General features: G+C 39.2%; 2 protein-coding genes across 2 annotated transcripts; one reads left to right on the forward strand and one right to left on the reverse strand.

The window, feature by feature from the left end:
• Positions 1-17,975: 17,975 nt before the first annotated feature.
• LOC118851157 (probable polypeptide N-acetylgalactosaminyltransferase 8) lies at positions 17,976-52,216 on the forward strand. The gene is made up of 10 exons (XM_036760679.1): positions 17,976-18,265; positions 24,752-24,918; positions 29,608-29,791; positions 31,152-31,349; positions 32,029-32,143; positions 34,310-34,495; positions 36,213-36,350; positions 36,930-37,025; positions 50,389-50,556; positions 52,061-52,216. The coding sequence occupies exons 1-10, from the start codon at positions 17,976-17,978 to the stop codon at positions 52,214-52,216; spliced, it is 1,698 nt and encodes a 565-aa protein (XP_036616574.1).
• An 8,361-nt stretch (positions 52,217-60,577) lies between these two features.
• LOC118851158 (probable polypeptide N-acetylgalactosaminyltransferase 8) lies at positions 60,578-96,226 on the reverse strand. The gene is made up of 10 exons (XM_036760680.1): positions 95,952-96,226; positions 90,703-90,869; positions 84,156-84,339; positions 81,120-81,317; positions 80,111-80,225; positions 70,568-70,753; positions 69,103-69,240; positions 68,024-68,119; positions 62,134-62,301; positions 60,578-60,721 (listed from the first exon to the last, which is right to left on the reverse strand). The coding sequence occupies exons 1-10, from the start codon at positions 96,224-96,226 to the stop codon at positions 60,578-60,580; spliced, it is 1,671 nt and encodes a 556-aa protein (XP_036616575.1).
• Positions 96,227-130,229: the final 34,003 nt, after the last annotated feature.

The raw sequence follows: 130,229 nt of genomic DNA on the forward strand, positions 1-130,229 counted from the left end.
CAATCATCTGACTCTAAATTTTCTGTTACTCAGTTTCTTTAGGTAAACTGGAGAGAAAAAAAATGACTAATAACCCACACCTGATTTTTATATTCCATTTCCTTCTCTATGCTGTCTTCTGTTCAACCTTCCCACCTCCATTCCAAGTTGTTTCTCCACCAAAAGCTCAACCTTCTAATAAGTGACCCATTTAGGCCTAGGAAAAGAAACTCTTCTGATTTCACCTGATACTCCAAGTGTCCAGGATGGAGAAGGAGAGTATGGTCTGGAGGACCTTGTGGACAGCCTACACCCAGCAGTGATAGAGGGGAGAGAGAGAGAGAGAGAGAGAGAGAGAGAGAGAGAACGGAAGCTTAAGAGTGGCAGATTTCAGGGAGATGGCGAGGAGTCAGAGTCAAGAAGCTAACAAAGAATCAAGCTTTTATAGAGACCCAAAGATCATTAACCAGAAATCAGCTGACTAGAGAAAGAGAGAATACAGGGAGTGAGGGCATTATAAGTATCACCTTCTTTAGCAGTTTATGACAGATTGGAAAAAATGTGTGTGTGTGTGTGTGTGTGTGTGTGTGTGTGTGTGTGTGTGTGTGTGTGTTGTTATATCCTCTTTTTGTGGTAGCAAAGAATTGGAAATTGAGAGGATAGCCATCAATTGGGGAATGGCTGAACAAGCTGCAGCATATGATTGTGGTAGAGTACTATTGAGCTATAAGAAATGATGGGGGGGGGGGTTGTTTCAGAAAAAAATGTGGCAAGACCTATATGAACTTATGCAAAATGAAGTGAGAAAAACTAAGAGATCATTGTGCACTATAACAGTAATGTTGTAATGATGATTAATTGTGAAAGACTTGGTTACTCTGATCAATACAATGATTCAAGACAATCCCAGAGGACTCAAGATGAAAAAATTTGTCCACCTCCAGAGACAGAACTGATGAACTCTGAGTGCAAATTGAAGTATAATTCTCTCTCTCTCTCTCTCTCTCTCTCTCTCTCTCTCTCCATATATATATATGTGTGTATATATATGTATATATACATATATATACACATATATATGTATATATATGGCTAATATGGAAATATATTTTGCACGATTTCACATATATACTTTATATCATTTTGCTTGTCTTTTCAGTGTGTAGGGAAAGGATGGGAGGGAGAGTATTTGGAACTAATTTTGAGAAGAAAAGACTATTAAAAATAAATTAATAATTATTTGTGAAAAAATGACAAGCAGAATGGTTTCATAGATGATTCACAAAAAAAAAAAACTAGGGAGACTTCTACAAACTAATGCAAAATGAAGTGAGCAGAGCCAGGAGAACATTGTACACAGTAACAATAACACTGTAATGACAATCAGCTGTGAAAGACTCAGCTACTCTAATCAAGACAATGGTCAAGAAAATTCCAAAGGACTTGTGATGAAACATGCTATCCACCTCCAGAGAGAGAACTGAGGAACTCTAAGTACCCAATGAAGTATACTTTTTTCACTTTATTTTTCTTGATTTTTTGATGTGTCTTTTTGCAACATGGCTAATATGGAATTAAGTTTTGCATGACTTCACATGTACAATTGATAACATATTGTTTACCTTTTCAATCAATGGGAGAAGGTGAGACGGAGGGAGATAATTTGGAGCTCAAAAATTTTTTAAATGAATGTTAAAAATTTTTAATGTAATTGGGAAATATTTAATGAAATAAATATATAATTAAAAATAAAATATAAACACTTTACAGTTTCTCAAAATCAATAGATCTTACTCTTCTCATTCTACTCAATTTCAGATCCAGCTCATTTTCCATGTATACTATTGGACCCAGATATATGAACCAATAGGCAGGCTCTACTGGTTGCCTTCCAACTGCAGAAAAGACATTCCTCATATACATAGTTTTTCTTGGGTTGATAACTACACTAAACTCTTTTAAGTGATTAAGGATCTCTCTTAGTAGGCTCTGAGATATTCTGGAGCTTAATGTCATCTACCAACAGGAACATTTAGAGGGAATTCATTTTTGGTGACATGCTTTACACTTGAAATTAATAACCAAAGGGTTCTAAAATTTTTACATTTTTCAAGAAATCTTATATGAGACACTGTTAGAAGAAAGGGTTCTTAAAGTGGGGTCCTTGACCTTTTTAAAAATATGTTTTGAGAGCTTCATTTCAATATAATTGGTTTCCTTTGTAATCCTAAGTATTTTATTTTATACATTTAAGAACACTATTCCCAGATTGGATCCATAGGCTTCCTAAAACTGCCAAAGGGATCTATGATGTCAAAAAGGTTAAGAAAACTTGTTTTAAGGTGACATTTTGCTCTACAGATAAAACGCTTTTTTATAATCAACAAACAATAAGTACAACAGAATCTTGTGTTGTCTATGCCTTTTAGTTATATGACTACAAAGATATTGTTTGGTATGGAGTATCATTTGGGAAAGGCTGCCATTTTATTTTCAGGTCTTCATAAAGAATTTCTATGAGGCAATGTGCCAAAGGGGCTAAAAAATTAGAACGGAAGACCTAGTACTGGCTCTGAAATATACTAGCTGAGTGACTCTGGGTGAGTCACTTAACCTCTTAATGCTGTGGGTAACTCATTGTGTGTTTGTCCTTCGTTTTCAAAGATGACCATGGCATCAGGGAAATGATGACATGACTTGCAGTTGACTTTGGTTTGAATGAGGGAGGACTGTGCAAGGTCACCAGCCTCACTTTTTCCTCCAGAGTCATCTGGTACCATTGATCAGATATTCATCAGGATGACTGGAGATGACCCAGAATACAAAGAAGATCAAAGAACCTGTGCTGGCAGCTCTTGTTGCTGGTCTTGTTGGGTCTTACACCTCAGCAGCAACTGCAAGTGGCATTGTTGTTACAGGGATTCAGCCGGTTTACACTGATTTGGCAGAATTGATACCTAATTTTACATTGAGTTTGGCGAACCAGTTGTTAAAGTAGCACCTATAATCAGCTAGGTCACTTCTTCCTCTTCCTATCAAGCACAACTGCGCACCATGATAACCTTGAAAAGACTAAATGGAAGTGCTTGGCACCTGTGGAGTAAGACAGCTCACGCCAGCAAGCTGGAAAGTGCAGGTTCCCTTCTCTATAGGCGGCCCAGGTAATGAGAAGATGGGCTAATGAAGAGACCACGACAACTCTTAGTAAACCTCATTTGCTCATAGGCTCCAGTCAGATTTATTTATATCCTCCTTGATTCTCCATGAATGAATGAGTATATGAATGAATGAATGAATGAATGAATAAAATGAATCAACCACAAAACCTTCTTATTTCTCCCTCACCACCTTTATTTGTTTTCATCTTCCTCCCACTCCCTGCCCAAGCATCTCCCGAGGTCCTTTGGCACATGACATCTGCTGTTCTTCACTTGGCAGAACAGGAGAATAGTCTCTGGAGTCAGGAAAGAAGGGTAGTGTGTGTGGGTGGTACAGGTGTCAATTCTTTTTAGAAATCCAGTAGGGCATGACTTTGAATGAGTCATTTAACTTATCCAGACTTCAGTTTCCTATCTGAATAATTATGGGTGTTGGAGTTGATGATCTAAGAGGTTCCTTCCAGCTTTAAATCTCTGATCCCACGATGGTAATGACAGTTTAGGAAGGTTGGCTCATTTAGTGACTTTCAGGATGAATTGGAGGGACAGAGGTGGTAGAAAAAACTGGCCTGGGAGTCTAGTGAGGAGAGAGTTTTACTTCTATCTGTGATGGAGAGTGGCTAAAGCATCTGCTTCTGGTGGGACTTCTGTGTTTTTTGTTATATTCTCAAGGCATCGAGATTAGCTAGCCACTGAGGTACCTACTAATTCTGAAATTCTGTGAAGTAAATGTCAGAGCGCAGATGATGTCAAATATAAGATAAGCAAAAATAAAAACCTGAGATCTGCTTCCTACTCACATGGTTAGTGACTTATGCATGATTTGGACTGAGGTTGTCCAGTGCTTAATAAACGCTTACTAAGTGACTTATTCCAAAAAAAAGTCATTAGGGCAGATAATTGGTTGTTAATTTATTTGAATCCCACCACTTGGTAATGCCCATTCAGTGAATAGGCCTCTTTAAGAAGTGAGTCAAGGGATGGCCCCTTTAATTAGAAAAAAAGGAAAAAAAATCAAGCTAGGAAGGAAAGACCCTCAGAGTTGCTGTTCCAAAGAGAAACAGTTACTATTGACATTCACTCTAAGCCAGGAGGGCTGAAAATAGAGCCATTAAGTGGAGCTTGGGCAGGGACCTATTGTGGTCCAATCTATGAGCTTCACAGTGAACTGGGTTTAAGGTTTTAGGAAGGAAGGAAGGAAGGAAAGAAGGAAGGAAGGAAGGAAAGAAAGAAGGGATCTAGCAGTAAACCCCAAGTTAAGTAGGCAGCTTCTGGCCATCCAAATTTACCTTCCTTTGGAAAGAAGAAGAGGGAGGGAGAGAGAGAGGGAGAGAATGAGCTGAGTTATCCAGCTAGCTGAGTCCCCATTCAGGCAGCTCGGTCTACTCACAGGTTGTCTTCTATCTAAGACTACAAGTTACACAGAAGGTACCAAGCTATACCAATAGAGAGAGTTTCCTCCCCTAGAAACTCCCAATGGAATCACAGTCCTCATTCTCTAAAAATTTTTATATCTCTAAAAACTTCTATTGAGTTGTGAAAGCAAACGTATGGACCAGTAGTTACTTATGATCTTTTGATTGCCTAATTTCTCCCCCAGTAATAGCTAGCTTGATATAGCAGCTAAAAAGACTAATGTCATATAAGCCAGCAGGATTAAAAGAAACGTGGGGTTCTGAGAAATGAAGACAATAGTTCCCTTGTACTATGGAGTGCTGTTTAATTAGGAGCACCACTTCTTAGGGAAGATATTAAAAAGGTGAAACACAGTTAGAGCAAGAAACCTTACACAGTAAGTGGTCTAATGCTCTTGCCATTAAAAAATGAGTTAAATGAGCTAGGGATGTTTGGCACAGAAAAGAGAATACTTGGGGAATCATGTGATAGCTATCTTCAAGTATTTGAAGGATACTTGGATTGGGAAGAATGACACATTTTTCATGATCCCAGATTATAGAACTAGGAACGATGGATAATATTTGTGGCAGTACAAATTTAGGCTTGATATAAGAAAAAACCTAATAAGTAGAGATATTCAAACCTGGAATTAGATATCTTGAGAAGTAGGGTCATCCCATATTAGAGGACTTCAAGCAAAGGTCGTGTTGGACTAGATGGCCTCCAAGCGAAACTTTGAAACTATGTGATTCTACAATTGGAATCCTATTGGTAAAGAAAAGATTTTTTCTCATTGATTTCTTCCCTTTTTCTATTTCTCACATGGTCTTATACTTAGATTGGAACTTACATTTTATACCCTTTCTCTGAATATTAAACTGAGGGAGCAAAGGACACAGTTGCCTTGTTTTTCTGATGGTACTAATATAGTATGTCCATTGTTTGTCTGAATGAATGATACTCGATGGCATGAACAGTCTCACTTTGATATTTGTATTTCCAGTGCCTAACAGAGTGCTTGGTACATAGTAGGCGCATAATATGTTTATTGATTGGTTGATTCTGAAATGATTCCCTCATTTTTAAAAGAGGGGTTTATTATCAACTTAATCATGGAAAATGAATACAACATAACTTGCTTTGTTACTATTTACAGTTAAATGATTTCTTTTCAATGTATAAAATATTATAACTTTTAAGTCACTCCCTTCAAGTCATCAGTATTCTTCCCTATCCTCCTTCACTCTTAATCTCATGTGGCCATGCTTAGTGTGTTCTCTGTTCTTTTGGTTCAGCTTTTTCTATTGTTGCATAATTATTGCACAATACAGTATTCATCAGGTTTACTCTAGATTTCTTTATATTTTCTTTTACTTGTCCATCTTAATGGCATATATCATATTCCACAACCAAAATGTACTTAACCATTCATTTATACAATTAGACTATTTCTAGCTTTTTATAATTATATATAATACTGCTACTAAAATCTTTGACCAGACACATTATTTGTTTTCATTTGTTTGCTTTTTGATAATATCGTTGTGGAATATTCCTGGCAATAGGACATTTGGATCAAAGGTCATTATTATTTTTGTAACAAATTGTATGCTGCCAGATGACTGCCTCTCCTTAATGCTTTTTCACCGGCGTTACTGCTCACTCTGTTCTCATCAGAAAAGCAAACAGTGTTCACATAATGATCTGTGCAAGTCTCCATGGTTATTTGTTTTGGGATTGATGGCTTGGTAATGAGTATTTACTAAAAAAAAATTGAACATGTGATAGAGCAAAGGTGCATTTTTGTTCTCACTGTTTTCGTTATGTTTTGGCAGCTAAGCCATATGGTACAGTCATGAATAGAGCATCTCTGCTGCTTATAAAAGGGATCATAGATATGTCACCAAATAATGTCACCCCAGGAGCCTCAGTACACTCATGTACAAAATAGTGACCCTTGTACTAACCATCTCAACAATATGAGGAGAGTATTTTTTTAACTCTAAAGAGTTATGTCAATATAATTGTATTCTTATTGCACATCATGTTTATGCCTAAGCTAGATAGAGTCAGCATGGTATAGATAGGGCTGTAGTGAAAAGAGTAAAGGCCCTTTGGAGTCAAAGGACTTAAGGTTGAATCCTAACTATGCAACTTCCTAAATGTACGTCATTAGGCAAGTCCTGTCACTTCTCTGGGCCTCATTTTCCTGATATGTATTATACCAGGGCTGTCCAAAATGGGGCCAATTTATGCATCCCGCATACAAGCAAAGAAATTTACATGACTGCTTTAGTAAAGGAAGCTGAGCTACCAAAGAGCTCACACTAAAATGGCAAATCAAAATATATCATCTATCGTTTCAATAAAAACCTAAGGTTGGACAACCCTGTATTATACCATCAATTCTCTTTTTTGTCTCCTTGAGTTCTCCTTTAAGAGTTCCAATTTTTCTTTTTATATTTATCTTTAATTATTTTAATTAAGCTTCTCAACCATTTCTAGTGGTTCTTCAGTACCATTCTCACTTTTGGAGTCTAGTTGATGCTGTTAAAGTAGTCGCCCCTTCTTCTGACAATTTATTTTCTTTTTAAAAAATTTCTTTTAAACTATAGTATTTTTTTTCAAAAAAAAAGCTTTTTTGTTGTTGTCGTCCTTAGAATTCCATGCCATTCATAACTCATTTTAAGCTTTATTTAGTAATATGGCGCCCAAGAAAGCAAAGGCCATTTCAGGCTTCACAAGAAAGACATAGATTATTGGGAATAACGTGGTGGCAGTCCCACTGTACTTTGCCCTGGTTAGACCACATCTATATTATTTTTCTCAGTTCTAGGTGCCATATTTTAAGAAGAAAATTGATAAAGTATAGTGCATCCAGAAGGGGATAACCAAAACAATGAAGTATCTTAAATTTAATCAATATAAAACTTGGTTAAACCGAAGATTGGGAGTTTGGGTGTGTATGTGTGATAGCAGCTTTAAGTATTTGAAAGGCTATCAACTGGAAGGGATATTTAGATTTATTCATGTTTGGCCATAGAAGGTAGAACTAGGAGTCATGGGTAGATGTTGCAAAGAAGGGGATTTAGGCTTGATGCCAGGAGAAAACTTCCAAAATTAGAGACAACCAAATGTGAGAATTAGAATGAGATTCTTTAGAAGGTGGTTGGCTGCCTCTCATTGGAGACTTCTGGCTCAAAGGCTCGATTCTCACAAATGTTAAAAGAAGACTTTTTTTCAAGTATGAGTTGATCCAGATCGCTCCTGAGGTCTCTTCTGACTCTGATATTCTGCCATTCTGTGATCCTGAAAATATTCTTACAGAGCCAAGTAATGCTTTTATACTCACCCACTGTTACCTGAACTTGTTTCTATCCTCTCTACATATCTTAAGAATGTAATTAATTGATGAGTTCCCTACGCATCCACATCTTTCTCTTTAGTTCAAACTCTCTACTTCTACTCTTAATCCAAATTGCCTCCTGTCTCTCTGAAAGGTTGGCCAGTGCAATCACCTCCCCACCCCCCAACTCTGGCTGTCTTTGATCTCTTCTTATCCACAGGCTCATACCTTGCCTCCTACAAACATGCCTGACTCCTTCACTTAAAAAAACAAAAACAAACCTCTTGATACTACCATTCTTTTTAACTATCATCCTTTAGCCTTCCTCTCTTTCATAGTATCATGGAATCATAGAATAATAGATTTAGAACTGAAACAAATCTTAGAAGGTCATCTAGTCCAAAACCCTTATTTTATAGATGAGGAAACTGAGTCTTTCCCAAGATGGTCCCTTAGTCTTTCCACTGTACCATGTTGCCTCCTATGGTCTCTCTGGGAAATCTTAATTTGACTCATTTCTATCTCTCTCCAGGGATAGCCCTTTATATCCAAGCTCTTAGAAACAGGCATGTACTGCCTCCACTTTATTTCCCCTCATTTTTTGCCTTCTTCAGTCTACCTTCCAACCTCATGACTTAACAGAAACTGTTTTTTCCAAAGTTATCAAAAACCTCTTAATTGCCAAATTAATGGCCTTTTCTTCGTCCTCATTCTTCTTGAATTGTCTGTAACAGTGGATACTTTTGACTACTCTCCTCCTCAAAATACTCTCCTTTCTGAGTTTTGAAATATTAAGACACTGCTATCTTTTACACCACCTCTTTGTCCATTCCCTCTCAATCTCCTTTGCTTCATTACTCAATCCCGCAGCTGTGGGTATACCAAAAGGTTTGGACCTAGACCCTCTTTTTATCTTTTTGCATTTTCTTTCTTAATGACTTCAATGATATGTAGGGGCTTAATTGTCATCTTTCTACTGATGACTCCCAGATCTATAAATGCCCTGCATAACCAATTGTCTATTGTATGTTTTCAACTAGATATATGCATCTCACACTCAACATACTCCCAAACAGAGCGCATTTTCTTTTGTCCCCAAACCCATCCCTCTTCTTAATTTCCCTACTCCTTTAGAGATTACCATCATCCTTCTAGTCACCCAGATTAATGAACTCCAGTCATTCTTCACTCCTCCCCACATCAGTAAGGCAAAATTCATGACCTCAAAGATGACTATGAATATGCCTGCATAGTTTCGAATTGTAAAGTATAAGAGATTTTCTAGGTAGAAGGCAGGGGAAGTATAAGATTTATTTAGACACCAGAGGATTAAATCCCAAAACCAATAACCTCAACCCAACATAGCAGTAATTGTATTTCCAAAGCCAGTAAGTCCACCTCAATGTAACAACAAGGAAATTATAACACAATATTACAGCAAGGAACCAAGTCATCCTGTAACCTTCCTCCCTGCTGGGCCCTTCCCATAATCACTCACAAATACCAACTGTCCGTTTGCCTTCACTCTTTCCTCTCTCAGTTCTCTGGTCTCCACAACTCTCCAGTCTCTACTCTCCACTCTGCACTCTCTCTGCAGCTCTCTCTCATTTCTCTGCAGCTCTCTGAGTTCTATGGCTTGCTAGTCTACAGATTCTCAGCTCTGTCCTCTAGGAGTTCTTACTTCTCCTTGGGCTGAATTCTAATTCTAATGGCTACCTTCTGGGTTTGTGTGTGTATATGTATGTATGTGTGTATATATATATATATATATATATATATATATATATATATATATATATATATATATATATATATATATATATATATATATATATTCTTTTTAGGGCTGGAGGGCTTCATGCCCAATGAGGGAAAGGGTGTGGGCCTGGGGTTTAGTACTTGGTAAGTAAAGAGCGTAGGCCTGGGGCTTAGCACCTAGTAAGTAAAGGGTGTAGGCCTGCCTCTAATCAAACTTCCCTAAACTGACCTCACCTGAGGCCTGTTGAATGGGCAGGAAAGATCTTTAATCACTGATTGGCATCACACTCCCTCTCCTTCACTTCCCATAGCCAAACACTGGCAAGCCCTAATGATTCTACATCCGTAAGATCCTTTGCATCCATCTGTTTCTCTCTATTCATATGGCTTTCTTTGCTTTCAGCCTAAAAAAACTTTAATTGTTTAGCCACCATAACAGTAATAGAGGCTTTATTATCCCCAGTCTACAGATTAAAGAACTGAGAAGAAGTTACTGGTATCAGAGCCAATATATTTTAATCTAGAGTGTCTATATTTTAATCTAGAGTACATTATAGAAGAAATTAGTCTACTGTAACACAAACTAAACAGTGAAAAAACACATTGAAAACACCCTAAATTGTTCATCTCCTGTACTGGATCAGATTCTAAAAAGAAGCAATCTCCACCAAGATAAATGCTCATTACTAATCTACCAGGCAAAATAAAAAAAAATAACCCATTAGTGTCACACAGGTCCACATGACTGACTTTGCATAAGCACAATTTGCTCTGATCCTAAGAATATATAATCCACACTGAGAACAGAGTTAGAAATGCAGACAGTGACAAAGTAATAAGAAACTGGTGTCTTAGAAAAATAATGAACCAGCAAAATGAGAAACACAAGGAAGCCAAGCCTTTGGGCCCCTTTTAGTGCCAGGCAATGGGTATCAAAATCATGTGTAACTTGTGTACATAAACTTGTGGAGAAGGGAGAAAGAAGATTAATGGACAGATCTCTTATTTACCAACAGCATTCCAAACCTGGTGTTTTCCATGCTGAGCAAAAATATCTCCATGATATCTACTTCCAGTATTTTTTCTCCAAAGGCACACCATGTTTGTTAGCAACACTTTTAAAACAATCCATTCCAATCTAATAAACATTTATTAAGCACCTACAATGTTGTGCAACATAATACAAGCATTTTGCTAAGCACTAGGGATAAACAAAAAAATATATAAACATAATTTAATTGAATATTCTTCCCTCTTATCAGCTCAGAGGAAAGAAATAAGAAGGTAAGAAATGAAAAATGATAGAACTAATTGCTGGCCATTAATCCATAAACTTTTGGCTTTGCTTACAAATCTATAAAGTAGGCCAAATACTAGGGGACATTTTTCTTTTCCCCTCAACTGGCTATATTGTTATGCCATAAGTGTTCTAAAACTAATGTCGGCCGAAAATGTCAGTTCCTTAGGCCAGGGAATTTTAGTCTCAGTTTTCACTGAATAATGTTCAGAAAATTACCCAGACTTACCTACATTTGGAAAACAAAACAGAGTTGAACTCTTTTTTACTTTGTTCCTCCAGTTTCATTATACTTCTACATGTTGACTACAATGCATCTACAAGTTGACTACAACTTCTACATGTTGACTACAATGCATTTCAAAGAATCACAGAATTTGACAGTTGGAGCAGACTTCAGCAGCTGTCTAGTGTGATTTATACTTGTATGGTACATACCCTAGAGCTATTATCTCAATCTCCACTCACACTGATGAATTGACTCTCCAGATGATAGCTCCTACATCCCCTCAAGGCTTTAAGTATAGTCTTGAGGGATTAGGTAGTTGTTTTTCTAATACAGTATAGGTTGTGAGCCCCCACCAGTGTGTTTATCCCCATGACTGTCAGTTACTGTTGATCAGAGTCAATAAGCTTTTAGAAACAGGTTTTCAACAAGGGAATATGGAATAATTGGTCCTCCCTCCTCCAGAAAAAAAAAGCCTAGGACACACTCTCCCACTAGTACTTAAAGAGTGCAAGGGAAAGTAAATTTAAACTTAGTACATATGGTAAAAGATAACTCACAGCTCTTGGAAATCCTTTTGCTGGAGTCTTCAAGATGTTCAATTTGGATATGGCATAGGCTTCATTTACTGAGCTCTTTGTACAATATTGAACCTTGATTCTCAATATCTCTTCTGTCAGTTGTTTGAAGAACACTTGTGGGACATAAGTTGGAAGACAGGAAGTCCAAAATCCTCCATAACTCCTAAATTTACTAGGTTCTTCTCTAGTCAATGCAGGGGAAGGAGATTAAGAACAAAAGTTCTTAAGCCTGGGATTCTGCTCCTCTCCCTGACATCCCATTCTTTCTATTCTTTCTCAAGTATTTAGATGTAACCCTCCCTGATGTAACCCTCCCTCCTCTCTATTAGCAAGCACTCTAAAACTCAGGATCCAGCTAGTTCTATGGTTTTTATGTGTCCAACAAGTCATAACCAAGTTTCTCAACTATTGAGAACATACTTCCAGTTACAGACAGCTGAAAAGTCTTTGGTTGATTCAAAGGGTTGTCTAGACCTAAGGTTGTCCACCTAAGTCTCATTGATTGATTGAATTGTCCTCAGTTAAGTTATCAGGGCTTAGCAACTTATGACTTACTTTAAGTGAGGTGGAGTGGCTTGAATGATTTGCTCGATCAATTTCCTTACATATAAAAGGAATCACCTCTAATAATATAGCCAACAGGATCCATTTTCTGCTTGAAGACCTTGAAGGAAGTCTTCCCTCCTTTACTTAATACCACCTCTTAAGGGAGCCTATTCTGCTTGGAAATAGATCTAATTATTGGAAAGAATTTATTTAAATTTGAACTTACTTAAATTTAAATTATTTGAATAGATCTAATTATTAGAAAACTTTCCTTAAATTTAAGTGTAAATTTGTCTCTCTGCAACTTCTACTCGTGGTTCCTCATTCTGCCCTCTAGGAAAAGGCTAATCTCTCTCCCACATGATGGCCTTTAAAATACTTAAAGACAGCAATCATATACCCCCTAAGATTTCTCTTTTCCTAGCCAAACATGTCCAGTTCCTTCAAGAAATTCTCATATGTTATGAGCTCAGATCCCTTAACCATCAACATATTTTATCTCCTATGGACATTCTCCAATGTCCTTCTGAAACTGTTTTGTCTAGAAATTAACACAATATTCCAAATGAGGTCTGATACGGTCCTGATAAAATACAGAGGGACAATTGTCATTTTAGTTGTGGCAGTTATACCTCTCTTAAGGTACCCCAGGATTGTATTTGGTTTTTTGATGTTATAAAACAGTAGCATTGTATCAAGATGCCACCGACAAGAAGAATTTGGGCAGACCAGGCAGGTTCATTATGGCTTTTAGGGACAGATAGCAGAGAATTTCAAATGCCAGGCTAAAGATTTTGCTAACTCAGTGGAGAACAGTTATGAGTTTTTGCTCTTAAGAAATAAAACTTATGTGATGGCATCAAGAGATTCAACAACTTGCCCAAAGCCACATATGAAGTGTGAGGAAAATGTAGAAGAAAAAGAAGTAGGGAATGAGAGCTCTGAACTCAGACTACAACCCAGGAGTTTTCCCTAGAATCAAAGCTTCTGTACTTTAGAATACTATACCACTTTACATCAGTTATGATAAAGGTAAAGAGCGTACTGAGAGACATTGTCAAATGAAAGAAATTCTCTGGAAGCATAAGCAACCTCCTTCCCCATAAGCAGCCTTTGGTGGGCCAAACTTCTTTTCATCCCTGATAACTATAGATAGAAAGGATCCTATGGGCCAGGTGACAGGCACCTATGGAGTAAGATGGGCTCCTGGAAGGTCCCTTTCTTATCCTACTTTCCCACATTGTACCTGCAGAAACCAGACCTGACATACCCTTCTAGAGTTATATTTTATATTTTCTTGCCAAGGGCAAAGAAAACTTCAACCAATCAGCCATGAGGCTATCTATTTTTATTAATCTGATTTGTAAAGCCCTGCCTGACTGACCCAGCAGTGCTTGGAAATGTGCCCCATAATGTTCTAAAAATTTCACACTGCCTCCAGGAAAAGCTAGGCTATCTCAGAGAGCTTCCTTAAGCAGGAAACACCTGACTTCTTCAGATTCATTGTAAAGCAACTGGCATTAGATTCTTTGCTAAAGTGTGCTTTGGCATGACTCACAGTCCTTTCTGATCACTCCCTAAAGGATTAGAGATTTAGACCAGCAGAAGAAGTAACAGGATAATGCAGGGCAGAAGGATCCCAATGGTCTTCTCCAAAGGGATGGCTTTACTCTTTGTCTTCTTGGTCATCCTGGTGCTTTTTATCATTGGTATCATCCAAAAGGTCAATATTGAAAGATCCCAAGGGGAGAATACCCTGTCTCCTCCTGTGTCACACAATGAAGGAATACAACATCAATCTCCTTGGAAAACGACTTCGCACAATCTTGGTAAGTTCATACCACCTGGTCCCCTTAGAAGCACAGTCCATGTGAAAAGGCTATGTAAAGGTATGTCCAATGTCTCTACAATTATGGTTTAAATTTAAGGAAATGAAGAATAGGAGAAATGGAGACTCTATAAAAATGTGTTCAAAGATGCATTTTTACTCCTGATTTTTAAAATGGGAAGCATTTTCAATGTCCTGAAGCCCAAAGGGAGAAAATGGGATATTTACCTTCCTCATACCCATGAGCTGATCTTTTGTCTATATCAAACATGTACAAGCCCTTTCCTTCACATATGTACCACAGGCAAATACATAGGTGAACCCTTAACTTTCAGGAAACAGCACATGGAGCAAAATTTGCCTAAAATGAACAAGAGGACATTTAAGGTTTGGATCAAGAGTTTCTGGTGGCATCTAGGCTTGAGAGAATAACAGATGGCCTCAGAGCCGGAAGGAGTAGAGTGCAATAAAAATCAGCAAGGTTAACATTTTACCACAAAAATTCTTAAGGGAACTAGGAGTATTTAGTCTTCTTATTTCTCCTGTGAGCTTTGCACACAGTAGCTTCCTAAATGAAGAAAAGAGGAGATAGTAACATGTCAGCCACATTAAAGTTCCTGCATTCCCCAAGGCAGAGGGAAGGGAGTTAGCATTGGGGTAAACACTGAGAGTAGCAGAACTTGGACAAAGTTGGAGTCAGAGAAGGTAGGAGATGGTGGTGGTTGAGATAAAAGATAGCACTGGGAGCAGGAACTAGGGTCTCTACAGAATGTTAGGCCTGAAAGGATCATCCCATCTAGAACCCTTTGCACTCCTTTTTGCACTGCTGCTGTCATGTGTTTTGTCTCTTTCTAAATCTCAACATTTGGCCTGACTTCTAGGTTGCCAGCTGCTCATAGTAAGTATGAGATGTTAGCAATAATAGCAGAAAGAAGAACAGGGTCATGGCCTGGGCGATGGTTAATTCCAATTCGATAGCTCTCTATAGGCTTGGGTGCCCTTGGAATATACATTGAACTACATGACTGCTGGGAAGACAAACATAAATTTGTCCTCCATCCCCACCCCCATCTAAAAAACATCTCTGTTGGTATCTACCAATGATGTTCCTGGCTGATGATGATGATGATGACAAGGATGGTGTAGATAATAACTAACATTTCTAGTGTTCTTTTGTCTAAGATTTATAAAGTATTTTATTTCAAATATAGCCATCAGAGACCCCTTGCTTTTGGTTAATCCATACCATCTTGAATTCTCTTTCAATGTCAATCTCATACTACTGCCTTATATAATCTTACTGATTATCAGAGACTTACACCCAATGCTTTCTGTTGCCCACACTCTCCAGAGCTTTGGGCTTCCCTTGATACAAGGTTTCTGTGCTTGGAATCATGCCTGCTGTCTCCTGATCTCACACTTTGCTCTTCTGGCTAGGTGATTTTGCAAATGTCCCAATTGCTAAACGGGCACAGGATCCACTCTCATTTCTGTCCTTTGAAATTCTTCTCTTCCTTGAAGGTCCAACTGAGAGGTCCTCACCTTGACTCACCAAAATATAGGTGGTTCCTTCCCCTTTGAACTACTCAGGCCAGTCTATTTGACTTCTTTTGTGCACATAATAATCTTGCAAAATAATAGTAGTAATATTTTATTCTGTGAGGCTAATGGGCTAGATGAGTAATTACATCAGTGAGACCTGTCAGCATATAGTCTGTAGATTAGATGTTCTTTGTAAGTGACAGCCACAAATCAACCATGAACATGACCCCACCCCCCACCCCCCGTATTGTTGTCTCCAATTAGAATGTAAGGTCCTTGAAGGTAGGGACTGTGTCTAGATCAAAAGAAAAGCACTTGACAGGGCCTGGCACAGGACTTCATAACTAGTAAATACACGATAAAGGTTTAGTTTTGTTTTTCCATTTGGTTCTAGGGTCACACAGCTAGTACATGTCAGAGGCAGGATTTGAAACCAGATCTTCCTGATTCCAAGTTCAACACTATCCCCTACAATTCCCCAATAATAGTTGACTGACATTTCTAGAGCACTTTAATGTTAATGGAGTTTTGTTGTTGCTTTATACATTGTCTTCTTTGATCCTCACAGTGCTTTGAGATAGGTACTATAGGTCCTTTTATTGCTATTTTATAGATGAAGATACCGAGGCTCACGGTTTAAATGGTTCACCCATGGTATTACTGCTAGTTAGTGTTAGAGACAGGATTCAAACCCATGTCTTTACTAATTCTGAATCCAACTCTCCCTATGTTATACCATGCTGACTTTCTTAACAGTATCATTCTCTGTGCCCATGTCTCATCTCCCTACTAGATTATAAGCTCGTTGAGGGCCAGGATGGCATCGTTTTTCACCTTTGTATCCCCAACCTCTGACACAGTGCATTCATTGCATAGAATAAGTATTTAACGAACATTAGGCTAAAGGGATTGAATTGACATTCCAAATAAAACAAGAAATAGCAATAGAAAGGGAAGCTAGGTTGCACAGTGGTTAGAGCACCAGGCCTGGAGTCAGGAAGACTCATCTTCCTGAGTTCAAATGTGGTCTCAGATACTTACTAGTTGTGTGACCCTGGGAAAGTCACTCAACCTTGTTTGCCTCAGTTTCCTCATCTGTAAAATGAGCTGGAGAAGGAAATGCAAACCCCCTCACTATCTTTGCCAAGAAAATCTCAAAGAGGATCATAGTCAGACACAACTGAAAAATGACTAAACAACAACAACAACAAAGCAGGAGAAAGGGAAAAAAGATACCAACACATCCATGTTAGTCTGTGGTATCAGAGCTAATTAGCTATACAGACTTTGAAAGATTGGACACAGGACAGATAATTTTTAATGGCCCTAGAGGAGGGGATCTTTGAGGAAAGGAATAAACATTGATTACGCACCTACTATGTGCCAGGCACTCTGCTAAGCACTTTACAAATATTATCTTATTGGAGCCTCATACCAACCCTGGGAGGTAGCTACTATTGTCATCACCATTTTATGGCTGAGAAAACTGAGGCAGACGGAGCTTAAGTGACCTGTCAAGGTTCACACAGCTAGTGTCTGAGACCAGATCTGAACTCAACTCTTTTTGGGTTCTAGATGGTACAGTGGATAGAGTGTTGGCCTTGGAGTCAGAAAGACCTGAGTTAAAATCTGGCCTTAGATGTGTGACCCTGGGCAAGTCACTTGCTGGTGTTTGCCTCAGTTTCTTCATCTGTAAAATGAGCTGGAGAAGGAAATGGCAAACCCCTCCAGTATCCTTGCCAAAAAAAAACCAAATGGGGCAAGGAAGAGTTGGACATGATTGAAATGACTGAACAACAACTTCTTGGGCTTTTTTTGGAGCTAGCATTCTATCCACTACACCATCTAGCTGCCTTCATACCTGTTTGCCCTATGAAATACACAAAATAATTTTTAAACCATATAAAATGAAAATCATACTTACAAAGAAAACCAATTATTTGTAAAAATGTAATTTCCCCCCCGCCCCAAGCTCACAAGCCTTCTAAAATCTCTCTAGGAACTTCTTATAGATTAGAGGGAGGGAGAGGTCACCCCTGGACCCCTACTTACAACCCTGCCCCAAGGAGAGTGATGCTCTTGGACCACATATTTTGTCCAGAGAAGAAAGGCATGTGTGAACCATTTCCCACATTCTGGCACCCAGACCACATAATCCTGAACTCTTGGGAGCCTCAGAAAAATTTGAATATGTAGAAATGTCTGTGTGATCAGAGTTGCTTGAAATATGTATATTTTTTCCCTTTTCGCCACCCTCCTTCTTTCTCTACTCTACCCCACATCCCATGTGCAGAGAATCCCACGAAGCACACCAGGATGCAGAAAGAAATGAAGCAAGCGGAGACTCTTACCAAGACATCAAGAAGACAAGAAGATGAAGGGAAACAGGCCCCCACAGCACCGGAAAACAGGACTCAGGAGGAAGCAGAGCCCAAGCCACAGAGAAAACTTTTCCCAAACTCACTTCTTTTCCGACGTTGGGGTGAAAATTTGACTGAATCCCAACAGATTCTGGCCCACGACCTCTTTGTCCAGTTTGGCTACAATGTGTACCTGAGTGATCGGCTGCCTCTCAATCGCTCTATTGAAGACATTCGAAGCCGCAGGTACAATAGGATTGGGGTTGTTCTGACAAAGAGGTTAAGAAGTTTAAGATGTTAAGAAGTCCAGAGGGGTTTTTTGTTTGACTAAGAGTTGTACCTTTGAGAAAGTGCTAAAGGGGATGAAAGGAGAAGGGGCAAAAACAGTGAAAAATGGTTTTGAAGAGCCGGACAGTGGACTCAGGAAGGCTAAGTAGAGTTTCTCTTCATTTCACAGGTTATGAAACTGATGTAGAGTGTTTGTAAGAATATTCTAGAGTACATAGCAAAGGGAGGCTGGACAAAAATTGTATAGATCCTTACAACTCTCAGAACCAAAATGGAATTTAGAGATTGCTTCTTCTAGCCCTCTCATTTTGTAGAAGAATTTTATTGGAGGTCACTCAGGACCCAGAATATATACTATTCTCTCCCAAATCCTTCATCCAAATATCTCTGTATTTTCCCTTTATTCTTTTTTATTTCCTCCCCTCTGCCCTTTCCTTATTTCTCTTCTTCCTTCAATTTATAAATATTACTCTACAATGTGCCCAGCACTATGCAAGTTACACGAGAAATACCTTGACCTCAAAGACTTTATGGCTGAATTAGGGAAACACCAGGCAAAGAGGAAATCTTGTCAAGGGAACACACAAAGGAGTAAATATTAGGCAATACAGATGAATTTATATGTGCTATGCATACTTTTCATTTTCCCCCAGTCATAAGAACAAATAGAATGCTTTGCAGCGTCAGACAAGTGAAAGCCAAAAACATGCCTCAAATAGTCGGGGCATTATCCAGCATCCCCTGAATTTGCTTCAACACTTTTAATGTTAGTAGTGAAATCTTTTGTCCCACTAATGTGGTGTGGGAATGAAATACTTGCTATGCGCTAAGTACTATGTTAACTGCTGGAGACAGAAAGATAAAAATGAAAGACTCTAGGGGCAGCTAGGTGGCGCAGTAAGTAGAGCACGGCCCTGAAGTCAGGAGGACCTGAGTTCAAATCCGGCCTCAGACACTTGACATGACACACTTACTAGCTGTGTGACCTTGGGCAAGTCACTTAACCCCAATTGCCCTGCCCTCCCCCCTGCAAAAACACACACACACACACAAAAAAATGAAAAACTCTGACCTCAAAGAACTTACATTCATTAGGGGATAAACAATGTGCACACATATGAGTAAATACAAAATATAAGTAATTTGAGGGCAAGGGAAGTAATTAGGGAAGGCAGCTAGAGGAGATCAGAGAAGGCCTCAAATAGGATGTAGCAATTGAGCTTAACTTGGAAAGAAACTACAGATTCAAAGTGGAGGTGAGAATAGCACTCTAGCTGCAAGGCAACCTGTGAAAAGCCCCAGAGATCTCCTTTATTTGTGTGAAAAGTCTTTTGTAATTGTGTTCACAGAGTCCCTAGCCTTGTCTTGGACAGTAGACTTGTCTGTAGTTATTTTTAAAGGAATTTTTCTTTCTGTCTCTTCCTGCTGGACTTTGTTATAGAAATATTGAAACATAGAAATATATAGAAATGTTGATGATTTGGGAGGGTTTATTTTATATCTTGAAGCTTTGCTAAAGTTGTTTGTTGTTTTAGTTGATTCTCTAGGGTCCTCTGAGTATACCATCATATCATCTACAAAGAATTATAGTTTTGTTTCTTCATTGTATTACTATTCCTTCAATTTCTTCTTCTTCTCTTATTGCTATAGCTAGCATTCCTAGTACAATACTGAATAATAGTGATGATAATGGGTAGTTTCACTTCTGATCTTATTGGGAAGGCTTCTAGCTTATCCCCATTACAGATAATGATTGCTGACAGTTTTAGATAGACGCTACCTATCATTTTAAGAAAAGCTCCATATGCTTTCTAGCCCTATGCTTTCTAGTATTTGTTTTAAATAGGAATAGGTGTTAAATTTTTTCAAAACCTCTCTATGCATCTATTGATATAATTATATGATTTTTGTTGATTTGTCATTGATATGGTGACCTACGCTTATAGTTTTCCCAATATTGAATCAGCCCTTGATTCCTGGTATACATCTAACCTTGTCATAGTATCTTTGTAATATTATTTGCTAGTGTTTAATTTTTTTACATAAATTTCATTAGAGAAATTGTTGTATAGTGCTGTCTTTCTCTCTCTCTCTTTCCCTCTTTTTTTAGTTTTCCTTGGTTTATGTTTAAAAACCATTTTGGGATCATAGAAAGAATTTGATGGGACTCCTTCTTTACCTATGTTTTAAAATAGTTTATATATTATTGGAATTGTTTTTTAAACGTTTGGTAAAATTGACTTGTAAATCCATCTGAATGTGGGGATTTTTTTTCCTTAGAGAGTTCATTTATGGCTTGTTCAATTTCTTTTTCTAAGACAGAGTTATTTAATATTCTATTTTCTCTTATTCTAGGGAATTTATCTACCCATTCTATTTAGATTGTCAGTTTTATTGGCATATAATTGGCTAATAGTTCATTTAATTTCATCTTCATTGGTGGTGAATATGCCCTTTTCATTTTTAAAAAAATCATTATTTATTTATTTAATATTTTTTGTTTTCGGCATTAATTTTCACAAGAGTTTGAATTACAAATTTTCTCCCTATTTCTACCCTCCCCCCACTCCAAGATGACATATATTCTGATTGCCCTGTTCCCCAGTCAGCCCTCCCTTCTGTCACCCCACTCCCCCCATCCCCTTTTCCCTTGCTTTCTTGTAGGGCAAGATAGATGCTTATGCCCCATTGCCTGTATATCTTATTTCCTAGTTACATGCAAGAACTTTTTTTTGAACATCTTCTTTTAAAACTTTGAGTTCCAAATTCTCTCCCCTCTTCCCTCCCCACCCACTCTCCCTAAGAAGGTAAGCAATTCAACATAGGCCACATGTGTATCATTATGCAAAACCCTTCCACAATACTCATGTTGTGAAAGACTCACTATGTTTTGCTCCTTCCTATCCTATCCCCCTTTATCCAATTTTCTCCCTTGACCCTGTCCCTATTCAAAAGTGTTTGCTTTTGATTACTTCCTCCCCTGTCTGCTCTCCCTTCTATCATCCCCCCTTTTTTATCTCCTTCCTCCTTCTTTCCTGTGGGGTAAGATACCCAATTGAGTGTGTATGTTATTCCCTCCTCAGGTCAAATCTGATGAGAGCAAGATTCACTCATTCCCCCTCACCTGCCCCCTCTTCCCACCCAATAGAACTGATTTTTCTTGCCACTTTTATGCAAGATAGTTTACCCCATTCTATCTCTCCTTTTCTCAACATATTCCTCTCTCATCCTTTAATTTGATTTTATCTTTTTAGATATCATCCCTTCATATTCAACTCACCCTGTGCCCTCTGTCTATATATATATATATATATATATATATATATATATATATATATATATATATATATATATATACATATATATGTATATATATATACATATATATGTATATATATACACATATATATTTATAGATACACACACATATATGTGTGTATACATATATATATATACATGTATATATGTATATATTCCATTCATCTACCCTAATGCTGAGGTCTCATGAATGATACACATCATCTTTCCATGTAGGAATGTAAACAAAACAGTTCAACTTTAGTAAGTCCCTTGTGATTTCTCTTTCTTATTTACCTTTTCATGCTTCTCTTGATTCTTGTGTTTGAAAGTCAAATTTTCTACTCAGCTCTGGTCTTTTCACTGAGAAAGCTTGAAAGTCCTCTACTTTACTGAAAATCCATTTTTTGCCTTGGAGCATGATACTCAGTTTTGCTGGGTAGGTGATTCTTGTTTTTAATCCTAGTTCCATTGACCTATGGAATATCATATTCCAAACCCTCTGATCCCTTAAAGTAGAAGCTGCTAGATCTTGTGTTATCCTGATTGTGTTTCCACAATACTCAAATTGTTTCTTTCTGGCTGCTTGCAGTATTTTCTCCTTGACCTGGGAATTCTGGAATTTGGTGACAATACTCCTAGGAGTTTTGTTTTTGGGATCTTTTTCAAGAGGCAATCGGTGGATTCTTTCAATTTCTATTTTACCCTCTGGCTCTAGAATATCAGGGCAGTTCTCCTTGATAATTTCTTGAAAGATGGTATCTAGGCTCTTTTTTTTGATCATGGCTTTCAGGTAGTCCAATAATTTTTAAATTATCTCTCCTGAATCTATTCTCCAGGTCAGTGGTTTTTCCAGTGAGATATTTCCCATTGTCTTCCATGTTTTCATTCCTTTGGTTCTGTTTTATAATATCTTGATTTCTCATCAAGTCACTAGCTTCCACTTGCTCCAATCTGATTTTTAAGGTAGTGTTTTCTTCAGTGGTCTTTTGGACCTCCTTTTCCATTTGACTAATTCTGCCTTTCAAGGCATTCTTCTCCTCATTGGCTTTTGGGAGCTCTTTTGACATTTGAGTTAGTCTATGTTTTCGGGTGTTGTTTTCTTCAGTATTTTTTTGGGTCTCCTTTAGCAAGTCATTGACTTGTTTTTCATGGTTTCCTCACATCATTCTCATTTCTCTTCCCAATTTTTCCTCTACATCTCTAACTTGCTTTAGCAAATCCTTTTTGAGCTTTTACATGGCCTGAGACCAGTTCATGTTTTTCTTGGAGGCTTTTGATGTAGGCCCTTTGACTTTGTTGACTTCTTCTAGCTGTATGTTTTGGTCTTCTTTGTCACCAAAGAAAGATTCCAAAGTCTGAGACTGAATCTGAGTCTGTTTTCACTGCCTGGCCAAGTTCCCAGCCAACTACTTGACCCTTGAGTTTTTTGTTCGGGATATGACTGCTTGTAGAGTAGAGAGTACTTTGTTCCAAGCTTGAGGGGATGTGCTGTTGTTTTCAGAGCTATTTCTATACAGCAACCTGTGCCACACCAGCATTCCTCCTCCCCCAAGAACCACCAACCCAGACCAGACTGAGATCTTAAGCAGGCTCTGCACTCCTGCTCTGATCTGTCACTTCAATTCCTCCCACCAGGTGGGCCTGGAGCCGGAAGCAACTGCAGCTGTAGTTCTGTAGCTGCACCTCCCCCGCTGCCCCTGGGGCAGTGACCCAACTGCGAACTTCTTTCACTCTGTCCCCTGCAGCTTTTCCCACTAACCTTCTCTGTTGTCTTTGGTGTTTGTGGGTTGAGAAGTCTGGTAACTGCCACAGCTCAGTGATTCAGGGTGCTAGGGCCTGTTTGGCCTGGCTCCCAGTCTGGTTGGTTCTGGCACAGCCCACGCTGGGCTCTGCTCCACTCTGCTCCCAGGTCTATGTGTGATAGACCTTACCCAGGGACCATCCAGGTTGTCCTGGGCTGGAGCCCTGCTTCCCTCTGCTATTTTGTGGGTTCTGCAGTTCTAGAATTTGTTCAGAGCCATTTTTTATTGCTGTTTGGAAGGTCCTGGGGGAGAGTCCTAGGCATGTCCCTGCTTTCCAGTCGCCATCTTGGCTCCGCCCCCTGCCCTTTTCATTTTTGATACTTGCTGTTGGTTTTCTACTTTCTTTTTTAAAAATCAAAATAATCTATGGTTTATCCATTTAATTGTGGTTTTTTTTTAAATAAAGCCACCTCCTAGTCTTATTTGTTATTTCAGTGGTTTGATTTTTTTACTTTCAATTTTATTAATCTCTGATTTTTAGAATTTTTATTTTAATGTTTAATTGGGAATTTTTAATTTTTTCTAGTTTTGTTGTTGTTGTTGAATGCCCAATTCAATGATCTGCTTATTCTCACTTTTATTGATTTCAGCATTGAGAGATATGAATTTGTTCTTAAGTACTTTTTGGCATCATACCACAAATTTTGGTGTACTGTCTCATTGTTGTCATTGCCTTCAATGAAATTATTGATTTCTTCTATGATTTGTCCTCTGAACCACTCATTGCGGGAATCCCTTTGGAAACCCTTGGAATCCCTTTCTGACCAGGTGTTCAATCCCCTTACCATCTCTGGGCAGTGAGAGCTCCTAGTTCTGCTGCTGCTGCTGCCACTGCCTCCAAGGCCTATAGCTGGTGTTGCAGCACTGCTGTATACTTCTGGGCAGCCCCCACCCCAGTGCCAGAGAGCAAATTTTCAAGATGGCAGACTACTAGGCAATCTTTGCAGACAACATAGGACCACTAATACTCTCTCCTCTAAGAAATCAAGGTTTGAGCGAGGGGTAGGGTACAGTAAGGATGTGCATTTGGTCTAGATGGTCTTGTAGAGTTTGAGGGATCTGTGTAACAACTAAAGGAAAATATCCCACAAAGATAATAGAAATGGAAGAGGATTTTATTGCAGCAGAAGGGATTTAAGCTAGGCGTATAGAAAAACTTCATGATTGTAAATGGAATAAATAATGATGATTTCTCTGCCCTCTGATGGGCTTGGATTTTGGGTAGGAAGCCATCCTGGTCCAATTAAGGTATTGCAAAGTCATGCCTAGAGGCAAGGGGCTGGTAAGTATTAAAGGTTCCTCTTCAACATTTTAATTAATAATAATACTGTAATTTTCACAGGTGTCTTCAGAAGCAATATCCCCACAAACTCCCAACCCTCAGTGTTGTTCTTACATTGATGAATGAAGCCATGTCTGTTATACATAGAGCCATCATCAGCATCATCAGTAGGACACCTTCTCACTTGCTTAAGGAGATCATCCTAGTAGATGACTTTAGTTCAAATGGTAAGTAGCTTGGTTAAGGTATCCACTTGGATGCTGGGAAGGGGTTCTGGTTTGGAATCTGAAAGAAATGGAATTTACAAATACTTTTAGCCTACACAGGGGAAATAGAGAACCCGGAGAGGATCTAGAAAGGAGTCTTACGTGTGATGAAAGAGATGGGAAATATGGTCAGTGAGGAAGGCATAGAGGAACTGGGCTAATTTGGCCTGGAGAAGAGAAATGGTTGAAGAGTAAAGAGCTGATAAAAATTTTCAAATGGCAGTTAAAAATAAATTTTAATTAATAATTTCATTTTCACATCAACCACATTCCTATTTTTATGTCAGCTACATTCCTATCCCTCTCTGAAAGCCATCCCTTAAGCCAGATGACTCAGTGGATAGAGCTCTGGACCTGGTGTCAGGAAGACCTGAGTTCAAATCTAGCTTCAGACACTTACTATCTGTGAGTTCCTGGGCAAGCCACTTAACTCAGTTTGCCTCAGTTTCCTCATCCGTAAAATGTGCTAGAGAAGGAACTGGCAAACCACTCCAGTATCTTTGCCAAAAAAAGAAATGAAGGGTCAGACATAACTGAAACAACTGCACAACAACAACCATATAACAAAGAAAACAAAGAGGGAGAAAAACATAGTTCAGCAAAACTAATCAATACAATGAAAAAGTCTGACACTGTATGTAGCATTCCACACCCACAGTCCCCTGTGTCTGTAAAGGAAGCACAGGAAATGATTTCTCATTACTTCCTCTCTGGGGCCAAAGTTGGTCATAGTCATTTTAGTGCTTTCAGGGAGTCCCATGAAAAGGAGGTAGGCATATCAAATATATATATTTTTTTTTACTTTAGAAGTTGCTACTGAAGAACTCTCCCCTTCTTCCAAGCGGTCTGGACAGCCCATTTAATCTCCCTAGTAATTCTACCCCCTTGATCTTCCAAGCCTTCCTGAGAAGGGGCTGTCTGTTGACCACTGGATTCTCTACCAGCAGCAATCAGTTCTAGATCACAGTTAGCAAAGGGCTACTCGGGCCCTTCCATGGCCTACTACCACACTTCTGTACCCTGCAAGGGACTTATTCCATTGTTATCTTCCATAGTACCCACTCCACCAGTGGCTATGGCTCACTTTGCTCCCCCTGATGCTTGATCATTGCTGTGGACCCCTTATGTTGGGATCCATGGGCACTGCCAACAAAACTAAGAACATCTATCTCAAGATCACTGTTCTCTCACCTATGCATAGAAAAAAAAGAAACAAAGCAGAAGAGGGGACCAGGAACTCTTCTAGGCCAGTACATATGTTTTAGTTGCCGTGTATGAGCAGTCATCATTTCTGCTGGGGCATGGAAGTAAAGCAGGGATCTGCACTAACACCCACCCTTCTGGGTGTCCCAAAGGAATTAAGTTTTGGATATAGAACAAGTATTGTCTCTCCTTTTACTGTGAGGTAGTGTTCTATTCCTCCCTGTGCCCATCACTCTTCTCAGCAAATTAACTTAGGTTACTTTAGCACATTTCATCTGTATCTCCAATTCTGGAAACATCTTTGAGCTCCTGGGGACACTCAAGTATTTTACTTTCAAGGGCCACCCTAAATGCCTTGCACTGAAAAATGTCAACAAAATCCATGTAATGCAGTTATTAAGGGTTTCCTAAATGCCGCATTAAAAGTAGCCCATTCATTAAAGCCTATCCCAAGTAGCCCATTCATTAAAGTTCTGTTCCAAAATGAAGAAAGTCTTTAGGGAGGGCCTAACATTATCACAGATGATGGGCATGGAGTTTACAATCACTCTCAAATACAAATTGAAGCAAATTCAACAGATGTTTAACTTTACAATGTTTAACGTTATTTGGGGCATGATTCTTAAAGACATAGCATATTCTCATGTGCATTTAGTTGTTGAATGTTAAAAGATGATTTATTTGGCTCCCTCCCTGTTCCACCAACAGATCTTCTCTGGAATCATGGTTGATCACTGTGTTCATCAGAATTCTTAAGTCTTTCAGAAATGGCTCTTATAATATTGATATTATTGTAGAAATACTTATCCTCATTCTGTTCATTTCACTATACATTAGTTCATATGAGCTCTCCAGATTCTTTAAAACTTTCTTCATTTCTTGTAACACAATAGTATTCTATTACATTTACATACCACAATTTGTTTAGTCATTCTCCAAATAATGGATACCCTCTTAATATCCAAATATTTGCAACTACAAAAGAGCCTGCTATAAATATTTTTGTACATATGGGTTGTTTTTCTCTTTCTTTGATCTCTTTGGGATATAGATTTAGCAGTGTTATTGCTGAGTCAAAGGGTATGCACTGTTTAGTACCTTTTTAGATATTTATAATATAGAGATGATATCCTCCTAAGTGGGGAATTAGATAAACCAAGAAGACAAAGATGTAAGATAAAAGTTTTCTAATTAAATGGAATAGCAAATTTTGAGAAAACAACATCATTAGACTGTTTTCTCTAAGAACTATATACATATGAATATGATTGACTTGCAAATGTATATAGTATGAAACTTCAGGCTTTGGTTGTGTTTTAATAATAAGTTCTCAAAATTGGATTGAAGATTTTACACATAAAATTGCTTTTGTAAATGTAAAGAAAATTATTTTCCCATTTTAAAGTATCTGTCTGATAATTTTAAAAAAACATGAGGGTACATTTTACCAGTTAGACCCTCATGAATTGTTTTTTGTTTGTTGGGATTTTTTTTTGTTGGGTTTTTTAAAGATTCTTATATCAGGTACTGGGTTTAGGTAAAGATATATGCCATAGCAAGTGGTTTATAAATACTGAAGTTCTCTGAAGTTTCAGGTTTGGAAGACCAAATTTAAGAGATTACACCAAATTGCATCAAGTCTTGTTACTAGCAGATTGTAGTAGGATTACCTAGAAATCTCTACAAGTGATTTGGAACCAGGGCGCAGAGCTCCCTTCAGAGCTGTTCAGAGAATGAGGCCTTTTCCAGAATGTCCAAGAGAAGATATTTCCGGGGACCAGATGACTACATGGGACATCTGGGACTCAGGATGAAATGATTAAAAGGGCATTGGGAGTGGGTTACTAGGATAAGGCTTGATGTCATTTAATATTGGTGATCATAATTGTATTTCTTTGGCCTTTTATTTCGTGGTATTTATGTATGCTGAATTTTCTTGGTTCTCTTGGTGACGTGTAAATCTTCCCTCTCAAAATTAGTCCATTGTGAGCTCTAAGTTTGATCCGAAGCCTGACTTAGTTTACCCACAGAGTCTATTTAACAAGGTTTGAATGTTATCATTATTGGTTTGTAGGCTTTAACATTAGCTGTTGTTCTAAGCTATGTGAGAGGATGCTTCCCATTGGTCTTTTCTTGGTCCGTAAGGTTGAGGATGAGCATAAGCACATTAAAAACCTTATAAAGTTGGCTTATAAATAAGTGATCCATAGCCATGAATCAAAGGGGGAAATTGAGAGAATTGTGTGAACAAACTGACTCAATCTTATAAAACTGACTCCATTTTGAGACCTAAGTTTCACCTGCTTGCTAATTGTGGGAATCAAGTAACATCCTGTTTTATGTCTGGGAGAATCTATGCGCTCACTTTCCCGGCTCCTAACTTGGAAAGTCCATAATCTTTCAGCTAATTAAAAATCAGATTACCTAATCTTATGGGCAGCTAGGTGGTGCAGTAAATAGAGTGTCAGGACTGAAGTCAGGAAGACTTATCTTCCTGAGTTCAAATCTGGCATCAGACAAAGCTGGAGAGGGAAATGGCAAACCACTCCACCGTCTTTGCCAAGAAAAACCCAAATGGGGTCACAAAGAGTTAAACACGACTAAAGCAACTGAACAACAACAATCTTGAATCCTTGTTTATAGTCTGTTAATTATTTGCTTCTAATCCATAAAAATCTGCCCCCCTCCATCTTTGTGGTCTAGTGGCAAGCTGAGGAGGCCTGGTCCCAATTTGTTATTCAATTATCATGCATTGCTTAATAAATCGATACGCTTAGAGGAATCTTTTTTCTTCAGTTATTTCAGATTTTACCTGTCACAGTTAATAATAATAGCTAATATTCATACAGTATGTTAAATTTTGTAAAGTGTTTAACATATGTAGTTGCTATTATTTTCCCAATTTTACAAATGAGGGAACTGAGGCTTAGAGAGATCAAGAGATTTGCCCTGGGTCAGGTAAGTCAAATAGTTGATTTACCAGTAATATTCCCTGATTTGAACCTGAGTCTGTCAGGGGCCACTAAACAAGACCCTATGATTTCATCTATGATCCTACATTTCCAGTTTCTGAGATCAACTCATAGTCTGTTCCCCAATCTAAATCCATAATAGGCTACTTGGACATACTTCTCTCCCATTAAAGCAAGAACAAATGAGAATATTTTGGCGAGGGAGATATAATATTACTTGAACATATCCAGACATGTTCAGGGCCAAAAAACTGAATAAGAAAAGAGTAAATTGCCCCAGAGTACAATAACACAGTTGTCCCTTTGTCAGGATAGACATGGTGTAACAGTAGAAAATACCTAACAGTTTAGTATCCTGAGTACATACCTTCTGGACTCTGGAAGTCTATCTAGAGTTACTTGATAATGTGGACATTTCTGTATCACATCAAATATTAATCCTAGAAATTCAGCAAAAGTTGTGTTTTATTGGCAGAGGAGCTCAAGAGGGATTTGGACAAACAGATCCAGCTTTACAAAAAGAAGTACCCCAAGCTACTGAAACTAATACGTCATACCAAGAGAAGAGGGCTTACTCAGGCCCGCCTCTCCGGCTATCAAGTTGCCAGAGCAGATGTGGTTGCCATCTTAGATGCTCATGTGGAAGTGACCACTGGATGGTAAGGTTCCATTGAGTTGTTATCCACCTGGAAAAAGGCAGTGAATTGTTGGACCCTTCATAGTCCAAGAAATGAGGAGTAGAGATGGATAGGGTAATAGAAAAGCCAAAGGAGAAGAGAGCCCTTATTTCTTGGATTTTGATCATCCAAGGTAGATAGCACGGTATTGTGTGGAAAGTTCTGGGCTTAAAGTGAGACCTTAGTTTTATTCCTAAATGTGCTACAACCTATTCTTGTGGCCTTAGGAGTCACCTAAATTTTTTGGGAATAATTTTTCTCATTTGTTAAATAAAAGGGTTGGGTGAAATTTTCTCCAAAATTCTTTCAGATTGAAATATTTTATAGCAACCCTGTCCACAGGAGGAAAGGCTCTATATCTATATCTCTATACACACACATACACATACACACATATATGTGTATATAGACAGACAGACTGATAGAAGCTCACATTTATGCAGCACTTTATGGTTTACAAAGCACTTTTCTCATGACAATCCTATAAGGTTTAACAAGGATAGTCTTATAAAAAGAGGAAACTGAGGCTGAATAATATTAAATGTTTTATATTTACACAGCTAGCAGGTATTGGAGATAGGACTCCAACTTGGGTCTCCCGATTCAAAGTTCATAGGAAACCAATTGGCCAAGGCAAGTCAGTTGGAAAATGTAGACACAGAAATGGGTAAACCTTTTGATCCAGTATAGGAGTGATCTTTACCAAATCATAACTTCCACATGATACTTTCCACATCACAAGGACATCTGGCCCCTAATCTTTCCTCTGCCTCTGGCACCAGTAGGTTTGCTCTCCTCCTGCCCTTGTCCTAGGCTATCAAATAGAGATAATATTCATAATCCATACTTTGTTTCTCTGTACTAAACTGTAAATTCTTCCCCAGAAATAGCTCAGGGCTCTTAGAGATTACCCTAAAACTATCATGCATCCTTCTGGATTCTCTGGAGCAAGATTCATCCTGAGATTGTTGCCCCTCAGTATTGAAGAAGAAGGCTTTCTAGGCATACCCTATTTCGGACCCAGACTATTGGTTTTGCCCCAGCAGCTCCTGAGCCACCTAGACATGTAGTTGTGAACTAGTCAGTATGTCCTTTTTTACGCACTGGTGGGAAAAGACACAAAAGGTGAGCGTGAATGTGGAAGGTATTTGGTTCACCTTTCTCTGGACTTCACTGACACTTCTATGTTCTCTCTGTGTCTCTCTCTCTACCTCTGTCTCTCTCTGTCTCTGTCTCTGTCTCTCTGTCTCTCTCTCTCTGTCTCTGTCTCTCTCTCTCTCTGTCTCTCTCTCTGTCTCTCTCTCTCTCTCTCTCTCTCTCTCTCTCTCTCTCACTGTTCTAGGGCAGAACCCATCTTAGCTCGGATCCAGGAAGACCACACTGTGATTATATCACCAACGTTGGATGGAATTTCTTATGATACTTTCGAAGTGCTTCCACATCCAGTATCTCCCATTGGTTTTGACTGGGAACTCTGGTGTTGTATTGATTATATGCCAATGGACTGGTATTTACTGAATGATGACAGTGCACCTGTGAAGTAAGTTTGAAAAGCTTGAAAAAGGAAAAATTACACCCAGAAATTTGAATTCTTGCAAATGGGAGGCAGAAATGGATCATTTGAGGTTTTTTTCCCCTTTCTCATCAGAATTTGCTCAGTATTAGAGACCCCATATATCAAGCCCAATCTGAGCAGAAAACCATTCATTCTTCAGGTTACAAGGGGACTTCAGAGGTTTTTAAAAATCCAATTCTTCTGACTTGAAGCAGGACCTAAATGTTTCTTTTTTTAAGTTTTGATTTATTTTGTGAGGGGTTTTTTAACAAAAGTTTTTTGAAAGATTTTTTTAAACTGGTTTTACTTTTACTGATTAACTTTATTTTACATTACAAAAATTTTTTAGATTACTCCTAGTACATGAAAGGTCTCTTATGAAAGAGGAAAACATTTAACTAAAATTAATTAACACAGTGACCTCCTTTGAAAGTGGATGTAATAGCTCATATTTGTAGCACCATCTCTCACATCTCTATTTTTAAAAAATCAATTAAATTCTCTTTTTAAAGATCCCTGGAATGTCTCTTCAGGCCAAACCTTCCTTCCCAACCCTCCACATTTTTATGGTCCCATGTCTGTTCCCTACTTCCACTCCCAAACCCCACTCCTTTCTACTCCTCAGTAGAGGAGGTAATGACCTCTCTGCTGTGTCTTCCTACAGGAGTCCTTCTGTCATGGGCATCTTTGCTGCAAACAGGTTGTTCTTGGGAAAGATTGGATCCCTGGATGCTGGGATGTTGATCTACGGGGGAGAGAATGTGGAGCTGTCCCTGAGGGTAGATTTCTATTCCCTTTCCAGTTTAAGTGATGGGAATCATTGGGCAGGTTTGGACTTCTGTCCAGGGTGAGGCTCAAATGCCCATGTTGCTAGACCACTAGATGGAACCCTGGGAAACAGGTAGGACTTTCAGGGGATGAAGTTTTCAGGGATTAGTGAAATCTAGCATTATAATCCCGTATGGTAGGGAGGGAGTTGAGGTTCTATGTTGTTCTTCTGCCTCCTCTCCCTGAAAGAAACGTATAGGCCTCTCAGTACTCTCTGAATATTTGCCTTCAAGTTATCTAGGGTCTAGAGTACTCTACCCCTGGTGTAGGGACCTTCAGCTAGAAAACACAAGTATGACAGCTTGATTTAAATGATGATAATAATAGCTGATATTTATTCAGGTTTGTGAGGGGTTTTACACACAGTATCTTATTTGAGTCTAACAATAATCCTGTAAGGGGGACTCTAGAGATATTATTAACACCATTTTAAAGATGAAAAAACTGGGGATCAGAGATGTTAAGTGACTTCTTAGTAGTCTTTCAAGTAAGTGTCAGAAACAGTATTTGAAACCAGGCATGTTTTAATCTAAGTCCAAGATTCTAGCCACCATGTCATACTAGTCAAACAAAGAAAACTGGACTGAATAGGAACCAGGCTACATGTTGAGAAGTGTTGGTGGTATGACTTGCCTGCAAGGAAGCGTGAGCAAGCTTTTATTGAGTTTTAACACAATCCAATGTAGCATTTGAGTTTAACACTTTTTCTGTTCTTATGTAAATAAGCACAAGACTGGGATATGATCTGGATAATACAGTAAATAAAAACTAAATAAAAGAGATCTGAACAGCAACATCTTTGCCAAGAAAATGCCAAATGGAGTCATGAAGAGTTGGATACAAATGAAAGACTGATCGACAACAATAACAACAACAGAAAGGGTTCAATTTAACTTAGATTTAATATGCCAACTGGCCATCCCTCCCCTTTTGGGCCTTTGTCTCAATTCAACTTACAGGAAGGGCTTTCTTCTATAGTTATTTCTTCCTCCTGCCAAAGGGGTATTTCTCTATGGTCTGTCATCTCTGCCTTCAGAGGACTGCAATACAATAAACATTTATTAAGCACGTAATATGTGGCAGACACATTGCTAAACACTGGGGATACAAATAAGAAAAAGAAGTGTTGTCCTTGCTCTCAAGGAGCTTACAATCTAATGAGGGAAGAGAATACTCAAAAGAAAGCCAAAAAGGAATGGGGACCCAGAGAATATCTGGAATGATGATGGTGGTGGAGTTGAAAAACTATATGAAGAGATGTCTGGGATTCTTAGCCTTCAATAAAGGGAGGCTTTGGGAGGAGTTTTATACTCCCCCTCTAGACCTCCTATCAGATGAGCAGAAGCAATTAGGGTACTGATGAGGTATAAGTACTAAAGCTGAAGGAATCTCAATGATGAATTTCCTGGTGATGAATTTAGGGAAGCATGATGAAGATGGTGAAGTTGAAATCAAGCACAGTAGCTGGACAGTTCTCTATGGTTTGGCCTTCTCTCTAGAACAAGGATAAAACCTAGGAATTTTGGCTTCTGGTGAGGATTCAAAGCAAAGGATCTTCTATTGAGGTCTGGTACAAATAGTCCAGTGCTTACACAGAGTCTGGTACATAGTAGGCACTTAACAAATGTTTACTGACTGGTCAAGGTTGATGACCTCCAGAAGGAGAAATGCATCATAGACAGGGGACCTTGCATATGGGGGGGGAGGAGATGGTGTCCATAACATATGTGGCATTGTAGAAGTCCCCAGAACAGCGATAGTGCTCCAGAGGTCCATGGCATCAACGAAGCACTCCTCCCTTTTACCCCAGTCTTAACGCTGTGGAAAAAGGTCTTAGCTATGGCTCTCAACCCAGTCAAGATGTTTCCTATGAACTTTTGCTCAGAGCACAGAGGGGAAGCAGCAACTTCTCTTCTGAGCAGTGAGAGAAACTTTATGGAAAAGCTAGGATTCCAGAAACTTTATGAATAATGAAGGTAGCTTTGTACACTTTAGGGGGAGAGTGTGGAAGTGGGATAACTAAATTTACATTTTTCAAAATTAATGCTAAAATGTAGCCTGTGAGTCAATAGAATGGAATTTATTTGCATGCATGTGCGGTTTTCTCTTGGACGCAGGTGTGGCAGTGTGGAGGGAAGATTGAAGTCCTACCCTGTTCCCGGGTTGCTCACGTAGAGCGAGCCACCAAGCCCTATGCCTTAAATCTGAGGTTACTCATGAAACGCAATGCTCTTCGTGTGGCTGAAGTCTGGATGGATGAATACAAGTACATGGTCTACTTGTCTTGGAATGTGCCTCTGGAGGTAATCTGTCAAGGACCTCAAGCTAGATGAGGAAAAGCAGAAGGGAAGGGGGAATAGAAGTACAAAGGGGAAGATGCGAACCCAACCACAAGGTTACTAGGCAAGTTTCCTCCACCATTACTGTCTCCCCTCCCCCAACTGTTGATCAGTCTCATGGAAGCAGTCAAGGATTCTGTGTTCTGAGCATGGTACAAAGAACCATAGCAAACCATTTGGAAAGTATGGTTGCAATCCAGTCACGTATTTCCGACAGTGACAAACTCAGGTCGAAAAATATATCATAGGAGTAGTATTTGTATCTGAAACTGTTACTAACATGAATTACCCTGTGCTTGGGTACAAATATGTGGCAACCTGGTTGCTAAGGTTTCTTTGTGTAGAAAAGTAACATGCCAGGGTACTAGGGAATGTAGATCCCTGGCTAGAAGCAGAGACAGTGGGATAAATGGGAAAGACAGAACCTGGAAGTGAGTGTGATTAAAGATCAAGGAATTAGATAGGAACTATGTGATAGGTTAACATATGTTTGGTGGTGGTTGGGATGTGGGGGAGAATATTTATAAGATAGTGTCTGGAAGGAGCTGGGCTTTGCTAGTTGCTCCAAGGCATTAAATAGAAAAGGGATCCTTGGCTAGCCTGAGCAATTACTAACTTAATGTGATTTAAATGTGAGAAAGTGAGCTCTTTTACTCTAGCATGCAATAGGTCAATATGAAGATGGGATTCCCTTTACCTAGGAAACCTCTTGCTTTCACCCTATAATAACAGCTAGCATTTATTATGTACTGGGGACTGTACCAGTGTTTTACAAATATTTTGTCATTTTATCCTCAAAACAACCCTGGGAGATGCTGTTATTATCCCCATTTAGCAGTTGAGGAAACTAAGGCATGTAGAGGTTAAATGACTTGCCCAGCTAGTAAGTGTTTAAGATAGGATTTAAACTCAGGTCTTCATAACTTCAGGCCCAGTGCACTATCCACTGGACTACCCACCTCCCCCTACCTGCCTTCTCTACAGAGACATTCTGCTCTACCTCTTTGTGATGTCACAAACAAGCTGAATTGGCTTGGTAATGTTGCTGGATAAATATCTTAGGATTTTTAAAGTGTTTGGACAACATAGGTTTTAATCTCATTTAATTTTCCCCATTTTTTTCTCTGTGACCTGTTGAGAAACAGTCTTTGCCATCAGTTGAGGATTGTTGTTTGTCCTTCATTCTCAAAGAGGACCATGACATCAGGGAGGTGATGGCATGGCATGCAAATGAATTGGATTTAAGTAAGGGAGGGCTATGCAAAGTCACCAGCCTCACTTTCTTCTCTGGAGCCATCCGGATCCAGTTGTGAGATACACATCAGGACAACTGGAGATGGCCCTGGATGCAGTGGGAGACCTTGGCTTTTTTAAGCTAAAGTCTTTCCCAGGTCTCAGTTTGTCTAAGCCTAGAAACTGTAGAGTTTAAAGAAGAGTTAGGACTGTGTGACCTCCATGCCTGACGTATGTCCACTGTGCTAAATCGGTGGGTATAAATTCCAGGGTTAAAGACTAGCTTATTAATCTGCCTCTTCCAGGAAAACTGCAAAATGTAAAGATTACCCAGAAGGCATGAGACACATGCCCACTTGCCTTCTCAAGTGACCCAACTTGGCATCAGACAAGGAAATTACAGATTCTGAGGTGTCTGCATCTGAAAGAAAATCTGGCTTTTTTCCAGAACCATGGAGTTGACTATGGAGACGTGTCTTCCAGAAAAAAGCTTCGAAAGAAACTTAAATGCAAAAGTTTTGACTGGTACCTCAAAAATGTTTACCCATCTCTGAATCCTGTTCCCAACATTGTTGCCTATGGACTGGTATGTACCATCCTCATTGCTGACATGAAAAGAAAGCAGACTCTGTGGTCTCATAGTGTTGCATGTCCAAGGAACATGCATGATTTACCTCTGATATACATGAAATTCTTTCCAGCCAGGATTCTGTTCTGACACGGGATATCATTTCCCAGGCCCCTTTTCCACAATGTTCCCCTAAGTTTCATCTCTTTCTTGCCTCAGTATCCCAAGTGTCCTTCCCCACACATGATCTGTAGATGCTTTTAAAAATTCCTCTTCCTTTCTCACTCTACCCACATACATCTCAGCTCACCAGGCTATGCAAGAAAACTTAAACCCTCACATCTTCCCAGTACCAATTTTAGGGTCTAGAGCTTATGGCAGTATTGTTTTACCAGGATATAGGAAATTCTCAGCAGCAGCATCATGAAGTTTCCACATATAATTAAATAATTGCTACCCAGGAGACCAAATTTCTTTATTTTTAGCGGCACTCATATTATGTTTACCAGTATAAGAAGATAAACTTTGGGAAGAAATAATCTCTCTTCCTTTCATGGTCTCCTTTAACAAGAACTGCTATTTGTTTTACTATAATAGCTGCGAAATTCTTTGGATGAGAAGCTCTGCGTTGACCAAGGACGTCCCCAAGATGGCAATCCAGTCATGTATTACTGCCATGGATATGAAACACAGGTATCCTCGTTGGGTAGATATGTTCTTAAAAGATAAAGCCTGTTCTACCTCCCTCTCTTGTAACCTTGATTCTCATTCCCGCAAAGGAAAAGCTGGGTGATTGTGGAACCAAGAAGAGATCTTCAGGGTGAAGCCAATGCCTTTACAAAGCCCCTTCTCAGCTAAACTCAGGAACCAGCCATGGCTGGCGGGTTCCCTTTCACATTCACAATAGAGCAAGAGCAAAAAGAGGTGTGAGTAGGAGAGTGACTCAAAGATTAGAGTCGAGAAGCCAAGGAGTGGGATCAAGACAAGCCATGAGAGCTGCCTGTTGAACCACGGATAGTATTGGTACATTATGGTTCATGGAATCATGAAGAGTCACACATGATTGAATAACTAAATAAGAAACTATTATATTAGTAATTATACACATTATAAAACACAACAATAGAAATTAATATGAGGAGATGAATATGAAATCCTATTTGGGTGCATAGGGAGCTGCTATCATTCTATTGAGTAGCATCATCAGATTTGCACTTTAGAAAAATCACTTTGGTAGTACTATGGAAAATGGTTTGGCATGTACAGTGAGGCAGAGAAAAAAAAACAGTAGAAATAATGACTAACAATGCCAATGGAAAGAACAAGTATAAAAACTCAAAAGTGAATGTCAAACTGTAAAGAGCAAGCAGAACTCGAAAGAAGAAATGAGAGAAAATACTCCCAATCTACCCCTCGCATAGGTGGGAAGTCCCCACCTGCTGTACTTTCCATATACTTTCAGATTTTTTCAATATAGTGATCACTTATGCTGAGAGACTAGACAGTTATGCTGAAAATAGAGGCAGAGACACTGATTAAAAAGTTAAATAATCCAGGTGATGAAAGCCTGAAATAGGGTGGTGGCTGTGTGAGTGGGGAGAAGGGGAGAAAGATAAAAAATGAAAAGATTTGGCAGTAGATCAGCTATGTGGGGAGAGTACATGTGAGGAGCTGAGAGAACTTGTCTAGCATGGGTGCCTTGAATTCATAAGCGGTAACTAGGTTCTACCTTTCTATCTCATTATTTACCTTGAGTTTTGTTTCCCTGTTGGTAAGCAAAATTGGAGCCCAGCAATTTTGTTGTTTTTTTTTTAAATCATATTTGCACAGCACTACAAGATTTACAAACCATAGCTTCTAGCTCTAAATCTATGGTCCAATGAACACAGCGAGTTACGTACCACAGGTGCTATTTTCTCCATTTCTCCAAAAGACTGAATATCTGACAAGTCATTTGTCCTTGGGAAGGCATCCAGTAAATGTCTGAGGGGGCATTTCAACCTGTTTCCTCATGTCAAATGCAATGATCTTTCCATTATATTATACCACCTATATTCTTTCCAGCAAGTATTACTATTGTTCTTTCTAGCCCAAGCAGTGGGACCTACCCTTACTATATTTTCTGGTCCCCAAAATACATCTGAACATTCAATGGACTTATGTACAGATTGACACCCCAACTATGCCTTTTCATCCAGTGGGATATTTGTCTTTGCCCTCCCGCAAATCCACCATAGGCTACCTGTCAACACACTAGAACCTTTCTTCTAGATTTTCTAGCTATCAGTCCAATATTCAGGCTAGCCCTCTGATATCCCTATCTTTTGAGGGGGATAACAGCTCTTCATTTTCCAAACACACATTTCCTGAATCATAACTTTTATACCACTTTGGAGTATGTCATCTTTGGAAATATATCTCAAGCTATATGCAATCTGTATGTTGTAACCTATTGGCCTTTTGGGCCACTCTCAATATGAATCCTTCAAAGAGTGTGCTTTTCAATGATTTTCTGTCATATAACAAGAGAAGAATATGAGTGCTAAAAAGACTAGTCAGGAACAGCTTGGGATCACTGAAAACCCCCTGCAACCTCCCAACTATAATCTTGCCTCCTCTCTCCCTTATACTCAGTTTGGGCCCCTTTTCATTGTTCACCTGCAGCGTCTGTGAACTCTATAGTCAGATGTCATTTGTCCTTTGTTTTTGGAGAGGATCAATGACATCATAGGGTGATGTCTTGACCTGTGTGTGAATGGGATTTAAGTGAAGGCAGAATCGCACAAAGCTGTCAGCCTCACTTACTTCCTGAGTCATTGAAATCCAGTGGCAAGACAAAAGTCAGGACACCTGCCGATGGCCCAGGATGCAGTGGATGACCTTGGTGCCCTCAACGTCTGACTAAACTCTAAGCACTCCACAGCCCCTGCCTTAGCCGCCTTCATGGCTGTTGGAACAAATTGTTCTCATATGCCCATTCTGCTGGGGAAAGTCTTCACATGCTTGGGTGGCTGTCCCTCCCCCACCTTAACTCACTGATGGGTTTGAGGCCTGTGGGTTACTCTCAACCTGGTTTAGTCCATATGCTGAGAAGATTTTATCAGGGTATAGCCACTGTGCCTACTACAGCTTCTTGGAGCCACAGGTGAGAGTTAGGTGACAAGCGGACAGCAAAGGTGGATGAGCAGCCCTGAAAAGGGCTCAGCAACCATCACACCACAGGTGCTGGTTGTCTCTGAACACCCCATACACTCTACAGTCAATATATCTGCTTGCATAGCTTAACCAGGACAATGGTCATTTTTCATCCATTTTCATGCAGAGTGTCTGGTTTAATGTCTTTTTTCAGGACAGCAGCATAACACAGTAAATATGGTGCCAGACTTGGAGTCAGGGAAACCTAAGTTTATCAGACACTTACTAGTGCTATGCTGGGCAAATTGCTTAAGCTGAACCTCAATTTTCTCATCTGTAAAATAAGGGGGTGGACTCAATATCCTCTAAAGTCACTTCCAGCCCTAAATCAATGATCCTATTCAAGGTACATATTGTATCCCTTACATCTGTACTGCTTGGCACAGTGTCTAGTAGGTACTTAATAAACGCTTATTGATTGCTTGACATCTCCTTAGTAGAATGTAAGCTCCTTAAGTCAAGGATTGTCTCATTTTACATTTCTGTGCCTAATATAGTGCCTGATATATACTTCTTTTTTAAAAAATGCTTTGTTTATGTCTTTTATTTTTTACATCACCAAAGTTTCTCTCAGTAATCCTCCCCAACCCACAGAAAACCATCCCATGTAACAAATAGTATTTCTAAAGATTAAATAAAAAGAGAAAAAGAAGAGGAAAAATCTGCATAAGTGAACAACATAAGTTGTGGACCTCCCATCTCTACAAAGGGGTAAATTGGGAATATCTTCTTCTGGCTTTTCTTATGAGTCACACATTTTTTTTTTACAATTTGACAACATTCATTTTTTATTTTTTTTGTAGTTCTTTCCTTTTGCACCGTTAGTTATTATTTATATTGTTTTCTTTGCCCTGCTTAACTGCCCCCTGCATTATTTCATGTAGATTTTTCCATGTTTGCCTCAATGCATGACATTCATCATTTCTTACATGTTCCATTACACTCATGTAACACACTTTTTTAACCATTCCCTAATTGATGGGCGTCTATTTTATTTCTAATGGTATCATAAAACAATGCAGCTATAAATATTTTAGTATATTTGGGGACTTTCTTCTCATCAGTGACCTCTTTGGAGAATAACCAACTAATGGAATCTCTAGAGCAAAAGGTTTAGTCACTTTATTTGCATCATTCCAAGTTACTTTCCAAAATGGCTGTGCTCCACCAAAAATGCATCTTCCCACAATCCCTCCAACATTGACTATTTGATACATATATTCTTAATGAGTGTTTATTGATTAATTCATGCATCCACAATTATATTATCCCAACCAGGAGCATCTGCAGGCCTTAACCATAGGGAATCTTTCTACCCAAACTGTACAAGATAGTTAACTGTGTTGTGCTTCACTTGATATTAATCATCAGATAATCATTGAACAAAATTCTCTCTATAGTTGCCCCTATCAAGCAATCTTTTGACTCTCATGTTATTCATGGTAGTCATTTGTTATAGGAGACTCTTCAGGCTCTGTTTTGCTCCACAAAGTGAAGTACTTGTTTATAATCAACAAATAACAGGTTATTAATTAATCTAGGGTCAGGTATACTCCATACTTTTCGATCAGTTGCGTAACCAAAAATGAGATCTGCTGTAGAAAATGTCTTCTGAAAAACCTATCCCCTTCTCATATTTTCATCAGATACCCAAGATGCATCTACAGCTCATTCTCCTAAAACTTTATAGAGATGATATGCTCTTCCAATTGCCTTATTTTGATAATAATTTCCATAATTTCTCCAGTTGTGTGTTATTTTCTCTTTTAGGTATCTTATAAGTTAATTTCTTAGTGATTTCAGAAATGTGTCTTCTCCAGAACACAACTATTGTGTGTGTACTTGGCCTGTTCTTCTCCTTCTGATGTATGGGATTGGGAGGATAATAGTGTCCTCGGTAGTAAGAGGAAAGTTTGGAAGGAGGAAACATATGGGAGGAAAGATAATGAGCATAGTTTTGGACATAGTGAATTTAAGATGTCTAAGGAAAATCCAGTTCCATTGCTGCTGAGCTTATGTTATAAATTGCTGTTCTTCATCATTGTGTTTCTCTGCTTATTAGGGGTGGAAGAAGGGTCAAGTGTTTGCTAACTGATGTGAATTCTGAGATTTTTGCAACCTTCTTCCTATGGGAACTGCTAAATCAGTTAAACCATTTGTAGTAAAAATGGTGATGATGTCAATAACTTTTCTCTCTATATTTCCATTTTACAGCACTAATACATTTTTGAATAGTAAATAGATAGAATAGGAATTACTTTAATTACACCTAATATCATCTTATTTTGTCGTTCTAGTTTGGTAGTGATTTGAACATTGATTTAACAAATTGATGGCTTGACTGCACACAAACAGATGATTCTGAAATGACTCCCACATTGATAACCAGTATTTAAGATACACAGGGTGTCCCAAAAGTCTTAGTGTCATTTTAAATACTTGAAACAGCACTAAGACTCTTGAGACATCCTGTATGGTTAATTAAGATGTAGATTTAGGAAGATGGCTGACTGAGTAGTTGTGTCTAAGTCCAGCTCCCAATCATCACATAAAAACAGCAAAATTTGTTCCAAATAAAGCAAAAGAACAACAGAAAAGGTAAAAGGAAAGCATCACTAGAACAAAAACTCCTGAAGAAAAATTAGCCATAGATCTGATCAAATCAGCATCCCATCCTGCCCCCCCAAAATAGGAAGAACTACTAAGACTTAAAAGAATCAAAGAAGAAATTTCCAGAAGCTAAAAATACTGCAGAAACTACAACTGCATTCCTAGAAATGAGACAGGAACAACAGGAAGCAGCCCAGAAATATGGCAGCTAGACTGCCAGCCTCCAAATGAGGAAAACTTGTGTTCAAGCATTATGTCTAACACAAGCTGTCCATGTGATTCTGAAGAAATTTTTTCACCTTCCAATGCTTGGGCAACTCATTAAGATTGTAAGTTTCATTGCAAATGTCAACTTGCATTAGTGAAAGGCATTTCCTCAGCAGAATTTCCTTATACTTGTGAAATCAAAATTCTGGCCCCAAAACAAAGTAAGACAAAGCTGAAAGTACTAGAGAAGTTTAATAAAGAAAGATATAATTGAAATTGAAGCTCTTAAAGAAGATTTAAGAAGTAAATTCATGGCTTAGAACAGAAAGTGAAGAATTTTAATAAAGCAGTAGATGCTATGAAAAAGATAACGGCAGAAACAATACAGAATTGCAGCAATGCAAAAAGAAATTATTAGAGCAAAATTTTTTTAAAACCCAGTGAAATTTGGAGGACACCTGCAACTTCTATTTTTAAAATGCTATCAACCTTAAAACTAGGCGTCATTGAGGCAATCTAAAAATTGTTATCTCTCCGAAAAACATGACTGGTGTGTTAAAAACAAAAAAGAAACATCAATTAACGATAGAAAAACTCAATTTTGTAGCATGAAATCCCATGCTTACTATTTTCATTTGTTCTCTGACCTTCTTCTTGAAAAATGCATCCATGATATATTGTCCTGAGATTTCTGAGAAATGTACAATCCTTGCATGTCTTCTATTCTGATTCTTAATGTAACAAGGGGACAAGCCAATGAGCACACAATCTTTAGAACATGCTCCATCTATTACCAATTCAGATGGAGGCTGAGTGAGACTGCTTCTGAAAATACATGACTGAGGATCCTTTTCCTTTCTTGATTCAGAGCATGTGCAGGTAATTACTGTTTCCTGACTTACTGTATAATGGGGGAAAAGTCTTTTAATTGGTTGCTGAGCGGTATTTGAGAGTGCATACAAAAGTCTGGAATAAACAAAATTTCCCTCTTCCTTGGTGGTGACTTAGGCAAGAATTGATGTAAGCAACTGGGTAGGAAGAAGGGTCATCACTTGGCCATGAATACATGACACTACTGTTTCTTCCATCTCTGTGTGTTTCTTCTTTCCCGATCTAAGAGGGCTGAGTACCATAAATGGAACCAAGTTACTAACTTGAAAGCTTTGAAAGGTCAGAAAAACTGTCAGTGGCAAAGTAATAGAAGTTAGTTACAGAATCTGTTGGCAGCTATCAAACTTGGTGAGGTGCTATTCCTGAGGAGTTCCTCACTTCACACAGCCCAGCAGTGAGTTGACCCAGCAGCTAAAACACCATGTCCTGAAAACAAGGGAGTGATACTTCTCTCAACTGCACCATGCTTAGAAGTGAACTTGGTGGGGACTTTGAGAAGGGAAAAAAGAATTCCCCAGGCCAGGAGAATTTCAAGTATCTCCCAAGCTGGAAGAGTGGAATATTTTATAACAACCACTTTATATTTGAGTCCTCTCTCTCCAAACCAAATAGGTATTTAGGGAATAGAGTACACTACAAGAAAGGGACCAACTCACCCATCAGCAAGGTTAGCCCCAGGAGCGGCCTTGTATTTTGCAACCACTACTTTGTCTGAGCCCACATTCCCAAGGAACTAAGTGGGTGTGAAGAAGGGAGAGTGCTCCCAGTTTGGAAGGTCTTTGTACTTTAATTCTTGCCATATCTTTTCATTAAACATCCCTTTATAAAAGCTAATTGATATTGGGGAGATGTTAACTGGTTGTTTGATATTGGAAGGGAACATACCTGATGGGGACTTATTAGTGAGAGTGTTAGAAAAAAACCTCATCCCCTCAAGATTACCCTTGCAAGGAGAAGTAGTAGTCTGTCTTTAGGATCTGCCTTGCTAGTTCAAGTGGGGGTTGAGAGCTTAGCCCAGAGCTTATGTGTTACATTTATTTTCCAACATAAACTTTCCACCACTCTCCCCTTTGTCCACCTCTGTACTGAAGACAATATCAACGCATATAATGATTTATTTTAGAGCATCTTGTTAAGTTATTCTGGGCGTGTGTAAACTGCAATTATTTCCCTTGCATGAGTGTTTTGAATTTGTTCCATCATGCGTTCTGCAAGAGGAGATGACCAAGAGTTCCAGCAAATTCTTTATTTCTTCTGGCTTCAGTCATGGCAAGGATGTCTTTATTGATATGGTTCAGCTGCTTTAGTAGAGTAGTAGCTTATTGGTCACTGGACAAAGAGCTCACATACAGAATGCTGATTGATAAATTAATGTTCATAAAGGGTCTAAAACACTGTGCCCCTTCCTTGCCACTCTGATATTATCATTGTGAAGGGGAAATGAGCTCCTTTGTTTCTTGGGTTCTCAGAACCAAAGAATTTATCATCTAGCAACAAGCCTATCAGTAAGGTGCCTCTCCATGATGCTACTGCAGTGGTTCTCAGACTATAGGACCATCTTGCTGTGACTATAGGTAAAATTGTGATGCAATCTTCTGGAGCTTGTGCTCTGTTGTCATAGCCTTCTATTCCACAGTTGGGGTGGAGCCAAGATGGCAGACTAAAAGCAAGGACTCCCTTGATCTCTCCCCCAAACCCCTCCAAATGCCTGTAAAAAATGACTCCAAACAAATTCTAGAGCAGCAGAAACCACAAAAAGAGAGAGTGAAACAAATTTCTAGCCCAAGACAACCTGGAAGGTCAAAGGGAAAAGTCTGTTGCACTGGACTGGGAGAGGAATACAGTCTAGTGTGGGCAGAACTGACACAGGCAGGGCTGAAGCAGGCTTCAGGGCACTTAATCACTGGCAGCTGTGGTGGTTTCCAGACTTCTCAACCCACAAATGCCAAAGACAACTTAGAAGGTCAGTGGGAAAGGTCTGGTGGATCTGGATGAGAGAGGAGCCTAGTCCAGTCCTCGGGCAGTGGCAGTGGTAGTGGTAAGTGTGGCAGCTGTTGTATCAGTAAGGCAAGTAAGTAATCAGTAAGAGGAGTAGACACCTCTCCTTAGATCATACAATCTAAGAAGAACTGAAAACTTACAGGTCCCTAGAAGTATCTCTGAAAACAGCTTCATAAAACCCCTGAAGCTTGGAACAGTATGCCCTCCACACTGGAAGAAGAACCCTTTCTTAACAAGTAGTTAAAAAGTCAAGTAATTGGCTGGGAAAATGAGCAAACAGTGGACAAAGTCAGACTATAGAATCTTACTTTTGTGACAAGGAAAATCAAAACATACAATTTGATGAAGACAATAAAGTCAAAGCTCCTACATCCAAAATCTCCAGGAAAAATACAAATTGGTCTCAGGCCATGGAAGAGCTCAAAAAGGATTTTGAAAATCAAGTAAGAGACGTAGAGGGGAAAATGTGTAGAGAAATGAGAGTAATGCAAAAAAAACCATGAAAAATGAGTCAACAGTTCGTTAAGGAGACCCAAAAATGCAGAAGAAAATAACACCTTAAAAATAGACTAACCCAAATGATAAAAGAGGTCCGAAAAGCCAATGAGGACAATACCTCAAAAGGCAGAATTCGCCAAATGGAAAATGAGGTCCAAAAGCTCACTGAAGAAAATAATTCCTTAAAAATTAGAATGGAGCAAATGAAAGCTAATGACTCTATGAAAAATCAAGAAATTATAAAATAAAACCAAAAGAATGAAAAGACAGAAGAAAATGTGAAATATCTCATTGGAAAAACAACCAACCTGGAAAAGAGATCCAGGAGAGAAAATTTAAAATTATTGGGCTACTTGAAAGCCATGATCAAAAAAAGAGCTTCAACATCATCTTTCAAGAAATTATCAAGGAAAACTGCCCTGATGTTCTAGAACCAGAGGGTAAAATAGAAATTGAAAGAATCCACTGATTACCTACTGAAAGAGATTCTAAAAGGAAAACTCCCAGGAATATTATAGCCAAATTCTGAGTCCCCAGGTCAAGGAGAAAATATTGCAAGAAGCCAGAAAGAAACAATTCAAGTATTGTGGAAAACACTATCAGGATAACACAAAACTTGGCAACTTCTACATTAAGGGATCTGAAAGGTTTGGAATATAATAGGATTAAAACCAAGAATCACCTACCAAGCAAAACTGAGTGTAATCAATGAGGGGAAAAACTGATATTCAGTGGTGTAGAGGAATTTAATGCATTCTTGAGAAGCCAGAGCTAAAGAGAAAAAAATTAACTTTAAAATACAAGACTCAAGAGAAGTATGAAAAGGTAAACAGGAAAGAGAACTCATAAGGGACTTATTCAAGTTGAACTGCTTACATTCCTACAAGGAAAGATGATATTTGTAACTCATGAGATCTTTCTCAATATTAGGGTAGTTGGAGGGAATATATATAGACAGAGGACACAGGGTGAGTTGAATATGAAGGGATGATATAAAAAATTAAGGGATAAGAGAAATGTAATGGGAGAAGGAGAAAGGGAGAGATAGAATTGGGTAAGTTATCTCACATAAAAGAGTCAATTAAAAAGCATTTACAGTAGAGGGGAAGAGGGGAGAGGGGAGAGAGAATGAGTGAACCTTACTCTCATTGGATTTGGCTTGAGGAGGGAATAACATAAACATCCAATTGCATATGGAAATCTATACCACCCTACAGGAAAAGTAGTGGGGAAGGGGATAAGAGAGAGGATGGGGTAATAGAAGGGAGGACAGATTGGGGGATGGGGTTATCAGACGCAAACACTTTTTTTTGTATTTTTTTTTGTTTTTGAACATCTGTTTTTAAGACTTTGAGTTCCAAATTCTCTCCCCTCTTCCCTTCCCACCCACCCTCCCTAAGAAGTCAAGCAATTCAACATAAGCCACATGTGTATCATTATGTATAACCCTTCCACAATACTCATGTTGTGAAAGACTCACTATATTTTGCTCCTTCCTAACCTATCCCCCTTTATTGAATTTTCTCCCTTGACCCTGTCCGCTTTCGAAAGTGTTTGTTTTTGATTCCCTCCACCCCCATCTGCCCTCCCTTCTATCACCCCCCCCTTGTTTTTATCTTCTTCTTCCTCCTTTTTTCCCGTGGGGTAAGTTACCCAATTGAGTATGTATGGTATTCCCTCCTCAGGTCAAATCTGATGAAAGCAAGATTCACTCATTCCCCCTTACCTGACTTCTCTTCCCTTCCTACAGAACTGCTTTTTCTTGCCACTTTTATGTGAGATAATTTACCCCATTCTATCTCTCCCTATCTCCCTCTCTCAATATATTCCTCTCTCATCCCTTCATTTTATTTCTTTTAGATATCTTCCCTTCATCTTCACCTCACCCTGTGCCCTCTCTCTCTCTCTGTATAAAATATATATATATATACACTTACATATATACATACATACACACTCACATATAAATATATATACATAAACATATATATATATATATATAAACGAATATTCCCTTCAGCTACCCAAATACTGAGGTCTCATGAATCACAAGCATCATCTTTCCATGTAGGAATGTAAACAAAACAGTTCGACTTTAGTAAGTCCCTTGCAATTTCTGTTTCTTGATTACCTTTTCATGTTTCTCTTGATTCTTGTATTTGAAAGTCAAATTTTCTATTCAGCTCTGGTCTTTTCACTCAGAAAGCTTGAAAGTCCTCTATTTTATTGAAAATCCATATTTTGCCTTGGAGCATGATACTAAGTTTTGCTGGGTGGGTGATTCTTGGTTTTAATCCTAGCTCCATTGACCTCCGGAATATCATATTCCAAGCCCTTCAATCTCTTAATGTAGAAGCTGCTAGATCTTGGATTATTCTGATTGGGTTTCCACAATACTCAAATTGTTTCTTTCTGGCTGCTTGCAGTATTTTCTCCTTGATCTGGGAGCTCTGGAATTTGGCGACAATATTCCTAGGAGATTTCTTTTTGGGATCTATTTGAGGAGGCGATCGGTGGATTCTTTCAATTTCTATTTTGCCCTGTGGCTCTAGAATATCAGGGCAGTTCTCCTTGATAATATCTTGAAAGATGATATCTAGGTTCTTTTTTGATCATGGCTTTCAGGTAGCCCAATAATTTTTAAATTATCTCTCCTGGATCTATTTTCCAGGTCAGTGGTTTTTCCAATGTGATATTTCACATTGTCTTCCATTTTTTCATTCCTTTGGTTCTGTTTTATAATATCTTGATTTCTCATCAAGTCACTAGCTTCCACTTGCTCCAATCTAATTTTTAAGGTAGTATTTTCTTCAGTGGTCTTTTGGACCTCCTTTTCCATTTGACTAATTTTGCCTTTCAAGGCATTCTTCTCCTCACTGGCTTTTTGGAGCTCTTTTGCCATTTGAGTTAGTCTATTTTTTAAGGTGTTGTTTTCTTCAGTGTATTTTTCAGCATTTTTTTGGGTCTCCTTTAGCAAGTCATTGACTTGTTTTTTATGGTTTTCTCGTATCCTTCTCATTTCTCTTCCCAATTTTTCCTCTACTTCTCTAACTTGCTTTTCCAACTCCTTTTTGAGCTCTTCCATGGCCTGAGACCAGTTTATGTTTTTCTTGAAGGCTTTTGTTGTAGGCTCTATGACTTTGTTGACTTCTTCTAGCTGTATGTTTTGGTCTTCTTTGTCACCAAAGAAGGATTCCAGAGTCTGAGACTGAATCTGGGTGCGTTTTTGCTGCCTGGCCATATTCCCAACCAACTAACTTGACCCTTGAGTTTTTCAGCGGGGTACGACTGCTTGTAGACTAAAGAGTTCTATGTTCCATGCTTGGGGGGATGCACCAGCTCTGCCACACCAGCACTCCTCCTTCCCTAAGAACTCCCAACCCGGACTGGACTTAGATCTTCAGCAGGCTCTTCACTCCTGCTCTGATCCGCCACTTAATTCCTCCCTCCACATGGGCCTAGGGCCCGAAGCAACTGCAGCTGTACTTCCGTAGTTGCCCCACCTCCACTGCCCCCAGGGCGGTAGCTGAACCCCCGAACTTCTTCCACTCCTGCAGCTTTTTCCACTAACCTTCTCTGTTGTCTTTGGTGTTTGTGGGTTGAGAAGTCTGGTAACTGCTGCAGCTCACTGATTCAGGGTGCTAGGGCAAGCTCCTCCCGGTTCCTGTTCTGGTTGGTCCGTGCCGCTGACCCTGGGCTCTGCTCCGCTCCACTCTGCTCTGCTTCCAGCTCCGTGCGGGATAGACCTCACCCAGGGACCATCCAGGCTGTCCTGGGCTGGAGCCCTGCTTCCCTCTGCTCTTTTGTGGGTTCTGCAGTTCTAGAATTGGTTCAGAGCCATTTTTATAGGTTTTTGGAGGGACTCGGTGGGGAGCTCATGCTAGTCCCTGCTTTTCAGCCGCCATCTTCAGAAGCAAACACTTTTGAGGAGGCACAAGGTCAAATGAGAGAATAGGTGAGTGGGATAGGATGGAGGGAAATACATGACTATTATGGAAACATTTTGCATAACTACACATGTATAATCTATCTCAAATTGCTTGCCCTCTGAATGAGGGTGGGTAGGGAGGGAGGAAAGGAGATAATTTGGAACTCAAAGTTTTAAAAACAAATGTTAAAAATTGCAACTGGAAATAAGATACACAGGCAATGGAATATAGAAATCTATCTTGCCCCACAAGAAAATAGAAGGGGAAGGGAATAAGAGAAGGGGGGTGATAGAAGAGAGGGCAGATTGGGGGAAGGGGTAATTCATGATGTCCTGGGGTAGGAGGAGATGAGGGGAGAAAATTTAGAACTCAAAATCTTGGGGAAGTGAATGTTGAAAACTAAAAATAAATAAATAAATTGGAAAAAAGAGAAATCATTGTAACATGAAAAAAAAAACACAGAAATAAAACTTATTTTAAAAAAAGAATTATATGCCACAATGAGAAAGTACAATAGGACTTTTCTGGCATGTCTCAGCATGTGTTATTGATTATCCTGCACATTTAGAAATTCTCAACTCATACTGGTATTTAGCAATTTTGACACAGTGGAAAGAGAAAAATAAGGTTAGAACTCTGACAGATAAACAGCCTGCTGGCTTTGTCTGGCTAGAATTGTGTCATTAAGAACTCTAACTCTGACAGGTTCTTCTGCTCCTATTTAGATTTTATTTTACTCTCTGACTGGACAGCTGTATCTGGGGAAGTTGTATGATAAATGGCGTGCGTATTTCCGATGCCTGGCGGACCTTGGAGAAGGGGAGAAGCCAAAATTACTGTCATGCTCTGAAGCAGCTGAAAATGGGACACATATATTTTGGGATTTCAAACAGGTGAGTAACAACTATTGAGTTTTTTTTCTGATTTGTTTTTGTGAATGTCAGGTTTTGGAGTTTAGACTTAGGGTGATGAGACTAAACTCCCCTTTTGCCAAAGCATTGACAGTTTCTGACCAGGGAAGAGACATGTTGAAAGTGGTGTTCTAGGAAGATTTTAGTGATATGAAATATGCATTGGAAAGCTCAGACAATCAGAAGGAAATTATCTAGCCACAAAGTGGCAATTGTAGCTCACATATATAAAAACCCTTTCAGGTTTACCAAGTACTTTCTTCACAATAACCCTGTGAGAGTGATAGAGAAAGTGTGATTGTCTCCATTTTGTAGATATGGAATCTGAGGCTCGGAGAGGTCATGTAACTTATCCAAGATCACATGGCTCACGAGGGGCAGAACTAAGATTTGAACTTAGGTCTTCTGATTCCAAAATCATCATCTTTAAACTACACCCTAGACTTTCTGTCAGTGAAAACAGTGAAATTGTCAGCAAGTGGACTTGCTTGAAGTCAGGAAAGTTTGGCTAAACTTGCTTTAAATGTTCATGGATATATGGCCACGAACAGATAACCTAGCACTTTTGGATCTCAGTTTACTTATCTGTAAAATAGGGATAAGGAGACAAAACAGGGGATAATATCTACCTCAAAAGTTCAGCTCAAGTGGCATAATATATGTTAATCACTTTCCAAACATTAAAGGATTTTGGGAAAAATAGGAAGAAAGGAATGATAAGGAGAAATATTTTGAAGGGAGAATCCTACCAAGCTAGATTGCTAGCCAGAGATCCAAAATCCAAAGAGAGGAGTCCGAATCAGTTGGTCAGATATAAAAGGAAGAAGGGATTTCATTTGGATCAGCAGATCAAAGAAGCACCCAAAGGCAAGTGATCCTGATAGTATCCCCATAGTCCCAGTCATGGTTTAATGGGGTAAAGCTGGGGAGGGAATGAGATTATTGACCTTAGTCCTATTTATAGTTCTCAAAAAGGCATGTTCAAACCCAACTCTTCACTTCCCTCTGCATTCTTAGAGAAAGAGATGTACTTTCAAAAGCTGGCTCCCTCTGTGCTCTCAGTCTCGTCTTATCCTTACTTCTGAAGAATCTGCCTTTCAGACTCATTCTCTCCTCTGACATCTTCAATTATTCCCTCTCTTCTGACTCCTCTTCAATCTTACATATGTTCATCTCTATTAGCCACCCTTTCCAATGACCAAGTCCTTCCTTTCATTGACAAACTTCTCAAATGAATAACTTAGCCCACTTCCTCTATCTCCTAATAATCAGCAACCTGTTCACCTCCCTTCTTTTCCCCAGCACCCTACTGAAATTTCTTTGGAAGATCATCAGAGATCTCCTTTTAGCCAAATTGAAATGGACTTCTGCATAAGGAAGAGCAGAAAAATCAACCATGGAGCATGAAAGATAGGGAGTGGAGCAGGAAGAAGACCGGGCAGGCAGGGTATTTTAATCATAATACCTATGCTCTTTTTATATTCAGGGGGAAGCTATCATCAACAGAAATACCAAGAGGTGTATGGAGCTCAAGAAGGGCCCTTCAGAATCCTATATCATAGTCTTCCAGGAGTGCACTGGGCAATCATGGAACATTCAACATTTTGTCAGAAACTCGCGGATCCCAGAAACCTTTGGTTAACATTAAGTCTAGCAAATGATTTATAGGATCATAAAATGCTAATATTCCAGGGGGCCTTAGAAATCATCTAGCACAGTCTGTTTAGTTTAAAGAGTAGGAAATTGAGGCTTAGAGAAGTGAAGTAATTTGACCACGTGCCCACTGATAGCGAATTTCAGAGCCAGGATCTGAACCCCATGTCTTCTGACTCCATATCCAATGTCTTTCCCACTAAATTATGTTCTTTTCTTGAGCTAAAAGAACTTGGACTTGAGTTTACCAGTGCCATCAAGGTCAGGGACCATGAGACCTGACCCTTTTAGCTATAAAGACAATTTTATGACAACCAGATCTTGGAAAATAAACATCATTGAATCACACCAGATATCCAAATGTCTGTATGGGGAGGTAGCCCTTGTAAAGGGATGGAGGATAGAGAACTGCAGAGAAGAGAAAATAAGCTATAATGATAACCTATCTCATCCCGCTGTAGGAAGAGGAATTTCATTCCAGGGATCATTGTTAAAAACTCTTTAAAATAAAAAATATTGTATGGCCACAGGACGATTGTATTGGTGGGAAAGGAAAATGAAATATTCCTGTGGGTTTTATCAATTCTATAAAGCTCACATCTCCTACAACTACCGTTTCAATTTTCCCTTTCTTGTCCCCTCTGCTCAAATCACCTTGTTTCCTTTAAGAAATTGTCTTCCAGTTCATACAAGATGGGCAACACTTACAGTCACCATTTTACACAAAGATCTCAAAGCACTATCTCTTGTTGCCTTTTTTGAAAACCCTAACAAATTTGCCCTTCTCCAGTACTGTGCTTGTCCTGTTCTCCATGATTTTCCAGAGATGACAGGTAAAAACCCAGCAACAACCTGAACCTATAAATGATCATGGATCTTTCTTTTTTCCTTTCCCTTCTTTTATCTCCCAATCTCCAAACACATCAATATTTCCCTTCTTTCTGTTCATATTTTTTTCATCTTTTTATTACTAGAAGCATTTACATTCCTCAACAACATTATTCTCTTTGATAATCTGGAGAGCATAGAAGCATTAATAGCATTATACAGTAAAGGTCTTAGAGCTGAAAAGGACATCAGAGAATATCTAATCTAAGCCCCTAATTTTGCATACAAATAACTGAAGCCAAAGAGGTTAATTGGCTTGCCCAAGGTCAAGGTGGTAGTAACTGAGGCAGGATTCAAACAAGGGTGTCCTGTCTCCAAAACCAGTGCTCTTTCCACTGATTTATATGGGCATTGGGCAAGAAAAAGCAAGGAACAGAATAAAGGCTGGAGAGACAGATTAAACACGGAAGGTAGGGGGTTGAAAATGATGACTCCACCATTGCCTTCACAGACAGAACACAGCAAGAAGGGACCTCTGAAGCAAGAGTGAGAGACAGGTCCAATTAATGCTTAATTGTCTGTTGGATTGAAATGATACAGTGGTGATTTTTTTTGGCATATACTTCAATTCATTTCACCAGGAAAGCATATACTAAATCCAAAGCTTATCTATTTTTAAAAATGTATTTACGTTTATGCTTAACTAGTTCAGATGCCAACTAGATAAAAAAGTGACGGATCATAAATATTTCAGTTTGCATCTTTCACTATTTATGAACAGAGTATTTAAACAGTGAAGGACAGTGGCAGGAAGGCAATGTGAAGAGAAAGAAACAGTGGTTCTGACCCTCTGTTTATTTAAAATTGTCAGGACTTCATCCTGCATGGAGGCTCCTGAGCAAAATGAGAGAGAATATTTTTTATATTGATTTCTTTTCTATTTTATATAAGTGTACCAAAACAAGGTACACATTGCAAGTAGCCCCCCCCCCCCACCTTAGATGAAAAGTGAGCCAGTGACCATTGCTGTCTGGTGAGGGGCTGAATGTTGTGAACCACACTTCATTCTCCATTATTCTAATGCTTAGGACCCATGTCTTTCCACAATTTATAACTCTTGGTTTTGTGTTTACTTCCTCTATTAGCCAGGTATGAACATACCAAACCCACACTTCGGGATAACTTTCATCATTTGGGTTGCTCTAGATTTTTCCTTCTTTTCCCTTACTTTTCTCCTCAGCTTGAATACCCATGGTATAAACCTGTCTTTGTAAAGCATTATGTCCTCAGGGACTTACGTTCCTTGAACCATCTACCATACACCAAGCCTGACTGTGCCATTACTCCTGCCCCAATTTCTCACAGCATGGGTTTGGGATGTAATGCCATGTCTGTGAATCTGAGCACTGAAGACCAGAACAACCACTGGCATTTCTCCAAGTTCTTCACATTGGAATTTTTCCACCATGACTAGGTAGCCATGCAAAGCACAGCTCTCTGTACTTGCGTGGTTTTGTAGTCCGAAAAAAAATACAGCTGATGTTTGCCCAGACAAGCAGCTTTCTCAGGCCTCAACTCCACCTAGAGTCATGTCTTATGGTCTCTGATGTTAAAACAGCATCTAACCTGGAATATACCAACATTCAGTTCAGTTCAGCACACATGTATTAAACATACGCTAGGCTCAAAGCTCAGAACTGGGCTTTTGATGCAAACGTAAAAAATTAAAATAATTCTTGCCTTTGATGATCTTATATTCTACCTTGGTTTAAATACATAGATAAGGAAATATAAAGTGATTTGGAGGGAAGAGTACTAGCAATTTGGGAGATCCCTAAAAAAATAAAATAGTCTCTATTCTCAATAAACATATTCTAACAGGGAATACTAGTACACATGTAAGGAGATACTGAATAAATACAAAATAAACACAAGGTAGCTGGAAATGAAGGAGGGGAACTAACAGTTGGGAAGCTTAGGAAGGTCTTCATGTACAAGATGATGCTTGAGCTGAGTCATGAGGGAAGTAAAAGATTCCCTAAGGCAGAGCTGATAAGGGAAGTACATTCCAGGTAGAAGGGCCAGATGGTAAAAATGCAGGGAGACAGAAGATCAGTGAAGTGTCACATATGAGAAACAGCAAGACCAGTCTGGTTACATCATAAAGTGCGGGTAAAGAAGTAATGTATTCAGGCTGAAAAGAGTTTGGAGCCGGATTATAAAGGCTACAGAGGAATTTATGTTTGACCCAATGGTAATAGGGAGCCTCTGGTAGTAGGGAGTGATAGTCAGACCTGTGTTTAAAGAAAATCATTTTTGGCAACTCCCTGGAGAAATAGATTGGAGTGGGAAGAGACTGGGAGGATGATTAAGTCATTGCAATAGATTAATCAAAAAGTGATAAGGTCATGAAATAAGATAGTATATGTGGGACTTTAGAGGTAGAGGGGAACATTGTGGAGGTAGAAGTGGCAAGATTTGGCAAATGGTTGTATATGTGGGAGGACAGATAGTAAGGAGCCATGGATGGGTTGCAATCTGTACTGATGGAGGGCATTTCTTCCCACTATGATATTAAGGAGATCATAGAGTTGTTCAACTACTGCTTAGAATCTACTCAAAGATCTTTCAAATGAAGAGTTTCAGTGAGTTTTGAATCCATTTCTTAAAAATATAAAACTGCAATGCCTTCTGAAGAATTTGCAAAGAAAATCAGTTGACATCAGGAAATATGGACATTTACTAGCCAAATTAAAAAAAAATCTTTGCATAGTTGGTGGTTAGGATTTAAAAGTTAATTATATATATATATATATATATATTTAATAATTGAAGCCAGTAATATACTTCTTCCCTTTGGATATCTATCTTTATTACATATCTCTTCGAGCTACAATGGTCATCAAAATCAAGTATTTGAATAAATTGAACTTAGAAGAGACCTTAAAATGGCTGCATCACAAAGAGTAAAATCAAGATTTTGAAGAACAATGAAGGCTGTGCATATTACTCATATGCTTCATTATGCTTTAACATAATTTTTTTAAAATAAAGAGTGCAAAAAGTTTCCTACTACTCAAATAAAATTTAAAGGGGCATCACTGAAGAAATATAAGATTGGAAAAGGTGGTAGGATAGCATTTGTATATGATTTGTATTGATCTACTTGTATCCATGTCCCGCCCCCCGCCCCCCACCCCCACCCCCACCCCCCCCCCCCCCCCCCCCCCCCCCGCCACCCCGGAGAATGTAGGTTCATTGAGGGCAAGGACCATAATGTATTTTGTCTTTGTATTTTCAGCACCTAGGACAGAACATTGTTTACAATAGTTACCTAATGAAGTCTTGCTGGATTGAACTGGAAGTGGGAGGAATGAAGGATAAACAGACACAAGAGTTGTTCCACTGGAACCCTACCCAAGAAACATACGTTCCTAGAGGAAGACCTCTAACACATTGCATGGATCATTATCTAATTTTCTAATAACAGCTAGCATTTATATAATTTATATAATTCCTTAAAGTTTGCAAAGCACTTTATCCTCATGGCAACTTTTGGAGGGGGGTCACTTCAGAAACAAAAGCTGAATTTTTAAATGTTTTGCTCTCATTGGCAATTACCTTAAGATGCAGTATACAGTTAGCGTCAAGTTCATTATTAAAGATACTGAATGTAAATCTTATTTCAAATAATAATTTTGACAATTTTCAATCTTTTTGGCTGACCTTTTTCATATCTAATTGAATTATTATTAGTTTTCATAATACCTTGTAATGTGGCTGACAGAGCTTAGGCCGGAAATAGAAGAATTGTAAACATTGCCATTTTCTGGATGACTTTGTGCTTGAATTATTAAAGTTATTTGTAATACATGGCTTCTTAACAGGAATCTTTTTTAAGCTTTTTTAATCTTTTTTATTTTGTGACAGTTACTTCTTTTCAAATGAGACAATAAGTCTGTAAAGCTATTTAGTTGGACACACGTAAATTGCAGTTCTTGACAATACCCTGAAAATGGTCAAATGAGTAAGAACATCACATCAATCCTTCCATACTGTAGAATTCCTATTCTTTCTTTAGGATTCCTTATGTCTGAACATGACACAGGATATGTGTCATGACATAAAGACAGAGTGAAGGTATCAGTGTTCCTCTGTATGTTAAAAATAAATAAAACTTAATTTATTTCTTTTGAGGGTGATAGTGTAAAGGGACGATTCTATTCATCTACACAGGAGGAGCCAATAGATCAATGTCTATTGCCCAAATTCAATATGGATCCAGATGGACACTTTACAGAGAATTTGCCCAACATTATGTATATCTGAAGCAAACATACAGATTGACAACAAACTAAGCACATAGTTGAAGAGAAAGGGAAAACAAACTGGATGACTTTTAGAAAATCACAGCTAAGCTAAACTAAGTCTGTGTATGACAATGTAGCATCTGGACCATCTGCACTGTCATACTGAACCTCCCCTCCAAAAAAATTAACTCAGATTCAAGGTATTTTAGGGGTTCACACACATTCAAAACCATAGCTTACAAGCTCTATTATGTTTATTTTTTTCTATTTAGCCAGAGTATGCAATTAATTCAAAATAAAGATGCAATAAAATAGAATTAAAAAGTCACGATGAACAATTCTTCCATTAACCTTGGGGATGTTCTTTCAGGAATTCACATACCATCCATCAGGAGAATGGGCATACATATAACAACAGTAACAATAGAATAATAATTAGCATTTATACAGTGCTTTCTGTGAGCCAGGCGCTGTGTTAAGCACTTCATAAATATTGTCTCGTTTGATCCTGACAATAGCTTTGGGAGATAGGTGATATTATTGTCCTTATTTTATAGTTGAGGACACTGAGGCAAACAGGATGGCCGGCAACCTTTGGGTATGATGTAACCGCTGAGCATATTGTGACTCTGAATGTCTCCACTATACCTCTCATATCCAGGGAGAAATCATAGCCCTCCGGTATAGACAACTAGCTACCTAACTAAAGAATCAGCCATTCCCAAGATCTTCTCTGGCTTAGCATGCAAATGTATTTGAGCCAGAACAAAAGGTAAGGTCTGAAGGTGACTCCTAGTCTTAGAGAGTATCCTGATTAGTCCTCCTGGTGACTGCTGGGCATTGTCTTTGCTGAATTGCTCCACTGGTCTCATAGTATGGGTATTCTCCCTGCCACCAGCTTCTGGGCTCATTTCTTCAGGGTTACCCAAAACCATCTTTAACTTCAGTGTGCTGATATGCCAGGGATAATGTAGGCTGACAGTTATTTTATTCAGATCAGTGGTTCTATGGCCTTTTTATTTATTTTTGCTTCCATCTGTTATACTTCAATTTGTCTTCCCTTAATTCCTTAACAAAATTTTAAATCCTTAATTTTATGTGGAGTTGAATTAAGGTAATTAAGATCTCCCAGGCACCTGACTTGGAAAGTCAAGATGATGTTCAGATTTGGGCTGGTTTGTGGGTCAAATTTAGAGATGCTGGTGGCAGCTGAAGAGTACAAAAGACCTCTTGGAAATGGCTTTGAGGGTCAACAACAGAAACTATTTCCTGTTCCCAAAGGGTACAGGCTTACAGGGTAGTAAACACACAGACATATTAGTCAACACACTCTCTGCCATAGTTACCCACATTTTTAGCAATTACCCGTTAGTCAACAAAACAGTTGAACCACAGAACATTTGTTAAGTGCCTTCTGTATGCCAGGCGCTGTGCTAGTCACCAGAGATACAAAGGTAAAATATATCTCCACCTTCCAACCAGACAATAAAAATACTCAATAGATCTGTAGTTTCATTATGATGGACAATTCCTTGTGTGAGAACATTCTTCACCAACACAGATTTCAGGTCAACCTATCACTTAATGGATAAGCCCTAGCTTAAGGTGCATAGAAATTAAAGAAAGCTAGTGCTCAACCTAGATCTTCTTCTTGTCTTTCTAATACTCAATCCACAGTGCCATGATATCTTTGCATTTACCAGAGAGTGGCTAGAAAAGAGTATGAATAGAGGTGAAGTGGTGATTAGAAGACCTGAGTTCTACATGCTGATATTCACCTGTATGGTATGCATTAAGTATTCTACCCTGGACAGAGAGTATGAACTGAATGATCCTTTCAAAGTCCTTCTATTCTAAAAAAATCTAAGTGGCATACTTCTATCTACAACAATTTCAAATACAAAAAAGGAGGAATTGGAAGAGAATCTTTGTTGCCCAGAGAAAATCATTTTGAGTGTTTTACTTAGAGGTGTCACCTAAATACACTTTCTCCTGACTGTATGGTAAATGAATTTCCCAGGTTGTGTTTATCCTTCATTTTCAAAGAGGACCATGACATCAGGGAAATGATGACATCACTTGCAGTTGGCTTTGATTTGAGTGAGGGAGGGCTGTGCAAGGTCACCAGCCTCACTTTCTCCTCCAGAGCCATCTCAGTCCAGTGGCCAGATATTCATCACGATGACTGGAGATGCCAGGATGCAATGGGAGACCCTGGCCCTTTTATGCCAAGCCCTTTTCAGGTTCTCACTTTGAGTGAGGTAACACCCATTCAGTGAATAGGCCTCTTTAAGAAGTGAGTCAAAGGATGGCAGCTTTAATTAGGAAAAAAAATCTTAATAGATCTTAAATACCTCCCAGTTATTTACATGTTGTTTTCTTCATTAGAAAGTATGTTCTTTGAGGGCAGGAACTGTTAGGTTTTCCTTTTTTTATCCCAAGTATTTGACATAGTGCCTGGCACACAGCAACCACCTAACTTCTCTAAGAATTGCTACTTGGTGTATATGTGTTTAATACTGATATTACTTCATTGTCTATGGTACCTTTTAACAAGATATAGTTTCCTTCCTTCTCTCTTTTAATTAGGTTTATTTTTGCTTTCGTTTTGTCTGAGATCAGAATTGCTACCCCTGCTTTTTTTCTGCATAGCTCCTTTGATTTCCCAAGAATTTCTTAAATGGGACAGAAAAACACCAAGTGGAGTGGATTAGCTTCTAAGAAGGTAAGAAAGGAAAGTTATGGAGGAAAGGGATAAATGAGGTAGGTACAGAAATTGTTGGCTAAACAACACTGGTAGGACCCAAACATAAATGCCTTTATTGTCAACCTTACCCTTTCACTTCCACCAACAGAGAAAAGCACCTTGCACCCAAACTGTGTTTAATTTAAGAAGTTTCAAACAATGATACCTGCAAGGTGAATTCTACCCCTGGGAGAAAGTGGAAATAGCTTGTCATAGTATTCTTTACCCTGTCCCTTGAAAAACCCCACTTCTTCCTAAATTGGATCTTCTAAGTTGCATGCATAACCTATTTGAATTTATGACATTCATCTTCTATCACTTGGATGTTCAAAAAATGTCCTTGTTTATAGTCATGATGAGCATGCCCCTCTGAACGCTGTCAGGACCTGGCATAGTCCCTCCAGCTGCAAGGGCTAGTACTACCAATTTAAGCTCTCTTGGGTCAAGACACTTGCTAACCTCAGTACTAAGAACTCTCCCAATCTCTGACAATATGTTGGATGTTCCACGCTTGCCCTGTACACTCCTGGAGGGTCAGAATGTAGGATCTTGTGGCATCTGGCTGGATTTCCAGGCACCTTTTGGTGTCCCTGTTGATGATAGCTGCCCCCTAAATAGGAAAAGAGCAGGGAGTGATTTCGATGAAATATTCTCAGACCAGTCTTCTTCCTGTCCCACACCCCCATTTTCCCCACTTAATCTTTGCTGTCTGCTGTGGCCAGTGTTATGTGAAGAAATCTCTAGTCCCCACTTGCAAGGAAAGTGGGATTAAAAAAAAGAACATATGAACCAGAGTGCCAAGATTTAGTCACGTGTACATGTTGTTTCCCCTGGTAGAATGGAAGCTCCTTGAGGTCAGAGACTGTTTGATTTTGGATTGTGTATCCACAGAGCTTAGTTCCGTATATGCCACATAGCTGCGACTTAATGAAGGCTTCTTGATTGATTGATTGGTTGATGTGGTTAATTGAAATGGTGGAAGCAGGAGCAAGAAAAACTGACGTTACATGTTTCAGGCCCTCCTGGTTCATAAATACCAGGTAAGTTATTAACTGCCCTTGATCCTTCCAGAATCAAAGTCACCTTTCCCTCATTCTTAACTGATTCACATGTTCCTGAACAGTCCTAGTACCCCGCTGGATGCTGACCCCTGGTATGAGGAATGCCACTAAGCAATGGGCAATCTATCCCATACCTTATGGGGTAACCTAGACTTCCTATACTTTTTTGGTATGTGGAGATGAAGCAGCCGTTGTCAGGTGCTCCTTGAAACTGCCCAATAACTAAGGACGATGCAAGGTAAATTTGCGATTAGTCTGCTCTCCTTAGGCAGGTGGTAGCCTTCAGCTCCTGGAAGATCTCCATACTGGTGCCGGACAGTGCAGATACCTTATCTATCCTCTTCAGCCTCACTGGAGTTCAGAACTCTTGAGCTGCTAGCCTCAGCCTGCTCTGAAGGAATAAGCATTTATATAGTCTCTACTATGGGCTAGGCACTAAACTAAGCTCATTTTATAAATATTATGTCATTTGATCCTCATGACAACCCCAGAAGGCAGATGCTGTTATTATCCTCTTTTACAGGTAAGGAAACTGAAACTAATAGAGGTTAAGTGACTTGCCCAGGTTCACACAATTGCCAAGTGTCTGAGGCCAGATTTGAACTCAGCTCTTCCTGACTCCAGGCCCAGCTCTCTATACACTGTACCAGCAGTTGCCTCTAAGGCCCTGCAGCATCATTTCCAGCATGTTTTCTGGGGTACCTAGGTGATACAGTGATTAAAGCATTGGGCCTAGAGTAAAAAAGACCTTAGTTCTAATCCAGCCTCAGATACTTGTATGATCCTGGGCAAGTCACTTAACCTTTCTTTGCCTCAGTTTCTCAACTGTAAAATGGGGATGATAATAATAGCACCTACTTCCCAGGGTTGTTGCGAGGATCAAATGAGATAATATTTATAAAAAGAGCTTAGCACAGTGCCTGGCATTCAAGTCAAGAATCTAAAATCCCCATTAACTTGCCTGTTTAAAATCCCAATGTCCATGCATTCTTTTATATGTCACATTAGAGCAGGTTGCTAGTTCTGGCTCAGGCCCTTGGCCGGGGTCCACAAGGCACTGATTTTTGGAGAGCCAGTCATCGTGTAACAGTCCCAGGTACAGCTCTCCAGTCAGAAAGTAGAACACAACCTAAAAAGGAACAAAGTAGCTTGTAAGGGATACAGAGTCGTTGAGGGTAAACACTTAACTCCAGCAAAGCCAACAGGTTGCCCTCAGGGCGTGGGGAAATTGCTACATTTGCTCATCTTATTTCTGGGAACCTTCTTCACTCCTGCTCCACTAAATCTCAGCTGACACTCATGGAGAAGAGAGTCTCCAAGGAAGGGGTTCCACATTGTTTTCTTCACGGTCTGAGTTTTAGCAGTAACATGGCAAGAAGGGAACCTAGTCAGTCAGTAAGTCAGTAACCATTTTTAAGCACTTAATATTTGCCAGGCACAATGTCTAAGCAATGCGGATACAAAGACAAAAGGTAGTCGCTGCCCTCAAAGATCTCAAAATCTAATGGAGGAGACATGATGCAAATAACTATAAACTATAAACTACTATGTTCCAGATACCTTCCTAAGTGCTTTACAATTACTTCACAACAACCCTAGAAGGTAGGTTCTATTTTATTATCTCTCTCTTACAACTGGGGAAATGTAGGCAAACACGGTTAAGTGACTTGCCCAGGGTCACACAGCTAGTAAGTTTCTGAGGCTAGATTATGAACTCTGATCTTGACTCTAGATCTAGCAATCTATCCACTTAGCTTCATCTAATATTCAGGATAAATTAGACAGAATCAATAGAGAGAAAGCATTGGAAATAAGAGATCAGGAAAGGCTTCATGTAGAAGATGCAATTTTAGCAGGAATTGGAGGGAAGCCAGGAGATGAAGGTGAGGACAGAGAACATTCCAGGCATGGGGAAGTCAGTGAAAATAGCTCTCAAACACAGAGCACTTGGCAGTGGGAGGGGAGGTCTGTGTGAAAGGGGGGTGGATGTGGGTGTGGGTATGGGTGTGCAAGCCTAAGTATAAGAAGCCTGGAAAGGCTAGGTTGTAAAGGATTTTGAACACCAAACAGATTTTACATTTGATCCCAGAGATGACCCTAGGGAGAGACACTGGAGTTTTTATGTCAAAATTGCAAAGAAGTCTCTGGTGGAGGGTTCTAAGAATTTCTGCCTGACCCTGGGATGTTTATCATGCTTATCAATGATTTGAATAAAGGTGCACTTAACACACTTATCAAATGTGTGTATGAAACAAGTTAGGAGGGAGAAATACCACTTTGGAGTATAGTCAGGATCCAAACATCTCAACAAGCTAAAAATTTGGGTTAAATGGAAAAAGATGGAATTTAATAGGATTTGCATTCACATCTGTCTTTTAAAAAATATGGGAGAAATCTGACTAGACAGTTCATTGGAAAAAGACCTAGAGAGTTTAGTTGACAACAAGCTCAATATGAACCAAAAGTCTCATATTGAGCTTGGGATCCAAAAAAGCCAATGGAATCTTAGACTGAATTAGGAAGAGAACTGTCCAAAATGAGAGAGGTAAATCATTCCCCTGTACTTTTCCCTGGTCAGACCTCTTCTGGTAAGTCATGTTTACTTCTGAATGCCACATTTTTTTTTGTTTTTTTTTTTGTTTTTTTTAATTAAATAAATTTCTTTATTTATTTTTAGTTTACCACACACGGTTCTACATAGTTTTGGGTTCCAGTTCCTCTCCCCTCCCTCCCCCCTCCCTCCCCAAGACGGCATGAAGTCCCATATAACTGTCACGTATAACTTCGCATTGAATTAATTTATGCTCTAGTCAGGTCGTGGAGAAGAATTCTGACCAATGGAATGAATCATGAGAAAGAAGAAACAGAACCAAAAAAAAAAAAAAAACAAAAACAAAAGAGAAGCAGAAAAGGCGAGCATGTAGTGTGCCTCAGTCTGTATTCAAACTGAATGCCACATTTTAGGAGGTACATCGATCATCTGAAGAGAGTCTAGAGGATGGTGAAGGGCCTTGAGATCCTGCTATACGAGGATCAGATATATACTGAGAATGTTCAGCCTGAAAAAGAGAAATCTTGGTAACATTCCTTAAGATTTTGTCCTAAACTCTCTTTTCTCTAAACTCTCTCCTTTGATGATCTCATCTGATCTTTAGTTATCATCTCTATGTAGAGAATGAGGAAGTTTGAATCTTCATTCTCAACCTTCTCTAGATTTCCAATTGCCTGTTGGATATTTCTCCATGGGTATTATACCAGCACTTCCAATAAACATCTGAGCCTAAAATGGACCAAGCCCTGTGCTAAGCACTAGGGATACGAAAAAGAGGCAAAAGACAGCCCTTGTTCTTAAGGAGCTTACAATATAATGGGGGAAGCAAGTATGAACAAACAAGCTATTTAGAGGATAAATAGGAAATAATTAAAAGAGGGAAGGCACTTAAGTAAAACCAAACTCATCCTCCCCACTTAAAACTGTCCTCCATAACCTTCTTCATTTCTTATGACACCCAAGATCATCCTCTTCTAACCCCTAGATACTCAAGGCCTGTCATTTCTACCTCTGGAATATCTCTCTCAAATCTTGCCCCTCTTTGCTTTCTTCTCTAATTAACTTATTTATTTTTGACATGCATTTAAAAAAAAATCTCGAGTTCCAAATTCCCTCCTTCCCTCCCACCTTTCCCCTACCCCTTGAGAAGGCAAGCGATATGATATCAATTTTACATGTGAAGTAGTGTAAAATATATTTCCATATTAGCCATATTGCAAAAAAAGCAAGAAAACCAAAGAAAGTGAAAAAGTATGCTTCAATCTGCACTCAGAGTTCATCAGTTCTCTCTCTGGAGGTAGGTAGCATTTTTCATCTTGGGTGTCTTGGGTATTGTCTTGATTAGAGTACATGCCCCTCTTTTCCATTAGCCCTGCATCTCCCTAGTTCAGGTCCTTGCTTCTTATCTAGATAAGACTCTTAGCTACTACTCCTACCATCAGTTTATACTCTTTCCCTTCCATCCTCCATACCATTCCCTGAATGACATTTGTAATATATTGCTATGGTCGTATCACTCTTCTATTAAAAGAAAAATCTCCTGGACTTTAGGTGACACATAGAGGAATTTATATTTATATTTTATCCTAGAGGTAACAAGGGAACCAGTAGATTTTATTTTTTATTGTGTGTAAAACTTGTGCTTCAGGAAAATCACTGGCAACTGTGCGGCAGACGGATCAAAGAAGAGAGAGACTTGAGGCAGGGAGAAAAATTAGGAGGTGATGGTAATAATTTAGGTAAGAGGTGATAAGGGCTTGACTTAGAGTGACAACTGATTACAGAGAGAGGGATAGATAAGAGGTGTTGTTAGAAAAGTAGAATTGAAAAGACTTCTTCAAGACCACCATTATTTCTTGTTTTACGTGATTACATATGTTATAACCTATGTCACATTGCTCACTATCTCAGAGAGAGGAGAGGGAAGGGAGGGAGGGGCAGAATTTGGAACTCAAAACAACAACAACAAAAAACAAATATTAAAAATTGTTTTAATGTTTAATTGGGGAAAAAATTAAATATTTTTTAAAACGGGAAAAAGACTACAGTTATTTCTGTAATGGAGCAGCAACAATCAAATGTCTTATGGCTACACACCATCCTTAAGACTTCACACTTCCTGGTGACCACTGTCCTACACGTGTTGTCTCCTTCATTGAATGTAAAGTACTTAAGAGCAGGGACCATCTTGCTTTTTAATTTGTACCCCTAGCACTTTTCAGAACACTTGACTTTTTCATTTATTCATTCCTAATTAATTGGATATGTTCAATAAAGTAGAGTAAGGAGCCAAAGATGACTCTGAGATTGTAAACCTGGGTCCTAGAAGGATGAAGTAGACCTCCACAGAAAACAGAGAACTTAGGAAGAAAGATGTGGTTATGGGGAGATAGACAATGGATTTTGTTTTGGACATAATGAGTCTGAAATGACTAAAGGCATGCAATTCTGAAATGTCTAATAGGAAGCTGCTGATGCAGGACCAGAGATCAGGAGAGAAACCAGGGCTAAGTACATAGAATAAAGAGTCATCTGCATAGAGATGGTAATTAGATTCATGGCAGCTGAGGAGGTCACTAAGAGAGTATAGAAAGAGAAGAGAAGGGGGGGTCAAGTATGGAATCTTGGGGGACACCTACAGTTAAGTGGTCTACTGTAATAGCTGATGAACTAACAAAGGGGATTGAAACAGTAGGAGAAGAACCAAGAAAGCACCATCCAAAAAAACCCCAGAGAGGAGAGACTACCCAGGAGGATATCATATTAAAAGCTCCAGAGAGCACAAGAAGGATGATAACTGAGAAATAGTTATCTGATTTGGTTGATGGAAAGATCACAGTTTATTTTGTAGACAGTAAGTCTCATGTTCTCACTCTTCTATTTTCATCTCCACACCTTTGCTTACTCTTTCCTGCCTCCTTGGAATAGGTTTGCCTGTTTCCATTTTATGAAGTCCTTCACTCCTGCAAGGTCTAACATTAATGCCAATTCTTCCTCCTCACTTTGCCTAGCTCTCCTTTGTCTCTACCATGGGATCTTCTATCAATCATTCAATCAGTCAACAAACATTTATTAAGTACCTACTGTGTGTCAAGCACATGCTAGGCACTGAAGATATTAAAAGAAAAAAATGAATCAGTAACTGCCTTCAAGGAACTTACATTTGTGGGGGTGGATAGGGGGTGTGGAACATGTATAGACTATAGAAAGTCGTAACTAATATAGAGAGGCATTTCTGTGCTGACCTTGGAGCCAGGAGGAACCATGTTCAAGTCCTGCCTTTGACTCTTACTTGCTGTGGGACCATGGGAGAATCATTTAACCTTTCATTGCTTTGGGCAATCTGTAAGTTAAAGAGAAGATACTGGCTTGCTCCGGTAAGAGGAATCTCTTCTTCTAGGAGTTCCCTACATCAGTGAATGTTATAGGGACTATTTGTGCCTGACCTGTGGTAGAGCATTCTAAGCTCATACTGTTCTGATCAGCCACAGGCAGACACACTGTATCTTGACCCCAACATGTGATGTTTTCTGGTACTCTTTGAGAACAGACAGCAATTGTATTAATGAAAACATATCCGCTCTCTACTATAAGGGGGGAAATCGCATAGGGCGTGTGACTTCATTGTTCTAGGGAAGACTTGGCATGAGGAAATTCCCTTCACCAACGCAAATATGCAATTAGAACCTCAAAGAATTGCCTAAATCACAGAAAGTTTAAGTAACCCACCCAGGGTCACAGAACCAACATGAATCTGAGACAGGACTTGAATCCAAGTCTTCCAGGCTTCTTTCTATCACATGTTTTCAGTTCTACTGTCTAGCCACAATGCCACACAATTTCTATAAAATGAACACAAGTTCATTGGTGGTGGACCTTAACAAATGTTCTATAGATTTCAGTTTGGAGGAAACTGGATGACTGGCAGACATCCGGCTATGGAGCTGGTCTATGTGGCATCTTGAACTTGTCTCAATATTACTCCCTGAATTTCTAATCTCCCTCCCACACAATCCTATCCCTCACCCCAAGTGTCTCAACTCTTTATGCTGTGAATCAGAAAAAGAACCTTCAATAACCAGGTCCAGAGCAAAAGTAAGGAAGGGATTTGTTCTAAGTTATGGTGTTGGCTTAAACTCTAACACATTTCCCTCCTTCCCTCTGCCCAGCTTCCCCCCAGTTGTCCATCAGGTCTTGAATCCAAAAACCTAAGAAAAGTTAAAAGGGACCAAGCCAAGCTTTATTTTGGATATGAGGGGTGGGAAGTGACAGGGTGGAAATGTCTACTTTGGGACCATACCTGTGATTCATACCCATGGCAAAGATGCAAGATTGGAGTTTTTCCTGAGACAGGTCCCTGATCAATGCAAATCATGTCATCCATAGCATTTTTCATCTGGAGGAGCAAACATACACAGTACTCCTGGTAAAGAGAGACTGAGAAAAGTAAGTCCATCATCTATACCTGATTATGATTCAGCTTCTAATTGTTAATATGCATTCTCATCTTAAAGTATGATAGATTTAGCCCCTGGAAGGGACTTTACAGATTATCTTGTGCTCTAGCTTCATTGTACAGAGCCCTGGAGAAGTTAGGTGACTTGCCTTAATATCACACAGGTTTGTAAACAGCAAAGTTGTTCCTTAGACTCTATATTCAGTACTGACACCATGCTTCAGCCAAAAGGAAGAAAAGATTTGGGGCCTGCCAGTTATTTTCCAAGCACTGGGAATGAGCCAAGTATTCCAGAGGGCAAGACAGCTGTAATCTTCTGGAGACACCCACTTGCCTCCTAAAGGACCCTAGTGTAGCTTCTTGGAAAGTGTGTGTGCTTGAAGCCACTTTCTTGAGTTCGCTGTGACTAATAGCACTGGTTCTGGAAATCTGGTAATGGGTTGGGAAACACAAGGGAAAATGAAGGGACTTAGCTACCTTACAAAGGAAAGAAAACAATGACTGTGGATCAAGAAGCATGCAGAATTAAAGGGGAAATAATGGTTTACGTAGTACTTTAAAGGTTGGCAAAACATTTTGCCTGTGCCACCTCATTACCTATGCCACCCTTGGAGGTTGGCACTATTATTATTCCTATTTTGCAGATGAAGAAACAGAACCTGAGAGAGGTGAATGACTTGCCCAGGGCCTCACTACTTAGACAAAATTTAAACTCAGTTCTTCCTGTGTCTGAGTCCATTTCACCATTTACCTGTCTCAAACCTGGGAAATTCAGAAATGGAAATCAGATGAGTAGCATTGGATAACAAATAGAAATCCTGATCATAAGGAATTTCAGAAAAAGTGAACTAATATAGGCCCCTTGGAGGGAGAACCAAGCTTGTTTTAATGTGTCTCAGAGCATCCTTAAATGTGGTACTTACTGTTCCATAACCGAAAATGTTTCGAATCGGCCTCAGAGATGGGTAAACGTTTTTGAGGTACCAGTCAAAACTTTGACAATTTAGTTTCTTCCTGAGTTCCTTTCTGGAAGACACGTCTCCATAGTCTATGCCATGGTTCTGCAAAGGAATCATCTTTTCTTTCAGAACATCAAATCTCAAAATGTGTAACTCCCTTGTCTCCAACCTAAGATGGCTCACATGACAAGTGGACAGTTGCTCCATGACAAGTGGATAAGCACACAGTGTCCTGTGGGTAACCTTCATAGTCTTTGGTTTTCCTGAGAGGAGCGAATAGCAGCGCTCTGGGTCCCCAACCTGAACAAATGCCTAGACAACCAACATCATGGTCATTTGTCAGGCCTCCTTAACAGACGTTATTCTATGCTGTTATTCCACCTCTCATGAAAGACCATAGCCTTTTGCTGATTATAAAGCCAGCTTTCCCACAGGTCATGGGAAATAAATGGTCAATGAAGGACAAGATTAGAGTTCATGGTGCGCAAAGTTCCAGAGAAAGTGAATTTATCTGGTTTCATCATCTAGCCATTTCATCTTACTTTGGCCCTACAAAGAAAGCAGGACAAAGCAAAAACACTATGCCAAATAAAAGGCTTCTGGAGAAAACGAGGATTTCTTCTCCCATTGTGTCCTGGTGTTACTGAAGAGCTTAATTGCTATAAATTGCTAACAACATGTGCTAATTATTACGTATTTACAAAACCTTAGGCTAGTAAGGAAAAGAATTCCATCTGATGACTTTAAATCTGAAGCAAAGCTGAATTCTTTCTGAACATTTTATCACTATCACCACCACCATTACACATACATTTACATGCTTACATGCGTGTGCACACACACACATACACACGTACACACTAACTCTCTACAGTTTCCCAGCTACTTAGTCTGATTTCTATCTCCCTGTCTACATACCCTTCCATCTTCTCCAGTCTAGGATTACTCCAAAATTCTATTGTCATTGAATATGACATCTGTGGATACGCCGGAGTCATTCCTGGTGATACTAGTTTCAAGTCCACATGCTAACAACAGGTTGATATTGTGGATGGGGTCTGAATGTATAATGTGTTTCCTTTATCTGGCTTGCGTCAAATCTGAATGTAGCTTTTCATTGCTATTATCTTTAATGCCTAATTTTGTTTTGTTTTTGTTGTACCTTTAAAGGTATATGATTTTGGGGATACAGGATATATTAAGGACGAACAATGCCCATTGTCATTTGAGTTTCTCCACCTGCCATACCTTCATTTGCTCAGAGCAAAGAATCCCTGACTTCCCCCATGGTATTGTTGGTCAAGCCTGGAGATTTGGGGATCTATGGGGAAGTGAGTTTGACCCAGAACTGAGTTGTTACATTTTTTTCTTTTTCCTTCTACTCCCCACCCTTCTTTTTTCCTTTTCTACCTTGCAGTTTGTGACAAACCTTCACAGGCAGATTCCAGTAATAGTAAACCATGGATTTGTAATTATCCAACCAGACTTCAGCCACACGAAGAGCATTACGTCTTACGAATTGCCCCAGATTCCAAGCATAGGGTTTGAAGGCTCTCTCCAGGTGAACAATCCGGGAACAGGGAAGGATCTCAATCTTTCCTCCACACTGCCACACCTGCATTAAAGAAAAATCCATAGATAGATAGATAAACATAGATATAGAAATAAATTTAGATATCTATATCTATTTATATACATATATTTAGCCACATATATATATATATATATATATATGTACACACACACACACATATAGCTATCAGGCTATAAAAGTTTGTCTCCTAATGAGTCATCGTTAGGCCCCACTTCAGCACCATTTTTAAAAAACACATGAATTCCTCCATCTTGCTCTGATGTCCATCACTAAAGTCTACTGAACTGCCTAACCTCAATTAACCTAGTGGATTAAGGGTAGATTAAAGGAATTATGGAGACATGGCTTAAAATTTCAACACAGCTTTTGAGAAAGTCTCTTGCCTGCCATCCTTAGGAACAAGGTAGAGAGGTAGGAGCTAGGTGGCAGTACAGTAAGGTGGATTTTGAGAACTAGTTGAATGACTAGTCCCCAAAAGCAGTCATTAATGAGTCAACATCAACTTGGAAGAATGGCTATCATGGAGTCAGTCAACAAGCACCTATTATGTGCCAGGTTCATAGCTTTGAAGAGACCAGTTTCAGTTGAATGATGAGGTCAGAAAGCAGACTGCAGAGAAATAAGAAGAGAGTGAGAGGCAATGAAGTAGAGGCACCAATTATAGATGGTTTTCTCAAGGAGTTTACATACAAAAAGGTTAGATAGCAGGAATAGAGGTATCAACTGAGGATTTTTTTTGAGGATGGTGGAGTTTGTAGGCAGTAGGAAAGCAGCACATAGATAGGAAGAGATCAAAGATTAATGAGAAAGTAGGAATGACAGAGGGGGCAATCTGCTGGAGAAGATGGGATGCAATGGTATCACTTGTCCATGCAGAGGGGTTAGGCTTGGCAAGGAGAAGGGCCATTTCTTATATGAGAAGGGGTAAAGAATAGAAGAGGACCTGAGTGATGTAAGAGGGGGAGGAAGGAAGGAAATAAATGTGTATTAAGAAGCCTACTATGTGTCAGGCACAATGCTAAACATTTTACAGATATTATCTCCTTTGATACTCACTACAACCCTGGGAGATAGATGCTATCATTTTCCTTGTTTTATAGACAAGGAAACTGAGGCAGTCAGAGGTCAAGTGACATGCCCCAGGTCACACAACTAGTTAGTGGCTGAGGCTGGATTTGAACTCAGGTCTTCCTGGTTCCAATCTTAGTGCTTTAACCATTAGGCAGTTAGAGGCAGTTATGCCTCTGAGAGGAGGGAACAAGAAGGAACTCTGAAAATGACCTCAATTTTTTTCTATAAAATATGAGGCAGGGATCTCAGCTGAGAGGCTGAGGGGACTCTTGCAGGAATCTGTCCTTTGCCACATCATGTTGATCAATTACTTTTGTGAGTGATAATAATTAATGAACAACACATAACACTTTAAGGTTTACCAACTGCTTTGCGCATGCTAATGGCATGCTTTTCAAATTTGCAGATGATTAAAAGCTTATCATCATAGGGAATACATTGGCTGACAAAGTCAAGATCAAAAATATTTCATTGGACTTGAGCAACAAGCTAAATTTAATAAGATTACATTTTTAAAATATAAATATAAATTCCTTCACTTTGATTAAAAAAATCAACTTCACAAGCATAAGATGGGGGCCAGCTCAATATATCAATAAATATAATGACAGCCAAAAGACATCCCCTTATATTAAGAGACATAGAGTGTACAGAACAAGAGTTAAAAATCTCCCAGCAAGCCCAGATCTGGATGATTTTCTATAGTTCTGCATGCCAAATTTTAGGAAGGAAATTTACAAACCATAGTATGTCTAGAGGGATGGCCGTTACGAAAAATAAGGAGCTTTAAGACCATGCCATACAAAGAATGTTTGAAAAAACTAGGAATGTTTAGGCGGACATCGAGGGAACATAAATGCCATGTTGAAGTATTCAAAGGGCTGTTAGAGCATGAAAAGGACTTACTCTGCTGCAGAGTAACTGAAGAGAAATTAAAACAAAAAAAAGATGGAAGGAAACCATCCTTGCCATTAGAGCTATCAAACATTGGGATGGGTTGCTTTGGACATAATGAGTTCTCCTTCAATAAAAGTCTCCAAGAAAAGGCTGGGATTGTCTTAGCAGGGATATTATAATAAAGATTCCCATTCAGATGCAGGTTGCTCTACGCTCTCTGAGGAAGTAGATGGGAAAAAAGAATGTAGGGAAAGAGATTTTTACCCATCCAGGCAGAGGTTGTGAATGGAAAACATCTATAGAATATATCAGCCCCAGTGTTTTAATTAGAATGTGAAAAAATGATGATTTCTTAGATTTTCTATCTCAGATGGTTCCCACTAAGATGATTTCATCATAAAAAAAGTCAAAGGTGGAAGTAGAAAGTTTTTTTTCACCTGTATGAGGAATCAAAATAAAATCCCCTACGTGGGATAATAAATGAATAAATGAAACATGGCTAGAAAGCAGTTTATGTGGGGAAAAAGATCCAGAGTTACCTAGTGAACTTTGAAATGAATGTGAATCAATAGTGGAATAATAGCTAACATTTATATGGCGTTTACTATGTGCCAGGCGCTGTGCTAAGCACTTTACAATTATAATCTAATTTGAGCCTCACAACAACCCGGGGAGGTATGTGCTATTATTATCCCCATTTTACCGATGGGGCAGCTGAGGCAAACAGAAGTTAAGTGATTTGCCCAGAGTCACACAGCTAGTAAGTGTCTGAGGCTGGACTTGAACTCAAGTCTTCTTAATTCCAGGCCTGCTGCTCTATCCACCGCACCACCTACCTGCCTAGTATATACCTAGTGTAATGTGGCAACCCAAAAGTTAATATAATTTTGTATCACTATAATAGTAGAGTCCAGATTGAAAGATGTGAAAGCTCCACTGGGCCTTAAGGCCAGCTTGGGGTGAAATATTTTAGGAAGGAAACTGAAAACTTGACATGTATCCAGAGGAGGGCAAACCAGGATAGTGTGGGAACTCAAAACCATGTTATATAAGGATTCGTTGAAAGAAGTGAACCACAGAACTGATGCAAATTTCTAATATCTAGTGCTCTCTCTCTCTCTCTCTCTCTCTCTCTCTCTCTCTGTCTGTCTGTCTGTCTCTGTCTCTCTCTCTCTGTCTGTTTGTCTCTCTGTCTCTCTCTCTGTCTCTCTCTCTCTCTTTCTCTCTCTCCCTCCCTCCCTTTGCCCATGGTCTTCCATCTTCATCCTTGACCTCTGCAACATCTGATACTATTGACAACCATCTACTTCTCTATAGTCTCTCTTCCTACTGTGTTTTCATGATACCATTTTAAAAATGTTTTATTTGGGGCAGCTAGGTGGCACAGTGAGTAGAGTACCAGCCCTGGAGTCAGGAGGACCTGAGTTCAAATCCAGCCTCAGACACTTGACACATGTGCTAGCTGTGTGACCTTGGGCAAGTCGCTTAACCCCATTTGTCCTGCCAAAAAAAGCAAAAAAATATGTTTTATTTTCCCCCAATTACTTGTAAAAACATTTTCAACATTTGTTTAAGTTTTGAGCTCCAAATTCTAACCCTTCCTCTCCCCTTCCTTCTCCCTGAGATGGGAAAGAAAGAAAGGAGGGAAGAAGGAAAGAGAGAAAGAAAGAAAGAAAGAAAGAAGGAAGGAAAGAAAGAAAGAAGAAGAGAAAGAAGGAGAGGAAGAGAGAGAGAGAGAGAGAGATAAAGCTTCAGTCTGTATTCAGACATCAGTTCTTTCTCTGGAGGCAGGTAGGATTTTTTCAACATGAGTCCTTTGGGATTGTCTAGGATCATCGTATTGCTGAGAATAGTGAAGTCATTTGTTAATGTGTATAATGTTCTGCTGGTTCTACTCACTTCCCTTTGTACGTGACACCATTCTTTCTTGGTTCTACCTATTTGACTACTCCTCTGTTTCTTTTGCTTGTTCAGACAACTAGGGAATGTAGATAGAGTGCTAGAGCAGGAGTCACGAAGATCTGAACTTAAATATCACCTTAGATACTTACTAGGTGTGTGACCCTGGATATATCTCCCCCAACCTTTCTTGGCCTCAGCTTTTTCCATATATGAAATGGGAGTAAATAGAATAAAATACTTAGTAAACCTAAAAATGCTCTATGTTAGCTATTATTATTATAGTCATTATCATTAGAATTATTATTATCCATAGCAAGCTGCCTAACTCTGGGTGTCCCCCAAGGCTCTGTTCCATTCCCCCTTCTTTATCTATACTCTCTCACTTCATAACTCTCTCACCTCTCAGGGTTGATTAATCACTGTGCAGATAACTCACAGACTTATATGCCCAAAGCCCTAATCTTTCTCCAAAACTCAAGTCCTTCATCGTTGGACATTTCAAATCAAATGCTCCATACACATCTCAAATTCAACATGGTCCAAACAGAATTTATTTTCTTTCCCAGAAACCCACCCCTTTTCTGAACTTTCTTCTCTCTGTCATGAGCATCTCAATCTTTGTAGTCACCCAGGTTCACAACTTCATAGCCATCCTTGACTACTCACTCTCTCTTGCTCAACATACCCAATTGGTTGGGAAATTGTGTAGATTCCACTTCCATGACAACTCTCACATGTGTCCCTGTCTCTCTACTTTCATGGCCACCATTCTAACGCAGGTCCTCATCAACTCTTCCTGGACTATTATTTCAATAGCCTCCTAAGTATTCTTTCTACCTCAAGTCTGTCTCATCTTTAACCCATCCACCTCACTGCCAAAATTGCATTCCTGAAGCAAAGTACTGCCAATTACCCTTCCCTACTCAGTCAATTCCAGTGATTTTCTATTACCTTTAGGATAAAATAGAAATTTCTCTGACATTTAAAGTCCTTTACAACCTGACTCCAACCTGCCTTTCCAGTCTTATTTTGCATTATTACTCTTAATACACTCCCTAATCAACCCAAATTGGCCTTCTTGTGATTTCTCATTTGCACTACGCCATCTCTCATTTTCATGGTTGTTGTCCTTTGTTCTCAAAGACAACCAAAATGACATCACGATGCTAAAGTCAAGTTTCACTGTGCCTGACTGTGTGGCCTGACTGATCAGACCAATACAAGCTCAAGATGTTCTACTACAGGTCAGGCACAGATAGTCCATATGAACATTTGGAATGGATACTCCAAACTTGTGCATCCTGTGTTTCCTTTGAGCTATTTCAATTCTGCTTTGCTGCCATGCTGAGCAGTCCTGTGCCAGCATCTCCCATGTTGCAAATCAATTCCAAAGTTCTTAAGAGAGACCTTGAGAGTGTCCTCATTTTGCTTCTTCTGATCACCACATGTTCTCCATAAAATAGTATTTTTGGCAAAGGTACATTTTGCATTCAAACGACATGGCCAGCCCATCAGAGTTGTGCTCTCTGAAGCAGAGATTGAATGCTTAGCTGTTTAGTTCAAGAAAGGACTTCAGCGTCTGGTATCTTATCCTGCCTGGTGATCTTCAGAGTCTTCCTAAGATAATTCGAATGGAAGCAATTCAGTTTCCTGGCATGGCACTGGTATACTGTCCAGGTTTCACAGGCATACAACAATGAGGTGAGCACAATGGCTCTGTAGACCTTCAGTTTGGTAGTTAGTGTAATATCTCTTCTCTCTCACACTTTCCTTCAGAGCCTCACAAGCGCTGAGCTAGCCCTGGCAATACGTGCATCAACCTCATTATCAATGTGTACATCCTTGGAAAGTACACTACCAAGGTAAGTGAACTTATCACAACATTCAAAACTTTTCCATTTGCTGTAACCAGTGGCTCCGAGATATATGGATGGTGTGTTGGTGGCTGATGGAGCACCTGTGGTTTTTTTGGTGTTAATTGTAAGGCCAAAATTAGCACAAGCAGCAAAGAATCGCTCCATACTTTGTTGCAGCTCAGCTTCAGCAGCTGCATTGAGTGCATACTTTTACATAGACTGGACCCCAAACCTAAAACTGCCTGTTCAGATCTGCTTTTTTGAATTTCTAGCAAAATTCAAAATTCAGCTCAAAGACTACATTGTATTTGAAGCCTTTTCTGATCACCTTAGCTCCTTAGCGTCTTTCTCCAAAAACCATCTTTATTTTATTACTATTGTAATACATTGTATGTATGTCCTTATTTAATGGAAGAAGCCATGGAAGAAAAATCAGTATAAAGAAAGCTTGGCAAGAGACCAAACTCAGCCACATTATTCGAGGGGTATTTAAGAATAAGACTAGTAAGAGGCAACAAATAGGCAAAAGAAAGATATATAATGATTTTTGTACCAAACTTTTTACCATTAAGCTAAGTGTGGCAAACCACTCCAATATCTCTGCCAACAAAACCTCAAATGGGGTCACAAAGAACTGGACATGACTGACAAATGACGGAACATCAACAAAAGCCAATGCCTTTAGATTCTAATGTCAGATCGCTAGATATGCTTATAAGACAATAGGAAAATAACAATGAAAAGAATAAGAATAGGAAAAAAGTAATTGAACTAGATCAAGTGTACACAGCAGAGTTCAATCCTGGAACCAATGTAATTCTGAGGATGTTGAAAGATTGGTTTGCGGGACATCTAAAGAAGATAAGATACAGATGATGTGGAAAAAAATCTATGACCTTTTACTGCCAAAAATAAGCAACTGTTATTAAATTATTTTTTTGAAAATTACTTTTGAGATATATTAATTTTTTGGAAATTATTATTGAATTCTAGCGGTCTTGTTTTGAGGTAACCCTTCAAAAACAGAGCAGTCTTGATTGATGTAGATGTCTTTTTAATAAGTAATAAAGATTTTTTCCCTTAAAGTATTTATTTAAGCTCAGCTAACAAATAAAGGTCTGTACTGTAAATAACTTTTTGCTTCATAATAATAGTGCTAAGTTTTGAGAAAATCATTTCTTGCATCTAGACATGTAAAACTTAAAAGAATTACCAATGGGCTTTGTGACCATTTTTAAGAATACACCCTCTCAGTCATTATCAGCAACTGGAATCCAGTTTGCAGTCATAAATTAACATATTTTGTACTTTTTAAAAACACATCTTATCAGTTTTTATTTTCTAATTATTTTACTTTTTAATGTTAAAAGTGGTGAAGTCTATATCAAATCCACGAAATTAATTTTAGCTTTGTATCTATGTGGGACATAAAATGGCAGATATTGATCATCTGGTTTATTATACTCTGAAGGCTACTAAAAAGTGAATAAAACTATTCAGAAAGACAGATGCTCTCTACTTTATGAAATACAATTTAGTGTATTTAGCATCTTCTGAATTTCATCTATACTCTCCTGATTTTTTTACATTGTCTTTATAAATGGCAAGCAAAAACATGGTTTTGTTTTGCTAAAAAGAAAAAAAGACAACTAAGACAATGTCGTTAACTACTGACTCATATGCCTACCTTCCCTTATACTTAAAATTTGTATAAGAATTGAATAATCTGTACACACCTTGAGGGTATCCTTAATAAGAATATTAGAAGTAAAGAGGTAGGCTTTCTTAGGCAACATTCCATATTCACAATCACAAAACTAATTGAAAGATAGAGAAGACATAAGATCCTGCTGTGTTCCTTGTTAACTACAAATAATTTCTGATTTGGTAGAGCAAAATGCCAATTTAATGCATCTCCTTCAATCAAGTGTTTCCCATGTATGTGTCAAAATTATTAAAGATTCCTTGAAATATGTAATATTGATAACTTGTCTTGGATCCTGTGATCATTTCTTCCCCCTTTCCTAGCCTAAAGAAAATCACCAATTCACAAAATTGAGACTAGTCTTCCTCGTGCAATTGTAATAATGATAACATTTGCAGTTCACTTCAAAAGAAATTTCTTGTTTTATTTTCATATGCCCTTGTTAGGGAGGAAGATCAAGTATGACTCTCCCATTTCATAGATCAGGAAAGAGTAAGTTACTCAACTGTATGCTCATAAATTTGACAATCTTAGTGAAATGGGTGAATATTTACAAAAATATAAATTGCCCAGATTAACAGAAGAGGAAATAAAATATTTAGATAACCCCATCTCAGAAAAAAGAATTGTCCACTGTGGCAGAAATACTTCTTTCCCAATACTTTTATTATGAATTGAGAGGCATATCCAACAAAGGACTGTGGCATATTTGTAAATTAAAATGTTAAGTGTGTGGACTCTAATCTGGGGAGGACAAAAGACTGCCAAAAGACTATTTTCCATCTGACACCAAATGGGCTAATGTGGGCTCCAAATATGACAAGACCTTGTTCTTCAAGAGACTACAGGGAGGCTAAAGATAGTTTCATTGAAAATATAGGACAGAATATTTGACCTGAAAGGAACCTTAGAAATCACCTAGTTCAAGCCCTTTATTTTATATATAAAGGGTTGTCTTGACATTTCACAAACCAAAATCATAACAAAGCCAGTGTTTTTCCTGTCCAGTGCTCTTTTTTCTGTGGCATATTAAAAGCAACAGTTTAGATGTAAATTGGAATGCGGAACCAGTGTGGATTAGCAAGAACCAAAATCCCAAGGGTTATAATTTAGAAAAGATACCTATGAACTTATAAATGGAATTAACAAAAGAAACATACTAGAGTAATTCTCAATGACTTAAAACTGGGGAACACCTGAGCAATTGAAATACCGCGTTTTATCCAAACTGTATGCACCCCAAGTTTGTGCTTCATAAAAATCACTTCACTGTGTGCTCTTGAAATGACTGTATGCTAGATGGCCATGCACAAGGTAGAAGAAGAGAAACCACCCTTTGGTGGGGAAATGTCATTGTGGTATAGCTAGTTAGTGTAGGAGTCGAGTACTAAAAATCTGATCCCTTGACTCCCAACCTTGGGAATTTTCCATACTATGTTAGACATCAATAAAATGTGTTTACAACTAGAATAATAAGACACAGATCAATCTTTATATATAATTAAAATGTAACCAATCTTTTTTTGTCTTCCTGGGTCCTCTTTACTTCAACTTTTTTTTCTCTCTAAATAGGCTTCAGCATCATCAAGTGTCATTACTTGGGGTCTTCCAGGTTTAATTGGTGGCAAATCTCAGGTCTTTTTTGGAAAATTCTCAGTGTGTCTTATGGAGTCTATACTTTTCTTGGTGGGAGAGAGGTAGAGGAACAAAATGGCAACCACTTGTTGAGTTTCACTTCAGTCATTCCCTCACACCCAGTGCTTATATTCTATGAAAACCCCACCCAAGGAGTTCTGTCTCCTACTCCTTCCCAAAGCTCTTCTCAGCCATTTTGAGCATTTACCTTTCTTAGCCTTAAGCAAAAGAGATCCAACAGTGCACAATTATTCCAAAACTGTCCCACCTGTTTCTGCTCATGACTTGGACAGGAAAAGATCAGAAATTTACCCTCAGACCTAGTTCCACATTTTCTCCTCCATAGACTTGCATTCCTTTATCAAGGGACCCAATCTCTTTCAAGAACTGTCTGTCTGCAGCAAAGATGCCCATGATGGAAGGACTCCTGTAGAAACACACAGCAGAAAGTGGGAAATGCTGGAGCATGGATATGGGGATGCAGGGAGTAGAGATGGGGTCTGGATGTACAGGGGGGAGAAGAGAAGGAGAAAAAAGAGAAAGAAAAGGAGGAGGAGGAGTAAAAGAAGGAGGAAGAGAAGGAAAAGAAGGAGGAAGAGAAGGAAAAGAAGGAGGAAGAGAAGGAAAAGGAGGAGGAAAAAAAGGAGAAGGAGAAAGAGGAGGAAAAGGAGAAGAAAGAGGAAGAGGATGAGAAAAAAAGATAGATCCAAAAATGCTGTGCTGGCATTTTTTTATCTATGCTTCAAAAGTCATTATGGAGGCATAATGGACTCAGAATGCAGAATGGAACATGTTTTTAATTTGTTTTTGTTTTTGATATGGCTAATATAGGAACTTTTGTCCCTGCTTATTTGTTTCAGGGGTTTGTTTTGCTTTTTTTTCCATTGGGGGAGAGCATTATACAAGGGACAGGATACAAATGCTTGTTAATTGATAAAAAGCAAAATAGCAGGGGAACAGGAATGGATGAGGGCAAGAGCGAAGGACCATTTGTCTTAAAGATGTCCTCTCAGTTTAAGGTCTTCACCAAGACCTTTAAAGATGAATATATCAATTTAGGGTGAGTTTTCCCCAGAGACGGGGAGATGAACTCTAATTGGCCTCTGATGGCTCTTTGTATCCTGTGATATTTTTGCTTTTTATACAAATTGCCAAAATTTGTACTGTGTCCCATATTGTGTAAACTCAGCAACTTTTATCTGATGCAGAAGAAAGTCCCATCCGATTCTTATGACTTAGAAATAGTCTTATTTGTTTCCAAGTTTCAATAAATCAACGTCTCTGGGACTATAAGTGATAGTTGCAAGTTCTCCAGACTTACTTCACTGGTGCAGTATCATCCTTCAATTTAAACCAGCTTTTTGGTACAGGATCATAGAGGCACCAGAGGGCCCAGTCAAATCCAATAGAGGCTAAGGGATAATGCTCCACTTCCAAGGTGTCAAAATGAATTTTGCCAAACATGGGAGACACAATCACAGTGCGGTCTTCCTGGATCCTTGCTAAGATGGGCTCTGCCCTAGAAAGATGGCATAAGAATTCCAGACTATGATAAAGCAATGCCAGTGAGATCCAGGGTAATCTGTATCAAATATTCCCCTTTACCCCCAACTTTCCTACTTTTTCCCACCTAGGATGAGATGACTAGGGCATTAGCCCAATGCACCAAAATTTAGAGGGTGCAAACAGAGCTCACACTACTTCAGCAGCATAGAAACAAATCAGCTAAGCACTTTCTTAGCAAGACTAACTAGTTAAAATAAGAAGCTGCCAGATAACATAACTCCTCCCTCCAGCAACTACACCCCAAGAGAATTTCTCCCCAGCTTGGCCTCTGTTTCCCTCAAACACAGTGGTGTCTTCTCCAGCAATAAATTCATGATACGTTACTGTCTTTCCATATCAACAAACTATATTTCTCAGGGTCTCTCACCCAGCTAAGCTTATCAATTTTCTTCGAGGTTAAGCTCAGAGTACCAAAATTGCTAGTTACAGTTCTACTGGATGGCGAAACACAACAGTTGAAACTTTAAGGTGACTCTGGAACCCCCAGAGTGACTAGGGTAGAATGATGGATTCATATCAAAACCACTTCATAGTTGGAAATCTCTCTACCCCAACATTAAGCATCCTTCAAAAATCAGATTCTGTTGCAGGGGATCAGAAAGCCAGATTGATTTAAGGATAACCCAGAGTTATGAGTCATTCTTGGGTGAAAGGCTCTAGTTTAATTCAGTCCTAGGAATATAAGAATGTTAATTAATAATGTTAAGACCATCTCCATTTGATAGCCTGGGGTAACATGCTTTCCATGACCATGTCATCAGAAACTGGACCAGTAACAAACAATGCATCTAGCCAGGAGCAGAGGGAGACTTACTGAAGACAAGAGCAATACCCCCTTGCATTTGAAAAGAAGACCATCTGGAAACTCTAAAAGGGACTTCCTGTAATCCTTAGTTATGCATTTATCCTTTGGCCACACATATATTCTCTACACTATGCCTCAGTATCATTATGCATTAGACTTGTGACCACTCTTTGCATTTGGAGCAACTTGGTGGGACAGTGAATAGAGCATTAGGGTTAGAAGACCTCAGTTCAAATGGAGCCTCATACTTTTATTAGCTGTGTGACCCTAGGCAAGTCACTTAACTTCTATCTTCTTCAGTTTCCCCATCTGTAAAATGGGAGTAATTATAGTACCTACCTTTGCTTGGTAAATAGCATTTCTAAAATTTACTTCACTATGACTGATAATCAATTAGGAGCACACCAGTGTAGGTTCATTAGCATTAGAACCCCCAACAATCTTCAGAGTTACTTGATTATGATATCCTGAAGTGAGAAGTAGTCATCGCTCTCAGGAAACCCAGCCCATCAATTTGAGTCAAAGTTGGGGAAGTAGCAATATATATATATATATATGTGTGTGTGTGTGTGTGTGTGTGTGTGTGTGTGTGTGTGTGTGTGTATACAATATAAATTGCAGATATTAACAGATTGGGGGGGGTGATCAGGAAAGGTTTCGTGTGGAAGGTAGCCCTTAAGCTGGGTCTTTTAGAAAGCTACAGATTCTAAGAAAGAGAGGTGAGGATGGAGTATGTTCTAAGAAGGGGGTACAACCACAGCATGGAAACGAGAGAGGAGTGGTGTGGATAAAGAACAGTAAGAAGACCAGTTTGGTTGGATCATAGAATGTGTGAATGTATAATAAGACTAGAAAGGTCAGATGGAGGAGTGTATGAAAAGAAAAATAATAAAGAAACAGGACTCCTCCTGAGTTTAGTTAGATCCTAGAGGTGATTGAATCATGGGATTTTACTGAGTAGACCTGTAATTTAGGAAAATCATTTCAGAAGCTAACGAGGACAGATTTTGAGTGGGGAAAACCTTGAAGCAAGGAGAATAATTTTAAAAAATTGCAATAGTCCAGGGGAGAAAGGATAGGGCCTGAACTAGGGTGGTAGAAAGAAAATCAGATACCTATTCTGTGAGGTAGCTGCCTTTGTCACTCTCATTTTACAGAGAAAGAAACTGATGCTAATGGAAGTTAAGTGAGTTGCCCATGGTCACATGGCTAGTAAGTGTACAAAGTGGGATTTGAATTCAAGACTTCTAGACTCCAAGTTCAGTGATCCAAGTTCACTGGGCCACCTAGCTGCCTTTAGTAAATCTCAAGTTTTGTGGCATGAGTTTTGTCTTTTTCCCCTCTATTACAGTCTGAAGTGTTAGAATATTCTAGGTAGTCAGTCTATAAATATTTATTCAGTGCCTACTCTGTACTAGGCACTGTGCTAAGTTCTAGTGATACAAAGAAAGACAAAAGCCAGTCCTGCTCTCGAGGAGTTCACAGATTAATGTGGGGAGATAACATAAAGCCAGCTATGTATAACTTGGATATACACAGCTCAAATTGGTCAGAAGAGGCTAGATTTGAATCCTAGGTGACAGGGAGTCACCAAAGTTTATTGAATAATGTTGATGGGGGGGAATCACATGATCACTTTAGGTAAATTAATTTAACAGCTGAGTGGAAGATGGACTGGAGTGTGGAGGAACTTGAAGCAAGATAACCAACCAGAAGGCTATTGCAATAGTCTAGGAGTGACGTGGTGAGGGCCTGTGGTGGTAGAATCAAAGGAAAGAAGGGGGTCTATACTAGAGGTATTAGGAAGGCCTTTGCATTACAGTATACTACTCCCAGAGATAAGAGGGTATTCTTCCTTTGGGGCTTCCCCTCATCTAAGATTTGGTGCTGCCTTTGCCCATCTCTACCCTATCCCTGTGGGGACCCATGAAAAAAATGCATTGTTTTCTTATTCCCCTTCCCCAGAGCCAGTCCATGATGTCTTACCAACCAACATTCACTTCAACATGAGCATCTAAGACAATGACCACATCCGCTTTAGCAGCTTTGCAGCCGGAGATACGGGCCTGAGTGAGCCCCTTCCTCTTGGTGTGACGGATCAGCTTCAGCAGCTTGGGATACCTGAGGTTGTAAAGCTGGATCTGTTTACCCAAATTTTCCTTTAGTTCATCTAGAAACAAAGCACAATATTTATTTATATGGTATTCAATATGGTACAACAGCTAGGTGGTGCAGTGGATAGAGTGCTGGGCCTGGAGTCAGAAAGACTCATCTTCCTGAATTCAACTCTGGTCTCAGACACTTACTAGCTGTGTGACTCTGGACAAGTCACTTAACCCTGTTTGCTTCAGTTCCTCATCTGTAAAATGAACTGGAGAAGGACAGAGCAAACCCCTCCAGCATCTTTGCCAAGAAAACCCCAGATGGGGTCATGAAGAGTTGGACACCACTGAGAAATGACTGAAAAACAACAATTAATATGTATTTTGTAAGTATGGGTAGAGATATCCTTAATTGAATGTTCAATACATTCCCAGGATATTAAGTCAGAAAGTGAATCTCCCCTGCTGCAGTTCCTACCCCCACTTCCACCTTAACAAAGGGGCACCATTGTCCTCCAGGATAGATACGGCTAGATTCTTCCAAAGATATGTATATACATATAACCCACACCTCCTTCTATTTGGTCCCTTTGTGCTTAAGTATATCTAAAAGGATTTGGACTCAAGTGTGCATTGTTTGCTGGTTTCTATGTCAGAAGTAGGACAGATCCACACATGGTAGTCAGTGAATTCAGCCTAAGGGATAGCTATTGAAACAACACCATTGTAAGAGGAGTTGATCAGGAGAGACTCATCAATCTGATGAGCCCCCCAATCAATTCTATGAGATTATACAGGATCCACCTTTGTTTATAACACCTGAAGGGCACCTGTCATGGAAGAGAGGGAATCTCTTATTCCTTATGCCAACCTGTATAATGGATAGAAATAAGTTGTCAAAGGAAATATATCAAGGGTTGAAAGTGAAATATTTATGTAAGAATGAGAATTCCAGAGGGCACAGTGGAAGGGACTTCTCTTAGATGAGACTGGATTTGGAAAAGGCAAGGGCTGGGTTATAGAAATGGCCTTTAAGCCAGGGAGCCTTGGGTTCAAGTCCTACCTATGACATATAATAACTGTGAAGTCAATACATAGAGATGGGGTGTCCTGTTCCTGGAACAGAAAAGAGGCCAATGTCACTGGATTAAAGAGTACACAGGGTGGCGTAAAGTAAAAGAAGACTGGTAAGGTGAGAGTGGAGTGTGGTTATGAAAGGCTTTGAATGACAAACAGAGGATTTTATATTTGATCTTGGAGGATATAGGGAACCAATGGAATTTATCAAGGGGTGTGTGTGACATGGTCAGATCTGCACTTTAGGAAGGTCAATTTGACAGCTGAGAGGAGGATGCACTGGAGTGCGGACAACCAGGCAGAGAGACCAACCATAAAGTGATAGCCTGGGTGTGAGGTGATAAGGCACTGAGCCTGGGTGGTGGCAGTGTCAGAGAAGAGAAAGGAGCATATATGAGAGATGTTACAAAGGTAGAATCGACTGGATGGCGGTGGTGAGAAAGAGTGAGGAGTTGAGGGTGACACCTAGATTTCAAGCCTGTGTAACTGAGAGGGTTGTGGTGTCCTTGACAACAATAAGGAAGTTTGGAAGGGGTGGGGGGCTTGGGAGGAAAGATAATGAATTCCGTTTCAAGCATATTAAGTTTAAGATATCTACAGGACATCTCAAGTTTGAGATGTCAAATAGGCAGCTGGAGATTTAAAACTGGAGGTCAGAAGAGAAGTTAGGGCTGAATAAAGAGATGTTGAGAATCGTCAGCACAGAGGTTTTTCAACCACAGCAGCACTTGAAGACCATTTACTATTTTACAATGGGATTGCAACATGCATTGGTCGAGGTAATACCTATGCCAATTACAGATTCTCAAAGTTTTGGGAAATAACGTTTGGTATGACAGCACAAATAATTTGTATTCTTTTGTCCAAATATGTTAAGTCTCAGGGAGAGCCCAGTGTAGAGATGAGACACTAACGCAAACACTATGCACTATACAATCACTGGAGTAGGGTCCAGGCCACCAAGTCAAGGGAATTCAATCTGAGAGAGAGCCTAGGCTGCGGAAACATGACCATCATACCGTTGTTCCTTCTCTTTGTTGTTCTACCTTCTCAGCATTCTGGCCTCCATTTGCTAATTCTGTATATTCGGCACCAACCCACTGCTATGGTTAACATAGTCTTCCAATTTGTGAATCTTCTTTTCTCCTGATCTCTGTTATCCTTAATTACCAATTTGGGCACAAAACTCTCTGCTTTGATAGACGCTTCATCTCTTTCTAGCTCAGCCCTTGAATTTCCCAAATCCACTTTCACCGAAGCAAATTCCCCTCTACTAAATTCTTCCAGTGTGTTCTCTGGAATTCTCATACTTAGATAAATAGTTTACTTTCAACCTTGATTAACTCCCTTTACACTTGTTTCACATTCCCCAAATGAAATTAATTCTTGCCATACAATGACCAGTCTTGATTACAGAGGACTAAGATGAATTACAGATAGGAAATGAAGAACACACCATGAAAGGTCAGTATGTACATTTGTGTTGCTTAACTGTACTTCTTTATTATGAGAGTTCTAGGTATGAATGTTGTGAAGTAACTGAATTATTTAAAAAATCATTAATATAACATTTTCACAAACTAATGAAAATCTACTTTTACCCTGATAACACTCAGTCTTGGAGAATCTCCTCAACTGTGGCTATTTCTTCTCCCACATTCCACTGCTCCCATGGCTGAGAATAGGAATCAGCACACCTCTAATGCCCCATTTACACATCCACTTTATTGTTCTGCCACCTTCTCTTAACCTTGTACCTTAGAGCTACTATTCCATCTTCTATTCTCCTTTGCTTCCATAGATCAGTCTGTTCTCATGGTCTTATTTTACTCATCACCTACTCACTCCTTAACCCTTTGCTATCTGGTTCTCATTCCCACCACTCTGCTGAATCCAATAATCTATAATCGCCAAATCCAAAGGTCCCGACTCATTTCTCATTCACTTTAATCTCTCTGCAACATATGACACTACTGATAGTAGTCACTTAATGCCCTCTCCTCTCTTTGCTTTGATAACACTGCACACTCATGATTATTTTCCCACCTCTCTGACCAGACTTTCACTGTCTCTTTCTCTGGCCCCTCTTCTCCACGTAAGAATCACTCAACTTTCTGATCTTAGCCTTCTTCCTTTTCATCTCTATGGGTTCTCCCTTGATGATATTATTCATTAGTATAGCTTCAACTAGTATCTCTATAGATGATTCCCAAATCTGTAGCTTTACTATCCTTGACCTTTCCCCTCAATTTCAGGCTCACTTCTCAAAAAAATTTACCAGGCATCACCTCTATTTTTTGTTGCCATGTCAACCTTCAACATGCATATTACATTCTCAAAAAAACTTCTATTTTTTCTGGCCTTGTTTTTCTCTGTCTAAGAACCTTTTATCCTCTAGCCATGTCCATTGACCCTACCTGGTATCCTCTTACTTGAACTTACCCATTTCTGAATTTACTATACATGGAAGTTTTGAGGCTGGAAACTTCTTGTTTTTAACTACCTGGTTCCTCTCTGACTGTGACTTCAGTGATAGAAAACCAATCAGACACATCTTAGAAGTATAAGTACCCTGAGATACTATAACCTTGGAACTATTTTGGTCTATCATGACCCCTAATAAAATTGTCACTACTTTACATATTAATTCATAGATTTAAAGGAATTCTAATCAAATAACAATAGGCTACTTCATGTAGTTGGATTTACACAAAAACCAAAATAACAAACTAATCAATGATTTAAATATTTTCCAAAATCATTTTGAAAGCAGAAGAATATAGTGGAATAAAGTTAATAAAGTCCCCTAAGTTGTACAAAGGAGAAATTTTTATCAAGAAAACAACTGTGGGAAATTGTAAAGACAAAATTAGTTTATTTTCAAAAGCAAGCCCATGAACCTTGCTAAAGGACGTGCATGATATAGTATTTGTGTTGAAGATTATTGGCCACTGACAAAGAATTGGAAATTGAGGAGATGTATAACAATCAGGGAATGGTTGAACAAGTTGTGGTTTATGATTGTAATTGAATACTATTACGCTATAAGAAATGATGAGCAGGACAGTTTCAGAAAAACCTGGAAAGACATGAACTGATGCAAAGTGAAGTGAGCAGAACCAGGGAACATTGTACATAGTAACAGCAATATTGTATGTGATCAACTGTGAATGACTTGGCTGCTCTCAGCAATATAATGATCCAAGAAAATTCCAAAGGATGCATGATACAAACTGTTATCCATGTCCAGAGAAAGAACTGATGGAATCTGAATGCAGATCAAGTATATTATTTTTCACTCTATTTTTGTGGGTTCTTTTTTGATCTGTGTCTTCTTTCACAATTTGACTAATATGGAAATATGTCTTGCATGATTACACATGTACAATCTATATCACTTTGCTTACTATCTCAAGGAAGGGAAAAAAGGGGAAGGAGAAAATTTAGCACTCAAAATTTTTAAAAATGAATGTTAAAATTGTTTTCACATGTAATTGGGAAAAATAAAATATTATTCTAATTTTTTAGAAAAGAAAAAAAGACTATTGGCCCCTGAGAAAGGAAGAGTAGCCTTCTCAGTAGTCTATAAAAGGATCAAGAGAAAGAGAAGGGGAAGGGCAATTCTTTTTCAATGTATTACTTAGGACTTTTCCAGCTGCTCCTTGGGATTCTAAAGGGAGGAGAAAAGATTTATCTACCCTTTCCACCCCCAGCAAACATGGAAACAAGAACATCTCCTTGCCCAGACGAGCTTGCAACAGGACATCAAGTCCTTGGCTTCCTCTTCTGTTTGTTTGGTTTTTTTTTTTTACTCTGAGTACACATCACTTAACAGTGATCCTGAGGAGTAGTTGTCCAAGAGTGACATCTGACTAACAGGAGATAATTCTGACAACTACGCTGCTTCTTTAGTAACATCTGACTAACAGGAGATAATTCTGACAACTACGCTGCTTCTTTCAGGGAAAACAAAACAAAACCCTATTAGGATCATGCAGAACTTGGAGGGACTAAAGAGCTATTCCTGGCTACCCAGAAGATCTGGATTTATAAATTGCTCAGATAGTATAGATCTCACATGGATGAATATCTGTCCAGCTGTCCCTAAAGTTATTTTATCTCCCAGGAGATTATAATACATATGGTGGGTTATTATTTTATCTTTTAAGTATTAAGGTATGCTTCGGAGTCTTTTGTATTGTAAGTATTGCATTTGTGCTGGAAGAAAGAAATAGCTATCCTCTCTCTGTTATTGACTTTGTACATTACTTTCTAGAAGGAAAACTTTTAATCCCTTTTAGGGGATACTTTAGACAAATGTCACACCTAAACTTTGTTTTAGAAATGTTTCCTTGTTGTGAGGAAAAATGAGAGAGAAAAAGAGAGTGACACATAGACAGAAAGACAGACAGAGACAGAGAGATGGGGGTTTGCAGGAGACAGCAACAGAGACAGAGAGAGGGAGACAGAGACACAGAGATTGCCTGATTTCCTTCTTTGGGGTAATGTTGCCCCTATGATGAATCTGGCCTCCACTTGAACCAGAGTCAGAGTCTCAAGGGGCCTTCCCCAAGAATCTATATGATATCTGAAGGGCTTGACTGGGACCTTAGGGCTTGGTTCCAATTAAACTCAATCCCAATTGTTTAATTCCCTTTTGTGTTTTAAGTTCATCTGAGTTTGTTCAATTCTTTTAAAACTAGCTTATTCATCTTATTTTGGGGGGATATAGACTTCCGTTTGAATTGCTCTAAAGAAATTTAGAGTACCTTGTCTTTTGCAAGGAGCACTGATCCCTAGTCACAGAGACTGATGGGTCAAGTAGAAGCTTATATCCTTTAGCAACAATTCATCATTCCCTATTCTCAACATTCTGATGGCCAATTATAAAACATCCTTAGGATATTAGGGGAACTGGCTGGAAATGTCAGATTGTACTGGCCTCCCCCACACATGCATCCTAGTGTTTAACATCTCTCCCTGCCAGAAAATCCTTATACCTGGCCTAAATCCTTACTTCTGTAGCTTATTTTGTCCCCAGTGGAGCTGGAGAACTGGGAAGATTATCCTCTGAGTCAGAATCTTTGAAAATTGTCACTGGGTTCCTGGGTAAAAATTCTTATGGACCTTAAAGCCTTTTTATTCGCCAGGCTGCATTTCCTTTGTCCCTTGACTCTTTCCTCATAAGTCATATACTTTAATCCCTTTCTCGTGTATGTGGCTCTTTTCCATACCCTCTCCAGTTTCTCTATGTAAATCAAACAGTTTAGATGAAAAAAAATTAGTAAATTCATCTGTAAGACTTGTATAATGTCCAAACCAGAAACAAAATCCCTTCCCAGTATTCACCTCACCATTTGAGCTAAAGTCATCTACCAGGATGAGTTCCTTCAGCAGATGGGCAGGGGTCCGGTGGATGATGCTGTTGATGGCCCGTTGTATAACTGACATGGCTTCATTCATAATTGTTAGAATGACACTAACAGTTGGAAGTTGGTAGGGATACGTCTTCTCGAGACACCTTTAGGAGAACAAACCATAAATAATGATGATCAGAGCATTATCATTGTATGGCTTAGATCATATCCCCCAAAGTCACTTATCCCATCCCTCAGTCTGGAATGTCTTAATTACCCCTGACAGATAACCATCCATCGTAGCCCTAGTTATTTAGAAGAACAAATTCTAGCACTTGTCTCAAAAACAGCCAAGGCAACCTTCAATGTGTCTAAACTCCTTGCTGGAGTTAATATCAGCATCCTTTGGTTTGGCCTTCAGTGGACATTTCGATCTGAATGTCATTCTATCTTCTCAAATTCATTGTATCTATCCCCAAATAAATTCTTTTTCTTCCACCTACACAGGAGCTACCCTTCTCAATGTCCTCATTTCAATCAGTGGCTCTAACATTCTCCAATTCCCACAAATGATAGGAAAATCTAGAATCACGTCTGACTTGTTCCTTTATTTCATATTCTATGGCCACTTAATTGGTTACATACACATATTTTTCAAAAACCTCTAGTTTTAAAAACTAGAGGAAAATAGAATAATAAATTTGAAATAAAGTCAGATCTGAATAAATTGAAAAACATCAGTTGGTCATGGTTAGGCCAAGCTAATATAATAAAAATGACAATTTTACCTAAATTAATTTACTTATTCAGTGCCATACCAATCAAACTACCAAAAAATTATTTTACAGAGCTGGATAAAATAATAATGAAATTCATCTAGAAGAACAAAAGGTCCAGAATAACAAGGGAGTTAATGAAAAGAAATGCTAGGGAAGGTAGCCTAGCCATACCAGATATTAAACTGTACTACAAAGCAGCAGTCATCAAAACTATTTGGTACTGGCTAAGAAATAGAGTGGTGGATCAGTGGAATAGGATAGGTACACAAGATATAGTAGTCAATGACTATAGCAATCTACTCTTTGATAAACCCAAAGAATCCAGCTTCTGGGTTAAGAATTCACTATTTCACAAAAACTGCTGTGAAAATTGGAAAATGGTATGGCAGAAACTGGGCATAGACCAATATCTTACACTGTATACCAAAATAAAGTCAAAATGGGTTCATGATTTAGGAATAAAGGCTGATACTATAAGCAATTTGGGAGAGCAAGGAATATTGTCAGATTTATGGGAAAGGGAAGAACAACAAGAGATAGAAAGCATTACAAAATACAAAATGGATAATTTTGATTATGTTAAATAGAAAAGTTTTTGTATAAACAAAGCCAATACAACAAAGATTAAGAGGGAAGCAGAAAATTGGGAGAAAATCTTTACAACCAGTGTCTTGATAAAGGCCTCATATCTAAAATATACAGGGAACCGAACCAAATTTATAAGAATACAAGTCATTCCCCAATTGAGAAATGACCAAAGGATATGAACAGGCAGTTTTCAGAGGAAGAAGTTAAAGATATCTATAGGCATATGAAAAAATGCTCTAAATCACTATTGCTTAGAGAAATGCAAATCAAAACAACTCTTAGGTACCATATTTTTGCTGTCAGATTGGCTAACATGACAAAACAGGAAAGTGATAAATGCTGGAGAGGATTGGGAAAATTGGAACACTGTTACATTGTTGGTGGAATTGTGAACAGATCCAGCCATTCTGGAGAGCAATTTGGAACTATGCTCAAAAGGCTATAAAAATGTGCATACCCTTTGTCCAGCAATACCACTGCTAAGGCTGTATCCCAAAGAGATCACACAAGTAGGAAAGGGAGCCATACATACAAAAATATTTATAGCAGCTCTTTTTGTGGTAGCAAAGAATTGGAAATCAAGGGGATGCCCATCAATTGGGGAATGGCTAAAGAAATTGTGGTATATGAATATAATGGAATACTATTGTGCTATAAGAAATGGGGAACATATGGACTTTATAATAACCTGGAAAGACCTACATGATATGATGCTGAGTGAGGGGAGAAGAACCAGGAGAACATTGTACACAACACACAGAAGTGATGGCTAACTTTGATAAACTTGACTCTTCTCAACAATACAAAGTTCAAAGACAGCTCCAAAGGACTCATGATGGAAAGAGCTATCTATATCCAAAGAAAGAACTATGGAATCTGAATGCAGACTGAGGCAAACTATTTGTTCTCTCTTTTTTTCTCTTCTTTTTTGGTTTTGCTTCTTCTTTCTCATGAGCTGAAGAACCCAGTGCTACAGTCTAAGTGTCTTTGTGGAATGGAGATAATGACGGAGTTGAGCCACAGTGAGAAGACAGCCAGGAAGTGATGTAGAGGTCTGGACCCCAAAGATGTACAAAATTCCAGAACTTCCCATGCTCAATAGTTGTTGATCATTTTTAAAAAAGCATTTTATTCAATATAGCAAAATGCTGCTTTAAAAGTTCTCTTCCAACAAGGTGTCTTCTATTTAAAATTATTCAAGATTCCTTGAGAGGTATAGCATATATATATATATATATATATATATATATAACTTCATTCAGCAAACCTCTAATTATAAATATCAGGCTAGTTTAGATCTCCCATTGGTGGAGGATACTATAATATTTGCATCAAATCCCAGAACGTTGATGATACCACTTGAAATATTTCAGCCTGACCATTCACACAGGTAAAGTGGCTGAAAAATGTTTATTATGCACATTATGGCATGTAATAGGATAGCCCACCTATAGAGCTATTCTAGATAGATAGATAGATAGACAGACAGACAGATATGTGCACATGCACACACACACACACACACACACACACACACATTCACACAAACCATTGGACCTTTCCATCTAACAGCTAAAATCTTTATGTGTTGTCTTCCACCATGAGGTCAGCTTTTGGGGAGCAGGAATTGTTTTGTATTATTTTTATTTGTTGTATCCTTTGTACTTAGCACAGTGTTTTGCAAATAATAAGGACTTAGTAAATGACTTTTCATTCATTACCCAGAGACAGTAAATGTGTCAGACAATGTGCTGAAAGAGATTACAGGGGACCCTTTGCCAGTACTGGGCACAGCTAACTCTGATTGGTAACTCTATTGCTCATATGCAATTCCAGGTCACAGTTTCCCAGAGGAGAGGAGCACCTGTGGTCAGTCGCTAGGGAGTAGGGGACCTGATCACAGTTCCAAGGAAGAGAAGAGAATTAGCACTTGCAGCTGCAGAGGAGCAGGGGCCCTTCCTGGGTAAAGACCAGAGCTCAGACCAGAACAGCAATGACCACACCTCTCCCCAAATCATACCACCTTAGAAGCACCAAGAACTTGTATAGCCCCAGAATTAGCTCTGTAAAAAGCCTGAAGCTTGAGACAGTGCCCAAGCCCAAACTGCACGAGACCCTGAAACAATCAAACATAGAAAACATAGTGTTCAATAAAACCAAGAACTCCAACTATCTGGAAAAGAACAAATGCTATTTGACCAAAACTGGTGAGAGCCTGGAAACCAGTCTGACAGAGAAATTAGCTTTCTCCAAAGCTCCAAATGGAAATGTCACCTAGATGTAAAAGGTCATATCACAAACAAGTTAGAGAAGGAGGGATAGAGATACCTTTCCAGGCCTGGAAAGAAGGGACATTCAACTTCCTAAGCAAATTTTATTCAGATTTAATTCATTTCTAAAACTGGGGTGAAGGCTTATCAGACAGGGGAAGAATTCTTCACCAAACAAGAAATAGAAAGGATCATAGGAGATAAAATAGATATTTTCTCAACTTTACAAAAATGAAAAAGAGTAATAAAATTTTTTTTAAAAAAAATGCATTTCAAGCATCTGATGCAATGATGTGTATGTGCTGACTTTCTTTTTCCTGGCTCCCACAGTTTTCCTGACCATCCATTAACCTTATTCTCCAGCACTCCAAACAGAGGATGTCATCAATGTTTAGGAAACAGTTGAACAAATTGTGGACTATAAGCACAATGGAATATAACTGTACCACAAAAAAGTGACTAATGATAGCCAATATCTATATAGCACTTATTTGCTTGCCAGGCACTGGGCTAAGCCTTTCATAATTATGATCTTGTTTGATCCCTCACAACAGCCCTGGGAGGTAGGTACTATTATTTTCCCCATTTTACAAATAAGGAAACTGATGCAAAGAGAGGTTAAGTGACTTGCTTAAATTTACACAGTTAGTAACTGCCTGAGGCCAAATTTGAACTCTGGTCTTCAGGACAACAGGTCCAGCACTCTAGCCATTGTACCACCAAGCTCCCCCTATGAAGAAAACTTAGAAATAAAAGAGGACAGGAAATCACGCCTAAGCACAAAGTATATTAGAACATTTTACAACTATGTAAAAATTTTTTTGAAAAAATAATGAGAAATCTGAAAAGATACAAAGACGAAGAAGAGAATACAAAAGGAAATAAAGTGTTTTGTTATTTCACTAAAGTTAATGACTACAACTTTTAAAACAAATTGTAAATTATGTATTTTAAAGTTTTATGCAGTTATTTCATTTACTATTTCTCTACTTTGACTGTAAGATCTTCTCCTATATTTTCCATAGTGTCTCGTAGAGCTGGGCACATAAAAGAATGCTCAGTAATTATTTATAGGGAAAAAATGTGGACAAGACAGAGGAATTCTGAGGAAAGAAAAGAACATTCTTTAAATATGGTCATATGTCAAAGGGGACCTGGAAAAAGCATTTGAGAAATTTGAGTAGACTGTTAGATAGATTATCAGGATACTGTGTTACTTCAGGCAATTCACTTAATGGTCTGTACTTCTGTTTCCTCGTGTGTAAAATAAAGGGGTTGGAATAGATAACATTTAAGGTCCATTCCAATTCTAATAATCCTATAAGTCTATGAATTCTCTATCCAGTGTCAACTTGCTCTGTATTTTCATGGCCATTCAATCCCTCCAAGGCTCACTTTGTTCATGTGTAAAATAAGGAGGAAAATGGTACTTCTCCGTCTAGATTTCATTATGCTGCTATAATGCCTTCCTTCCAGCCTTGACTTCCCTCAATTCATTCTTTATATAGTTTTCTACCTATCCATCCCCCCAACTCTACACTCTCAATACTGCATAACTTTAAATGGAAGCTCTTTCAAGATTAATAGAGTATTGTAAATCCAACTTCACCTGGGATTGCGACCATCTTTGAAAGAGCGATTGAGAGACAACTGGTCACTCAGGTAAACGTTGTAACCAAACTTCATGAAGAGGCTCTGAGCTTCAGTCTGTTGGGACTCTGACAGGCCTTCACCCCAGTTAAGGAAAAGCACTGAGTCTGGGTAGAGTTCACTCAGGACTTTGATTGGCGCCTTCTTTCCAGCCCTGGGTTCCAATGACTGGACATGATTCCCTCCATCTTGCAGCTTTACTGGTTGTCTCGTGATAGTTTCTGCTTGCTCCATTTCCTGTTGTGTTGTGGAGTGTCTTGTAAAATTATCTAAATGTAAGGAAATGCAAAGAGAATATTTCTGGCAAACTCCAAACATCTGTACACCTCTGTCTATCCATCCCAATTTCTCAAAGACTCTCTCACTTCTGGGATTCAGAAGTCTTGGTCTCAGAGAAATACAACAGGAGAATAGCCCCTCTAAGACAGGGCTGTCCAACCTTAGGTTATCTTAGGGTCTCATTAAAATAATATAATTATTCGAGAGCCGCGCCAAGAATAAAAAATACAGTACACTAATAGAAAGTGGGGGAACGCGCATCATCAGTACAACAGATGAAGGCACAAAACGACAAAGTGACAACACAACAGTATAAAGGTAGGTGCATACTGACTAGTCTGCATCATACAGACAAAACGCATCCCACAGATCGATTGAAAATTCCATGCGATACATTCTGTCTGTAATACTGCTTAAAAACACCAAAGAAAATTAACATTGAGATTATTTATTAGTGATGGAATTAAAAAATCTAATACACATTCCATGCAAATTATTATTTTATTTTTTCGCTTGTGAAAATTAAAACCCACGGGTGGGCCACATAAAATCACACCACATGTGGCCCACAGGCTGTATTTTGGACAGCCCTGCTCTAAGATACCTGCTGTGCAGCCTCTATGCTTTAGAGGCACTATTCCCACTGCCTCCATTAAACATTACTTGTCAAGTGTCCCATAATTTCAGAGCTTGTGTACCTGACTAGTTCTGACCAGTTTATCAAATTCACACTAAGTTGTTAGTGCCAGCAGAAGACTCAATATATTTCCAGAGATGTTTGAATTTTAAGGGGAAATTCCGATGATAACACTGTTTAACCCAAAGAAATAAATGCGTAATGCTGGAAATTCTGGCATTGGGTCAGACTATTGGGGAAAACATTTGTGGAGAACTTTTTCAGGGACTGTACCTCTCTATTAGACCTACTGGGAAAAGTATTCAACGAGAGCATTAGAGAAATGGGTTTGACCCAGCCTCTTGTATTGGTCCCATTCTGCATCTTGTCTATGCTGCCTACTCCCAGAGTTAGATGACAGCTCCAGGAGACAAAGCAACTCTGGAGCGTCACCAAAAGATGGACCACCTGGGAAGAGCACAAGCAGAAGGAAAAATAGTGCATTAGGCTAAATCTCAGATCCTTCCAACTCTTAAATCCTATGTTTTTATAATCAGTCAATAAACATCCATGAAGCACACACTGTGTTTTAGTCACTATACTGCATTTTGGGCATACAAAGACAGAGTATGAGTGTCTCCCCTAAAGGAGTTTACATTCTATCAAAATAGAACTTTATCTATAAAAAGAGCCATTGACTCCTGCTCCTGTTTTTGTTTTGCTCTGTTTTTTAATGTTTTGCTTTGCTTCTGTTTTTGTTGACATTGCGGTTATCCTGTTGTCTCCTACACTGGTCCCACCACCCCTGTACCAATTCTGCTAACTACCCTTCTACGCTCAGGGTTTGCCTCCTCCCTACTATCACAGAATGGACAGATATTCCACTTCATTTTCATATATGTTTGAGCTAGGCCTGACATTTTACCGGTATGAGGAATGGTGCCAGGGAGGACATACATCTAGAATTTAGATTTTTCAAGTGTTTCCTAGGGAACTGGGAAGTTGATTCCCTTGTCCAGGGCCACACAATGTGCCCAAGGCAGGACTTGAACTCAGGTCTTCCTGACTGCAAGGCCAACGCTCTATATTTTAGAACACATTGTCTATCATCTTCATGTCACTATCTCCTATTTTCCTCATATTTCTTAAACAACCTCATCAAAAATTAAATAAGCCCCCATTACATGTAGATTGCTATGCTAAGTGCTGGGGAAGATACAAAAATTAAGTAAGAGACCACTCTGCCCATACAGAGCTCATGGTCTAGTAGTCACCAGAACTACTAGTGGTGACCTGAACATTCATTGCACACTTTATTTTTAATGAGGATTTTTTTCTGCTTTCTGCTATACCAAATTTGAGTTACTCTCTCAATCTCAGGTGCTGTTTTTAAGTGGCTTAAGTGAAAGCTCCAACACCCTCTCCTGACCATTCTAGCAACTTTCTTCATCCATTCCCTTGCCTTTCAACTTGTGAAGGAGATTTGTTGTGTACACGTGATATAGACTGACAGACTTTGGATGGGCACGTGGTCACCAGTTATATAAGGATCCTGACCTCTCCATCAGGCTTGGGGACATTTGAAAATGATTTTTATTACACAACTGAAGCATAGATATACATCTTTGTGTGCATGTGGAAAGTTCCCCATCCCAATTCCAGAATTTGGCTTCAGAAGCCCTTCCCCACAGATTATGATTCCAAAGAGTCTGTGTGTAATCTTACCTAGATCATAAACAGTCATCTCCCCAGTCGTCTTCCTGAAAGTCCAGTTTGTTTTATCATCCTGTAAGGAAGGAGACAAGGCCTTCTGCTCTCCGTGTTGTCCTTTTACCTTTACTTTATGAAGGATTCCCTTGATAAAAATGACCACAACAATTTGGATGGCCAAGAGCAGAACTAGCCTTTTGGAGAAAGTCCTTGGGAACCTTATTCTCAGCACCATCTTTTATCCATCTGCTCCCTACTGGTTCAGTTTTATGGTCCTTTGGGGAGGGTTCAGAAAGAGATGAGGATCATCCCCAGGGAAGTTTCCACAATGATCTTGACTTATCAGGTACAGCAGCACTATGATGCCCCAAGGAGACAAATGTTTCCTGTTCAGAGAGTTGTCTGATACAGTTCAGCTTTTCCTATGGGCAGTGCTAAGCTTTTAGGATAATGCTGGGACAGACTCTCAAACACTTATGAGCCAGCCAATTAAAACTTGCAGGCATTTGGGAAATAAATTAATATGCATCCGAAGGAATGGCTTCATGGTTAGTTTGTTGAAGTTTTCTTAATCCTTCTAATGAGGAATACATGGCAGTGTAGTTGTGGGTATTGTAGATACAGTGCTGAGGGAGTAGTGGGGAAGGGACTAGAGAAAAAAAGGATCTAATAAAAGAACTCCCCTTGTTGAATCCCTCACGGAGATGACAGGAACATATGTCCCATTCCTCAGGATCTCTCCTACCTGGAGTCAATGGGGATGAATATAGGATGACCAGCTAAAGGACAAACTTGCAGAAGATCACTGTAATTAAATTGTTCCTCTACAACAATTCTTAAGCTTCACCATTTCATTACCCAGTTGTGGAAGAGCAGTAGGAGCTAATAGAGGGAATCACCCTCCCTTTGAGGTGCCAATCACAAGTGTGACCTACTCTCCCCCACACCTCCTCTTGCCTCACACTTAGCATTCCCATACTAAGGGTTAGTCACAAAACCTCTTATCATTCATTATATCAAAGGCTCCACATTATCACCTACAGGACCAATTCTATTGCCTTGTATTCAAAATCCTCCTCTGGTCTAGCACAATTAGTGTGTCCTTTTCCTGCCTTGCCCCCACCAAAAAAAAGTGTTCCTGATCTACTCGCTCTACCCCTGATCTACCCTGATCTACCCATCTACCCAAAAAATAATGTACCTGATCTATCTGCTGTCCTCACTTTCCCTTTTTCCTTTTCTGGCTATTCAGGGACACCTGACTACAAGTACAAGGGGCAGAAGTGTCTATTACCCTACCCTGAAAGAAGCTTGGCAGCAGCCCAGAAAAAGTGCTAAAAAGCTGGACAACCAAAGCAAAAATGAATCATCACCTGTTTTCTTGTATTGTTTTGTTCTGAACTACCTCAAGGCAATCTTCTTATTGACGCCAAGCAAAAAACTGGTTTATTGGTTGTTCAGGACTTTCCGCAGTCAATTCGAAAGTCAATTTTGCTGCCCTCCAGGAATGGCATTCCTATGCAAACTGAGATTTCTAGAATTACAGTCCAAGCAATTTAGGTAGGATTCTATACCCAGCAAATTCCTGTGGGAAACTACACACACACACACACACACACACACACACACACACACACACAGATATTTGCTTCCACAAGCAACACAGGTTATCAATTTGTAAACTAAGTTCAATGGTTTTCCATTCTCTGCTTTCCTTCTTTTTCTTCCTAGGGGCCAAGGGCTGGGAAGAATGCTCTTCTGGGGGAGGTGGGAACAAAAATGTTGCTCAGTAGCTCTGGATGCCCTTAGTGGAAAGAATATAGGATTTCAGTAGATTCCAGAAATAATTTTATGGGTAAAGATTGGGGGACATGATGGGGAAGGATACTGAAGGTCTGACTTGTTTGTATTTCTCATGGCCCTTGCTGGTTCACTGCTTTTCTGAAAAAAGAGCAGCTTCTTAATGTTTTTTCACTGAGGATACTGCTCACTTTGTTCCCATTGTGGGATGACATGTTCTCAGAGGGAGAGCAAATGGTGCGTTATACAGCGTGAAGATCTGTGTGACTCTGGAGCAGGAGTTCTTGAACTGAGATCTATGAGCTTATTTTATAACTGCTTTTTGATATAATTAAAAATTATACAATGAGTTTTATCTTCTGCATTTAAAAACATTATTCTGCGAAGGGCTCCATAGGCTTCCCCAGCCGATAAAGGAGTCCATCACACACACACACACACACACACACACACACACACACACACACACATGCATACACGCATATATGCACACACAAGGGTAAAAGCCCCTAGCAAGCTGATGGTTTAATTATGAGATTTCACCTTAGGGAAGGGAGGGAGGCTTCCTTTTATTTTACTTTGAGAATATGTTGGAGGAGAGAGATAGTTCAGTTTGTTTTTGTTTTTGTTTTTGTTTTAACAAACTTTTCCCAGACATTGCTAGGTCAAGATCACTGAATTTTATATCTTGAGCACATAGCTGGCAGACAGTTTTCCTAGGCCTCCTTGATAAACAGAATTAATTTTTTCTCTAGCCTTAAAAACACTGGACTCAAACTTAATTTTTTATATTTGTTTTAAGTTTAGAACCTTCATTTGTAAATCTTTGTCTCTTTTTTCAGAGACAGTTTTAAGTTCTGGCTCTGATACTGACTGTGTGACCATGGGTCAGTCCTCGGTTAACCTCTCTGAGCCTCAATTACTTATCTATCAAATGCTGTAAGTAAAACTTACATGACCTGCCTCAATTCCCCCTTTTCAACTGAAAATACTTTATCCATCTCTTCTTTTTTTTGGTTTCAGTCATTCTAAATTGTTAAAAATCTGAACTTAAAGACAACTCTCTGCACCCCGCCCCCCAAGAACATTTTAGTATACATAAAGGCCACTAGGTATTACATTAGACAAGAATACTGGGCCTGGGGTCAGAAACACCTGAATTAAAATCTTGTCTCAAATTTTTACTAGCTGTTCAACCTTGGGCAAGTCATCTAATCTCTGTTCTATTCCATTTCCTTATTTATAAAATGGGGGTGATAATAATAGCAGCTACCTCCCAGGGTTCCTGTTAGGATCAAATGAGACCAAATTTGGAAAGTATTTTGCACAGTTCCTGGCACATAGTAGTCACTATATAATACTTAATTGTTATTTTTATTATTATTTTATAAAACAAAACACAAAAGGATTATATATGAAAGCATGACTCTCCATTTCATGCCACATGCCATATATACATATATATACACATATATGTATATACATATACATATATACACATATATAATAAATTCAACATGTTACTTTCAAAACCAGGTACTTATCTGTGCTTCTTTCTGAACTACCTTTTTTTTCTCTTCTGTATATTTTTTTAATGTTTCAATGACTCTTTTTTTGGCATCACTATTAATAATTCTCCCTGTCTTCTGCCCTACCCTAACACTCCCTCTATTAAAAAGAGCAAAAGAATTTTTAAAAAAAAACTATCTCATAACAAATAAATATAACCAAGCAAAATGTGATCGTGTCCAAAATTTCAATCTTTTTCCACATCTTAAGTTCTTTATCTCTCTGTTTTGGGTAGCATGCTTCATCAGAGACATGATTTCTCACTGCATTGATCAGAGTTCTTAAGTCTTTCAGAGGTGTTTTTTTGTTCATTTGTTTACAATGTTCTTATCCTTGTACAAATGATTCTGATCACTTCCCTCTACATCTATTCATATTACTCAGGATTCCCTGAAATAGCTTCTTTCATTATTTCTTTCAGGAAAACAATATTCCATTACGTTCATATACCACAATTTGTTCAGCCATTCCCCCTTATATTCTAGTTCTTTGCTGGTTCATCATTTAGATCATATCCACGTCCAGATTCTGCCCTGGGCCTTCTCTTCTCCGTCTATATACTATTTTGTGGAAATCTCATTAGTTTCCAAAGGTTTAACTATCATCTCTTTGCAGAAGACTCCCAGATGTATATGTCCAACCCCAGCCACTCAACTGAGCTTTAGTGCTGAATCTCCAGTTGCCCATTGGATATTTCAGACTTGATGTCCTGGAGACATCATAAACTCAACATGTCTAAAACCAAACTCAATTTCTTTCCCCCAAAACCTTCATCTCCTTGCAGTGCCTCCCTTCAGAGATTGTTATTGTTACTGAAGTCATTTTTTCAGTCGAGTCTGACTCTTTGTGACTCCTCTCGGGGTTTTCTTAGAAAAGATACTGGAGTAGTTTGCCATATTTCCTTCTCCAGATCATTTTAAAGATGAGGAAACTGAGGCAAACAGGGTTAAGTGACATGCCTAGGGGTTATCCAGCTGAGTATCTAAGGCCAGATTTGAACCCAGGAAGATAAGTCTTGACTTCCCAGCATTTTATCCAATGCATCACCTAGTTGCCTTTTTTTCAGAGATTACTTTCCATCTGCTCTGTGTATGGCTTGGATGTATCTAGTTATTTAAATATTGTCTCCATTATTTGAACATGAATTGTTTGAAGGCAGGAATGGTACTTTTGTCTTTCTCCATGTGAACCAGGATTCCCCTGTTTTCTCCCAGTAAAGATTAGTTTTCCCTAAAAGTCAACTAAATTTTCCATGGGACTTGATTGGCCCCTGTCTCCTTTAACACAGCTTCCTGTTCACCTGAGGGATTAAAAGACCCACCCACACAGAGTGAAAGCCCCTCCAACTTGGTGATTCTCTGAAGAGGGACCATTTTCAGAGAAACAAAATGCTACTCTATTCTAGTTGGGAGGATGCTATTCACTGTTCTAAAGAGCTTGGCACCTGAAGTTGAGAATCTTCCACTGGAGTAACATGAATAACCAAGTCTCTGAGGGAATAAGACAAGTGAGGTTTTTTGCTGATACTAGAGCCAGGATTTTCTGCTTCATATCAAAAAGTTGGGGAAAATCTCTAGGCTCTAAACTAAGAAAATATGGCAATACACATAGTTTTTCAAAAAAGAGATAGCCAAGGATTTCAGATGAGCAAGAAGCTGGAGGCAATGGATGATATTACATCGGACTAGCGTCCAGTAGAGAATACAACAGAGTAATAACCAATAGAGACTATGTCTGATTAAAAAACATACAGCAAAGAATACGAAACATGTCCAACAGAGAATATGAAACCAGTGGTAAGCAGAACTATCATTAACAATGTAACAGCATCCATCACTAGACAACATGGATGATGCTGTAGGGTTGAGGGCATGATGCATGTGTTCTGGCCACATGTTTCCTTGCATAAATGTTTTTTCTGTGTGCACTTCTCTATTTGTATTTTCTAACCTATGAGTTCACTCTTCCCAGCGATTCTATATGCATTCATGAGAGAATACTATCCCTTCAAGCTTATGGGGAACTATCTTGTTTCTACTCTTCTTATGTTACTTCATTTAATGTCTTTGATCTTAACTAATCATGTTCTCTGGTTGATTGTTAATTGATTTGATTGATGTATATGTAGGGGCTCATAAACTGTGGTTTTAGGGCTATAGGTCTACAGAATACCTTGATCCTGAGTAGCCATTCACTGGGGGTCCCACACTGAGAATTAGGGATGCTGTTAACCAGGGGCTACATTTCTGTCCCCAGCACTTTGCACTTATTTTAGTAAGTACACATAGTAAACACCCACGCTGTGTTTCTTTATACATAGTAAATGTTTAGTAAGTGTTTATCGAACTGAATTTTCCTCTTGGGTTATTCCAAATTTTCTCCATTCTGAAGCCACCAACCCTGCTCGTTCACCATGTAAATGTAATTCTTGACCCTGAAGATCCTTTTGACTCCCAGGAGTGTTAGGGGCCGAGTTAGAGCTGAGCCCTGTCCTCCTCAGACCTCCAGGCCCAGGGGCCTGCTGAGATAAACTCAGGGCTTTGGGATGTGGGTGGAGCCAGGAGGAGGGGTCTCACCTTTGTTGCCTCCCTAGACATTCCAGGTCTTTGCCCGGACCTGCCTGATCACATGGAACTTCAGGCTCTCTGTCTGGGCTTGCCAGAGCACGTGGAGTTTCCGGTTCTTTGCCTGGACTGCCTGACCGCAGGGAGCATTGGGTTAGCGCGGGAAGAGAAGGGGAGGAGAGTAGGCGGAGTCGGGGCAGTTCTAGTACCCAGGTGTATTGAATTTTACCTGTCCTTCACCCACATAACCAAAGAATGTACCTGCGTCACTAAAGATATAAAGGTGCTGCTTGCTGAAATAAAATTCAGAGTCACTCACCATCTTTTCGGCTCCCGCCCCATTCATTGTCCGGGAGATCAGGTCCTTTGCTTAGGCAAAGGCCTGGGGCTTGGGGGGAACCCTGAGTATAGCTGCGAGGCTTCAGGAGCCCGTAACAAGTAGCGCTCAACGTGGGCCCGCGGCACAGGAGGGTCAAGATCAAATAGAGTTTGTAAAGGGCATGCTTAAGGGACACTGCCTTGATTCACTTATTCTGCTGAACTCTTTACATCTTCCCCCTCACCTAGCTGTGGAGAGACAATGTGATCTGAAAGAAAGAAACCCAGATTTGAGGCGAGGACATTTAGATTACTTACTGTCCTAGTCCTCGCCTGCCTTACCAGACAGACTTCCACCCATACATCAAACTTACTGTATGGATTTGGTCAAGTGGCCGAATTTCTTAACATCATCAACAAAAGGCTCTTACAAACATTTCATTTAAAAAACCCTACAACTGATTTCAACATTTATTTAGTTCACTTGATTTTAATAGTTTCCCATTGCCTAAATTAAATTAATTCTTTAGTTGGCATGCAAGGTCTTCCACAATGTGACCCTGAACCAAATGCAACAATGACCCTTGACTCCACTCTATGCAACTTTCTGCAGGCTGGTACCCTCAATGGTCTCTGCACATACGAGGCCAGTCAATGACTCTCTGTCAATGGTCAGGAAAGTGGATTGTTCTAAACCTAAATAAGTTAGGAGTTGGGGTGGAGAGGATGTGTAGAATCTGGAAGAGCCAAGTAGTAAGTTACCATGTTTAGGGGTTTTGAACATCATAAAAAGAGCCCTTCTCTAGCTTCAGCAATATGTCAGCTGCAGCTTGGGTGACTCATACTGACTTCAAGGTAAAATACAAACTCCTCTGTTTGTCATGTAAAGCCCTTCACAGTCTGATTTCATCTCATTTCTCCAGGGTGATTGTACGCTATTGTTCATTATGCACACTCCCTCTATAGCTGAATTGAACTCTTTGCCACTCCCCCAATGCATCATTCCATCTCCCTTATATCTCCCAAGTCTATCTTTGCACAGGCTGTTCCTCTTGAGTGGGATGGTCCACACCCTACCTACCTGCCCTGCCCTTACCTCCACCTCTTGGAACTCTTATCTCTTTATGAGGCTCAGTTCAAGGGTCACCTTTTCAGGGTATGTTGTTGTTCAGATGTGTCTGACTCTTTGTGAACCCATGGACCATACTGTCCATGGACTTTTCTTGGCAAAGATACCGGAATGGTTTGCCATTTTGTTCTGTAGTGGATTAAGGCAAAACAGGTTAAGGGACTTGCCCAGGGTCACACAGCTAGTTGGTGTATGAGGCTGGATTTGAATTCAGATCTTCCTGACTCCAGGCCCAGCACTGTACTCACTGAGCCATCTAGCTGCCACAAATTGTTGATTCCTTTCCCCAATCATTGCGCATTTTTTATAGCCTGTATTTATCCTTCTATGTTGTACCCCCAAAACCGCCAAGTAAGCTCCTGAAGGCCAAGGATTAGTCTTATTTATATCTACTCCCAGCACCTAGCACAGTGATGGCCACATGTGTATTGATTACAGATTAGAAGGCCATGTTCCCTGCCCTCCCAAAACTGGCATCATCTGCAAATTAATTCCCTAACACTTTCTGGAATCACAATCTAGTTAATTGGGGGAGAAAGAAGGAACAATAATTTTCAGTATTTACTTCTACTTCAAGTGGAAGTGGCTCAGTTTACAGATTTGTAAGCCAAGTCAGAAGTTCCATCACCAAACAGCACCTTTTTTTCTTTCATTTTTCTTTTCCTGCCTTTCTATCATCTTCCTGGAATTGGAAGAATTATAAGAGTATTCAATTGTGGAGATTTAAGTTCTTGCCCAGAGAACTAAATCCCACCCCTAGAGGTAAAATACTGGAACTAGATTGAACTTGTTTTATCTACCACGGAAAACACTAAACTTATAACAACCACATGACTCCTTTCAAAGAAAGAGGGTATTACTTTAATGAGGCTTTGCAAAATGAATGTCCTTTGTCAGGCCGGTTCTGACAGGTTCAGAAAATATGATGATTATATATCTCCTTTATGTAATTGGATAGAGATAGAAGCAGAGAAATCAAGAGAGACAGAGATAGAAATAGAGATAGACAAAGACAGGCACCCAAAAGGAAATGCAGGGACAGATCAAGGGAAAGAGAGATAGAGATTTTCGCGTTAACAATGTTAAGCCCCTAAGATCATATTTTATAAGAGCCTGGGAGAAGTGTGGAAGGCCCAGTTCACTTGTGCTTTGTTTTTTTCATGGTGCTGGTTCATTGCTTTTCTGAAACAGTTGTTTCTCCATGCTTTGTTACTAAGATCACTGCATTCTCTGTCCTAGGGCAAGATTGAATTGTGCCCCGTGTAATCAGTCAAGGGGATCACTGTACATCTACAAAAGTCATTTTGTTTTTCATCTGATAGCTTCATAATGAGGATTCATTTTGGAGAAAGGAGACTTCTTTTTATACTATTCTGAATGTGTGTTGGTGGGAAAGAACAGATCAGTCTTAACTATATCAGGATAATTTAATTTGAGACCTGAAAAATACTAGCAAGTCAGTTCTCATGCTAATTTTATAGCAAGTGTTTTTCCTCCCTATAACAGCCCAGGAGGGTATACTCATCAATTAGGGAACATCTAAACAAGTTATGACATACAAACATGATGAAATACTATTGTTCTATAAGAAATAATGAAGGACATGGTTTCAGAGAAACCTGGGAAAAACTATATGAGCTGATACAGGGTGAAATGAGCAGGAGAGCAATTTATACAAAACAATACTATGAAGACAATCAACTTTGAAACAATTAGGAACTTTGATCAGTATAATGACCCATCACAATTCCAGAGGACTAATGTTGAAACCTGCTACTTGCCTCCTGATAGAGAGGTGAAAGATTCAGAGTTACAAAATGAGGCTTTTGGGCCAGGAGGGGGAACATGACCAATGTGGAAATTTGTTTTGCTTGACTATGCATGTTTATAAGAAGCGCTTTGTTTTTCTTTCTTTTTTGAATGAAGGGATGAGTGGTTTTTTGAGAAAGAATTTATGCTAATTAAAAAAATAATTTATAAAAAGGAGAAGCAGGCTTAAACTTGGGTGTGACAGAAGAAAACTACATAGAGAAAATACATGTGGTAATACAACTTCGCTGATGATACTTTTCTCCCTTTGAGGGAGCTGGGTGAAGCAGTAGTGGATACAGTGCTGGGCACAGAAAGATCTGAATTAAAATATGGCCTCAGGTGCTTCCTAGCTGTGTGACCATAGGGAAGTCATTTAACCTCTGTCTGCCTTAGTTTCCTCAACTGTAAAATGGAGATAATAGCACCTACCTCCCAGGATAGCTATGAGGATCAAACGAGATAATAAATATAAATAACGCACAGTGCCTGGCACATACTAAACACTATATAAATGCTTATTCTTTCCTGTCCCTCTTTAGAATCTTTAGTTGTCATTTTTTTCCACCATGAGGAATCATGTTCCCTGGAAATGCCTTTCCTCAGGTGACTATCACTCCACATTCAGGTGTCTCTCTGCTGCTGATATAGGCATTTTCACTTGTCATCTACTCTCACTCTAGTGGACACTGTGACTGATGCCATTGTGCTCCAGTCACCAATATCACCTCTGATAGGACTTCCCGATCTCTTGAACCCACAAGGTCTCATCAGTCCTGGCATGTTCACTTTTCAACATCAATGAAGAATAAACCTAAAGAGACAGAAAAGGACATGTGCTCGTGGATGCCATTGCTAGGTAGGAAACAGGACAGACCTTCCTCTTTCTCCCACCCAACTATAAGAGGATCAGGTCAAGGTAATCCCACGTCTTCACAGCTGCATTGGAAAAAATGGGGGCAAGTCACCCCCTTTTATATATCCAGAGTTCTAGCTCAGCAACCTCTGAGTCATCAGTTCTGCTGGCCTCAACAGCCAATTGAAGGATTCTTCATCGTTTCCCGTCACTAACCCCATGTCATCATGGCAAGGAATAGGCTAGTCTCTAGCTTCCACATGGTCACTTTGACTGGAACCATCCAGAAAATAACAGTTCCCATTCCAAAGTCTATCCCCACTCTTATTCCATTCATATTTATACAGGTGGTGTTCTTTCCACAGGACACTCCTTCAAGACAGGTACGGTGAGAATGTATCTCCTAGGCCTGACATAATGAATAAAATGCACCTAGATCTTAAATCACTTAAGATTGAAATTTATAAGGTTTTTTTAAAGTTTATTTTAGTGTCACTTGCTTGTACCCAGAGACATCTAATTTGCATCAATACTAAGTCAAATGATCCTTTTCTTTCCTCATTCCCCTGAATCAGTTGTCTCAAACTTCAGACTAGTGGTAGAAACTCAAATTCATGTTGCTTTTCTTCTTTTTCTATAAGTCATCTAATTGTTCCACCACTATTTAAATCTTTTTTTAAGGACAGAACCAGGAGCAAGGGGTAGAAGTTGGAAAAGGGTAAATTTAGGCTTTAAAAAAAACCGCCCACCTAACAATTAGAGCTAGCTATCCCAAAGTGAAATTGCTGTCTTCAGAGGAAAGAAAAGGTCTTTAAATAGAGGTGGAATGACCATTTACTAGCCAAATATTTGGACTGAGCATTTCTTTTCAGGCATTGGTCTAACTAGACAGATGCTGCGGCCTTTTCCAACACTAAGATTTCATGTCTGTGATTTTTTGTTCATATTTAAGGTCATAATGCATATCCCATTCAGAACAGGACCAAAGATGGAGATCCTTCAAATGTCGGAGTTAACATTCCAAATGCAAGTTGCTATAGGCTAAAGATAACCAGACCCATCAGGTACCTTAGCTTTAGAATTGAAATGGAATTGAGACACTTGTAGTTTATCTAATAGTTAAGTGAATGAAGTTTATTTCTCTGTAGCAGGAGGAAGGCATTCAGAGCAGAAAAGGAATGTTCACTGAGGATACAGTTGATTTCGGTAAGGGTAGCTTCCTTGGGCTGCTCTTGGTCATGTTGCTGGTCAAAGGTTCAGAGCTTAGAGGAACAGCTCCTGTTTCTCAATGTCCAAAATGATTTTTTTCTTCGATGACCAGGAAGTGATGTCAATGACCAGAACCCTAGTCCTCAGTCAATTATATCCTGAGGATAGCTCCAATCCCGGTTAAGGAAAAAATTAATCCAGTTTGCATGGATCAAGGCCTTAGATTATTGCTCCCACTGCACAAGCTTGTTTGGGTCAAGTTGTTGTTTTGGTCTTAGTGTCACCCCCTGCCAAGGCTTTGACAATGTGTTGGATCTTCCACACCTGCCCAGTACATTTCTGGACGATGAGGGTATAAGAACCTGGGGCATACTCTTTAATCTCCAGGAGTCAATTAGTGGTCCTGTTGGTGATAGCTGTCCCCTAAGAGGAAAGAGGATCTAAATGCTCTGTTAATCAGTCCATTACTTTTCCTATCCTACACCTATATTCTACCTGTTCCTGACTCTCTGCTGTGGCCAGGGCTATGCTTGAAAGACACTCTTACATTTCCTAAAATCTTCCCTACATAGCCTACAATGTCCTATTCTAGATGACATAGTGGACAGTGTGTTAGATTTGGAGTCAGGAAGGCCAGAGTTCAAATTATGTCCTAGCTATGTGACCCTGGCACACCAATTACCCTCTGTCTGCCTCAGTTTCCTCCTCTGTAAATGGCAATAATAATAATAGCATCTACCTCACAGAATGTTTTGAAGATCAAATGGAAATATATGTAAAGTATGCCCAAAAGGCTGTAACAATGTGCGTACCCTTTGACCCAGAAGTACCACGTCTAGGCCTATTTCCCAAAGAGATCAAAGAAAAAGAAAAAGGACCCACATGTACAAAAATATTTCTAGAAGCAATTTTTGTAGTGGCAAAGAACTGGAAATTGAGGGAATATCCATCAATCGGGGAATGGCTGAACAAGTTGTGGTATATGAATGCAACGGAATACTACTGAGCAGGCGGACTTCAGAAAAACCTGGAAAGACTTATATGACCTTCTGCTGAATGAGGGGAGCAGAACCAGGAGAACATTGTACATAGTTATAACAGCATTGTGCAGTGACTAACTTTGATAGTTTGCTCTTCTCAGCACTGGAAGGATCTAAGACAACTCCAAAAGACTTATGATGGAAAATGCTATCCACATCCAGAGAAAGAATTACGGAGTCTGAACGCAGATTGAAGCATACTGTTTGCCCTCTCTCTTTTTTGTTTTCTTTTGTTTCTTCTTTCTCATGGTTCCTCCCATTGGTTCTAATTCTTCTTTACAACATGACTAATGTGAAAGTATGTTTAATATGAATCTATATGTAGAGCCTCTATCAGATTGCACGCTGCCTTGGTGAGGGGTGACGAGGAAGGGGAAAATTCTTTTTTAAACTTAAAAGCTTGTGAAACTGAATGTTGCTAATTAAAAATAAATAAATTAAAAATAAATTTGTCCACAAAGAAAGAAAAGAAAATTGTGTAAAGTGCTTTGTGAACCTTAAGGTGTTATACAAACATTAGCTATTATTATCATTATTATTATTAATTATCTTTGTGCTCTTTATATCTCAATGCTATGGAAATCCCATCTGTCCTTCAAGATCCAGTTCTATTCCCCTCTGGTACAAAAAGCCTGGTATATTCCTCCTAAGTAGCAGCATTAGGATAGGTGCTATGTTCTACATATCTTTACACAGACTTTACTATGTAGCACAGTGCTTTGCACCTAAACACCTAGAATCATAGATTTAGAGCTGAAGGGACCTTAAAAGAAGCTAAGTGGTCCAATAGAGAGCTGGGTTTCAGGTCAGAAAGACCTGAGTTCAAATGTAACCTCAGCCACTTACTAGCTAGGAGACTCTGGACAAATTACTTAGCCCCTTTTGATAATAATAGCGCCCACTTCCTAGGGGTTTTTTGAGAATCAAATGAGACACACATGTAAAGTGCTTTGAAAACTTTAAATGTTATATAAGTTCTGGCCATTAGCATTAAAAGTCATTTTTTAAATGAGGAAATAGGTCCAGAAAGATTAAGCAATTCTCCCACAGTCATATAGATAGTTCATTAGAAAGTTAGGATTTGAACCCAGGACTTCTGACTCCTAATCCAACACTCTTTCCACTGTACCAGACTATTTCTCCTATTGTTTAAATTATTTTTAATCTCCTATATATTTTTAATTAGATTAAAATCCTATACTTGGGTAACTTGTTGAACAAAACATTTATATGTATCCACTCTTGGCTTTGGCTCAGGGTTCTAATTTGTCAGGATCTTTCCTTCTTGATGTAGGAGATAGAGCACTGGGCCAGGGGTCAGGAAGACCCAAGTTCAAGACTTGTTTCAGATGCTAACTAGCTGTGTGATCGGGGGTACATCACTTCACCTCTGTTTGCCTCAGTTTCCTTATCTGTAAGATGAACATAATGATAGCACCTACCTTCCAAGGTTGTTGTGAAATCAAATGAGATAATAATTATAAACAACTTAGCACAATGCCTGGCACAAAGTAAACACTATATAAATCTTATTATTATAATCATATTATTATTTTCATTGTCACAGCTGCTCATGCCTGAATCCCTGAAATAACCTCCTGACTGGTCTCTCCATCATCTACCTACCATCATCTTCCTCCTACCTGGACTGTCAGATTCAGCTTCTTTTGCCATGTCCCTTCCTTCATCAAAAATGACGAGTAGTTTCCTGGGCCCAGACAGAGTAAATCTAACCTCCTCAGTATTCAAGGCAGATTATGTGAAAACTTACCTGTTTAAAATACCAATACATGTGCCGCTTTTTTGCAGTTGCCTGAAAGCATGGCTTGAAAACTTGTCCTTGACCTTGTTTGGAGGCTACCAGGCAATGATCACCCAATCTGAAATTAGATTTAACATTCCCACATGCAATTCTCCAGACCAAAAATAAACCACAGTCTAGAAAGGAGTGTAAAAATCAATCCATTGAAGTATCACTCTACTTTGCACCCCTATCTTACAGATTATTCATCATGAAAGAAAACCGTCATTAGATAGCTGATTCCTGAGAAAAGCTAAGGAACGGTTTTGTTTAAAGTTCAGGTATTAGCTTCACATAGATGTCCTGGTCCCGTAGTTTCCCACTAAGCCCCAACAACAATTATAATCCATTCAATTCAATAAATGCATATTCAGTACTTACAACATTAAAGGCACTATGCTAGGCACCAAGAGGCAATATAATTCATATTATGGTGGGGTGAACGTCCATGCAGAATACCTTTTTTTATAGATAGTATTCAAAGGTTACCTTGCTAAGGCCTCTTTCATCTTTAAAATTCTGTGTTCTCTACCTGCCTTTGCACATATACATGATTGGTACATCTGCTGTGATAAGTCCCTGGTCAATGTAGAAGTTCTCATTCAAAGAGTTTTTCACCTGGTGGAACAAAACACAACATCCTTGTTAGCTGAGACAGAGAAACTAGGCCCATTTGCATGCCCAGAGTTTGCAAGATGAGAAGGCCAAAGGGCAATACTTCTCTGGTAGCCCTATCCTGGGAACACCCACCCTGTCCTGAGTCCCATACTCAAGTGTTCCTGGAAGCAAGTGCTTGCTTGAGGTCAGATAAGTGAGCTTTCTAAAACACCAGTTAAGATCTGATAAGAAAAGAGCAAGGGGATTTTGTGATATAGAGGAAGAAACAGAAATAAAATGCAAAATGTTCCTAATTCCAGCAGTCTCAAGAATCCCAAGGGTCTTGGGCAGGGACAGAAATCCCGGCTATGGGACAAGAGTGAGACAAATTGAGGGAGACACAAGATGATGAAGTGAAATCAAGTGTCACAAGAATACATCAGTCAGAAAGAATTCCAAGGACACCGATGTGCATTCCTCAGAAGACAACTCTACATGGACACAGAGTTCATTGTAATATGCCATACCTTCAACAACTATGATACTCACTGTTCCATAGGCAGCAATGTTTTGAAATCGCTTCAGATCTGGATAAACATTTATAAGGTACCAATCAAAGCATTTACACTTCAGTTTCTTTTTCTGTTTGTTTGTTTTTTTTTTTTTTGCAGGGGGGAAGGATGGGCGATTGGGGTTAAGTGACTTGCCCAAGGTCACACAGCTAGTAAGTGTGTCAAGTGTCTGAAGCCAGATTTGAATTCAGGTCCTCCTTGACTCCAGGGCCAGTGCTCTACTCACTGCACCACCTAGCTGCCCCAGATCAGAGTTTCTTTCTGGAAGACACATCTCCATAATCTATTTCATGATTCAATAAAGACATTACCTTTTCTCTCAGGTTCACAAAGCTTAAAATACACAGCTCCACTCCCTTTCAAATTCTCCCTTCTAGCATCTTCCCACAGGCTTCCACCCTTCCATCCAGGAATCTTGGATCTTTAGTATCCTAAGGATTACTTTAATTTCCTTTATGATAAGTGAACCTATGAGGTTAGAAGCAATACCAGCCAATCATTAAGGCATTTGTGTACAAGCAAAGAACATATATTAGTAGCAGATTCATATACAAACAAACAGATGGCTACTACTGCTGGTCCTGCTGACACTATTTCTCAAACTATTCATTACCGTCATGAATGTGTGATTAGATTATACTGGCCATTGTCAGATGTGTCCCTCTATGTACCATGACTGAATCTGCTCAGAAGACTTAGTCATTGACTTCCATCGTGGTACCATTTAGGTTTGTGGAGAAGGGAATGGTTAGACCAGGGGTGGGAAACCACGGCCTCAAGGCCACATGTGGCCTCAAGGCTGCAGGTTCCCCACCCCTGGGGTTACACTGTTTCCTCAGCCTGTGATTTAGGCTGGATTGGACTCTTTTCTCTGTGTCCTTCCACTTACTGTCTTTTTTTTTCTTTTCTTGAAGGCCTTGCCACACCTCCATAGGGAGATTCCAGACGTAGTAGACCATGGGGATCTTGCACCGACACTGCCACATCCATGTCATACCCTGGTAAGTGCATATAGTCTTGCGTATAGACCACATTTATATATCATTTTAAATTTTTTTAAATGTTGTTCTTAAGAAACAAAGCAAGCATTTCTGTGATATAGTAGAATAGGGAAAAAAGATAATTGTACATGAAACTGCAAATCTATTATATACAACTTGCTATTCCTTTTAAATACATAATAAAGTCATAACATAACATTTTCCCCTTTTTTCTTGTCTCCCCCCAACCCTGCCATAGAGATGGCTACCATTTTTTAAAAATATAAATTCATTTTCCCCCCTCCTGCTTACAAGTTGCATGTAATATTGACTGATTCACTTATAGGCTATTTTTATACCTTTTTTGAAATGGAAGTTTAATTATGCAATTCTTACCACTTCCTCTATTAATATGGATCAGCTGGGGTGGCACAGTGGATAGAGTGCTGGCCCTGGAGTCAGGAGGATCTGAGTTCAAATATGGCCTCAAACACTTTCTAGACTTACTAGCTGTGTGACCCTGGGAAAGTCACTTAAGCCCTTTGCCTCAATTTCCTCATCTGTACGAGGAAGTGGAAAAAGAAATGGCAAACCAGTCTAGTACCCTTGCCAAGAAAATCCCAAATCGGATGACAAAGAGTTGAACATGACATAAATGATTGAAGAACAACAAAAACCTCTATAAATATACTAAGCTGCATTTCTCCTATCATTCAAAGAACTGATATTTCACTTTCCCTAATCCAATTCAATAAACATCTATCCTGTGCAAGATGCTGCTATTTCTCTCTACTTCCTGGAAAAGTGAAGAAAGTAAAGATTGCTCATTGGATCATTCATTGAGAAGAAATGACTTCCCTGACCCTACCTGTTTGCGGGGTTGAAGTTGAAGTTAAGGCAGCTGTGAGATCATACAGATGGAAAAAAGTAAGGGTAACCATAGCACTGGGATAATGACTTGTTACATGGGTTAGCTCAATCATAGATAATGTGGCTTAACCCTTATGATGAAGAAGTAGGTGTAGCCACTACACTGGCACAGTGCAACCTCAGTATTCTAAAGTACACTGAAGCAACATGTCACTAATGAATTTTAGTGGTGGGGGGGGACTATCAAAATCATGAGTTTTGGTGCTCTGATCTGCAGTATTTCAATACTGCTTATGCAGAGGGATCAAGTGCTGGGAGGGATAGACTTTGGCTGCAGCAGACTCACGAAGCTGCAATGGTTTGCTGGTCCTAAATCTTTTTCTTCTCACAGGTGTCTGAGCCTTCAAGGAGCTTCTTCTTTTCATGGGACATCCAGGATGGTATGTGTGCTATGTGTGATTCCCTCAGGTTAAGGATGATTTGACAAACTGCTTCTGAAAGATTGCCAACCTCCATCTTAGATTCAGAGTTTTTAATTTTCAGGACATACAGGTCTTCATTGGGTCAAAGGTCCTACCCCACTTGCTCCTTCTTGCCAACTCCATGCATTCTACTGCCTGAAAAATCCTCATGATCTGTAGGGTTTTTGCCTAGATAGATGACCATTTCCTTTGTCAACATAAATTAAATAACAATTTTCATGATGTCTAATGTCAATTTTAAGGATTTTGATGTTTTATGGAAAATTTACCTTAAAAAACCACAAAAACATTTTAGCGAATTGTATTTTCTACCACCCTATGAAATATGATGAAGGACTGACAATACTGCATCTCCTGCTTTAAGAGCTACTGTACCAAGCATTATACAAACTTAACGTTAGTTATTTAATACTTTTCCATGGGACTCACTTTTATTACCATTTTTTCATTAGCCATGAGGTATCAAACCTAAACCTAGGTATGGCTATTGTTTGTTATGTAGTAGTGGTAGTAGCAGCAGCAGCAGCAGTAGCAGTAGCAGTAGTAACAGTGGCAGTAGTAGTAATGGCAGTAGTAACAGTGGTGGTAGTGGTAATGGTAGCAATCATTGTCATCATAGTAGTTGTAGTAATTTATCTTTGTATAGTAAACCTCCATATATTATCTCTTATAATACCCACAACAACCATATGAGTTGATCAAAATCTTTATTATGATTTCCATTCTATAGATGAAAAAACTGAGACTTGGATAGAATAAATGACAAGAGGCAAGATCAGATTCCAAATCTTTTGGCTAATGCACCAATGTTCAACCCACAATGCTGTACTGCCTCACCATGGTTATGGGGCTCTATCTGGAACCTCTGTGCCCAGGAAACTCAGAACCCCTTCACTTGGTACATTACTTCTTTCTAGTCACATTCGCTCTGCCTTCTCTCCATAGGGATCATAGAAGAAGGGTAAAAAGTTCATGTGAAGAAAGATGCTATCTGCATCCAGAGAAAGAACTGATAAATAAAAGTATGTATAGAATAATTTTACATATATATGTATATATACATATATACATATATGTATACCTATTTGTATCTAATGGTAGCAATCTCTAGGGTGGGGAGAGGAAGGAAGGAAAAAAAGGAAAAAAAGACATTTATGTGATAACTTTATTATATATTTAAAAGGAATATCAAGTTGTACATAATAGATTTATAGTTTTGTGCATGATTAATCATCTTTTTATTATACTATGTCTTGGAAATGCTTGTTCTATTCCATAAATTAAAAATTAAAAAATTTTTAAAAAACTCATTCTTCACATTTTACAGAACATGTGCTAAGAGTCAGGAAACCTGAATCCTAATCTGGACTATGCCTCTGCTTTGTTGTGTGACCATGGGCGAGTCACTGAATGTTTCTTTGCCTAACTTCCCTCATCCATTAAATTTCCTGTCTAACCCTCAGAGCGGTTGTGAGGAGAAATAATAATTCACATTTTGATAGCATTATATAAGACGCTATGAGGAACAGCAACCGTTTGGGGTGGTTATTGTAGGAATCATTATATCAATTTGAGATGCATTTTCAAAGAAATGAAATTGCTTGCTAGTTAGTGTCACAGCTGGAACCCAAATCCAGGTCTCCTCATTGGCACCATTTCTAGTGTTATTTTTTTGACTACACATTCAGAGAAAGTCTTTTGAAAAATACAAAGCTATTTACAAGTACAAGCCATCATTATCATTATTATTCAGAAAGAAGAACACTAAAGCATCTGTGTATTGTCACTGAGTCTAGATCACACAGGTCATTGGCAGGGCCAGGAAAGGAACCAAGTCTAGGTCTAATTACTTCAATAAAGTAGAGTAGTTAAAATCTCTAGGGATCTAACTTCCTAAGGTACCTAACCCCTAGTCAAGAAAGGAGTAAATATTCAAGATCTACAGCAATCATTCATCTTCCCCTACCTTGAGCTTCAAGAAAATCACCAGTTCACAAAATTAATACTGGTATCTCTTCTATAAAAGTGTTATGGGGGAAAAAATAGTATACATTAACACAGAAAGAAACTCCTATCTGCTTATATACTTAATATCACCAGCACCCTGAATAAGGAAAACCAAGGATGATTCCTTTTTTAATAGCAAAAGAGACTGATCAAGACCATTGTTTCAAAAATGCTTCCCAAAAAATATGGCCAGCCCCAGTGAGGAAGTTAAAATTCTGGAAATGTGCAGTCCATCATTTTTGAAGCAGCCTAAGACAGCAATTTCAAACAAAAGTCTGCATCATATCTGGTAGTGCTGAGTTGAACCAAAACCCCTCAATCAGTTTTCTGAGTTTTACCTTTTAGCCCATCGCTTTCACCCCATGATAGAATGTTAGCAATCCCCAATCCCTGAAAGTCCCACCCAAGAAATCCTGCTTCTCCCTTAGCTCTTGTCAGTGGTCTAGAAACATGGGTATTTGTCCCTACTCCTCAACAGAGGAAGTCCAACAGTGCCCATTGATTCCAGGACTTCCAACATCCTCACCACTATATTTCCATTCTTGGTTTGAATTGAAAAGAGACTAAAAAATAAACCCTCACACCCAGCTCCACATTTTCTCCTTCATAGGTTTGCATTCCTATGTCGAGGGATCTGATTTCTCCCAAGAAGAGTGTATATGCAGCAAAGATGCCCATAATAGAAGGACTCCTGTAAAATACACAGTGTGAAGGTCACTACCTCTTCTCCCAAAGATTGAGGAGAATTTGAAGTTTGGTAAGGAAGTGAGATAGCATAGGGATAGAGCAGTGAAAGGGCCTGGCAAGAGACTGCAATCCTCAACATATTTTTAACCGGATTGAACAGTTAAGGTTTAGTCCTGTCTAGAGGCAAGGGAATAGATTTCAAATTATTAATGTGGATTCAGCTTAACATATGATATTTCTCATACTATACAAACTCAATAATCACTGCCTAAAGAAGAAAAGTCAAATCCATGTTGGTCATTTCACTATTCAAAGTGCCAGAATCAAAGTCTCCAGGTAGCTCTGGGTAGCTCTTCCCTTTACAAAATTGCCAGACCTACTTCACTGGTGCAGTCATCTTTCAGGTTATACCATCTTTTGGCAAATGATCATAATGATACCAGAGGGCACAGTCAAATCCCATAGCAGCCAATGCATACTCTTCCACATCCAAGGCATCAAAATGAATTTTGTCAAACATGGGTGACAGATCACTGTTGGGTCTTCCTGGATCCGAGCTAAGATGGGCTCTGCCCTAAGAGGTCACAAACTATTTAGTGGCAAACAGAGCCCAGGTTTCCTGACTCCCAAGCCCAGTGCATCTTCCACTAGCTTCCTCTGGCTAATCAAAATCCTGGAGACAAAAAGATTCTCCTTTGGGCTTCCTGTTTTCCTTTTCCAACCTCTAGCCAACCCCTCCTTGGACTCCTGAAAAAGTCTGACATCATCTTATTCCCCTTTCTGGGAAGCACAACAGCCCCAATGAATCTTGCCACCTGACATTCACTTCACAAACATCCAAGATAATAACCACATCTGCCACGGCAGCTTAACAGTCAGAAAATTGAGTAGCAGCTATGCCTTCCTTCTTGCTATGACATAGCAGTTTCAAAAGTCTGGGATATTTTAAGTTGAAGATCTGGATTTGTTTGTTCAAATCTCCCTTCAATTCCTCTGCCAATGAAAAACAGTACTTGTACACTTCATATTTCACGTAAATGCAATCACATTTGGCCAACTTCCATAGATCCAGCTGAGAAAATTCCCATAATACTAAACCACTAGGCAAAGATTCTGCTGCTCCACACTTTCTTCTCTCTCAGAGAAGAAGAAAATGCCTGATTCTCCATCAAAAAGAGTTCAATTCTAATTATTCCATACCAACCTGTATACATGCAACCCATTGTATATTCTGTTTGGCTAGCTTAGACTTGAGTATATCTGGATTTGATTACCCCTCTCACCTTTCCCCTTCTGGTAAAGGTACAAGAATCATACTCTACAAAGTTTATGATGGCTCTAGGTTCTGGTGAGCTTTGTTTTTTAAGGAAAAAAAATCTTATTTCTTTTAATTAGCCAAAATCCTTTTTTTCACCCTCCAACTCAACTCTCCTCAGTACCACCCTACCCTACACCATCACCACCACTCCCCAACACACACCAATTGAGAATGCAGGAAAAATAAAATGCATTATGAACATCAATAAAATCAAATTTCCACATTAGCAATGCCCTAAAATCTATTTGTCTCATTCTGAATTCTGAATCCTTCACCTCTTTCATGTGGGTAGCGTATTTCTTCATTAGTCCTATAGAATCCTGGTTGGTCATTACACTGTTAAGAATTCAGCACAATAGTATTCCATCACATTTATATATCATAACTTATTCATCCATTCCCCAGTTTATGGGGATTCTCATTCTTCTCTGCCTCTAAAAGGAGTTATAAATACTTTTGGATATCTTTAGAGTTTGTTTTGCTTATAAATCCTTCCCTTAATCTACTCTCCCTCTAATTTCTCCTTTCCCCCTTCTCTCCCCCTTTCCCTCCTATTTCCATGTTCAGGGATATATATCCCTTTTCCCCCCTCTTTCCATTTTCTTAAAATCATTAAGATGTAACAGAATGACTTCCTGCCCTTGTCTAATTGGAGTCCCTCTATGAACCCTGAAGGTACAGTTCAGAGGGGACACATATATCATCTCCCCCATATTTGAAAGTAAGCAGTAGCGTCCTTTAGCACCACCAATGAGTTACAGGAAAAAAAGGAGTCTTTGCGACTCTTTTGGTGTCCTGGTAAGCTACAGCTGCACTACTCAGGATGAGGGAATAACTTTCTGATCTGGTCTGTATAGCTCAGAAATAGAAAAAATGAACTTTGTGGTTCTCTGCCTTACAGAGAACTGATAAATTAGCAGTAAGAGCTAACACATTCTAAACTTCCTTTTAAAGGTAATAGTTAATTGAAAGAGTTTCTAAAGGCTATACTCAAGAAAGGAGAAAAGTATTTTCTAAGAGAAGTGACTCAACCACAAAGCAGTGAACAGAGAAGCATTTTCATATAGTATGGAGCAATAGCATTGAAGCCTACAGTCCAGGGTTTGAGTTACCCTAGACACATGAGTTTTCATTTTTCCTGTCTTTCCTTTCTAGATTTCCATATGTGTGTGCCAATTTGTCAGTAGAACTGTTTTGTACATACTTATAAAGAAAGAATAGCAGTCCATATAAAAGGACTCTTCACCACCAGGGACCCACGATTGAACTGCTATTCCATTGTAAGGGCTCTTGTCACTAGAAAGCCATCAGATGATTCCATATATTTCCGGAATTTTGTCCATACTCATCCTTCTTGACCTCTCTGCATCACTTGACACTCTTCACCCCCCTTTTGGATGGTCTCTCTGGATTTTTATTACGCTGCTCTCTCTTGGTTCTCCTCCTGTCAATATCACTGCCCCTCCTCAGTCTAATTTGATGGGTTATCATTCATATTCCTTTCCATAACTGGGGATCAAGGCCAAGAGTGATTGGGCCCTCTTTTCTCTCTACATTTTCTCTAGGTGACTTCACCAGCTTCCATGGTTTCATTTATTGCTATGTAGACCACTCATAGAATAAGCACTGAGTAAATGTTTATTTCATTGACACAATCGTTTGGTAAGTCTGATCTACAACATCACTCTTAGGAGCCTCCTTCTCTCTACTCACACAGCCACCACTCTAAATCAGGCATCATCATCTCTTTTCTGGACTACAGCAATAGACGTTTAATTGTTCTCCTTATTTCAAAGTTTGGTTCTCTACAATTTTTCTTTCATACAACTTTCAAAATGATACTCCTAAAGCATAGTGTGTTGCCATGGAGATTTCTTTCCTGTATCTGTTGGACTCTAAGGCCACTGGGATCCTTTCCTCAAATTCAATGATTCTGTTCTCTTGCTGCTTAATTTAATAAGTTTAATAAAAACTTCTGATTTCCTTGAGGGTCAAATGCAAACTCCTTTGTTAACCTAAAATCTCCCATCCACCAGCTGGCTTTTGGACATCTAGATCTAGAGAACTAGAACCAGATTTCAAACTCAACATGTCCAAAAGAAAACTCATTATCTCCTCCCTCCCCACAAACCCTTCCCATCTCCCAAACTCACCTATTATTATCCCCCAGGAAACCACATTGCCAGTTACTCAGGCTCACAAGCTTAGTGTCATCCTTCATTATTCACTAATTCAGCCCCCATATCCAATGTATTGCACGGTCTTGTCATTCCTACCATCATGACATTTCCTACATACCTCCCCTTTTTGGCACTCACAGTTGCCAACCTGGTTGAGATCTATACCATTTTGTGCCTGTACTATTGCAATAGTCTTCTGGTTGACCTCCCTACCTCAAGTCTCTTTCCACTCCAGTTCATCAGGGCTTTAATCGTATCACTCCCTACTCAATAAACCTCATTGGCTCCCTATTACTGCCAGGATCAAATATAAAATCTTCTGTTTGGTTTTTAAAGTGTTTCATTAGCTGGCCTCTTCCTATCTTTCAGTCTTCTTACACTTTACTCCCCTCCACATAATCTGTGATCCAAGAACACTAGACTTCTTGCTGCTCCTCAAACACAACACTGTGGTGTGTGACTGTGCCTTTTCACTGGCCATCCCCCACACTAGAACTTCCTGTCTCCTCACCTCTGTCTTCTGGCTTCCTTCTAGGCTAGCTTAAATCTCATCTTCTATAAGAGGTTTCTCCAGCTCCTATCCTCCACTTCTAGAGCTTTCCCTCTAAGATTACCTCCCATTTCCATGATACATTGTGTCTCAAAATCTTAGTGCAGTTTTAAGCTTTTGATTACAGGAAATATCACTAAGACTTTTGGGGTATTATATATGTATATTATACATGTATTACATACGTGTGTATATACATATATTCACATGTACATACACAACCTTATATATAGATACACACATTAATTACATATTAATTTATATATTAATAATATATACAATTTATAAGTATGTGTATATGGTATACACTTTTTTTTGGTCTATAGTTTTAAAAGTGAAGGAGAAATGTTCATAATGGATAGTAAACTTATGTATACTTTCTTTTGTGAGAGCTTGTTAAACATTTCCTAGCATTCTACCGGTGTAATGTCTCAGCTTGGTATGATATGAGAATAGGGGGATACAAATCAATCAACAAATAGTTATTAAGTGGCTACTGTGTGTGGAGTAGCTAGGTGCTGTAGTGGATAGAGTGCTGGACCTAGAGCCAGGAAGACTCATCTTCATGAGTTCAAAACCTGCCTCAGACACTTACTGGCTAGATAACTTTAGGCAAGTCATTTAACACTGTTTGCCTTAGTTTTCTCATCTATAAAATGAGCTGGAGAAGGAAATGGTAAATCACTCCAATATCTCTGCTGAGAAAACCAAAAATAGGGTCATGAAGAGTTGGACATGGCTGAAAAACAGTTGAATACCAACTGTGTGTGAACCACTCTTAGGCACTAGGGGTGGAAATACAATGAATAAAACAACATTAGAGTAATGACTGTTTTTTAATATTTGAGGGTTTGTGATATGGAAGTATTATACTTGAGGTTTTTGGCCCCAAGAGTGTAAAATATCAAAATAGATATAATTTTTGTTCATTGATGTAAGTCAATAATTGGTATGTATTTTACCTCATTACACATGATAGGGGAATGATATGACCAGAAGGTTTCTTGGGAAGTGATGTGAAGGATGCCTCTGAAAGGAGGTATGACAAGAAAAGGGTAATGGAGTTATTATAATACTCTAAGAGAAGAGTGATGAGAACCCATAATAAAGTGGTTGTAGAGGGAATTGAAAGGAGGGGACAAATTCAAGATATAGTGGAAGGAGAATTAACTAGAAACTGAGTATATGTTGTGATAGTGAAGGAGGGAAGAATCAGAATATAACTTCAAAGTTGAAAATGTGGATGATTACGAAGATTGTGGAGCCATCAATAGAAATACAGAACTCATACAGACAAACTGGTATTGGTGGGAAGATAGGGAGTTGTATTAGCTGACACCCTAGCATACCCAGGATGGCCTGCTAGCACAGGTTCTTTGATCTGCTTTTATAAAGGGAAGAACAGCTTCAAAGGGGTTAACAATCTCACTCTATTTAAACAATGCAGACTTTATTCTATCTAACCTTCTCACAAGGGTTGCTGAGTACCAATTCCTACAGCATTCCCTAGTCACCCTTCTCTCAGGGCCCAGCGAGAAGCAGAGGGAGGCAACTCCCCCTATGTCTCGATGGGGTCAGTCGAGATGGGCACAACTTGCGCATTCCCCCAAATCCCCTCAAGCTTCAGTGGGGAACAGTTGAGGCAAACACAGATTCCCCACAAGCCTTGGTGGGGGCCGATCAAGGCGCATACAGCATCCTAGCTTGTGTGTTTCAACCCTAAAGGTTCCCCACTCACTGACCAGCGCCCACCTGCTTTACACTTATACTCCACCCCTCCATGGTCCTGACCTTTACAATTTCAACAAGTAATACCTGGCCCTCACAATCTACACGGGTCATGGTGGAGATGTTTTGAACCATAGAACTCATATCTAACACCAGGGGGACAAGAGATTATTATGGCCATGGATCTTGAAAAACAAAACTCAAAAAAATACTAACAAAGTTACACTTACAGGAGTCCAGCAGGACGTTCAGACAGCCACATCTGGCAGGCAGCTGGAAATAGACCACTGGTGTTCTGGGAGAGTTTGGAGGAATAGATATAGATTTGAGGGTCATCTGCATAGAGGAAATGATTTAAACCATTGAATGAACTCACCAAGAGGGAAAGTATGAAAGAGAAGACAGGACAAACATTCACAGCTAAGGGAATATAGGAGGATAAAGAACTATCCAAAGAAACAGAAAATGACAGTTACAAGGGTAGAGGAGGGCCACAAAGGTGAAGTACTATGGAAGACACAGAACTCAATGAAGGAAATAGCTAATTTATAGAACAAAGGAAACGAATCTCTTAGCAGACAAGGGTCATGGAAAATGTCAACACCTATCAATGGGCAGCCCTTCACAAGCTAAAGTATAGCCTCAGTCATTTATAATTATGCTCTAGGGAGGGTTCCCACCAGATGATACTTTTCCTAGTTCCTCAGTCTGGGTTGTTTCTTGAAACTCCCAGAAGGTGGCACCACCAGCCTCTTTTCCTAGACAGCAACTTCTATGTTGTTGGTCCCTTATAACAAGGGAGGGTGGGGTGATAGGTCAAAATTCCCCATCATAGTAGAAGATGCATTTTTTCTCCCTTGAACCTCAAATGTAGTGGCAGAGCAGCGGTTTCCACTCTAAAGCCTTCCCTTGTGCTACAATGCTGCCAAAATCTGACCATGCACAAAATCTGGCCCAGGAGAGTTAACTCTACCAAATCTTTCTCATCTCCAGGATAGTCTGCTTTGACCAACACTGGGTTGGGGAAGACTAACTTCATGGTCTGAGGACTTCTTTTACCCAGTTCTCAAGTGACATGTTTTCTTGGCTACTTCTGTACTTTCGATGAGCATAAGTTTTTTATCAAAATACCACATTTTCTCTCCAATTATCTCTTGGTCGATGTGAATCACCTTGGGACCAATTGGAAATATTATTTAAAATACTCCTGATTTCTTCCCACAAGAGTAACTGTAGGAGGGTGAGTTGTTACCATGCTTTGGGAAGAAACAAAAATTATAGTTCCAGTCACATTAGTGAAGTTAACAGGCTGTCACAGCTGAGAGTAAGAGGGAAGGGAATGAAACTGAGAGCTTGAAGAGAAAAGAGAAAGTTTGGAATACTCATTTTGAAGAATGCAATGTATAATAAGAGATGAGTAAAAAGATTGGCACCTAACAGTGACAATCTTGTTGAGCTTAAATTTGGAGTAAATACAATTAGCATAGTTCTACGATTTCCTTTAGCTCTGATAGAGGAGCTAAGGAACTGGATGGTATAAACTATATAAACTTATATAGCAAAGGTTGAATTGCCTAAGAGGCCAAACCATGGAGCTTACTCAGGTGACACTCGTGATACCAGGAAATCACTTTCTAGCTATAAGAGACTTTGAAATTAAGAGTTTGAATTTTGAAATGAAGAGTCTCAATATTATCTGTAAAGGTAACAAGTGGTAGAAAGTGAAGAGATTGTGTTGAATGAAAGGATGTTCACAGATCAGGATCTCATAAATGAAATTTTTTAGATGATGGTCTAAGCTGGTATAACCACCTTTGTGGGAAAGTTCATCAACAAATAATGACTTTTGATCCAAAACACACATTTTGGACTTGCAAACCTATTCAACCCAAAATCAGTTCCAGTTATTCTGGGCACAATGAGTTAAGAAAAGGATCTTAGAAATAACAGAATAGGAAGGAATCTAAGAGGCCATCTAACTCCTCATCTATCCAGAACATGAATCCAAACACCCCCAACGAGTAGTCATACGACCTTTGCTTAAAGATTTCTAGTGAGAGAGACCCCGTTACCTCTAAGCAATACCTTTGCACAGCTTTAGCTAGGAAATTTTTACTTACATTGAACTTCAATCTACCTCTGCAACTTTCAATCATTGTTCATACCTCTGCCTCTGGGGCTAAGGAGAAGAAATTTAAATTTTCATCAAGGAGACAACCCAAATACTTAAAGATTTTTAATCTCTCCCCACCATCACCACTTATAAGTCTTGCTTCTCCAATTTAAGCATCTCTAGTGGCTTCAACTTATCCTAGGTAGCATTGTTTCAAGTCCTTTCTCCATCATGGCCAACCTGCTCTGGACAGGGTTCTACTTGTTAAAATTTCTGCTAAAAGAGGAAGCCAATTTCATCTCTCTAACATACCAGTCAAGGAAACGGGAAGAGTTCCTTCTTCTGTGCCCACACAAAGAAGACATCAATATAAAAACTTAAAATGACACAGGGATAGACATACCACTCAATAAAGTAGATGTTACTTTGTTTCCTTTTACCCTTTACACCTTTATCTCCTTTAGACCTGCTGGAGGAAGACCTGCATAAATTACTGTCTCCATGACTCTTTTGCCATACTCTACCTTTTTCAAAGTTCTTACCTTACATCTAATTATCACCCATGTGTTCCCTTTATTCTTGCAGTTTAACACCTGTTTAAATGGTGAAAAGCTAACAGGAATAAAAAAATAGATCTTTATAAGATAAAGCATTTTTTCTATTATTTTCTAATTTTCTCTGGAATTGGGATCATAGAGAAGTAGCACAAATAAGTCTTTAATTTTGGCTTGTGATTACTGGGAGTAGAATGAGGGTGTGGGAACTGGTTTGTAGGACAAGGATTTGACATTTTCAGTTGTTGAATGACAGGGTAAAAAAAGATCTTGATATGTCACCTATTTTTAACCTATACCACCAGCTAACTAGAACCAAAGGAAATTTACCTAATCTTTTAAGATTTCAGAACAGGAGATTGCAGGGCCTTCCTCAGTCACTCATGCTTATTATCCCTCACTGTCAAGAAGTTTTTCCTTATATCTATCATAAATACTTGATGTTTTGACTTTTATCCTTTTTTCTCTAGATAAACAGGTGATTGGAAAACTTTTTATCATCACTTAACTTTCTCTTTTCCAGAATAAATTTCCCCACTCCTTCATCCTTTGTTCAAAGGTCATATATTCTAAGCTTTCATCATGGCTCTTCTCTGGGTCCTTTCCAAGTTCCCCATTGGATGAAAAGCAGTGTAGACTAAAAGACATCAGTGAATCTCTACATAAGATTTACATAACTCTCAAGCAAGAAATAAAACCAACCTATTTCCTCACATTCAAGTGCCTTTCCTGAGCAAGCCACTCACCATTTGAGCTAAAGTCATCCACCAGAATGCGTTGCTTTAGCAGGTGAGAAGGGGTTTGGTAAATGATGCTGGTGTGTAACAACAATGTTGCCAGCAGCTGCTGTGGGGGCATAAGACCAATAACACCAGCACACAGGAGGGCTACTAGCACAGGTTCTTTGATCTGCTTTTCTAAGGAAAGCAATTTTAAGGGGTTTACAATCTTACCTTAATTAAACATACATATATCATTCACTTAGTTCAGGGGAAAAAGCCAGCACCTTGAACTTCAGAGAGTATAAAAACAGGAATTACAAGCATATATTATATAAACAGAGCAAATAAATACAAACCAGTAGACAGGCTTCTAGCCGTTCAACTATAGCAATATATACAGTTACCAGAGAGAGAAGCATCAACATCTGGGTTTTCAAAGCTGGGAACAGGGGCTCCCAGGGGAGGGGAAGCTCCTTGATGGTTACCCAGAGTCTCCACACCAACACTCTACCAATGAGTGTGTCCCAAAAACAAAACGCCAACCTAGATCATATATACTCTTCTCAGGGTCAGAGGGTGTCACAACCGTGCAATTCAAATCTGTGTGAGCTAGGCTTTCTTGTTTCTTAAGCAGGTCATCAAAGACTCTTGATTCAACCAAAGACTCCCTATTGAAACAAGGCAAGAGCCATCAAAGGCACTTGATTACCTCAGTGCTGAGAAGCACTCAAAGGAAAAACAGCAAGAAGTCCCACTTTGCTTGCCATTACGTTTGAAAGGCAAGACTCATCAAAGGTATTTGATTACCTTTGCATTCCAAAAGAGAAAACAGCAAAAAAAAAAAAAAAAAGTCCCACCTTTCTTACCATTACATGGTGATGGCACATTGGATAGTTGACATTGCATCATTAATAATTGTGAGAATGACACTGACAGTTGGAAGCTGAGTGGAATATTTCTTCTTAAGACATCTGTAAGAGATCAAACTATGATCACCATGGTTGTTATCTGATTGTTACATGTTGTCTGATTACATGGATGGATTTATAAGAAAAAAAAAGGAAGGAAGGAAAGAAGGAATCTAGCAATAAACCCCAAGTTAAGTAGGCAGTCATCTGTGCATGGTATGTTGAGAAGGAAAGAAGGGTGGAGAGAAAGGGAAAACAAAACATTTCAGGCAAACCTTGATCATCTGGGCATCTATTTCTACCCCCTAAGTACTCCTGACTTCTTGAGTTCCATTATTGGGATGTCTGGGTCTCATAGGATGTAAAATAGGGCAATGCACTGGACCTTGACCAGATCGATGACCTTTCTAGGAAAAACTCCTTTATCCTGATAGCTCTATTGATCACTCAATAAATAAGCAGCTATGAAGTACCTACAATAGCACTGTGCTAGGTGCTGAGCATGTAAATAAAATAAATAGAATAAGCCTTACTCACATGGAGCTTTATCTGTTCTATGTCCCATTCCTTCAAAGCCTTGTCAGGTTGTTGGCCTTTCCAGGTTTTTTCTAATCTTATAAATAAACCCACCATCATTGTAACCAGAATGGCCTTTGTTTTCTTTGAATGACTCAGCTTACCTCATTGAGCCTCTGGACACTGTGGCTTGCTCTTCCGGGGCAGGAAGCCCAAAGAGCATGCCAGGAAGCAGACAATTTCCTGTGTGATGAGTCATGGGGCTGGCTGAGGGGAGGTGTTAGCTCCAGAACCCAGTCAACGCTAGGGGGAGGGGCCAAGTCAAGAACCAATCAGCCCTGGTCATTCAGGCGGTGCTTGATGATGTCAAAAACTCTATAAGAGGGGAGAGGACAGCTTGAAGCTCTCTTTCTCTTTCCTTTTCCGGTTGGTGTAGGAAGCAGCGGCAAGCAAGTGTGACTCTGGGCCAGCCCTTGCTCTCGGGCCGAGCCCAGATGTTGGTAACTATGAATTGTATTGGGTCTCTCTGTTGATATTTGTAATTTGTTTGTATTTTGGTTTTGAGGTTCACAGTGCTGGTTCTTTTCCCCCAAACTAAATGAATGTTCTGAACCTCAGGGTGCTGGTTTTTTCCCCTGAAGTAAGTGAATGAAATTGTATTTGGTCTGTCTCTTGATGCTTATCTGTATGCTCCCCTGAACTAACTGAATGCTAACTGAATGTTGGCATTTTCCCCTGAACTAAATGGATGTT

This window comes from Trichosurus vulpecula, chromosome 5 (genome assembly GCF_011100635.1).
Source record: "Trichosurus vulpecula isolate mTriVul1 chromosome 5, mTriVul1.pri, whole genome shotgun sequence".
Taxonomy (NCBI): Eukaryota; Metazoa; Chordata; class Mammalia; order Diprotodontia; family Phalangeridae; genus Trichosurus; species Trichosurus vulpecula.

Bases quoted from the DNA above. Each gene is read 5' to 3' on its own strand.
- LOC118851157 (XM_036760679.1), top strand. From the start codon at position 17,976: ATGCAGAAAGAAATGAAGCAAGCGGAGACTCTTACCAAGACATCAAGA. The intron at 31,350-32,028 runs GTAAGTTTGAAA...GTCTTCCTACAG, and splicing joins GATGACAGTGCACCTGTGAA to GAGTCCTTCTGTCATGGGCA. The intron at 36,351-36,929 runs GTATGTACCATC...TTACTATAATAG, and splicing joins ACATTGTTGCCTATGGACTG to CTGCGAAATTCTTTGGATGA.
- LOC118851158 (XM_036760680.1), bottom strand. From the start codon at position 96,226: ATGGAGCAAGCAGAAACTATCACGAGACAACCAGTAAAGCTGCAAGAT. The intron at 62,302-68,023 runs GTATGGTCCCAA...GTTCCTTTTTAG, and splicing joins GCCATGGGTATGAATCACAG to GTTGTGTTCTACTTTCTGAC. The intron at 60,722-62,133 runs GCAAGTTAATGG...TTTCCTATTTAG, and splicing joins GACATTGGGATTTTAAACAG to GGGGCAGCTATCATCAACAG.